This window comes from Scyliorhinus torazame, chromosome 19, assembly GCF_047496885.1.
Source record: "Scyliorhinus torazame isolate Kashiwa2021f chromosome 19, sScyTor2.1, whole genome shotgun sequence".
Lineage (NCBI taxonomy): Eukaryota > Metazoa > Chordata > Chondrichthyes > Carcharhiniformes > Scyliorhinidae > Scyliorhinus > Scyliorhinus torazame.
The window spans coordinates 144,920,164-145,042,059 of record NC_092725.1 but is presented as its reverse complement, the minus strand read 5'-3'; the positions used below and the strand labels follow the sequence as shown (position 1 = coordinate 145,042,059).

The following is a 121,896-nucleotide window of genomic DNA, read 5'->3' as shown; positions in this document are numbered from 1 at the left end:
AAATGAAAATCTGCTGCCTCATGGAGCAGCACGGTGGCACGGTGGTTAGCACTGTGGCTTCACAGCGCCAGGGTCCCAGGTTTGATTCCCGGCTGGGTCACTGTCTTTGCGGAGACTGCACGTTCTCCCCGTGTGCTCCAGTTTCCTCCCGCAAGTCCTGAAAGACGTGCTGATAGATAATTTGGACATTCTAAATTCTCCCTTTGTGTACCCGAACAGACGGCAGAATGTGGCGGCTCGGGGCTTTTCACAGTAACCTCATTGTCAGCCTACTTGTGAAAATGAAGATTATTATCGTTGGCTGCAAAGTGCTTTGGGATGTTCTGAGGTGACGCAACTATATAATTCCAAGTTCTTTCTTTCAATCTCAGTATGTTCCGCTGTGCTGTGAACAACAAGCTTAGCTGAGGAAATATTATACAGCTAAATATCAGGTTTTCAAAAAGCTGAAACAGCAGGAAACCTTCCAGTAGGGGAAATACACGTTTTAGCTTTCTTCTTTCAGTTTATATGTTTCAGATTTTCAGCTGTGAAGCTCTCCCGGTAGGTATGCCAGGTTAAGAATGTGGGGAGGTTACCTGGAGGTTGTATGCAACATTCTTCAACCACAATGCAACATGATTCTTCTTTGTAAAATGAGCATAAACAAATTCCTTCCAAATAATGGAGAGCCTGCTAATCAAGACGCTAACCTGATTTGTGGATTAAAACAAAAGCTTTCCCCCCTGGTAATTTCTTTTTAATACTGATCGTCCAAGGCCTGGGTTTAAACCTCACCTTGGCAGATGGGGTAAAAGTCTCCACTCTACTTGTATTTGGGATCCGATGTGAAATTAATCTGGGCCCATTTCAACACAGTTCGAAGTGGATGTTGATCCTGTCAGACATTACAAAGAATTGGAAGAATTCTAACATTGTCAGTTTTCTTCAGATAGTCGGACTGCTCCGGGGAAAGGTTCAGTGGGAAGAACGCTCACTCAGGTTGAGCCTTGTGTACATTGAAGGAAGTCTGTACCCATATTAGCAAATTGGGATGGACTTTGCTAGGAAGAGTGACATGAGGAATCCTTACCGCTTTTACAATGCTACGTGGATAGGAATTCGGGGCAGCAGTCCACCCCTCGAGCCTGGTCCACCATTCAATAAGACCATGGCTCATCCGATTGTAATTCCACTAATCCCGCCTATCGCAGATAATCTTTCACCTCCTTGCTGTTCAACAATTTATCCAGGTCTGCCTTAAAAATATTCAAAAGGGAGGCACAGTGGTTAGCACTGCTGCCTCATGGAGCAGCACGGTGGCGCAGTGGTTAGCACTGCTGCCTCATGGAGCAGCACGGTGGCACAGGGGTTAGCACTGCTGCCTCACGGGGTGGCACGGTGGCGCAGTGGTTAGCACTGCTGCCTCATGGAGCAGCACGGTGGCGCAGTGGTTAGCACTGAGAGAATTTTGTGAGAAGTCCAATTCGTATTTCACACTAACTTAATTGCCGTCATTAGCTCCCCCCCCCCCCCCCCCCCCCCCCCGCCCCCGAAGGCGACGCAACACATTTCCCTAAGTTCAATGTTGAGAACATTATTTGCATACACTATCATATCATTATCAGGCCTCTATGCCTGAATCCTCGCCCTGGTTAGAAAGTCCATTCACATCGACGTGAATAATAATAATAATCGCTTATTGTCACAAGTAGGCTTCAATTAAGTTACTGTGAAAAGCCCCTAGTCGCCACATTCCGACACCTGTTCAGAGAGGCTGGTACGGGAATTGAGCCCTCGCTGCTGGCATTATTCTGCATTCAAAGCCAGCTGTTCAGCCCACTCTGCTAAACCAGCCCCAGAAGGAGCTCCTCTGGTCTCTCACGGCAGGTACCTGGTGAGCTGATCTCCCAAAACTCAGGTGACTCTCAGGTGAATTAGGGCGGCACTGTAGCACAGTGGCTAGCACTGCTGCCTCACTGTTCCAGGGACACGGGTTCAATTTTGGTCTTGGGTCGCTGTCTGTGCGAAATCTGCACGCTCCCCCCGTGTCTACATGGGTTTCCTCCCACAGTCCAAAGATGTGCAGGTTAGGTGGATTGGCCATGACAAATTGCCCCTTAGTTTCCAAAGGGTTAGGTGGGATCACTGGGTTACAAGAACAGGGTGGAGGTGTGGGCTTAAGTAGAGTGCTCTTTCCAAGGGCTGGTGCAGACTTGATAGGCCGAATGGCCTCCTTTTGCACTGTAAATTCTATGGAAAGTGTCGCTCGGGGGGGTGGGGGGGTGGGGAGAGGACCATGCCTGGGAACCACCCACGCACTGCACCCCCCAGTACCTGGGCTTTATCAGCAGGCAATGCCTGGGGAAAGTGTCTGGTTAGTGCCCAGGGGGCATGGCGAGGGGTGGGGGGGGGCGTTCCTCGTGAACTATTGTGAGGTAATGCATGTTGGGTCCTTGGCAACGTGGATTAAAAGATGGCTAAGAGATAAGAGGCCCCAACCTCTCCCCATAACTCATGCGAGATCAGAAGGGCCTCAAAAATTGCAAACCTGCATTTATCGTTGGATGCTGTCTCGAGGAAACTATAATGAAGGAAGAAGACTGACGAGAAGAGAACACAGAACAGACATCACCGTGAGAGAGCCATATGTGGTTCTTGTAAATAAACAGCCATAAATCTGAAGATATTGATATTAAAATCAATTTATAATCGGCTTATATCCAATTCAAATACTTGATGCAAGTTTATTCAACTTCGGCGTACATTATTCAAAACAAATTAACCAATATTGATGAATGCTGACAACAGTAAAACTGCTGCAAGAAAAAAGGTAGCAAGTTGCACTCCACGTCACACATCATCCTAACAGAGAACTACCGGTATTCCTTCATCGTTGGTAGATTTAATTCCTGGGGAACTCCGTCCCTTCAGCACTTTTTTTTTTGTAAAAAAATTCTCAATGTTCTGCTGATAAGGTGCTGATTGTGTTGTAAATTGGCCGCAGAGCAGGACAGTCAGTGTCCATTCTGAGAGATTCCTGCCAAACGCAAGAGGGTTACGATCCCTAACGAGGGCAGCAGGGAAAACGCACCAGAGAGCGCCTTCTGTTTTCAGTTGGTTTGCCTTTGTGTAAGGCCAAAACCCTACAATAGGCATCGAGGTTCAAGGACAGAGCAGGAAGGGCATTGAGAAAACATATTGGCAGAAGAATTGGATAGAAAATTGAATGGGAAGAAAAATCAGATGTTATGAATTCAAAATGAAATTTAAATTTTTGTAACTTGACAATGTACCTGTAAACAAGCAGAACATTGTAGACAATATACGTTTGAGAGCTACAGTGTCACCTAGTGTTGGATAGCGTGATCGACAATTTTAACAGTAAATGCTGAATCACTTTTACGATAAATGAAAATCGCTTATTGTCACAAGTAGGCTTCAATGAAGTTACTGTGAAAAGCCCCTAGTCGCCACATTCCGGCGCCTGTTCGGGGAGGCTGTTACGGGAATTGAACCGTGCTGCTGGCCTGCTTGCAAAGCCAGCGATTTAGCCCTGTAAGCCCTGCTTTTTAAATGATACAAATGACAAAAGTTGATTTTTAAATTTTCAGTGATAGCCCAGTCACAACAAAACACTCGAGCAGAACCTGCCCAGCTAGGCCTGGATGCAGCTAACGAGCTGAAGCTAAGTGAAAGATGTGAAAATCCTGCTTGCGTGTCTATTCGTTCCTGACAATACTCCAAATGTACAAGGATGCTATAAGCCTTCTTAACAACTGTTTCAACTTGCCTGGCCACCTTCAGAGAATTATGCACTGAACAAGGGCAGTACGATAGCTCAGTGGTTAGCACAGTTGCTTCACAGCTCCAGGGTCCCAGGTTTGATTCCCGGCTAGGGTCACTGTCTGTGCGGAGTCTGCACGTTCTCCCCGTGTCTGTGTGGGTTTCCTCCGGGTGCTCCGGTTTCCTCCCACAGCCCAAAGACGTGCAGGTTAGGTGGATTGGCCATGATAAATTGCCCTTAGTGACCAGGAGGTTAGGAGGGGTTATTGGGTTACGGGAATAGGGTGGAGGTGAGGGCTTAAGTGGGTCGGTGCAGACTCGATGGGCCGAATGAAATGAAAAGCACTTGTCAGAAGTAGGTTTCAAATGAAGTTACTGTGAAAAGCCCCTAGTCGCCACATTCCGACGCCTGCTCGGGGAGGCTGGTACGGGAATTGAACCGTGCTGCTGGCCTGCCTTGGTCTGTTTTAAAAGCCAGTGATTTGGACCAGTGTGCTAAACCAGCCCCTTTGGAATGGCCTACTTCTGCACTGTATGTTCTATGAACCCCGAGGTCCCTCTGCTCCTGTACTCCCCTCAAAGTTGTGTCTGCCCATTTGGCCAACTTGACAGTGTCCCTCTGAAGTCGCTCAGCATCACCCTCACACTTCATTATTCTCCTGCGCTTAGCTTAGCATCAGCTGCAAATGTCAACAGCCACTTCTAAATCATTTATATAGATTTGAAAATGCAAGGGTCCCAACACGGAACCCTGGGGAACACCACTTTCAACTCGTCTCCAGTCTGAGAAATACCCATCTATACCGAATCTCTGTTACTTATCTCTTAGCCAACTTCTAATCCACGCTGCCAAGGACCCACCAATCCCAAACATTTTTTTTAAATTTAGAGTACCCAATTCATTTTTTCCAATTAAGGGGCAATTTAGCGTGGCCAATCCACCTACCCTGCACATCTTTGGGTTGTGGGGGTGAAACCCACGCAGACACGGAGAGAATGTGCAAACCCGTTACGTTAATTGGACATTCTGAATTCCCCCTCCATGTACCCGAACAGGTGCCGGAACGTGGCGACTAGGAGCTTTTCACAGTAACTTCATTGCAGTGTTAATGTAAGCCTACTTGTGACAATAAAAGATTATTATTTCACGAAGGAAATTTCAGGCCAATCAATATCCAGCAACCGGCTCTGAAAACCTCATCTGTAATATTCCAACATTCCTTTCATTCATGTGATGAGATCATTGCTGACAAAACCAGCATTTATTGCTCTTTCGCATTACGGCCTATGCTGCAGAAACAAAAACAATACTTATCCATTTCTGGATTTATAAATTATGTTATTCACCTTATTGCTAAATAAAGTCTAATTTTATTCAGTAATATTCAAACACTCAAAAAAGATAAATGCAATAACATTTGGAAACAATGGACAAATCTACATGACCAAATGCCATGCGATTATATCTCCAGGAACACATCAAAGCAGCGTTCCTCGTCCTGGTCCCTCTTTAGTCTCAACCTAGAAACTAGCTCCTGTTCTGCTTTATTCTTCCACCCTTTGTACTCCAAACATCCATCCCTGGCATTAACCAGCAACTGGCATTCCAAGTGTAGGGACAGGATTCCCTTGACAGCATCCCCCCCCCCCCCTCCCCCTCTTCCCAGCTTGTTTCCAGTTAAGTAAAAGGAGCTACATGGTCTGTTTTTTTCCCTTCCACCAACACCCCCCCACCACACAGGAACATTTCCTGTTAAGGCCAAGAGCAGGCCTTTAAACTGTGAGGCACAATTTGCCTCATAGATGACAGATCTCTTCCAAAGTTGAGAAATCTAAGTGTTTTAAATAATCTTTCCCAAAATGAGGGGTGAGGATTGAATGGTTACAGCTGAAATTCCACCGCCATATTCTATGCTACTTCAGTAACAGTGACCCGTGTACCAGCGGCTCTTCGGATTATAAAGCAGTCCATGGCCAAATGCTTAAGACCTGGACAATATCCAGGCTTGGGTTGACAAGTTACATTCGTGCCACACAAGTGCCAGGTAATGAGCCTCTCCTACAAGAGAGGTTCTAACCATTACCCCTTGACATTCAATGGCATTACCATCGCTGAATTCCCCTCAATCAACATCCTGGGGGTTACCATTGATCAGAAACTGAACTGCACTAACCATATTAATACTGTCGCTACCAGGACAGGTCAGACTAGGAATCCACGGCATGTAACTCACCTCCTGACCCCCCCCCCCCAAGCCTGTCCACCATCTACAAGGCACAAGTCAGGAGGGTAATGGAATACTCTCCACTTGCCTGGATGAGTGAAGCTCCAACAACAGTCAAGAAGTTCAACACCATCCAGGACAAAGCAGCCCCACTCGATTGCCCCTCCTTCCAAACATTCAAACCCTCCAGCACCGACAGTGCGTACTATATACAAGATGCACTGCAGTAACTCACCATTGCTCCTTCCAAACCCACGACCACTACCGTATTGAAGGCGAAGAGCAGCAGATACCTGGGAACCCCACCACCTAAAGGTTCTCCTCCAAGTCACTCATCACCCTGACTTGGAAATATATTGCCGTTCCTTCACTGTCACTGGGCAACATCCTGGAACTCCTTCCCCAACAGCACAGTGATGTGCCAACAACCTCAAGGACTGCAGTGGTTCGAGAAGCCAACTCACCGCTACCTTCTGAAGGACAACTAGGGATGGGCAATAATTGCTGGCCAAACCAGTGACGTCCACATCCTGTAAATGAACAAAACATTAGATGGCTGGGCCATGCTGAATTGCATCGTGTCCAAAGATGTGCAGGTTGGGTGGCGTTATGGGGATAGGGCGGGGGAGTGGCCCTAGATAGGGAGCTCTTTCAGAGGGTCGGTGCAGACTCGATGAGCTGAATGGCCCTTCTGCTCTGGAGGGATTGTATGGATATTGGCCACTGTGCTTAAAACCAAGATTTTGCTTAATTCTAATTCACTTTCAGTTGAATTCCAGTTTTCGTGTTTTTTAAGCATTTTCGGATGTTTAATTCAACAATAATGTTGGTTGATAATTACATGTTATTGTTGAAACATCTGACAGCAGTATCACCTGTCTGGGAAGGTATTAAATAGGGAGGCGCATCAAGTGAAGCTTCACCAACAGTATTTCATGTTGGCTCAAATGGTGAAGTAATTTCCAGAATTAATATGGAGGCCATTATCTTAAACGTTTGCGACATCTCCTTTACTGCTCAAATGAGTCCAGCCTCATAAACGACCCTCTTATGGACTGATTTAACACACCCTGTATGCTTCATCCGATGTCAGTGCTTATGTAGTTACATTGTATATGTTGTGTTGCCCTATTATGTATTTTCTTTTATTCCCTTTTCTTCTCATGTACTTAATGATCTGTTGAGCTGCTCGCAGAAAAATACTTTTCACTGTACCTCGGTACACGTGACAATAAACAAATCCAATCCAATCCATGGCATTGTGTAGGGCATCCACATGAACTCATGGCTTGACTATATTGAATCCAGGAGCAAGATTCCCAATCTCCAACTACCCTCACCACTTGTCTCCAATGAAGATTAGATGCATTTATGTTAAATGGATCAAGCTGCAGCAAATGTAAATGCAATGCTGCAGGTACAACAGTTGTGGCGTTAACAAGCCAATTTCAAACAGATGACTCTGCTTCAGGTGCATAATGTGGCTTAAACATGAAGAGCATGACAGGAATAGATCATGGCTGATGCAAAAACACACGATTTGCTGCAGATAACGTTTAATTAGAAAATATATTAGGCACATCATCTATCCAGATTTACAGAGTACAAAATGATCCACAGCAGACGGTGAGAAATTTACATCTCTTCACATATACTTTTTATTTTAAAAAAATCAAGTCCTTTTAGTAATCTTGACAGCAGTTATTTTTCTAAAAAATCCAAATTTTCAAGTCTATGTTCTCATCACCCCATCAGCAAAATACAGATAAGTTTCACAGCACCTCACAAAACAGGCTCGCTCTGCAACAACAGTATTTCTGAACCTCGGGCATAACAATTAGATAGAACCCTGAATTTACAATCTTAAATTAACAAAGTCCTCCAAAAAGTAGCACAATTTCATAACACAATCAAGTCCAAGGCATTGGTTTCTACCAAGTACCTGAAAAGACGATGGGCAGGGGGCAGTGTAGAGTTCTCCCTGACCGCTCCGTTTTACCTAGTTCCAGTTGTACTTTGATTAAAGTCAACATGAACTAATACTGCTGCACTTTAATGGATAACCAACATTTCAAAAACTAGAAGCAGGTTAGGGCCATTGATATTTTTTGTTGTGAAGCTGTCGAGAGTGTATCAAAACAAGTGAAGGCAGTGAAATAAGATCATTCGGGCTATCTTCCTAATATGTTCAAAAATAAACACAAAATTACCAATATCATCTTCTCCTTTCCCCATTGACTTAGCTAAATGGATCAAATGTCTGCCATTATAAACCTCATCAATATACTAGGACAAAGTCACTTACCCTCCCCTCCGGCGGACAGTGAAGGAGGAAGAACGTTTACAAGGTGCCAGCACAGAACAAAACACATATTCGGAATGTTAGTGGGTTTTATCCAAGCGTATATGTGGTGGACAGAAACACACTTTACAAAAAGTCACAAAACTAATTACTGGACTTCTGCTTTCTGGAGCTTAAGTATTACATATATCAAACCCTTTTTTAAATGTCACATGGTAATAAAGGCAAAAAAAATGAGTGTTAGGAATTAGATATTATGGATGTTGATATCTACATACAGTATAGATAATTAGATTACAGTATCACTTTAGTTGAAATGGTTTTGAAAGCTAATCTTTGTAGTGTTTGAGACTGATTCAGCACTTCTGTGGATTCCCCAGGGCTGAACACATCAATTCAGGCGAAATATATGGTAACAGTACAATTGAGTGAAAAAGCACTTCTAAATGCTGCCAAATTAGATATTTTACATTTACAGACTAACCAAAAGGAAGAGTTTATTTTATAGCCATAAACACACGACCTGTTGTATCAAAAGGCAAAGATATGTTGGTTTAAAATGAAAGAAGAATGAACAGAAATGCTCTGCTCAGATTGTCGGGTCATGTTTTTGCCATTCACCTCATGCCCATGCAACCTTGCTGAATGTCTTTAAATGTACAGGTGAGAGACCAGGAACACGATACAAAACTACATCTGGTTACATATTCCATACTCTGACACACTGTACAACAGCAGCGTTGGTTTGGATCTTATGTACATCATCAGCATTTGTTCCAGTGCAGACGATAAATTCTACGATTAGAATCATTAGAATCACTCTCATGCTTACTTCCTTCCATCAATTACGCCATTCACTGTTCTTTTAAACATAAGTTTGCTATTGCTGCTTAATTGCACGCTTTTAACATTGAGAAATACTAATGTATTGAAAGCAAAGGAATTATAGTAGATGCTTTACTGCCAGAAAATGCTACTGAGTAGCACTGGGTGACAAAGCCACAGACATCTTAAAATAAAACTTAAATGCAGCCAAAACCCAACATGTACATTCTATTGCTCAAAGAAATGACTGACTAGACGATTTGTATCGTGATAGGTGTAGACATCACCAATGGTAACAATAACACAGGTGAGTAGATAGGGCTCTGGTATGTGGAAACCTCAACTATATTTCCCCATTATTAATTTAACGTGGCTCAGGAAAAACCCACTCTACCCTGGCTGGGAGGCATGTGTGTGGAAACTTATCCAGTGCCCATTCTTTAGCACAAAATGTTCCGAGGCCGGCGTGTACACATAGGCATGTACTTCCTGAAAGCTAGCATGACAAGACACACAAACGGACAGGTTGACTGTGAATGTAACTGAACAAAAATGATCACTTTGATTCGCTACACAATGGCTCTTAGGACCCAAACACATGGCAGGCAAAGCACGACACAACTAAATTCAATGTACCACCCACATCAAACCAGCATTGAAAGTACCCCCCCACCACCCATTACTGTTCCCGATAGGAATGTAGTGAGTGCAACATACCATTAGAACAGATCTGTAATGAAATGGACCTTTAACTTATTGGGCATTGATCCTCACAGCTTCAAAAATAATCTTGGTCACACAACACCCAAAGCAAAACTTTGCTTTTTAAACAATTGAAATGATTGGATAATACCATTTCTAGAATCAAAATTTTAAACAAAAAAGTCTTGGCATGTGAGAAATTGCAAGAGACACTCCATACTACAATGCCTGTGGTAAAGTATTAAAAATTCATCATTTCCTATAAAATTCTATATTTAAAATTGAGAACCTCAGTGACATGTGTGGAGATGCAATGTACATTTACGGAAGCTTCAAAAAGTAAAAATGTTCCCCAGCAAGCTAACATAAAGGGTCAACTCCCAAGAAAATTATGTACAGAAACTGACAATGTTTTAGGTGTGACCGTAACAGGTTATACAAATGTCCTTGCGAGTCCCCCTGCACTTAAGAGCTTTAATGACGAGCTTCATATTGATTGGCTAATTGAATCAAAGTCAATAATTACGCAGGAATCTCTCGCAGCCTCTCTGATAGACACTAACTGAGTAGACATTCTCCATGTTCCAGTGCGCAACATTAAAATCAATGACATTCATTCCCCCATTTACTTCATTTGTTTAGATCCTTTTCAATACTTAAATTCTCTTACACTAGTCACCTGAACATATTTGCTTTGTGCCGCTGGGGAGTTTAATTGCGACAGTGCTCTCTTCCATACGTTGCTGATAATGCCAACAGGGCACCATGCTACCCTCTCACAGAACATTGTTCCATTTTTTTTTTTCAAATTTAGAGTACCCAATTAATTTTTTTTCCCAATTAAGGGGCAATTTAGCGTGTTCAATCCACCTAGCTTGCACATCTTTGGGTTGTGGGGGCGAAACCTGCGCAAACACAGGGAGAATGTGCAAACTCCACACGGACAGTGACCCAGGGCCAGGATCGAACCTGGGACCTCGGCGCCGTGAGGCCGCAGTGCTAACTCACTGCGCCACCGTGCTGCCCTAGAACATTGTTAATTAGTCAGTGATTTCTTTTGCTGCCAATTTTCAACAAATCTACCCAATTTGCCATTAATTCCGTGAACCTTAATAGTCCTTAATTTAAAAAAAAAATCAAAATTATATTAACTAGTTCCTGGCCAGTAAATCAATCACTGTCTCAAAGAATCCCAGAAGATTTGCAAGATATAACCTATTGATTATTGTCAAAGTGCACATAGAACAATACCACTAAAAATAAATGATAATCTGGGTTTTAAATATAGCAGCACTGACAATACACACAAGGATGTTTGGAATACAAAAACCATTCATTAGGATAAAACTGGAGTTCTAACACTCTCATTAAATATCAGAGTATGGCAAGATGCAGCAAAGATCCACTTAAATTATATGAGTAAATAAAGTTATATTAAGACATGATTGAAAAATTGGGACTTTTTCAATTGAATGGAGAAGTAAAAATATCCAGTGATGTTTTCAAAATGCCGAAAAAGTTTTGAGAAAGTAAATGGTGAAAGAGTAAGTTGTTCCAACAGGCTGGCATGTTGATATCAAGGGGCCTTAAACTCAAGGTCATCACTAGGGTGACAAAAATAAATCTCTTCCAATAGTCTCATCTCAGTAACCATGTGATATCACACTGCATGTTGTAGATCATACACTATCATTTGGCGAGAACCGAATTTAAGAATTTACAAGTGAATACAAGATAAAGGAGGTAGATAATTAGTTGAAATTGAAGTCTTTTAGCCATAATTTGATTCTAAGTATTTTTAAAGGATGAGGATACTGATGGCATCAGGAAGTATTCAGCCATTCTTCCTTGCTTAATCTCCATATTAAATATAAACATTACAGGACAGAAGGAAACCACTCCATGGGCCCCTGCATTGTCTAGCCACTTCACCCCATTCTCTTGTCTTTTCAAATATTTATCCATTTCCCTGTTTTTGGTTTGGTTTCCAATCAGGATTTCTGTGTATTAAAACTCTGCATTAGAAAGTGTCCCAAAACTTCTTCCATTCTTTTCATAATCTCAATTTGATGCCCCCCAGTTAGATTCACCTTCACCAAGCAGCAGGAAGTGTTTCCCACAACTTACTCTCTCAAAACCCTCAATTTTGAGCAAGTCTAGATAAATAATAATTTCAACTAGTTGTTCTGGTTTTTGAAATTTACCAGCAGTTAACCTGGCTGTTCTATAATAACTTGATTTATTATTGAGTTTCACAAATTTTTCTTAGTACATCCTTATTTACAATTGTCCCCTCCCATTGCTCGATCACTTTCTTCTCTTACTCTTTCGTTCCTATGGAAAGAAAATACTTACTTTGTATCTTCACCATTCCTTCATACCTCACATTTATTTTTACATCTTATCCCTTCTTCAACTATTACAACATACTTTATCATTTTATTTTGTTACCCAACAGTCTTCCTTCAAAACTCTCCTTATCCTTTCTACTTTGTACATTCCTTCCACGTACCATTTAAGATTTCTCGAGTCAGATGCTGCTTTAAGTTTAATCTTAATTTTTCTACTCATCAAATGAGATATTAAAAAGCAGCACAAATACTGCAAGGAAGGGGCAGCTTGAGGCACAGCAGCACCACTTCCCATCTTGAATCATCAGATAAGGTGCTAATGCTTGGTAAAAAGCATGCAACCTATTCCTTCTAACTGCCTTGCAAGTAGCATTAACAGAGCGTTAAGAGGAACATTTTTCTAATTTTTACAGCAAAATACAGTCAAACTTGTAAATCAATTGCTGAATGTGTGTTTAACGGTGAGTTTGCTGAAGTTTCTGTCACATTATTCTAGATTAGCAAATGCTTTTTATTCCTTACATTTGAAATACTGAGGCTCCAATCGGCTTGCACAATGGAATGGGATATAGAGTAGGTGGTGAAACTTTTTCTCAATGTGGAACATCACAAAGGCATCTGCAACAGGCTAAGTAATAAGCATTAGAAGCTGTGCAGGGGCAAATTTTCTGTTTGATGGTGCAGTATAATTTCAATATGGCAGTTCAAGAAAAATGTTCACGGGCAAACTTATCAATAAAATTTGAAAAAGGGATGGGCCATTGCCAACAAAAATTAAGTGGGACTTTAAAGAGAGGGACTCATCAAATCAAACTGAAAAAAAGTAGAATCCAGTCTTTGCTAAAAAATACAGAAGTTTCTCTACAGTTCACAGTGGAGTAGTATGGAGTCTCTGATGTATTAAAATGTGTTCACATTAATGCATACATGTGTATGCACTAATTCACAGCTGCTAGTTACACAACACATTCACAAATGGCAAAAATAATCTGAAGGCAAAAATCAAAACACAAAAATAAATCCTGCAAATTAGTGCTTCTTCCAGTGAAACTGTCCTATTTCTCCCATTGGGTTAATTCCCCAAAATCTTTAAATATACAGATAACTGTTAGGCAGGAAAACAAGTGACCCGTGAACTGACCTCGGCACAACTCAAGAAATTGTGGCATGCCATGGTACAAATGCACTTGGTTTTTACTCATTTATTTTAAACCCAATGCATCCATTCATTCCTCCGCTCTTGGTCCTGCCCAGTTCATATAACAGTTCACTAGACGCAGTCCTTGGATCATGGGCAGCAGGGATTGTCGATAACTAACATTACATCAATCCCATAAACTTCAAGCAAGTCCATCAGGAAGATACGATCCCCCTGGGGGTCCAGACCCATACTCCTGACATGGTCAGCTGTCAGCGTTTTATCTTGGCACGCTGAAACTTCCAACAACATCTGGAAGATACGATTGTTCTGTTCCATGAAAAACCTGCAAGAAAAATAAACCATAAAGGACATGAGGCAATTTACTGGCCAAACGGCTTCAAGACACAAAAGCAGCAGCAAGTTCTTAAGAGGACACATTTTACAGAAATATATGGCTCACAACGGACTTCATTGTGAGAGGGATGCTCTGGTTAGAGTCCTTCCAAAGACTGGACGGAAACCATTAAAGACTCACAGACTAGACAAAGCAAATCTCTCTATATTAGCATTAGAAAAGCAGGTATGAATTACAGACAGGGAATCTTACAAACGACCATCAATTCCTGGAAGGCAACAGACTTTTTCCTCATCCCTCCCAGAATTGTGCATTTTACATTCCAGCCTAATGTTGAAATTGTCAGTGTATCAGCATTTACAGAGACTGGGTGGTTTATTGTCTTCACTTTATTCTGATGTTTTAAGTTTCCTTTGTACCTCTGTTACTTTGATAGAGTTTTCCTTTAAGGGGCTGCCTGCCTTTCAGTTTGTCCCGTGTTTGGTTGATTTTGGTTTATTTGGCTAACCCAAAGGAGTATAAGTGGTCACCGCTGGAACACTGGGGTGTGGGAGGATCTGGGAAAGTCTGTCAATCTGTTGAGCTGTTTTCAGAATAAGTAAAAGACTAGTTTTAGACATTCTGTCACCCGGGTCTCAACCTTCCCTTTTCCCTCTCTTCCCAAGTGTGCATCGTTAGCGACTTACATAATGAACAGGTCCTCTTCGCTGGAGCTGCAATCTCCTCCCACCTCCTGAGAATAAAGTAGTATTTGCCTGTTGGAAGTAATTGCAGGTCATGTAATTGAGAGCAGACTTGAGTACACAATTCAGCCTGTCACATTAGAGCAATAAAAGTATCCATGGGGTAAAGATACGCCATTGCCTGATTGAATTATACAAACACGTGAAGTAACACATTGAGCAATACCTGAGTGCCCATGTTCAATTCCTGGGGTTCCTACGGAAATAGGAGGGGGTGCTACAATTACCCAATGCATTCCTGGAATTGAGGAAAATAGGGAAAAGGGGAGAAAGACTAGGGTTTTGCTTACCTCTGGTCATTCAGCTTGCGATACTTGTCCTTATCTGCACTGTTTATCTTCAGTAGTTGCTGCAGGTGCTCACGGTCTGTTTTTACATTTTGGTTATCAACATAGACATCATACAAATCTTTCTTTTCCTCAAATATCTTTTCTGTTGTGCCTTAAAAAACACAAAATGTAATTTGTTAATCACAGCTCAAAATCAGGCAAAAAACTAACTTGCATACAAATGTAAAACTTATCCATCAACTTGTGCAAAGATCTTACCGACATGTGCTGACATTTTGCAATCGAACAGAATAAGGTGGGTGTTGTAATGTAAATCTGCTAGAATGCTGTCATCTTGTTAGGTCTTCAAAGATGATTACAGATATGTCAGAAGGCAATGTTAGAATGTTTTGTATACTTACAGGCCACATAAGACACCTCGGTCTCCAGGGTTTCTATATCTGCCACGCTGATATAAAAGTAAGGCTTGGATTCAGGGCTTCCTCCGATCCCAGGCAATGAAACATTTGCCAGACAACAACAGCAATAAACTGGAATAGAAGAGGATGAGAACGTTCAATATGATATTTAACTGCATTGTCGGTGGGGGAGGGAGGGGCCCTTTGGGTTAGCCAAATAAACTAAATCTACAAAGGGTTGAAATAAAACCATTCTTGTCTGCGAGTACTCAATTCAAATTTAGCTAGTGCTACCAAGATCAGATATTAGCTATTCATAGAATCCCTACTGTGCAGAAGGAGGCCATTTTGTCCGCAAGAGTCTGCACTGATTCTCTAGAAAGAGCACCCAACCTAGATTCACTCCCCACCCTATCCCCATAACTCCACCTAATCTGCACATCTTTGGACTGTGGGAGGAAACCCACGCAGACACGGGGAGAATGTGCAAATTCTACACAATCACCCAAGGCTAAAATTGAACCTGGGTCCCTGGTGCTGTGAGGCAGCAGTGTCAACCACTGTGCCACCGTGTTTGGTTCCCTGCAATATTGCATACCTTTCATACATTTAAACGTATCAAGCACAGTGATTAGCACTGTTGCTTCACAGTGCCAGGGACCCAGGTTCAATTCCTGGCTTGGGTCACTGTCTGTGCGGAGTCTGCATGTTCTCCCTGTGTCTGCGTGGGTTTCCTCAAGGTGCTCCGGTTTGCTCCCACAAGTCCCGAAAGACATGCTGTTAGGTGAATTGGACATTCTGAATTCTCCCTCTGTGTACCCGAACAGACGCCGGAATTTGGCGAATAGGGGATTTTCACAATAAGGGTGCACAGTGGTCAGCACTGCTGCCTCACAGCTCCAGGGATCCAGGTTCAAATCCAACCTCGGGTGACTGTCTGTGTGGAGTTTGCACTTCCTCCCCACGTCTGCGTGGGTTTCCTCCGGGTGCTCCGGTTTCCTCCCACAGTCCAAAGATGTGCAGGTTAAGTGGATTGGCCATGATAAATTGCCCTTAGTGTCCAAAAGGTTAGGTTGTGTTACTGGGTTATGGGGATAGGGTGGAGGTGTGGACTTATGTAGGGTGCTCTTTCCAAGGGCTGGTGCAGACTCGATGGGCCGAAAGGCCTCCTCCAGCACTGTAAATTCTGATTCTATGAAAATAAAATAAAATTGAATACTCACCTTGGTTGTGGTTATGAACAGTGTCGGCCATCCTTAAACATGTCACTCATATTTTCCAGACTTAATTGTTTTTTTTATTCGTCACTGGCTGAGTAAGCATTTACTGTCCATCCCAAATTGCCCTTGAACTAAGTGGCTTGTTGGGCCAGAGGGCACTTAAGAATCAGCCACATTGCTGTGGATCTGGAGTTACATGTAGGCCAGACAAGGTGAAGGGCATTAGTGAAGCAGATGTTTTTTTTTACAACAATGGTTTCATGGTGATCAGACTTTTAGTTCCAGATTTTATTGAAATTAACTTTCATCATTTGTCATGTCGGGATTTGAAATAGGGTCCTCAAGCGCATTACCCTGGGCCTCCGGGTTACTAGTCCATTGACAATACTACGCCATCACCTCCCCATTCAGCAGAAATCTTGCAGTAAAAAAGTAACTCATGTCAATAACTGGAATTGAGCGAATAATCATTGTAACAAGTGGTAGAATGGCCTGTGCTTCAGTTGCTGCTCTTTTAGAAATACAGGGAATATGAAATGTCAGGCAAGGTAAAAAATGAATTGATGCATGGTACACACCTCTATAGCAGACCACTCCCACTGGAGGGGGTGAGAAAATCAAAATCCGCTTCCTTAAAAGTGCAAACTTCCAAAGAACCATTATCTGTTCCCCGAAAAACTTGATGAACTGTGACATGCATCCTGCAGGATGAGTGATCTGTTTCCAACATAAATATTTCAGCAACAGTTCAATAATATAATTTGCCAGGCAATGCACTGAAAAAGCTTCTAGCAGCAAATTCTGAAACTATGACAATCACTATGTATGTGTTAAATAGGAATCTGTGCTTATACATCAAGGTCTAATTACAGCAAATATCCTCCACTGACAAGAGTTGATCCCGGATGTACAAGATCGTGTCTGGGAAGATAGATCAATTATCCAGAACACAATAGAATATGAAACAAGGAAAGTGAAATTAGCCCAGTGCAGGCAGAACCAATGCTGTCTCCAAAGGTTGAACAATCCTGAAATCTATCATGTAATCAGAACGCAGAGCCATGCTCACTCCCCATTTATATAGGAACTCTGTCCATTCTGAAAAGCAGACACCATGCCACAAAGCAACAGTGCATGCTCGTCATAATTGATGGAATTCAAATACGGAGGGAAGCAAAATGGAAAGCAACATTTGAATATTTTACCTATTTGGGTTTACATCCAGTCTATACTTGTTGACATACCAGTGGAGCATTTATCCAGCATGGGTTATTCCTGACTAGTACTGGATTGTGTTACCAGTCACCCGTGTCAAACCTAGTATTGTAAAAGAGCTCCTTACATTTGTGGTGAATATTTGCAAATATCACCTCCCCTCAATGTAGCTTTCCATGCAGCCACGTCTTCCATTTATATTACCTCGCTTTCAGCTGCCCAGGTTTAACTTCCTACATAAATCCTTTGCTTTCCCACCTTTTTTAAAACAACCTTAAAACCCATCTCTTCCACTAAGCTCCACTTACTAACTTATATTTTGGATATTTCTTGGCACATTCTTATATATTAATAATGGTGCTATGCAAACATAGGTTGTCATTTTTAATTAACATTTTGTTTTCACAATGTGCTCCACATATACTCTATATAGAAATAAACTAAGCTCTTATAGAACTTGAATAGCAAGTTACAATGCGATACATACAAAACATCTTTGGGGATTAAAAAAAAAATGACCGAGACACTTGAAGCTGCAATTTCTGTATTAGTTTTGCCAATCAGTCCAAATGTCCGAGTTATAGTCTACTTTAATTCATTCAATGTTTTCTTCCTTCAAAAATGTCAGTGCAAAATGCAAATTTTCACTTGTACATTATAAATTGAAGTTTTCAAAATGGAAACTTAATACAAAAGGCACTTGGGAATGAAATTGTGCGATGATAAATGCAAGGGAATTAATTTGACAAAGATCTCAAATTTCAAATGATTACAAATTCCATCTTGGGCCAAATTAGTACTGCTCAGAATTTAGCATAGCATAGGACACTTCATACATCAACTTTGACGGTGTTACAGCACTGGCCTTGCACCTGCGGGGAGATGTTCACAGACTCGCTAGCTAGGAGCACACTGCCACCTACGCTAGCACAGTCCTTAATCTCGCTGATACCCAAGATAGAAAAAGACCCAACGGAACGTGGGTCATACAGACCCATCTCACTGCTGAATGCAGATGCCAAAATATTGGCCAAATGGCTAGAAGACTGCGTACCAGAGGACCAGACGGGCTTTTTCAAAGGTAGACAGCTAACCTCGAACATCAGACGCCTGCTGAATGTGATAATGACCCCATCCACGGAAAGAATACCAGATGATCGTCTCCCTGGATGCAGAAAAGGCCGTCGACAGGGTCGAATGGAAATACCTCATATAGAGGTACTGGAGCGGTTCGGGCTTGGAACAGGATTCATGTCCTGGGTAAAGCTCCTATACAGCGCTCCATGGTGAGCATACGGACCAACAACACCAACTCCTGATGCTTCCAGCTGCACAGGGGCACCAGACAAGGATGCCCACTGTCCCCGCTGTTCGCTCGAGCGATCGAGCCATTAGTAATTGCTCTCAGAGCAGCAAAAAGCTGGAGGGGGATCCGAAAGGGCGGCAGAGAGCAGAGTCTCACTTTATGCAGACGACCTGCTCCTCTACATTTTGGACCCACAAAGCAGCATGGACGGAATCATCGTGCTCCTGAAAAAGTTTGACGGCTTCTCGGGCTACAAACTCAACATGAGCAAAAGCAAGATCTTCCCGGTACATCCACTAGGAGAGTGGGCAGCACTAACAGGACTGCCGTTTAAACAAGCCCGATACAAATTCCGCTACCTGGGGATCCAAATAGCCCATGATTGGAAAGGGATCCACAAATGGAACCTCACCAGTCTGACAGAGGAAGTAAAAAAGGACCTGTAAAGATGGAACACACTCCCACTCTCCCTCGCGGGGAGAGTCCAGACGATCAAAATGAATGTACTGCCCAGGTACCTCTTCCTACTTAGATCTATTCCGATCAACATCCCCAAGACCTTTTTCAAACCACTGGACAAACTAATCATGGCGTTCGTATGGGGGGGGGGGTGGGGGGAAACGAATGCTAGGATCCTAAAGAAGGTCCTACAAAAATCAAAATCCAGGGGGGGGGGGGCGAAAGAGGGGATGGATCCAGGAGCCAGAAGCAGAGTGGGCGCACGCGGAGGAGGCCTCCTGCAAGGGGACCTCCCTCAGGGCTCTCGCCACGGTGGCGCTCCCATCCCCACCCAAAAAACACTCCAGCAGCCCAGTGGTAATAGCCACCCTCCAGTCCTGGAACAACTACGGCAGCAATTTGGCCTGACCAGAATGTTGGACAAAGCTCCCATCTGCAACAACCATAGGTTCACGCCAGTGCTGACTGACGCCACCTTTAAAAAGTGGGGACAGGACGGAGGGACACTGACAGTTAGGGACCTATATACGGACGGCAGGATCGCAACACTGGGCGAACTGACAGAGAAATTCCAGCTAGCCAGGGGGAACGAGCTAAGGTACCTGCCATTCAAAAACTTCCTACAAAAGGAGACAAGGTCGTACGTACAACCGCCACGACAGACATTACTGGAAGAGTTACTGGACGCAAGCATCCCAGATAAAAGGAACTGTAGCGACATGTATGAGCGACTGGTAGAAAGGGCAGACATTGTACTGGATGCAGCAAGAAAGAAATGGGAGGAAGACCTGGGGATTGAAATAGGGTGGGGACTCTGGAGCGAAGCACTGCATAGGGTCATCTCCACCTCCATGTGCGCAAGACTCAACCTGACACAACTAAAAGTGGTACATAGAGCCCACTTAACAGAACCTGAATGAGTAGGTTCTTCCCGGAGGTGGAGGACAGATGTGAGCGGTGCCAAGGAGGCCCGGCCAACCATGCCCACATGTTCTGGTCTTGCCCCAGACTTACGGGGTACTGGGCAGCCTTCTTCGAGGCAATGTCCAAGGTGGTGGGGGTGAGGGTGGAGCCATGCTCGAAGGTGGCGGTCTTCGGGGTATCAGACCAGCCAGATCTATTCCTGGGAGGAGGGCGGACGCCCTTGCCTTTGCCCCCCTGATCGCCTGCCGTAGAATCCTGTTCGGCTGGCGGTCAGCAGCACCACCCAAAGCTGCAGACTGGCTGGCGGTCAGCAGCACCGCCCAAAGCTGCAGACTGGCTGTCCGACCTCTCAGAATCTCTCCAAATGGAGAAAATCAAATTTGCCATTCAAGGGTCAGACGACGGCTTCAACAGAACGTGGGAGCCATCCACCCAATTGTTCCGGGACCTGTTTGTGGCCAACGAATAAGCAGAAGAATAGCCAGGTAGCCAAAAATCAGGGGAAAGTAGCCAAGGAGTAAGGGGGAGGGATAGACCGGGGGACACACAGCTAAACCCAAGAGAAAAGCAAGGCGAACCACAGGAGAAGGGGAGGGGGAGGGGGGAAGGGAAGAGGGAGGATACAAGGAACAATAGAGGGGAACCAGAGGAGGGGGGGGGGGGGGAAGAGGCAAGGGAATGATAGCCGGAAGGCGAGCACAAGAAACAACAACAAACTTGGCAAACACAGTAACAGAGAGCAAGGAAAATACGGGCGAAAGAACGGCCGAAGCAGAGGTGAACGGGAGATGACAAAGGCAGCGAATACCGTCCGGGAAAAGCAAGTAACACCAACACCAGACCCATTCCCGTATTGCCCACTCTGTATTGGACATAACCAATGTCATTGTTTCTCCGGCCCCCAAATGGATCTGTTCCTCCCCAGTTCCCCCTCCCCACAAATGCCTACTTATGTGTTGAAAATAATATTGCTAACTGTACAGAGTCGCTGTTGTTGAGCTAGTGCACAATATCCTACCAGTTGTTTTTAGAACATTACAGCGCAGTACAGGCCCTTCAGCCCTCGATGTTGCGCCGATCTGTGAAACCACTCTAAAGCCCATCTACACTATTCCCTTATCGTCCATTTGTCTATCCAATGACCATTTGAATGCCCTGAGTGTTGGCGAGTCCACTACTGTTGCAGGCAGGGCATTCCTCGCCCTTACTACTCTCTGAGTAAAGAACCTACCTCTGACATCTGTCTTATATCTATCTCCTCTCAATTTAAAGCTATGTCTCCTCGTGCTAGACATCACCATCCGAGGAAAATGGCTCTCACTGTCCACCCTATCCAATCCTCTGATCATCTTGTATGCCTCAATTAAGTCACCTCTTAACCTTCTTCTCTCTAACGAAAACAGCCTCAAGTCCCTCAGCCTTTCCTCATAAGATCTTCCCTCCATACCAGGCAACATTCTGGTAAATCTCCTCTGCACCCTTTCCAATGCTTCCACATCCTTCCGATAATGCGACGACCAGAATTGCACGCAATACTCAAAATGCGGCCGCACCAGTCTTGTACAACTGCAACATGACCTCATGGCTCCGAAACCCAATCCCTCTACCAATAAAAGCTAACACACCGTACGCCTTCTTAACAACCCTCTCAACCTGGGTGGCAACTTTCAGGGATCTATGTACATGGACACCGAGATCTCTCTGCTCATCCACACTGCCAAGAATCTTACCATTAGCCCAGTACTCTGCCTTCCTGTTATTCCTTCCAAAATGAATCACCTCACACTTTTTTGCATTAAACTCCATTTGCCACCTCTCAGCCCAGCGCTGCAGCTTATCTATGTCCCTCTGTAACTTGTAACATCCATCCGCACTGTCCACAACTCCACCGACTTTAGTGTCATCTGGAAATTTACTCACCCATCCTTCTACGCCCTCCTCCAGGTCATTTATAAAAATGACAAAGAGCAGTGGCCCCAAAACAGATCCTTGTGGTACCACTAGTAACTGGACTCCAGTCTGAACATTTCCCATCAACCACCACCCTTTGTCTTCTTCCAGCTGGCCAATTTCTGATCGAAACTGCTAAATCACCCTGAATCAAATGCCTCCGTATTTTCTGCAGTAGCCTACCGTGGGGAACCTTATCAAACGCTTTACTGAAATCCATATACACCACATCAACTGCTTTACCCTCATCCACCTATTTGGTCACCTTCTCAAAGAACTCTATAAGGTTTGTGAGGTACAACCTACCCTCCACAAAACCGTGTTGACTATCTCTAATCAAATTATTCCTTTCCAGATGATTATACATCCTAAATCTTACAAACCTTTCCAAGATTTTGCCCACAACAGAAGTAAAGCTCACTGGTCTATAGTTACCGGGGTTGTCTCTATTCCCCTTCTTGAACAAGAGGACAACATTTGCTATCCTCCAGTCTTCTGGCACTATTCCTGTAGACAAAGATGACTTAAAGATCAAAGCCAAAGGCTCAGCAATCTCCTCCCTAGCTTCCCAGAGAATCCTAGGATAAATCCCATCCAGCCCAGGGGACCTATCTATTTTCACACTTTCCAGAATTGCTAACACCTCCTCCTTATGAACCTCAAGCCCTTCTAGACCTTAAAGTCTAGTAGCCTGAATCTCCGTATTCTCCTCAACAACATTGTCTTTTTCCTGTGTGAATACTGACGAAAAATATTCATTTAACACCTCTCCTATCTCCTCGGACTCCAAGCACAACTTCCCACTACTGTCCTTGACTGGCCCTACTCTTACCCTAGTCATTTGTTTATTCCTGACATATCTATAGAAAGCTTTAGGGTTATCCTTGATCCTACCTGCCAAAGCCTTCTCATGTCCCCTGCTGGCTCTTCTTAGCTCTCTCTTTAGGTCCTTCCTAGCTAACTTGTAACTCTCGAGTGCCCTAACTGAACCTTCATTTCTCATATTTACATAAGCCTCCTTCTTCCTCTTGACAAGTGTTTCGACTGCTTTAGTAAACCACGGTTCCCTTGCTCGACCACTTGAAATGAAAAAATGAAAATGAAATGAAAATCGCTTGTCACAAGTAGGCTTCAAATGAAGTTACTGTGAAAAGCCCCTCGTCGCCACATTCCGGCGCCTGTTCGGGAATTGAACTGTGCTGCTGGCCTGCCTTGGTCTGCTTTCAAAGCCAGCGATTTAGCGCAGTGTGTTAAACTTCCTCCCTGCCTGACAGGTACATACTTATCAAGGACAAGCAGTAGCTGTTCCTTGACTAAGCTCCACATTTCCATTGTACCCATCCCCTGCAGTTTTCCTCTCCATCCGATGCATCCTAAGTCTTGCCTCATCGCATCATAATTGCCTTTCCCCCAGATATAACTCTTGCCCTGCGGTATATACCTATCCCTTTCCATCACTAAAGTAATCGTAATCGAATTGTGGTCACTATCACCAAAGTGCTCACCTACCTCCAAATCTAACACCTGTCCTGGTTCATTACCCAGTACCAAATCCAATATTGCCTCGCCTCTTGTTGGCCTATCTACATACTGTGTCAGGAAACCCTCCTGCACACATTGGACAAAAACGGACTCATCTAAAGTACTCGAACTATAGCGTTTCCAGTCAATATTTGGAAAGTTAAAGTCTCGCATAACAACTACCCTGTTGCTTTCGCTCCAATCCAGAATCATCTTTGCAATCCTTTCCTCTACATCTCTGGAACTTTTCGGAGGCCTATAGAAAACCCCAAATAGGGTGACCTCTCCTTTCCTGTTTCTAACCTCAGCCCATACCACCTCAGTAGACGAGTCCTCATCAAACGTCCTTTCTGCCACCGTAATACTGTCCTTGACTAACAATGCCACCCCTTCCCCCCGCTTTTACCACCTTCCCTGCGCTTACTGAAATATCTAAACCCCGGCACCTGCAACGACCATTCCTGTCCCTGCTCTATCCATGTCTCCGAAATGGCCACAACATCGAAGTCCCAGGTACCAACCCGTGCCGCAAGTTCACCCACCTTATTCCGGATGCTCCTGGCATTGAAGAAGTCACACTTTAAACCACCTTCCTGCCTGCACACTCCTGCAACTTTGAAACCTTACTCATGACCTCACTACTCTCAACCTCCTGTATACTGGAGCTACAATTCAGGTTCCCAAGCACCTGCTGAACTAGTTTAAACCCTCCCGAAGAGCATTAGCAAATTTCCCCCCCAGGATATGGGTACCCCTCTGGTCCAGTTGTAGACCATCTCGTTTGTAGAGGTCCCACCGACCCCAGAATGAGCCCCAATTATCCAGAAATCTGAAACCCTCCCTCCTGCACCATCCCTGTAGCCATGTGTTCAACTCCTATCACTCCCTATTCCTCGTCTCGCTATCACGTGGCACGGGTAACAACCCAGAGATAATAACTCTGTTTGTCCTAGATCTAAGTTTCCACCCTAGCGCCCTGAATTCCTGCCTTACATCCCTATCCCTTTTCCTACCTATGTCGTTGGTACCTATGTGGACCACGACTTGGGGTTGCTCCCCCTCCCCCTTAAGGATCCCGAAAACACGATCTGAGACATCACGCACCCTGGCACCTGGGAGGCAACACACCAACCGCGAGTCTCTCTCGTTCCCACAGAATCTCTTATCTATCCCCCTAACTATGGAGTCTCCAATGACTAATGCTCTACTCCTCTCCCCCCTTCCCTTCTGAGCAACAGGGACAGACTCTGTGCCAGAGATCTGTACCCCATGGCTTACCCCTGGTAAGCCCCCCCCCCCCCCCCCCCCCCCCGCAGTACCCAAAGCGGTATACTTGTTACTAAGGGGAACGACCACCGAGGATCCCTGTACTGACTGCCCCTCTCACCGTCACCCATCTATCTTTATTCTTCGGAGTAACTACATCCCTGAAGCTTCTATCTATGACCACCTCTGCCTCCCGAATGATCCAAAGTTCATCCAGCTCCAGTTCCCTAATGTGGTTTCTAAGGAGCTGGAGATGGGTGCACTTCTCACAGATGCAATCAGCAGGGACACTGACGGCGTCCCTCACCTCAAACATTCTGCAGGAGGAACATTTCACTGCCTTCCCTGCCATCCCCTCTAGATAAAAAAAGAGCTTACCTGTTATTCAGTCCCCTTCTCAGCAAGCACTCACTCAGCAACCTCTGCGACCCGCACAATAACACCCGAGGGAAAATAAAAGAAAAACTACTTACCAGTCACCAGCCAATCCCTTACCTGCAGACCGTGACGTCACGGTTCAACTTCTCTTCTACTATATATACTTTGTTCAAAAACCAATAAAAAACATTTATTTTACAAAAACATTGACAGTGCTCACAACCTCTTTAAACAAATATATTTTGCTTTTCTATACCAAACATTTCAAACAACTGTGTTCTCTGTTACCTTCATCTCTGGATACATGTACTTGTTAACAGATGGCAACCAGTGAAGGGATGTAGGAATTCCTTTGTTCATCCCTGACGGTAAAACACCTTTCTTGTCTTCATAAAAGGCTTCCAATTGTGCATAGTGTCCAGGGCTTTCAAGTTGATGTCTGTAAAAATATACAATATATTCTGAGCTATTCAGGGACTTGTTGTTTGGGAACCCTAACTTGCTGGGCGGTGGGGATCTTAAAAACTTGTCTATTTGAACAATGAAAATTGACAGCCAATACACTTCTTTTTTTAAATAAATTTAGAGTACCTCATTCATTTCTTCCAATTAAGGGGCAATTTAGCATGGCCAATCCACCCAGCCTGCACATCTTTGGGTTGTGGGGGTGAAACCCACGCAGACACGGGGAGAATGTGCAAACTCCACACGGAGCCAATACACTTCTAACCTAACCTGGACATCCCATATTTGTTAGAATTTTAACCAGAGTGGATAGAGGGAGGGAGGGAAGGTTTGCAATCCCTTTCTCAGATACAGCTTCTTGTTACTGTCTGCCTGGCAATATCCAAGCAATTCCACCAGAATGGATCACAGCAAAAGGGCTGAATCACTTTGCTTCTTGATCAAATCTGTGGAGATACAATAAAAGTCTCTTCTCTCAGCACAACATATAAAATAGTCACAGTAAGAAGTCTCAGAACACCAGGTTAAAGTCCAACAGGTTTATTTGGAATCATGAGCTTTCGGAGCGTAGCTCCTTCATCAGGTGAGTGATTCCAAACAAAGCTGTTGGAATGTAACCTGGTGTTGCTTTAACCCAAGTTGCAAGGCTTCATACTGTGCCCACCCCAGTCCAATGTTGGCACCTTCACATTATAGAAAGTGGTTCAGTTTTGTTCCATTTCCTAATTGTCCCGAGTCCGAACCACAAACTGTAGCGTTCAGCTAATTTGTTAATAATATCACCAAAGTGCTCACCTACCTCCAAATCTAACACCTGTCATGGTTCATTACCCAGTACCAAATCCAATATGGCCTTGCCTCTCGTTGGCCTATCTACATACTGTGTCAGGAAACCCTCCTGCACACATTGGACAAAAATGGACCTATCTAAAGTACTCAAACTATCGCGTTTCCAGTCAATATTTGGAAAGTTAAAGGGAGAGAGAAAGAGAGGGGGAGAGAGAGAAAGAAAGATAGAAGGAGCGAGCGAGAGAGAGAGACGGAGAGACAGAGAGAGAGAGAGAGAGAGAGAGAGAGAGAGAGAGAGGGAGGGAGGGAGGGAGGGAGGGAGGGAGGGAGGGAGGGAGGAAGGAAGGGAGGGAGGGAGGGAGGGAGGGAGGGAGGGAGGGAGGGAGGGGGGGGGGAGAGACAGAGAGAGAGTGACTAAGGCTCCTGATATTTTTCTCTAAGTACTGCTAGGAAGAGTCCACATGCATCTCAGGCAAGAGTAGGATTAAATATGAAGTCCTCAGAGTGAGCTTCAGCATGCTATTCAATGATGGTTGGATCATACAAGGTATGCCAAGATGTTGGAAGTGTACCTACATCTATAAAATTATACCCAAAGAGTTTGAAATCAAATCAGAAAGTGATGAATCTACGCACCTGGTGTGCCAACATCTAAAAACAAAAGACAAGTTAACATTCTAGGTTGAGGTACTTCATCAGAGTTAAAACTGCTAGAAGTGCAAAAGTGAACAAAACAAAGGGGGAAAAAATAAATCAAGATTGAGAATGAATCCGATTAAATGGTCAACAAATAGATTTCTGTCATTCTTATTGAGAGCTGAAACTAGTGGGTGAGACAATGTATTAAAACAAAAGGGTGTAAAGTATTTAATCATTGGTGAAAAGGTACTGCAAAGATGAAACAAATCTCTCCCAAAACAGACGCGGATGACTCAATACCAAGTCAGTATATTCAGGAGGGATAAAGGGGAAAAGTAAACCTCAAGGGGGAATTGTCACCGAGAGGGTCTATCAAAGCTGCATGTCAGCTGAGAATTGCTGCAAGTTTTCTTTGGCAATGCATCAGTGAAGCCAATCCATTAGTGCCTGTTAGATTTTCCATTATATCAGGAAGCAACAGCACAGTCCCCGAGGATGATTAGAAACAGAATGAGGGATCTTTCTATTATGATGAACGCCTATTTAATAAGACAACTGTTTAAAGTGCAAATGTGTTTTGATGTGTGAATGTTTATACCATAAAATTATTCACCACTATTAAGGGCCACTAACACAAGAGCCCTCACCTGACCTGATTCTCCAGAAAATGCATGTATCTGTACAGAAGTGTATACGATGGTGACAGAATTCCAACAGATTTCATTCGGGCGCCTCGTTCCAGTTCACTCTCCACGGGCATATTGGCAAAGCATGCCATGCCAAAGTAGTTACCTTTCCGAAAGTAGCTGAAAATACAAAGGACAGCTAGCTGATCAGGAATACATATTAAATTAACACCAACAGCTTACCTGGAAAGTCTTCTCAATTAAGTTTTTTGAAATGTATTATAAATTTATACAATGCACATAGTGCTCGGATGAAACCTCCCCAATCTCAGCGCTTACCTGATAGACTATTGGCATCTATATGCCAAAGCCAAAAACAGACAAGGATCCACACACATTTTGAAGCTAAAAGCACAAGACAGAATTGGCAGTAAAGCAAACTTCCTCGGCAAGCTGAAACTCAGAGTACAGGTAGATTTGGTGCCCCTGGGTGACGGGAGTATTAGGCACAAGTTCAATGCTTTCATGAAAATAGATGAATAGTTTCTCTGGCAATCATAGAAGGGTTACAGCACAGAGGCAGGCCATTCAGCCCATCAAGCCTGTGCCATCTCTCTGCAAGAACAATTCAGTTAGTCACATTGACAAACCTTTACCCACAACCCTGAACATTTATTTTATGCTTAGGTGCTTATCCAATTTCCTTTTGAAAGTCATAAACTGAATCTGCCTCCAACATCCTTTCAGGCAGTGCATTCCGGATCGTAACCACTCACTGCGGTAAAAATGTTTTCTCACGTGCCTTTGGATTTTTTTTTGCCAATCATCTTACACCATTGTCCCCAGGTTCTCATGTCTACCATCAATGGGAATTGGATCCTTAACTGCTACCAAGGCCCCTTGTGATTCAAGCTCTATTAAATGTCTTGTTCACTCTCTTCATTAAAGAGAAAACTCCTGGCCTTCTCCAGTCTAATCTTGTAACTGAAGTGCTTAACCTTGGAACCATTCTTTTTTTAAATTATAAATGTACCCAATTATTTTTTTTCCCAATTAAGGGGCAATTTAGCGCAACCAATCCACCTAACCTGCACATCTTTTGGGTAGTGGGGGTGAAACCCATGCAGACACGGGGGAATGTACAAACTCCACATGGACAGTGACCCCGGGCTGGGATTCGAACCCAGGTCCTCAACGTCGCAGTCCCAATGCTAACCACTGCGTCACCGTGCTGCCCTAACCTTGGAACCATTCTGAGAAATCCTGAAGCCCAGTCCATCACACGAACCTGCCTCCCATCCATTGACTCCATCTACACCTCCCGCTGCCTGGGGAAGGCAGGCAGCATAATCTAAGACCCCACCACCCGGCTTACTCACTCTTCCAATTTCTTCCATCGGGCAGGAGATACAAAAGTCTGAGAACACACACGAAGAGACTCAAAAACAGCTTCTTCCCCGCTGTTACCAGACTCTTAAACGACCCTCTTGTGGACTGACCTCGTTAACACCACACGCTTCATCCGATGCCAGTGTTTATTTAGTTACCTTGTGTACCTTGTGTTGCCCTATTATGTATTTTCTTTTCTTTAATTTTCATTCTATGATTCTATTGCGGGCAACTGGGACTAGCTTAATGGTAAAAAACTGGACGGCATGGACTGGTTGGGCCGAAGGGCCTGTTTCCATGCTGTAAACTTCTATGATTCTATGTACTTAATGATCTGTTGAGCTGCTCGCAGAAAAATACTTTTCACTGTACCTCGGTACACATGACAATAAACAAATTCAATCCAATCCCATCCAAAGGGAGCCCCCCCCTCCCTGTATGCCGATTATCCCCTGGGTCATATTCCAAACATGCAAAAAACAAGCTTTAATTCTCCTCCACAGGAAGTGCTGGCTACGTTTTGAGGAGCTGCATGAACATGTATAACTCCCCTCCATACTCAGAGCGTCTGATCCAATTAATTCTGAGAATATGGAAACATTGTCTGTATGAGAGAGCTGTGGAAATTTCCAGCAAGTTGGAAAATGCTCTCATTCTGAATTCACTGCAGTACTGCCTACAGCTATAAATCAGCTCTATAAATCGTGCAGATGGGAATGGAGGTAGAGAAGGTTATGAAATTGAATTGTGGATTACTCCATCTACATCTCCCGCTGCGTGGGGAAAGCGGGCTGCATAATCAAAGACCCCTCCCACCCGGCTCACTCACTCTTCCAACTTCTTCCATCGGGCAGAAGATAAAAAAGTCTCAGAACACGCACTAACAGGTTCAAAAACAGCTTCTTCCCCATTGTTACCAGACTTCTAAACAACTCTCTTATGGACTGACCTGATTAATATAGAACATAGAACATAGAAACATACCGCACAGAACAGGCCCTTCGGCCCACGATGTTGTGCCAAACCTTTGTCCTAGATTAATCATAGATTATCATAGAATTAACAGTGCAGAAGGAGGCCATTCGGCCCATCAAGTCTGCACCGACTCTTGGAAAGAGCACCCTACCCAAGGTCAATACCTCCACCCTATCCCCATAACCCAGTAACCCCACCCAACACTAAGGGCAATTTATCACGGCCAATCCACGTAACCTGCACATCTTTGGACTGTGGGAGGAAACTGGAGCACCTGGAGGAAACCCACGCACACACGGGGAGGACGTGCAGACTCCGCACAGACAGTGACCCAAGCCTGAAGCAAACCTGGGACCCTGGAGCTGTGAAGCAATTGTGCTATCCACAATGCTACCGTGCTGCCCTTAAGAACAAATTAATCTACACTATATCATTCTACCGTAATCCATATACCTATCCAATAGCTCCTTGAAGGTCCCTAATGTTTCCGGCTCAACTACTTCCACAGGCAATGCCCCCACTACTCTCTGGGTAAAGAACCTACCTCTGACATCCCCCCTATATCTTCCACCTTAAATTTATGTCCCCTTGTAATTGTTTGTTCCAACTGGGGAAAACGTCTCTGACTGTCTACTCTATCTATTCCCCTGATCATCTTATAAACCTCTATCAAGTCGCCCCTCATCCTTCTCCGTTCTAATGAGAAAAGGCCTATCACCCTCAACCTTTCCTTGTAAGACCTACTCTCCATTCCAGGCAACATCCTGGTAAATCTCCTTTGCACCTTTTCCAAAGCTTCCACATCCTTCCTAAAATGAGGCGACCAGAACTGAACACAGTACTCCAAATGTGGCCTTACCAAAGTTTTGTACAGCTGCATCATCACCTCACAGCTCTTAAATTCAATCCCTCTGTTAATGAACGCTAGCACACCATAGACCTTCTTCACAGCTCTATCCACTTGAGTGGCAACTTTCAAAGATGTATGAACATAGACCCCAAGATCGCTCTGCTCCTCCACATTGCCAAGAACTCTACCGGTTAACCCTGTATTCCGCATTCATATTTGTCCTTCCAAAATAGACAACCTCACACTTTTCAGGGTTAAACTCCATCTGCCACTTCTCAGCCCAGCTTTGCATCCGATCTATGTCTCTTTGCAGCCGACAACAGCCCTCCTCACTATCCACAACTCCACCAATCTTCGTATTGTCTGCAAATTTACTGACCCACCCTTCAACTCCCACATCCAAGTCATTAATGAAAATCACAAACAGCAGAGGACACAGAACTGATCCCTATGGTACGCCACTGGTAACTGGGCTCCAGGCTGAATATTTGCCATCCACCACCACTCTCTGACTTCTATCGGTTAGCCAGTTTGTTATCCAAAATTCCCACTATCCCATGCCTCCTTACTTTCTGCAGAAGCCAACCATGGGGAACCTTATCAAATGCCTTACTAAAATCCATGTATACTACATCCACTGCTTTACCTTCATCCACATGCTTGGTCACCTCCTCAAAGAATTCAATAAGACTTGTAAGGCAAGACCTACCCAATACAAATCCGTGCTGACTACCCCTAATCAAGCATTGTCTTTCCAGATGCTCAGAAATCCTATCCTTCAGTACCCTTTCCATTACTTTGCCTACCACCGAAGTAAGACCAACTGGCCTGTAATTCCCAGGGTTATCCCTATTCCCTTTTTTGAACAGGGGCACGATATTCGCCACTCTCCAATCCCCTGGTACCACCCCTGTTGACAGTGAGGACGAAAAGATCATTGCCAACTGCTCTGCAATTTCATCTCTTGCTTCCCATAGAAACCTTGGATATATCCCGTCAGGCCCGGGGGACTTGTCTATCCTCACGTTTTTCAAAATGCCCAACAAGTATTTCCTCGAGCTTACCAGTCTGTTTCACACTGTCCTCCCCAACAATATGGCCCCGCTCATTTGTAAATACAGAAGAAAAGTACTCGTTCAAGACCTCTCCTATCTCTTCAGACTCAATACACAATCTCCCGCTACTGTCCTTGATCGGACCTACCCTCGCTCTAGTCATTCTCATATTTCTCACGTGTGTAAAAGGCCTTGGGGTTTTCCTTGATCCTACCCGCCAAAGATTGTTCATGCCCTCTCTTAGCTCTCCTAATCCCTTTCTTCAGTTCCCTCCTGGCTATCTTGTATCCCTCCAGCGCCCTGTCTGAACCTTGTTTCCTCAGCCTTACATAAGTCTCCTTCTTCCTCTTAACAAGACATTCAACCTCTCTTGTCAACCATGGTTCCCTCACTCGACTATCTCTTCCCTGCCTGACAGGGACATACATAATCAAGGACACATAGTACCTGTTCCTTGAACAAGTTCCACATTTCACTTGTTTCCTTCCCTGACAGCCTATGTTCCCAACTTATGCACTTCAATTCTTGTCTGACATCATCATATTTACCCTTCCCCCAATTGTAAACCTTGCCCTGTTGCACGTACCTATCCCTCTCCATTACTAAAGTGAAAGTCACAGAATTGTGGTCACTGTCTCCAAAATGCTCCCCCACTAACAAATCTATCACTTGCCCTGGTTCTTTACCAAGTACCAAATCCAATATTGCCTCCCCTCTGGTCGGACAATCTACATACTGTGTTAGAAAAGCTTCCTGGACACACTGCACAAACACCACCCCATCTTTGATCTAAAGAGTTTCCACTCAATGTTTGGGAAGTTGAAATCACCCATGACTTCAGTACAGTACAGACCTACTACAGCAGTGAACTCGCCAACATTGAGGGCATTTAAAAGTTTATTGGATAAGCATATGGATAATGGCATAGTGTAGGTTAGATGGCTTTTGTTTCTGTGCAACACCGTGGGCCGAAGGGCCTGTACTGCGCTGTATCGTTCTATGACTACTACCCTGTGACTTCTGCACCTTTCCAAAATCTGTTTCCCAATCTGTTCCTCCACATCTCTGCTACTACTGGGGGGCCTATAGAAAATTCCTAACAAGGTGACTGCTCCTTTCCTATTTCTGACTTCAACCCATACTACCTCAGTAGGCAGATACTCCTCGAACTGCCTTTCTGCAGCTGTTATACGATCTCTAATTAAAAATGCCACCCCCCCCCCACCTCTTTTACCACCCTCCCTAATCTTATTGAAACATTTATAACCAGGGTCCTCCAACAACCATTTCTGCCCCTCTTCTATCGAAGTTTCCATGATGGCCACATCATAGTCCCAAGTACCGATCCATGCCTTAAGTTCACCCACCTTATTCCTGATGCTTCTTGCGTTGAAGTATACACACTTCAACCCATCTCCGCGCCTGCAAGTACTCTCCTTTGTCAGTGTTCCCTTCCCCACTGCCTCACTACACGCTTTGGCGTCCTGAATATCGGCTACCTTAGTTGCTGGACTACAAATCTGGTTCCCATTCCCCTGCCAAATTAGTTTAAACCCTCCCGAAGAGTACTAGAAAACCTCCCTCCCAGGATATTGGTGCTCCTCTGGTTCAGATGCAACCCGTCCTGCTTGTACAGGTCCCACCTTCCCCAGAATGCGCTCCAATTATCCAAATACCTGAAGCCCTCCCTCCTGCACCATTCCTGCAGCCACGTGTTCAACTGCACTCTCTCCCTATTCCTAGCCTCGCTATCACGTGGCACCGGCAACAAACCAGAGATGACAACTCTGTCTGTCCTGGCTTTTAACTTCCAGCCTAACTCCCTAAACTCGTTTATTACCTCCACACCCCTTTTCCTACCTACGTCGTTGGTACCAATGTGCACCACGACTTCTGGCTGCTCCCCCTCCCCCTTCAGGATCCTGAAGAAACGATCCGAGACATCCCTGGCCCTGGCACCCAGGAGGCAACATACCTTCCGGGAGTATCGCTCGCGACCACAGAATCTCCTATCTATTCCCCTAACCATTGAATCTCCTACTACTATTGCTTTTCTATTCTCCCCCTTCCCTTCTGAGCCCCAGAGCCAGTGGCAGAGACCTGGCCGCTAGGGCCTTCCCCCGGTAGGTCATTCCCCCCCCCCCCAACAGCATCCAAAACGGTATACTTGTTTTGAAGGGGAATGGCCACGAGGGATCCCTGCACTGTCTGCCTGTTTGTTTTCTTTCCCCTGACTGTAACCCAGCTACTCTTGTCCTGTACCTTGGGTGTGGTTACCTCCCTGTAACTCTTCTCTATCACCCCCTCTGCCTCCCGGATGATCCGAAGTCCATCCAGCTCCAGTTCCCTAACACGGTCTCGGAGGAGCTGGAGTTGGGTGCACTTCCCGCAGGTATAGTCAGCGGGGACACCGGTGGTATCCCTCACCACCCACATCCTACAGGAGGAGCATGCAACTGGCCTAGCCTCCATCCCCTCTTACCTTACAGAATATAACTGCCCTGTGGACCAACTGGACCTCCGCCCTCCGACTCTGCTCCCAGTCAGCCGCACTCTCTGTAAACTCCTGGCTCCCTTCTCGCTCTTTGCGGAAATATAGGAAACGAAATGAAAGGAGAACCTTACTCCCTCCTCATCGAACTCCCTCAGTCACCAAACTCTCACTATAGCACTCAAATGCACCAAATTCAGCACTCCCTCAGTCACCAAACTCTCACTATCGCACTCAAATGCACCAAATTCAGCACTCAGTGCAAACAAAGTCTGCACTGTAGGGGATCACTTTTATACTGTGAACCTCGCCTCTGAAAACTGGCCTAATCCAATTCACTAATTAACAAGCTCCAGCTGCAAGTACCTACAAGTAGAAACATTGTTTAAAGCTGATTGAAAATTCACCTTCTAAACCAAACAGCAACTTTTAAGTTAATTTACTAAATAAAAGACTAGACTTCAGATAAAAATGAACCCTTATACTCCCTCAGTCCCCAAACTCTCACTATAGCACTCAAATGCACCAAATTCAGCACTCAGTGCAAACCTTTTAAACCACTTTCTCAGCCTGCTCTGCCACCTTCAGTGATTCGTGAATCACATACCTCCAGATCTCTGCTTCTGCACCCATCATAATTGTGCCTTTTATTTCATGTTGCCTCTCCTAGGTTTCTTCCCCAAATGTATCACTTCATGTTCCTCTGTCATAAGTGTCTGTCCGTTCTGCCAGCCTCTCAGCCCTCTTGAATGCCATTGAATCACAATGCTCCCAACTTTTGGGTCACCTGCATATTTTGAAATTTTGCCTTTTGGTGATTAATATTCATCAAGCAAAGCAGTGGTCGTGGGAACTCCACTGCATACCTTCCTTAATCTGGAAAACAATCACTGAAAATTACTCCCCGTTTCCCGTCACTATCCCTTTTATTCCAAAACACGCCGGGTGGGAGAATCGCCCGGGCACCGCGCAAGTCCCGCCACACCGCCCCGACGTGATTCTTCCACCCCCCCCCCCACCCCAAACCGGCGCTGCGCGAATCACGGCTGGCCGCTGGGAGAATCGCCGCTTGCCGTTGGTAATAGGCGAGCGGCGATTCTCCGGCCCGGATGGGCCGAGTGGCCTGCCCAACACGACGGGTTCCCACCGGCGCCGTCCACACCTGGTCGCTGCCAGCGGAAACGCTGGGGGGGGGGGGGGGGGGGGGGGCCTGTGGGGAAGATGAGGGGGGTTCCCACCTGGGGGGCTCAAAAGGGGTCTGGCCCGCGATTCGCGGGCTGGCCTCTCTGAAGGAGGACCTCCTATCCTCCGCTGCCCCGCAAGATTGATCCGCCATCTTCTTGCAGGGCGGCCGCGGGGAGGACGGCAACCGCGCATTTGCGCGCCACCGCTTCTACGCGGTGCCAAGGCCTGGCGCGTGTAAATGACGCGGCGCCGTTCCTAGCCCCCCGGGGGCGGGAGAATAGGGGGCTGGGAACGGCCTCCGACGCCGGAGTGAAACACTCCGGTTTTCACTCCGGCGTCGGGACTTAGCCTCCCGATGGGTGAATTGCGCCCCTCATCTTTGCTAACAAACCTATTAGATGGCACCTCATTAAACACCCTTTGGAACTTCATATAACATCAACCACATTGTTTTCTTCAACCTATTGTTACCTTATCAAAACATTTAATCAAGTTAATTGAACACGATTTGCCTTTCAGCAAATCCATGTTGGCTTTGTCAGTGCACCCTTGTCCATGTGAGGGGTAATTTTGTGCCAGATTGTCATTCCTAAATACCTTCCCACCAATGAAGTTAAAATGAATTATTTATAGCTGCCGGGCTTATCCTCAACATTTTTTTTGAACAAGGATGAAATATTTGCAATTCTCCAGCACCACCCGTGTATCCAAGAGGAATTAAAAGTACTTCCACAATATCCACCCTCGTCACCGTCAGGAACCTTAGATGCATCACATCCTGTCCTTGCTTTACCGATGCTTCTTTTAACATTACATTGAAGAAAAACACAATACAATCTACTAAACTGAAGCTACGATCATCATTTTCTTCCATCTTGACAGTATGGATAAATCTTTAATTAGGAATTTTTCTTCAGACTCGGAATCTTGTCCACACTCGTACTGGACTGCCTGGAACAATACTTTTCACTGTACAGCGGTTCACATGACAATAAATCAAAACAAATCCCTTGCTCTCGATAGCCTACTGTGCAGCAGACCTGCCAAATAAAATTTGATGCCAGGTGAGAGATCAATCAGAAAACCCTGGCTGTGGTCTTTCACTTATTGGGCATTTCTTTTGCTCTCATGAACTTTCTCCACTTCCAAAAAGGTAGCATACTAAACATTTATCACTAGAATTATGACTCAGGTTACAAACTGCCAAACAGAATTATTGAAGAGTGAGTGGATAAGTGAACAGAAGAATTGATGCTGCAAATTTTACACAGCCCTCCCTCGAGGATCAAAGCTTACCAGACTGAACCAAACTTGGTGCAGTTCTTAAATATCATTCCAGTTTGCTGCTGACCATCTGTAACGTGTGTGTGGACCTGACTTTTAATCCCTTTTGTATCGGTCTCAAACACAAGACAAAGATCTATTGTAGACACAGATGCTTCATTTTTGTCACACTAATGAGGGTGAATCAGAGGATGATGTAGCACAGATGGAGGCCATTGACCCATCGTGCCAATGCTAACTCTATGGTTGAACTATCCGGTTAGTCCCATTCCCATACTCTTTCCCCATAACCCTGTAATCTTTTACTTTTCAAATATTTATAAAATTCTCTTTTGAACGGGGTGCTAAATGAAATAGATTCCTAGCAGATCTAGCAACTAAACTCTGGGCATCTATGAGGCGCTGTGGGCCATTAGCAGCAGAATGTTAATCATCCACAATACCTCATGGCCCAGCATAATCTTCACTATATCATGACAATCAAGTCGGGGGATCAATGCTGATTCAATTAAGAGTGCAGGAGGGCATGCCAAAAGCAACAGCAGGCATACGTAACATTAGGTGAAGCTACAATACATGCATGCTGCAGCATAAGCAATATGCAATAGAGAGAGCTAAGCAATCCCACACCAATGGTACTGGACAATTATACAACTAACCGGAGGAAGAGAGTCCATAAATAGCTCATCGTAAATGATGGGGGAGCCCAGCACATTAGTGCAAAACACCAAGGCTGAAGCACTTGTAACAAACTTCAGCCAAAGTGCCTTTGAATCTACTGTACAACTCAATTAGATCATGGCTGATCTGTATCTTAACTCCATTAACCCTCGCTGTACTCTTCCCAATCAAAGATTCATCGATCTTAGTTTCGAGATTTTCAACTGACCTAATGTCAACAGCTTTTTAAACTGTGTGCCAGATTTTCATACCCTTTGTTTTAAAAAATACTTCTGACATCAACCCTGATGGTCCAGCTCTAATTTCAAAATTAAAATTTACAATGGCCTCTTGCACAAAGTATTGCAGCAGCCTTAATCACATGCCAACCTCTTGGGGAGAAGCATAAAGAGCAAAGATTAATGACAAATGCAATTATAACACCAAGTCTGTTTATCGTTTAGTGGTACAAAGGTGTTGGAAGAAACACTGTACACCAGATAACAGCTTAATGTTGCACCATCACATTATTTTTGTGTAACACTCGATGTATGGTCTCAAATTGCACCTTCTACCAGTTTCTCTATTCACCTTTATGAACTGGGCCAGTGTAATATTTACCTCCCATCATCAGTTAACTCTTTCTGTTGGGGGGATTTTAACAGTTTAAATTTGGACAATTTATACACTCTTAATTACATTTTATTGAAATTAATTGATGACACCATACATGTTAGAAAAAGCCATTGGGGACGTTACTTACACAAAATCAGAGTTTATTCTGTGAGATCCACTGGCCATGGATTTGAATTCCACCCCCTCTAAATCCACTTCGTGTGGCAGACACCATTCAATAATGTTACCTGTGAAAAAGATGTCAGTTATCATGAGGGCAGGTCATGTTGGCCAATTCACACTGCAGTTTCACAGCACTTCACTGAATACAGGTTGGTGCGAACAGTGGCCACATGTCAATTTCAAACAGATGTTTTTTCACTTAAAAATCCTACAAATGAGTCCGAATAGATTAACGGTTTCTAACTCAGATTCTAGGAGTGCTAATCAAGTTTTCATGTTGGATGAGTATTCTAATTTTTGTGACGAACCGCAGAATTCCACTGTTGGGGCTATATCATACATCACCCATCTCCACCCTTTTGCTCACCTGTAGGCATGTAGCACAGAAGAATTAAAGCCCCTGAAGTGACAATTTGACTTTAATTTCCGAATTCAGCCAGCAGTTCAGTGTAGATTTGGGCCTCTTTTGCACTTTTGCTTTGATGAGCTCAAGTTTAGAGGGTGAAAGATGAGAACACAGCCAGGGCAGCATTAGAATGGTCGAGTCTGGAGGTGACAAAGGGATGGTTGAGGGTTTCAGCAGCAGATGGACTGAGGCAATAGTGGAAACAAGCAATTTTGCAGACGTGGAAATAGGTGACGCTGATGATGGAGAGGAAGCACAGACTGAGATTATGAACTGGATGGTTCAGCGTGAGACAGTGGTCCAGGAGGAGGACTGAATTGATGGCTGGGGAACAAATATGATGTCTGTAGGACTCAAAACGTTAATAGTGTTTCTCTCTCCACAGATGCTGCCAGACCTGCTGAATTTATCGGGCACTTTGTTTTAGTTCAGATTTCCGGCTTTTGCTTTTAATTGAACAAAATTGATGGTTGGGACCAAAGACTGGTCTCCTCCAGGTTTAACTGGAGGAAAATCTGTCTCCTCCAAGATTCAATGCAAGACAGGCAGTGCCACAACACAGAATAAAGGGGCTGAGATAGGTAGAACAATACAAAGTTGGGTTTCAGTGTACACGTGGAACTTGGTATTGTATTTTTGATCATGTTACGAAGAGACCGCATGCAGATGAAAAATAGGAATTGCCCAAACAGCAATCCTGGGCTTCAGAGTTAATGATGAAGAGCTGATGAAGATAATCCATTATAGAAGATTTTACAGCTAGCACTGAATAGCTAAGAACAGAAAATGCTGCAAACAGGTTGAACAGGATGGGAAGAGGTAGTGCATCATGGTCAGAGTCGCAGAGATTGTCATTTGGGATTTTGATTGAAGTCATTTCAGTGATGGGACAGGGTGGAACACAAACTGGATTGATGCAATACTCCCATGGTTATCCCAACTGAAAACAGGTTCACTCATTTAAACAATTTTCTGCATTAAAGGCTCCATTAAAGTGCAAGATTCTGTTAACTAACTTTTGACAAAGATCCTTTTAAAAATCTATTCATGAAGCAGCAACTTTTAAGTGAACACAGACATTTAAATGTAAATAACGTTTATTACAAACAATCTGCCACTTCACAAGCAAGACCATTTCTTTCCAACCCCACAAATCTGTAGGTATGATCACATTTTTCATATTCTCAAAACATTCAAGAATGCTTCACAACTGCTTTCAAAACGGAGTCACTGGTGATTTGTTGGCAAGTGCTGCTGACAATTTACACAGAGCAAGATCCTAACGAGCAGTAAACAAGGAATAATTGTCAAGATCTCATTAAAGCAGTGCCACAAACATCTTATCTGATAGTGTTTCCATCAATGCAGCATTTTCTCATTCTGAACTGTAACATCAAGACAAATTATATGCAGCCGAAGATGGAGACTGAACCCTGACCTACTGAGTCAGAGGCAAAAGTACTGCCAACTGAGCCAAGCTGGCAATTACATTTTTTTCAGAGGTATTGGTATCCGACTAACCCATGGCTGATATCAACTATGAAAATATCAGAACCTGACTCAAAGTGACCGTTCTGTTCAAATCAATGCATCTGTGTAAACTGATTCTTCCTGCCAGGTGTAGCACTTCCATAATCCCATCAGGTCAGAAGCTAATGCATTATAAATAACATTTGGTAATTTCAAACTCAGGTTTGGGTGTGGAAGGAGATGCAAGGGTCTGAAATGTTGTTCTGATAAGGGAGCACGTACACATTATGTGTAAAGCAGTAAACAAAACTGCAGAATATGAGAGTACCTTATATAACCTGATGAAATGAAAACGCTTCCGGGCCACTTCAAATGGGTGGAATTGTAAAAGAGACAAATGCAGTTGGGCTCATCTAACAGCCACCTGATCTGGCCAGGGTGCTGGCTTTCCAGTTCGGTGGGGGGGGGGGGGGGGGGGGGTCAGTCTCAGAATAATGATCAGCCATTGAGGACCAAAATGAGCAGAAGTTTCAGTCAAAGGATTCTGAATCATTGGAATCCTCTTCCTCAGACAGCAGAATTCTATTCAAGACAGGGGCCAGCACATTTTTGGAAACACAGGGAATTATGGAATTGCATGAAAGTGGAGTTGAGGTAGATCAGCCATGAATGGCGGAACAAGCATGAAGCAGCAAATGGTCTGCTCCAGCTCCGATTTGCTCTTCTACAAATTCCAAACCTAAATCAGAAATAAAACCGGGAAGCAGCACTCAGAAGAGGGACTAAACTGAGCCTGCACGCTTAGTAAAAACAGTCTACATCCAAAATATTAATTATTTATTTTCTTTATAGATGGGAGACTAACCTGAATATTTCCAGATACTGAATCCGCAAGCATTATTGTTCAGAATGTGTTAACTGGCACAGCGCTGCCTATAATCATTCCCTATTGTCCAAACATTCACTAAATCTTCTCACCTGACTAGCTTCAGATTTATAATTTTCGCAACAATTATTCATTTCTACAATGCCTTCAAAGTAAAACACCCAAATGTCCCTCAGAGCAGTCACTGAGTCTTTATGCAAGAGCTCCTAGAGAGAACGGAGGTGTGAAAGCTAGAAGTTGGAAACTATGGGAAGGATTTCCAAAAGACAATTTAAATCTTTGCTACTGAAGATGCAGTAGAGAAGTACGGGTGGGGGGGGAGTGACATGCACAGGAGGCTTGAGACAGAGGACCAGTGGTTACACAAAGTGATATACGGTTGTGCAGAGGGGGCATGGAAAGGCTGGAAGGGTTTTAAATCCATCCATTATCCAAGTTAAATAAAGTACCTCCACATTATGCATTCCCTGCACCAGATTTGCAAGCAACACTGGATCTTTTCAGTTCTACATAGACGAAATTCAGTCTGTCCTTGAATATCGGCAAAACAAAACTCACATCAACCCACACCTGGTCAGCCAAACATTCCAACTCCCAAAAACGTTGAAGGAGACACTTTGGAATACATTGAACACTTTGCATATCTTGGCAGCCATCTCTCTCAAAAGTCCACAATTGATGAGGCCATCCAACACTGGATCAACTGCGCTAGCTCGGCCTTTTACAAACCACTGCAAAGTGTTTGACACCAAAGACCTCTGCAGGTCAACAAAAGTCCAAGTGTGCAGAGCAGTTAAGAACAAACAAAGAACAAAGAAAAGTACAGCACAGGAACAGGCCCTTCGGCCCTCCAAGCCTGTGCCGACCATGCTGCCAGCCTAAACTAAAATCTTCTACCTGGGTCCCTATCCCTCTATTCCCATCTTATTCATGTATTTGTCAAGGTTTGTCAAGTTATCACCATGATGCCCATGTACAGCAGTGAGATCTGGACTGTGTATCAGCAACACAAGAGTGCAGAGAAATTCCATCAGCAATGCCTCTGCCACAAACCCTTGGTTCAATGGGAGGACTGTGCTTATGTCTTCCTTGAAGCCAGCTCCACATTCAATCCACTCGATACTGCCCCAATGGCTGAAAATCACCTCATCTGCCAGGTCCTCCTTTCTCAACACTCAAATGGCCAATGTTCGAGGGAGGACAAAGAAAACATCTCTAAGACACCAAAGCTCTGCCTGAAATGCGGCAACATTGACATTAATGAGTGGGCGGGGCTTGCGATGCTGATCATTCAGAATGACGATAACTTGTCCATCAAGCTGCATCCTGTTTTGAGACACATCTTAATCAGGCAGAGCAAATATGCAGAGGGAAAGAAAAGGAAGCAAATACATAGAAGATAGGAGCAGGAGGAGGCCTTTTGGCCCTTCGAGCCTGCTCCGCCATTCATCACCATCATGGCTGATCATCCAACTCAATAGCCTAATCCTGCTTTCTCCCCATAGCCTTTGACCCCATTCTCCCCAAGTGCTCTATCCAGCCGCCTCTTAAATATATTCAATGTTTTAGCATCAACTACTTCCTGTGGTAATGAATTCTGAACTCCAGATCCCACTATTTTGTGGGACATCCTGCTTGAGAATCAGCCTGTTCAGTCACATGAAGGCCACTGAGAAGATATCACTCTTGAGTTGAGGGACAGATGACTATGACTAAGGCTGGATTTCAAATCGTCCAAAATTCCTTTTCTCCAGTAACGCATCAAAACTTTGGATTTTCAATTCCAAAATTTATCCTCGGCATGGCCACCTCCAGTTTACTACGCAAAACATATGGATGATTGGAGTGAGCTCAGGGAAGAAAGTAGTATGCCGATAGAATTGCAGAACAGATTACCAGTTTGTCAACAGCAAAACAAAGCAAGGCTTAAAAAGACTGGGTGAATTCCTATAAGGAAAACTGACACAGTACATGATCACTGTCCTAGTCACAGTAAGGAAACCATTCACAGATTTGGAACAGGCTAAGATGGAGCATTGGTTTTCCTCTGCCCAATCCACTACTGTAATACAACCTCTAGTTGTACATTCTTAACTGAATGTCAAAATGTGATAATGTTTTCCTTTTGCTCCAATATCATCTTCACTCTGGCACACAGTGCAATCTTTGACACAGTTCTTGGCGAATTCAAAACCAAGGCAGAATTTGCAGGATGGCAGCATTACCCCTTCCCAACTCGCCCACCATGAACTCCAGGCTAATTCATTCACCCTAACAGGTCGTACATGGCAGATGCCACTGGCCAATCTAAGTGTATCTAAACAAAATCCAAATGGCTCTCAATCCCAATAATCTGAGAAAACCTATTTGGGTTGAATCAGAATGAAAGAAACGATGATCTCTCATTGTACAGTTCAAAGATGTGCGGGTTAGGTGGGGTTATGGGGATAGGGTGGAGGTGTGGGCGTAGATAGGGTGCTCTCTCAGGGGGTCGGAACAGACTTGATGGGCCAACTGGCCTCCTTACAGTGTAGGAATTCTATGGTTCGAGGAGTAAGATGCACGCGAGCAACTGGGCCGGCAGTGAACATTTTACACCTCAATCCCATGGAAGGGCACAGACATCAACTCGACATCCTTCTGTTTCAAAGTAAATCACTCCTCCTCTACCCTATAACCCCACTCCCTTCCCCTCCTATTACCTCCACTCCCTCATCCCCCTCTGTTACCCGGCCAGCTCCACCTCTCGCTATTACCCCACAACATCCTCCCTATTACCCCACTCCCCTCACTATTACCCTCCGCTTCCTCACTATTACCCCCTCCTCCTGCTCACTATTACTCCGCCCCACTCACTATCACCCCACACCCGCACTATTACCCCACACCCATCACTATTACCCCACTCTTCTCACTATTTCCCCCCTCCCACTCACCATTACCCCCTCCCTGCTCACTATTACCCACTCCCCTCACTATTACCCCACACTATTACCCCCTCCTCCCACTCACTATTACCCCTTCTCCCGCTCAGTCCCCCCTCCTCCCACTCACTATTGCCCCTTCCACCCACTATTACCCCCTCCTACCGCTCACTATTAACCCCTCCTCCCGCTCACTATTACCCCCTCCTTCTATTACCCCACACACCTCACTATTACCCGCCTCCTGCTCACTATTACCCCACTCCCCTATTACCCCACACCCCTTACTATTACCCCCTCCTCCTGCTCACTATTACCCCCTTCTCCCGCTCACTATTCCCCTCCTCCCACTCACTATTACCCCCTCACTATTAACCCCTCCCCTCAAAATCACCCCCTCCTGCTCACTATTGCCCCACACACCTCACTATTACCCTCCTCCTGTCACTATTATGTCATCCTCCCGCTCACTTTTGCCCCCTCACTATTACCCTACAACACATTACCCCACCCCGTTCACTATAACCCCCTCCTCTCGCTCACTATTACCCCACACTATGAACTCCTCCTCATGCTCACTATGACCCAATTCCCCTCACTATTACCGCCTCCTGCTCACTATTACCGCTTCCTCTCACTCACTATTACCCCACCCCACCCACTATTACCCCGCACCCGCACTATTACACAACTCCCGTCACAATTACACTCCTCACTATTACCCCACTCCTCTCGCCATTACCCCACCTCCTCACTCACTATTACCCCACTTCCTCACTCACTATTGCCCCCTTCTCCCACTCACTATTACCCCACTCCCCCCACTATTTCCAACACTCTCTCACTTTTACCTCATTCTCCCACTCACTATTGCCCCCTCGCAATTAACCCACACCTATTACCCCCACTCCGCTCACTATTATCCTCTTCCCGCTCACTATTACCACCCTCCCACTATTACCGCCTCCGGCTCACTATTACCCCTCCTCCTGCTCACTATTACCCCACTTTCCTCTCTATTACCACACTCCCACTCACCAATACCCCCCTTGCTCACTATTCCCCCACCCGCTCACTATTACCCCATTCCCCTCATTACCCCCCGCTCCCCTCACTATTACCCCCTCAGTATTACCTCACTATACCCCCTCCCATTCCTCTCTCCTCCCGCACACTATTACTCCTCACTATTACCCCACTCCCCTCACTATTACCCCACTCCCCTCACTATTACCCCCTGCTCCCGCTCGCTATTACCCCCTCCTTCTGCTCACTATTACCCCATTCCCCTCACTATTACCCCCTCACCCTGCTCACTATTGCCCCACTCCCCTCACTATTACCCCCTCCTCCTGCTCACTATTACCTCCCCCCCGGCCCCACGCCATTTTAATTGCACTCAGTGTGGCGGGAAGCGGCTGCCGGGCCGGCCTCACCCGCTCTGGTGTCGAAAGTCACCACGAAGACGGCCACCACCTGCTCCTCCTCCTCGTCGCGGCGGGACGGAGGTTGGGGGCCGGCGGCCGCCTCCTGCTGCAAGCCGGGGCTCCAGGCCTCTGCCCCGGCGGGCAGGCCGCGCGGGCCGGCTCCCTCCCCGGCGGCGGGCGGCAGTGTGAGAGCGGGGCCGTGCTGGAAGCGGAGCAGCGGGGCTCGGTCCGCCATCCCGGTCCCGGCTCCGCACCGGAAACACGGCGGCGGCCGACCGGACATGGCGTCAGCGCCGCGGCACCGGCACCCCGCCATCTTGGGGAGGTCACCGCCCGCGGCCTCTTCCCGGTCTGGAGAGTCAGTGACCCGCGTCCCAAAGCCACTCACAGACTGCCTGCTGCTCCGCGCGGCCGGGCCGGGGGGCGGGGCGGCCGGGGGGGGGGGCGGGGCGGGGGCGGCCGGGGGGGGGCGGGGCGGCCGGGGGGGGGCGGGGCGGCCGGGGGGGGCGGGGCGGCCGGGGGGGGGGCGGGGCAGGGGGGGCGGCCGGGGGGCGGCCGGGGGGGCGGCCGGGGGCCGGGGGCGGGGGGGCGGGGCAGCGACGGGGGGGCGCGGGGGGCGGGGGCGCGGGGGAGGGGCGGGGCCGGGGGGAGGGCCGCGACCTTCCCAAGGTGGCGGTGAGGGCGCGCCTGCGCACTGGAGCGGGAGCTCGGAGCCCAGCGGACAGCCCAGCGCCATGTTCCAGTTCCTGGTCAGTGAGGGAGCGGGGCCGTGGGCCCGGGAGGGGATCCGGCTGCCAGGGTGTGTGAGCTGCTGCAGGAGACTCAGCCCAGCGGCGGGGAGGGCGCGCCGGGGCCTCGGAGCCGGGCCTCCCGGGGCCTCGGAGCCGGGCCTCCCGGGGCCTCAGTGCCGGGGCCTCGGAGCCGGGCCTCCCGGGGCCTCGGAGCCGGGCCTCCCGGGGCCTCAGTGCCGGGGCCTCGGAGCCGGGCCTCCCGGGGCCTCAGTGCCGGGGCCTCAGTACCGGGGCCTCAGTACCGGGCCTCGGAGCCGGGGCCTCAGTGCCGGGCCTCCCGGGGCCGCGGGCAGCCTGTCTCACTGCCAGCTCTGTAACAGGCAGAGAAAGAGGCCCTTCGGCCCAGCTTGTCCATGCCGCCCACTTTCTACCCCGGAGATAATCCCACTTGCCTGCATTTGGCCCACGCACCTCAATACCCACCCTGGCAGCACATTCCCGATGCTCACCACCCTCTGCCTGAAAAACATTCCCCTCTGGTCTCTTGTATCTCTCACCTTAAACCTAAGCCCTCTAGTTCTAGACTCCTCTACCTTTGGGAAAAGACATTTCACACGGACCAGGAGGTTCTCACTCAACTGACAGTCCCCAAGCGGGTAACATCTGCCTCTAACTCCCCGGGAGCGGCAGACCCAGCGGAGTGACCCCTGCTTCCTAAACCGCTTCATCATTGTCGGCAGTAGGACATTCAGTCCCTCAGACCCCCTCTGCCATTCAGTCAGAACTTGAGTGATTTGTACATCAACTGCATTGCGGGCAGCACGGTGGCACAGTGGTTAGCACGGTTGCTTCACAGCTCCAGGGTCCCAGGTTCGATTCCCGGCTTGGGTCACTGTCTGTGCGGAGTCTGCACGTTCTCCCCGTGTGTGCGTGGGTTTCCTCCGGGTGCACCGGTTTCCTCCCACAGTCCAAAGATGTGCAGGTTGGGTGAATTGCCATGCTAGATTGTCCCTTAGTCTACAAAGATTGGGCGGGGGGGAGGTTACAGGGATAGGGTACAGGCGTGGTCTTAAGTAGGCTGCTCTTTCCAAGGGCCGGTGCAGACTCAGTGGGCCAAAAAGCCTGTACTGTAGATTCTACGATTTACTTGGAATAACTCCATATTGCTTGATCTCATCGACAACAATGACAACTTGTGTTTATGAAGCACTTTTAATTTCGTAAAATGTCCCAAGGAACTTCACAGGGACAATGTTGAACCGAATTTTACACTAACCATTGATGCAGATAAGGGTCCATACAACATTTTGCTTTCTGAAGTTGATGACCCGCTCCTTAGTTTTGTTGACCTTGAGGGAGAGATTGTTGTTGTTGCACCATGCCATTAGTTTCTCTATCTCCCTCCTGTAATCTGACTCGTTTGAGATCAGATCCACTACAGTCGTTTCATAAGCAAACATGTTGACGTCTATCAGGTCGCGCCTCAACCTCCGTTGTTGATTGAGAACAAATCGAGTTTCTCCAACCTCTCATAGCTAATACCCTCCATACCAGGCAACATCCTGGTAAACCTCTTCTGGACCCTCTCCAAAGCATCCACGTCCTGGTAGGGTGGTGACCAGAATTTCCAAATGAGGTCTAGCTGCGGCATGACTTGCCAATTTTTATATTCAATGCCTTGACGATGAAGGCAAGCAAGCTGTATATCTTCTTATCCAGGCACTGTCAAACTCGGGCACAACCCGCAGGTGGGTCGCGGGCGGGTGTCGATAGGGTCGCGGCGTTCCCGATCTCGCAAATCCGTGCGCAGCAGCCGGCTTTTAATAATGCCGGCTGCGAGCGGCCTTCAAAATGGTCAGGAACAGATAGAAAAATATCGGGCGCACTGCGCATGCGTGCCCGATCATGCGCAAAACTGTGCGCCTGCGCACCGATGATCGGGTACGCATGTGAAGTGCGGCTGCATTTTTTTCTATTTGGCCGCAGCCTTTTTTTTTCAAGTTCTGAGGACCAAAGGGACCCAAAACCATTTCCTCCATTTTTATCAGCAACAAACAAGGTAAGAAAATGGTGGGTCGCGCAGGTCTGCTGGCGTGGGCGGTCGGCTGGCGTGGGTCGCGAAGGTTGGCCGGTTGGTAAAAATGGGTCCCCAGAAAAAAAGTTTGAAAAATACTTCTTATCCACCTGCATTGCCACTTTCAGTGATCTGTGGACCTGTAAACCCAGATCTCTGCCTGTCAATACTCCTAAGTGTTCAGCTATTTCACCTTAATGCTTTTTAAGACATCGAACACCACCTCTTTTTTTGATATCTACAGGACCCAGAATATCTACACACCCTTCCCCAGACTCATCATCCAGCAAGTCCATCTCTTTGGTGAATACTGATGCAAAGTACTCATTCAGTACCTCGCCCATTTCCTTTGGCTCCATGCATTGATTCCCTCCTTTTGTCCTTTGGGGGGCCAACCCTTCCCCTGACTACCTTCTTGCTCTTTAAATATGCCTTGAGATTCTCCTTAATCCTGTTTACCATGGACTTTTCATGACCCCTTTTAGCCCTCCTAACCCCTTGCTTAAGTTCCTTCCCACTTTCTTTACATCAAGGGCTTTTTCTGTTTATCCCAGGGTTTAGAAGGAATTAGATTAGAACATTACAGATACTCGAACTATAAAGAACAAAGAAATGTACAGCACAGGAACAGGCCCTTCGGCCCTCCAAGCCCGTGCCGACCATACTGCCCGACTAAACTACAATCTTCTACACTTCCTGGGTCCGTATCCTTCTATTCCCATCCTATTCATGTATTTGTCAAGATGCCCCTTGAATGTCCCTATCGTCCCTGCTTCCACCACCTCCTCCGGTAGCGAGTTCCAGGCACCCACTACCCTCTGCGTAAAAAACTTGCCTCGTACATCTACTCTAAACCTTGCCCCTCTCACCTTAAACCTATGCCCCCTAGTAATTGACCCCTCTACCCTGGGGAAAAGCCTCTGACTATCCACTCTGTCTATGCCCCTCATAATTTTGTATACCTCTATCAGGTCGCCCCTCAACCTCCTTCGTTCCAGTGAGAACAAACCGAGTTTATTCAATCGCTCCTCATAGCTTATGCCCTCCATACCAGGCAACATTCTGGTAAATCTCTTCTGCACCCTCTCTAAAGCCTCCACATCCTTCTGGTAGTGTGGCGACCAGAATTGAACACTATACTCCAAGTGTGGCCTAACTAAGGTTCTATACAGCTGCAACATGACTTGCCAATTCTTATACTCAATGCCCCGGCCAATGAAGGCAAGCATGCCGTATGCCTTCTTGACTACCTTCTCCACCTGTGTTGCCCCTTTCAATGACCTGTGGACCTGTACTCCTAGATCTCTTTGACTTTCAATACTCTTGAGGGTTCTACCATTCACTGTATATTCCCTACCTGCATTAGCCCTTCCAAAATGCATTACCTCACATTTGTCCGGATTAAACTCCATCTGCCATCTCTCCGCCCAAGTCTCCAGACAATCTAAATCCTGCTGTATCCTCCGACAGTCCTCATCGCTATCCGCAATTCCACCAACCTTTGTGTCGTCTGCAAACTTACTAATCAGACCAGTTACATTTTCCTCCAAATCATTTATATATACTACAAAGAGCAAAGGTCCCAGCACTGATCCCTGTGGAACACCACTGGTCACAGCCCTCCAATGAGAAAAGCATCCCTCCATTGCTACCCTCTGCCTTCTATGGCCTAGCCAGTTCTGTATCCACCTTACCAGTTCACCCCTGATCCCGTGTGACTTCACCTTTTGTACTAGTCTACCATGAGGGACCTTGTCAAAGGCCTTACTGAAGTCCATATAGACAACATCTACTGCCCTACCTGCATCAATCATCTTAGTGACCTCCTCGAAAAACTCTATCAAGTTAGTGAGACACGACCTTCCCTTCACAAAACCGTGCTGCCTCTCACTAATACGTCCATTTGCTTCCAAATGGGAGTAGATCCTGTCTCGAAGAATTCTCTCCAGTAATTTCCCTACCACTGAAGTAAGGCTCACCGGCCTGTAGTTCCCGGGATTATCCTTGCTACCCTTCTTAAACAGAGGAACCACATTGGCTATTCTCCAGTCCTCCGGGACATCCCCTGAAGACAGCGAGGATCCAAAGATTTCTGTCAAGGCCTCAGCAATTTCCTCTCCAGCCTCCTTCAGTATTCTGGGGTAGATCCCATCCGGCCCTGGGGACTTATCTACCTTAATATTTTTTAAGACACCCAACACCTCGTCTTTTTGGATCACAATGTGACCCAGGCAATCTACACCCCCTTCTCCAGACATAACATTCCAAAGTTCTCTCGATTCGTTCCTTGAGGTTGGGAAAATTGAGCATGTCGTTCTTCTATTTAGAAAGTTGACAGGGGGAATTCAGGGAATTATAGATCAGTTAGTCTAACATCTATTGTCTGGAAATGACTAGAGCCCATAGTTAAGGACAGAGTGACTGAACACCTTGCTCAGGGAGGAAGCATTGATTCCTAAAGCCTCGGTCTTACCTGATTGTTTTTTAAACTTATTACTAAAGTAATAGGCAGGGGAACGTCTATGGATTTATAGAAGGCATTTAATAAGGCCTCGCAAAAGAGATGTTAGCTAAAGTTGAAGCTCATGGAATTGAAGGGAAATTATTTGCCTGGTTAGGAAAGTGGCTGGACAACATGAGACCGAGAATGGCGATAATAAGCAGATACCCTAAATCGCAGCAATGTCCTGCCATGATCTACATTGAGATCTCACATATTCTGTATTTATTAATGATTTGATGGGATAGATAGCCACATATCCAAACTTACCAATGACACAAAAATAACCAGTATTGTAAACAGCATGGATGGACATTAAGCGAATGGGGAAAACTGGCAAATGGATTTCAGTGTAGGCAAGTGTGAAGTTACCACTTTGTCTTAAGTTTTAAGTTATTCACTTTGTCTTAAAAAGTTTCAAAAAGGGACAGGGGGCGAGAGTCGTTAAATCTGGAGTTAAACACAATGTGCATAAATGGACAAATGGTAGGGGTGAAGTCAGGCACGGTTAGACATGCAAGGGGCACTGTTAGATGTGCAAGTGGACAACCTTTGACAGGATTTTAGTACATTAAAATAAGTTGCTGTGGATTTCCTGGCCTGCCTTACCTGGTGAACCTAAGACTTTGGAGGGGGATCAGGAGGTGAAATGACTAATTAAATTTGCCCTTCAGATGTTCACTTTCTGCTATAACATGTCCATGCATAAACAATAAATGCAGATTCTCCTGCATCTGTTCACTATTTCCATAAGAACAAGTTGGCCTCTGTCATCTAAGTTGACTTGGAAATTTAAGAAATATTTTCCAGAACTTGTGACCCACCCAATGTAGCTGTGACTCCACATATGGCTCTGAGTCTCAGCCAGGCTGTGTTTATCATGGGCGTGCTCCATGAACTCACAAATTGAAAGCTGCAGTTGTATTGGGAGAAGAAAGTTTGTTTTTTCTAAATAGTTCTCTTTGTGCTTTTAATTTGACAAAAGTTTGCCTTCATTCAGCATATTCCAAATTGTAAAACATCCCCAGTAGATTTGACACCGAACCATATGAGATATTAGAACAATGGAAAAAGAGCTTGATTAAAGAAGTAGGTTTTAAGGTGTATCTGAAATTAGGGAGGATAGGCAGATATAGGTTTATAATAATAATAATCGCTTATTGACACAAGTTGGCTTCAATGAAGTTACTGTGAAATGGCCCTAGTCGCCACACTACCGGCGCCTGTTCGGGGAGGCTGGTGCGAGAATTGAACCCGTGGTACTGGCCTTGATCTGCAATACAAGCCAGCTGTTTGGCCCACTGTGCTAAACCAGCTTTAGGGAGGGAATTCCAGAACTCGGGACATGCAGAGCTGAAGCACGACTGTCAATGGTGGACGGAAAGAAATGGAGGAACACAGGGATCACAGAGGATTGCGGGACTGGAGAGGGCTGCAGTGAGTTGGAAGGGCCCCACATTTAACTGTTGTTACGAATTCTCATGGCTAATACGTTTTCAAAGTTTCAGCTCACGTATGATGATTATTGCAATGAAGCTATCAAAACATTATGATCGGCTTTGTTCCAGTGAAGCTAGAGATATGCCACAGATCAGCTAGCGTCCATAAAGGGAAAAGGCAAGTGAGCATTTTCAATGTATGCTATTGAGATAGACACCTGAAGTAGCAACCTTATTTTCTCTTTATTGATTCATCAATTGCTATGATATAGAACCTAAAATAGTCAGAGAGGCCTACAGCGCAGAGAGTGCCCTTCGGCCCATCATGTCTGCCCCAGTCAAAAACAACCAGCTAACTGTTCTAATCCATTTCCCAGCACTTGGCCCAGAGCCGTGTCTGCCCTGGCATCGCAGGGGCACATCTAAATACTTCTTAAATGTTCTGAGGGTCTCTGCCTCCACCCCCCTTTCAGGCAGCGAGTTCCAGACTCCCACCACCCTCTGGGTGAAAAGGTTTTCCTCACATCCCCTCGAAACCTCCTGCCCCTTTACATTAAATTCTGCCCCCTGGTCACTGATCCTCCACCAAAGAGAAAGGTCTTTTCCTGATTATCTTATCCATCTCAGTCCTGTCCCCCCTCAGTCTCCTCTGCTCCAAGGAAAACAATCCCAGTCTATCCAATCTCTCTTCATAGCTAAAACTCTCCAGCCCAGGCAATATCCTGGTAAATCTCCTCTGAACCCTTTCCAGTGCTATCCCATCCCTCCTATAATGTGGATTCTAGAACTGCACACAATGCTCTCGCTGTGGCCTAACCAACGTTTTATAGAATACCAGCATCACCTCCCTGCTCTTAAACTCTATGCCTCAGCTAATAAACGCAAGTATACCATATGCCTCTTAACCACTGTATCCACCTGCGCTCCTATCTTAAGGGACGGGTGTACATGCACACCAAGGACCTTCTGATCCTCGGTGCTTCCCAGGGTTCTGCCGTTTATCATGTATTCCCTCGCCTTGTTTGTCCTGCCCAAGTGCATCACTTCACACTTATCCTGATTGAATTCCATTTGCCATTGATCAGCCCATCTGACCAGCCCGTCTATATCCCCCTGTACTTGAAGGCTATCCTCCTCACTGTTTACTACCCCACCAATTTTTGTATCATCCGCGAACTTGCTGATCAACTCTCCAACATTCATGTCTAAATCATTTATATAAACCACAAACAGCAAGGGCCCCAACACCGATCCCTGTGTGATCCCACTGGACACAGGCTTCCAGTCAGAAAAACACCCCTCCACCATCCTCCACTCAGCCAATTCTGGATCCAATTTGCCAAATTTCCTTGGATCCCATGGGCTCTTACCGTTGTTATCAGTCTCCCATATGGGACCTTATCTAAAGCCTTGCTGATGTCCAAGTAGACTACGTTAGGGGAGGCATGATGGTGCAGTGGTTAGCACTGCTGCCTCACAGCACCAAGGACCCGGGTTTGATCTGGCAGGCTTAAAAGCATACAAATCTCCAAGACTAGATGAAATGTATCCCAGGCTGTTGAGTGCGGTAGAGAGGCCCCTTTGTGTGGAGTTTGCACGTTCTCTCCGTGTCTGCGTGGGTCTCACCCCCACAACCCAAACTTGTGCAGGGTTGGTGGAATCGTCCCGCTAAATTGCCCCTTAATTGGAATTTTAAAAAAAAAAAGTATTGTGCGCAGTTCCCTCATCTACACTACTTCATCACCTCTTCGAAAAAGTTGGTCAGACATGACCTGCCCTTTACAAAACCATGCTGACTGTTCTTGATTAATCCCTGCCTCTCCAAATTCTGTCTCTCAAGTTGCTTCCAATAGTTTCCCCACCACTGAGGTTAGACTGACTGGCCTGTAGTTTCCTAGTTTATCTCTTCCTCCCTTCTTGAATAATGGAACCACATTGACTATCCTCCAGTCCGCCAGCGTCTCTCTCCTGTGGCCAGAGAGGAATTGAAAATTATTACCACCGGCCCTGCAACTTCCTCCCTACCTCACTCAATAGCCTGGGATACATTTCATCTGGTTCTGGATGTTTGTCTGCTTTTAACCCTGCCAGACCCCTCAGAACCTCTCCACTGTCTATGTTAATCTCTTTAATTTTATTACAGTCCTTCTCCCTGATTTCTATACCCACACTGTCCCTCTCGAGTAACACAAAGCATTCATTTAGAACCCTACCTACATCCTCCGGCTCCACACATAAATTACCCCTGTGATCCTTAATGGGCCCTACTCTTTCCCTAGTTATCCTTTTACCCTTGACGTACTTGTAAAACAATTTAGGATTTTCCTTTATTTTTCCTGCCAGTATCCTTTTATGTCCCCTTTTTGCTCTCTAAATTTCCTTCTTAAGTTCCCTCTTGCACATCTAAATGCCTCTAGGGCTTCTGTTTTGAGCCCTCGATATCTGCCATAAGCCTCGCTTTTTCTCCTTATCCAATGCTGTATATCCCTCGATATCCAGGCTTCACTGGATTTGTTGGTCACACCCTTTTTCTTGATTGGAGCATGTTGGCCCTGCACTCTCCCTATTTCCTTCTTTAATGCGTCCCACTGTTCTGTTACAGATTTACCTCAAAGTGTCTGCTCCCCGTCCACTCTGCCCAAATTATATCTGATCTTATTAAAATTGGCCTTCCCCCAGTTTAGGATTTTAATCTCAGGCCCATCCTTGTCCTTTTTCATAACAATCTAGAATCTAACGAGTTATGATCACTGTCTGCAAAATGCTCCCCCACTGATACTTCAACCACTTGCCAGCTTTGTTTCTTAAAATTAAGTCCAGGACCGCCCCCTCTCTTGTAGGAGCTTATAAGCACTGGCTTAAAATGTTTTCCTGGACGTATTTTAAGGATTCCGCTGCCTCTAAACCTTTCACACTATAGCTATCACAGTTAATATTGGGGATGTTGAAATTTCCCACTAGCACTACCCAATTACTTTTAGAACATAGAACAGTACAGCACAGTACAGGCCCTTCAGCCCACAACGTTGTGCCGACCATTTATCCTCATCTAAGATCAATCTCACTTACACCCCTTCAATTTACTGCTGTCCATATGTCTGTCTAAGAGTCGCTTAAATGTCCCTAATGACTCTGACTCCACCACCTCTGCTGACAGTGCATTCCACGCACCCATCACTCTGTGTAAAGAACCTACCTCTGACATCTCCCCTATACCTTCCTCCAATCACCTTAAAATTACGTCCCCTCGTGACAGCCATTTCCACCCTGGGGAAAAGTCTCTGGCTATCCACTCTATCCATGCCTCTCATCACCTTGTACACCTCTATAAAGTCACCTCTCTGCCTTCTTCACTCCAGTGAGAAAAGCCCTAGCTCCCTCAACCTTTCTTCATAAGACATGCCCTCCAGTCCAGGCAACATCCTGGTAAATCTCCTCTGCACCCTGTCCAAAGCATCCACATCCTTCCTATAATGAGGCGACCAGAACTGGACACAATATTCCAAGTGTGGTCTAACCAGGGTTTTATAAAGCTGCAGCAAAACCTCGCGGCTCTTAAACTCAATCCCCCTGTTAATGAAAGCCAACACACCATACGCCTTCTTAACAACCCTATCAACCTGGGTGGCAACTTTGAGGGATCTATGTACGTGGACCCCAAGATCCCTCTGTTCCCCCACACTTCCAAGAATCCTGCCTTTAACCCTGTATTCAGCATTCAAATTCGACCTTCCAAAATGAATCACTTCACATTTATCAAGATTGAACTCCATCTGCCACTTCTCAGCCCAGCTCTGCATCCTGTCAATGTCCTGTTGTAACCCGCAACAACCCTCAACACTATCTACAACTCCCCCAATCTTTGTGTCATCGGCAAACTTACTAACCCACCCTTCCACTTCCTCATCCAAGTCATTTATAAAACCACAAAGAGCAGAGGTCCCAGAACAGATCCTTGCAGGACAACAACCTGGTCACCGACCTCCAGGCGGAAGAGTGATAGATAAAGAAACGGTGCTAAAAAGGCTGGCAGCACTACAGGTAGAGAAGGCGCCAGGCCCGGATGTGATGCAGCCTAGATTGTTGAGAGGGGTAAGGGAGCATATTGTGGAGCCATTAACAGAAATTTTCCAGGCCTCTCTGAACGCAGGATTAGTCCCGGGGGACTGGAGGATTGTAAATGTGACGCCGTAGTCGTAAGAAAGGAGCAACGGTTAACCCAGGAAACTACAGAACTGTCAGCTTGACATCAATAGTGGGAAAACTGATGGGGCCGTAATACGGGATGAGATAAATATACACTTTGAGATTAATAAATTAATACTAGCCAGTCAACATGGCTTTGTCAAGGACAGTCATGTCTGACAAATTTAATTGAGGTCTTTGATGAGGTGACATAGGCAGTGGATGAGGGTAGTGCTGTGTATGTTGCATATTTGGATTTTCAGAAAGCGTTTGATACAGTGCCACATGGCAGTTTGGTTAGCAAATAGGTTCTTTGGGTTTATATAAAGAGGCATAGAGTATAAAAGTAAGGAAGTGATGCCGCACCTCTACAAATCATTGATCAGACCACGTTTGGAGTATTGTGTTCAATTCTGGGCACCTTATTTAAGTACGGATATTAAAGCCCTGGAGAGAGTGCAGAGGAGATTTACTAGAACGATACCAGGAATGAGGAATTTTAGATACAAGTAACGATTGGAGAAATTGGGCTTGTTCTCCTTGGAGCAGAGAAGATTAAGAGGTGACTTTATTGAGGTGTTCAAAATTCTGGACAATTTTGACAGGATATCCTTTCCAAGGATATTCTGTTTCCACTAGTTGGTAAGTTAGTGACTAGGGGTCATAATTTCAAGATGGTCAGCACGAGAGCGTGGAGTGAGATGGGGAGAAACTTTACTCAGAGAGTTGTTGGAGTTTGGAATGCGCTGCCTGGGAGAGTGGTGGAGGTGGATTCTACAGGAGGTTTCAAAAGAGCTGGATATATATTTGAAAGTGATGAATTGAGAGGGCTACGGAGATAGGGCTGGAGAATGGGACTAGTTAGGTTGCACCGGCACGATGGGCCGAATGGCCTCCTGTGCTGTAAATAACAATGACCAAAAGCTGAGTCAGAGATAATGGTTTTAAAGAGTTTTAAACGCGGAACATGAGGCGGATGATAATGTATAAAACGTTGGGCGAGAATTCCAGACCTTGGGGCCGAGATAACTGAAGCATTTCCAGTTATCTTCAGCTGCAAGTGCCGAATAAATGATCCATCTCGCCCTCCTCCTGAGTTCCTGAGCAGCACAACGGCCAGTCTGTAGCCAATTTGATTCACTCCACGTGATCTCAAGAAACTGCTGAAGGCACTGGATACTGTAAAGGCTATGGCCCTAATAACATTCCAACGATAGAACTGAAGGCTTGTGCTCCAAAACTAGATGCTCCCCCAGCCAAGCTGTCCCAATACAGCTACAACACTCTTATCTACCCTGCAATGTTGAAAATTGCCCAGATATGTCCCAGCCACAAAAAAGCAGGACAAATCCAATCCAGCCAATTATCATCTCATCAGTCTACTCAGTCATCAGTAAAGTAATCGCACATGCCGTCGACACTGCTATCACTTAGCAATAACTGCTTATTGCTGCTCAGGCTTGGTTTACCAGGGTTCTCAGCTCCTGACCTCGTTACAGCCTTGGAAACATGGATAAAAGAGCTGAACTGGAGAGGTGAGATGAGAGTGATTGCCCTTGGCATCAAGACAGAGTGTGGCATTAAGGAGCCCTAGCAATACTGGGGTCAATAGGAATCAGGGAAAGCTCTCCACTGGTTGGAGTCATACCTAGCCCGAAGGAAGGTGGTTGTGGTTGTTGGAGATCAATGATCTCAGTTCCAGGACATCACTGCAGGAGTACCTCTGGGTAGTGTGTCCCAGGCCCAACCATCTTCAGCTATTTTCTCAATCTCATTCTCTCCATCACTTTACTTCATTGTAAGGTCAGAAGTGGGGATGTTCACCATTCGTGACTGCTCAGATACTGAAGCAGTCCATGTCCAAATGCAGCAAGACCTGGGCAATATCCAGGCATAGGCTTATAAGTGGCAAGTAATATTTGTGCCACACAACTACCCGGCAATGACCATTTTCAACAAGAGAGAGTCCACCCGTCATTGTCATTCCTTCATTGTTGCTGGGTCAAAATCCTGGTGCCTCCTTCCGAACAGCACTGTTCCTACACCACATGGACTGCAACGGTTAAAGAAGGCAGCTCACCACCGCCTCCTCAAGGGCAATTAGGGGTGGACATTAAAAGCTGGCCTAGTCCATGATGCTCACATACCATGAATGAATGAAAGAAAAAACAGAAAGCACAGTCACCAGTGATGGAACAACTAAAATCAGGTGTACAGAAGAGGCTTATGTGTCAGGTATACCCTTGGACTTGAGAGAATGAAGATGGGGACTATGGTCATGGGATTGATCAGGCTGGGCAGGAATAAAGGCTTTACTGAGCATACAGGCATCACAATGACGGTGAGGGGAATGAGCTTACTTTGTAATTCCACTATTTTCTGTTTTTTGTTCTGATGTCCAACTTTTAATATTTGTAGTGCTTTGTTTCTGTGCTAGCTAGCGATGCTGCAAAGTTTTGCCACCCCAGGAAAATATGTTAAGAGTAGGTTGCCTGCAAATGTAAGTGGAGCAACTCTGTCACTGATGCCTGTGAGCAGTAAAATCTGACATAGTGTTGTCTGCGCTGTGGCAACAATGAACACCGTGTGGGGCAGCTATAAGACCATAAGCCATAGGAGCAGAATTAGGCCACTTGGCCCATCGAGTCTGCTCCGTCATTCAATCGTGGCTGATAATTTCTAATCCCCATTCTCCTGTCGTCTTCCCACAACCCCTGATCCCCTTATTAATCAAGAACCTATCTATTTCTGTCTCAAAGACACTCCGTGAATTAGCCTCCACAGCCTTCTGCGGCAAAGAGTTCCACAGATTCACCACCCTCTGGCTGAAGAAATTCTTCATGTCTATTTTAAAGTATCCGGTAGGGCAGCAAGGTTGCATTGTGGATAGCACAATTGCTTCACAGCTCCAGGGTCCCAGGTTTGATTCCGGCTTGGGTCACTGTCTTTGTGGAGTCTGTACATCCTCCCCGTGTGTGCGTGGGTTTCCTCCGGGTGCTCCGGTTTCCTCCCACAGTCCAAAGATGTGCAGGTTAGATGGATTGACCATGATAAATTGCCCGTCCAAAATTGCCCTTAGTGTTGGGTAGGGTTACTGGGTTATGGGGATAGGGTGGAGGTGTTGACCTTGGGTCGGGTGCTCTTTCCAAGAGCCGGTGCAGACTCGATGGGCTGAATGGCCTCCTTCTGCACTGTAAATTCTATGAAATCTAGTCCCTTTAATCTGAGATGGTGTCCTCTGGTTCTAGTTTCTCCTACAAATGGAAACATCCTTTCCCCGTCCACTATCCAGGCCTCGCAGTATCTTGTACGTTTCAATAAGATCCCCACCCATCCTTCTAAACTCCCAACGAGTACAGACCCAGAGTCAATCAACGTTCCTCATACGACAAGTTCTTCATTCCGGGGATCATTCTTGTGAACCTCCTCTGGACCCTTTCCAAGGCCAGCACATCCTTCCTTAGATACGGGGCCCAAAACTGCTCACAATACTCCAAATGGGATCTGACCAGAGCCTTATACAGCCTCAGAAGTACATCCCTGGTCTTGTATTCTAGCTCTCTTGACATGAATGCTAACTTTGCATTTGCCTTCCGAACTGCCCACTGAACCTGTACATTAACCTTAAGAGAATCGTGAACAAGGACTCCAAGTCCCTTTGTGCTTCTGCTTTCTGAAGCATTTCCCCATTTAGAAAATAGTCTATGCCTAGATTCCTCCTTCCAAAGTGCATAACCTCACACTTTTCCACATTGTATTTAATTTGCCACTTCATTGCCCACTCTCCTAGCTTGTCCAAGTCCTTCTGCAGCCCCCTTGCTTCCTCAATACTACCTGTCCCTCCACAGATCTTTGTATCATCTGCAAACTTAGCAACAGTGCCTTCAGTACCTTCTTCCAGATCATTAATGTGTATTGTAAAAAGGTGTGGTCCCAGAACAGACCCCTGACGCACACCACTAGTCACCGGCTGCCATCCTGAAAAAGACCCCTTTATCCCACTCTCTGCCTTCTGCCAGTCAGCCAATCCTCTCTCCATGCCAGGATCTTACCCTGAACACCATGAGCTCTTAACTTATTTAACAGTCTCCGATGCGGCACCTTGTCAAAGGTCTTCTGGAAATCTAAATAAATCACGTCCACTGGTTCTCCTTTGTCTAACTTCCTTGTTACCTCCTCAAAGAACTCCAACAGATTTGTCAGACATGACCTGCCTTTGACAAAGCCATGCTGACTCAGTCCTATTTTACCATGCACTACCAAGTGCTTCACGATCTCATCTTTAATAACAGACTCTAAAATCTTACCAATGACAGAAGTGAGGCTAACCTGCCTATAATTTCCCGTCTTCTGCCTCCCTCCCTTCTTAAACAGTGGTGTTACATTCGCCACTTTCCAGTCCTCTGGGACCCTTCCTGCCTCCAGTGATACCTGAAAGGTCATCACTAATGCCTCCACAATTTCCTCAGCTATCTCTTTTAGGACCCTGGGGTGTAGTCCATCCGGTCCAGGTGACTTATCCACCTTCAGATCTTTCAGTTTCCCCAGATCCTTCTCCTTAGTAATGGTCACTGCACTCACCTCTGCCCCCTGGTTCTCCTGGAGCTCTGGCATCCCACTGGTGTCTTCCACCGTGAAGACTGATGCAAAGTAACTATTCAGTTCGTCTGCCATTTTTTTTTCCTATTATTACTTCTCCAGCCACACTTTCTAGTGGTCCAATGTCTATTTTTGACTCTCATACCTTTTATATATTGAAAAAAATCTCTTCCTATCTTCCTTTATATTACTAGCTAGCTTGCACTCATACTTCATCTTCTCCTCCCTTATTGCTTTTTTAGTTGTCCTCTGCTCGCTTTTAAAGGCTTCCCAATCCTCTGGTTTCCCACTAGTCCTTGCCACTTTGTATGCTTTTTCTTGAGCTTTTATGCTGTCCTTGACATCCCTCGTCGTCCATGGATGCCTTGTCCTCCCCTTAGCATCTTTCCTCCTCCTTGGGATGAATTTCTGTTGTGCCTCCCTAATAACCCCCAAAAACTCCTGCCATTGCTGTTCCACTCTCTTCCCTGCTAGGCTCCTTTTCCAATCAACTCTGGCCAGCTCCTCCCTCATGTCTTTGTAGTTACCCTTATTTAATTGTAATACCGTTACATCTGATTGCAGCTTCTCCCTCAAACTGCAGGGTAAATTCTATCACATTGTGGTCACTGCTCCCTAAGGGTTCCTTAACCTTAAGTTCCCTAATCAAGTCTGCCTCATTACACATTACCAAATCCAGAATTGCCTGTTCCTCAGTCGGCTCAGTCACAAGCTGCTCCAAAAAAACCATCTCTTAGGCATTACACAAATTCCATTTTTTGGGATCCACTACCAACCTGATTTTCCCAGTCCACCTGCATATTGAAGTCCCCCATGATTATTGTAATATTGCCTTTTTTACATGCCTTTTCTATCTCCAGATTTATTTTCTGCTCCACATCCTGACTACTGCCAGGGGGCCCGTACATAACTCCCATCAGGTCTTTTTACCTTTTACCCACAGAGATTCTATGCATTCCGATCCTATATCGCTCCTTGCTATCGATTTAACTTCATTCCTTATTAACAATGCAACCCCGCCCCCTTTGCCCATCTGCCTGTCCTTTCGATAGGACATATACCCTTGGATATTTAGATCCCAGCCCTGATCCCCTTGCAGTCACGTCTCTGTTATGCCCACAACATCGTACCGGCCAATTTCAATGTGCGCAACAATATCATTTACCTTGTTCCGTATACTTAGTGCATTTATGTACAACACCCTTAATCCTGCATTGGCCACCTCCCTTTTCACACTCTCCTCAGTCACTGTACCCTGTACTGTGGCCCTTTTTGATTTTTGACTCTGGCTTTTCTGCCTTATACTTTCCTCCTTACTGCTTTTTGTTTCTGGCCCCGATTTCCCCCCCCCCCCCCCCGACTTCCTACATTGGATCCCGTCCCCCCTGCCACATTAGTTTAAACCCTCCCCAGCAGCACTAGCAAACCCCCCCCCCCCAACCGTAGGACATCGGTTCCTGTCCTGCCCAGGTGCAGACCGTCCGGTTTGCACTGGTCCCACCTCCCCCAGAACCGGTTCCAATGCCCCAGGAATTTGAATCCCTCCCTCTTGCACCATCTCTCGAGGCACGCATTCATCCTATCTATCCTGACATTCCTACTCTGACTAGCTCGTGGCACTGGTAGCAATCCTGAGATGACTACCTTTGAGGTCCTACTTTTTAGTTTAACTCCTAACTCCCTGAATTCAGCTTGTAGGACCCATCCCGTTATTCACCTACATTGTTGGTGCCTATGTGCACCACGACAGCTGGCAGTTCACCCCCCCCCCCCCTCAGAATGTCCTGCAGCCGCTCCGAGCCATCCTTGAACTTGCGCCAGGGAGGCAACATACCATCCTGGAGTCTCGATTGCATCCGCAGAACATCCTGTCTATTCCCCTTACGATTGAGTCCCCGATCACTATAGCCCTGCCATTCTTCTTCCTGCGCAGCAGAGCCAGCCACGGCGCCATGAACCTGGCTGCTGCTGCCTTCCCCTGATGAGCCATCTCCCTCAACAGTGTCCAAAGCGGTATATCTGTTTTGCAGGGAGATGACCGCAGGGGACACCTGCACTGCCTTCCTACTCTTGCTCTGTCTTTTGGTCACCCATTTTCTATCTCCCTCAGTACCTTTCACCTGCGGTGTGACCAACCCGCTAAACGTGCTAACCACGACGTCCTCAGCATCGCAGATGCTCCAAAGCGAGTCCATGTGCAGCTCCAGAGCCGTCAAGCGGTTAACAGGAGCTGCAACTGGACACACTTCAGCCAGGGACAGTGGACGTGTCTCTGAGCTCCCACATCGCGCACGAGGAGCATGACACGGGTCTGGGATTTCCTGCCATGTCTTAAATCTTAGGTTAACTTATACAACTACAATTCCAAAAAACAAAAGAATAAATAGACAAATGAAAAGAAAAACTACTTACCAGTCACTTACCATGGATAAAAAGCACCTGCTCCCCACCCAGCTTCGAATTCCCACCTAGCTTCAAATTCCCAAACTCACTCTTCTCTGTGTCTCACTCTTGCGGTGTCTTCTCTGGCTCACTGGGAGAACTCACTGGTATTGAGTTAAAGTTGCTCTTTTTAACTTGGCTTGAGTTGACACCCCCCCCCCCCACCTGCTTTTAGATCATAGTCGCTTTAGGTGACTGACACTTAACTGCCAGCCAGTTATGTGAGTGGGTGGGGCAGCTGCTGTACACTGAAGTACAACGACTGTCTCAGCTGCTTTAACGCCATTAGCTACTGTGGCAAGGACCGCGTCAACTAAACCTTCAGTACTGGTCATGACAGAACAAACAGTGGAAGTCAAATTTTATAACTCCACACGTCTTTTTAGAGAAAGAACCATCAAAAGGTAACCATAGCCAACTGCACTTCCTATTTATTTCAACCCTTAGGCTCCTTATTTGACAGATTTGAGTATATATTTAGTTGTATGTACGTACACATGCTCAAAGACGTTTCTAATGTTGTATCCTACAGGCATGTGGCTTAATAACTTTGTGTGTGTTCTGTTTCAGGTAGGATTTACTTTTGGAAACATAGTGGGAATTTATCTGGCCCAAAATTATGAGGTATGTTTATGAAAATTAATTCCTGCATGTCAGGGATAATTTTGTTTAAGTCAAGACATTTAAGAGCAGAAAGCTCATGTGTTATTTTAGCATTTCTATAATCTCTCAATCCAACATTGTTAGAAATTTATGAAACCACTTGTGCAGATGTTATCAAACTGGTTTGTTTCATTTGCTTTTCCCTCCTTTGCACCACAATCTGTTCCCTGGCCTGGAAGGTAATCTGTGACATACTCTTGACTATCTTTGAATAATGTGCCGTCTGGTGGAAAGCTTTCCTGTTCTTATTTTTGTTGTTGCTTTAAACACAGACATTAGTTGTAACAACTGCACAACCTAACTTTTGTTTTCAATGAGCTCATGTTACACAATCCAACAAGAGTATGATTCTTTATTGAGTTCTCAATTAGGTATAACAACTTGGCACTGAGCTTTGCCATTCCAGCCTGATTACAGCGAACACTGGTTTGTTTTAGACACTGACACCAATTCTACCGTTGATCTGTACAGTTCATGCAGTCTAACACTAAATTACAAAACATTAAAAGGCATATAATGCAGGCTTCAGATAATATGGAGCCAAGAGGAACTCATGTTTAACAATCTTCCCTGATGATTCCACTACCATGGTTATATGGTCCATCCAAACATTTTAATTACTTTATCAATATAAACAGTGATCAAACCACAGGGCAGAGTAGGACATTCAGCCCATCTGAGCCTGCACAGACCCTCCGAAAGAACACTAGGCCCACTCCCTCGCCCTATCCCTGTAATCCTGCGCATTGATTATGGCCAGTCCATCTAATCTGCACATCTTTGGACTGTGGGAGGAAACCGATGCAGACACTGGGTGAACGTGTAGACTTCACACAGACAGTCACCCAAGGCCAGAATCGATCCTGGGTCCCTGCCGCTGTAAGGCAGCAGTGCTAACCACTGTCACCGTGCTGCCGTGCCACAAGGCTTTAACACACGGACATGGATCAGATCCTTGCCCATTATTCTTTTTCAGTTTAACATCCTTTACAAAGTGTCCCTATTCAGCAGAACTGAAAGCTGTTTTAACCCACCGTGTGCTGACTCCACAGTGAGATACCTGGGTAGTGTGAACCCACATTCCCACACTGAAGTGTACAAGAGTGGATTTGGTAGTTTGTAACTCCAATGGTAAGTCAAATGTGGCTCAGTTTTAATCCCCTTTAACCAGAATGATTAGCTACATATAATCTCAGGAGGCTTTTTTTAACCTCGTTGTTGTGATGAATACAATAGTTACAGTGGTTTTGGCAGTGGACTAGCAATTGCAATGGTCATGAGTTCAAACCAAATCCCTCTCCCCAGCAGATTGCGAATGACCCAGGGTTATGTTTGTCCACAAGTGGCTCCAAACCTGTGAAGCAATGGCAAAAGTACCAATCCCTTCAGGGCAATTATTTTGTTTATGGATAATCTATGTGTGCTGCACAATTTACAAAGGTCTATGGCTTTGATGTAGGTGGATAGCTTGTAACTCATGTTTCTTGGTCCACATGCGTGCCAGGCTAGCACTGGGGACTCGGGTTCAATTCCGGCCTGTGACTGTGCGGAGTCTGCACGTTCTCCCCGTGTGTGCGTGGGCTTCCTCGGGGTGCTCCGGTTTCCACCCACAGTCCAAAGATGTGCAGGTTAGCTGGATTGGCCATGCTAAATTGCCCCTTAGTGTCCAGGTTAGGATACGGGGATAGGGCGGGGTGGATGGGGGAGTGGACATGGGTAGGGTGCTCTTTCAGAGGGTCTGTGCAGACTCGATGGGCTGAATGGCCTCCTCCTGCACTGGAGGGATTCTATGAAATGCGTTTGATTGCTTAAAGCTGAGAGACTGTCAGAAACGTGCTTCCTAAATTCACTGAAAACTTAAATTTGGTGGTGTGCTGGGATTCAACCGTATGTATTTATTATTACTTCAATGAAGAAAATAACGACCCACAGGGCACATAAGTTTTCAATTAGTCCAAAGAGAAGGATGAAAATTGTGGTTTAACTCCCACCAACCAAACCAAAGATGTACCTTTAAGTGTAGAGACTGGGGAAGAGCTTGAGACAAAGACCAATATAGCTAAGAGGGAGAGCAGGCAGAGAGCAATTTGTTGGGTGTATCCAAGAGGGTTTTTTGAAACAGTACGTTGATAGTCCAACCAAGGAGGGGACTAGTCAAAAAGAAAAAAGAATACATAAGATCTAGGCAACTAAAAACAGACAAAGCTTAAGAATACAGAGAAAGTAGGATCACACTCAAGACAGGGTGTTAGGATGGCTAAAAGAGGCCATGAAATGTCATTGACAAACAGGGTCAAGGAAATTCCCAAGCCCTTTTATACACATATAAGGAACAAGGTACCTAGGGAAAGAGCAGTCCACTCAAAGACAAAGGAGGGAAGGTATGTGTGGAGTCAGAGGAAGTGGGTGAGATCCTTAATGAGTATTTTGTATCGTTATTCACCAAGGAGAGGGACATGACAGATGTTGAGGTTAGGGATGGGTGTGTGAATACTCTAGGACATGTCAGCATAATGAAGGAGGAAGTGTTGGCTTTCTTAAAATGCATTAAGGTAGACAAGTCCCCTGAGCCGGATGGGATATATCCCAGGTTACCGTCGGAGGCAAGAGAGGAAATAGTTGGGGCCTGAACAGATATCTTTGCATCATCTTTGACCACAGGCGAGGTTCCAGAGGACTGGAGAATAGCCAATGTTGTCCCTTTGTATTTAAAAAAATATTTATATCAAGATATATATATACACACATGAAACACAACCAAAACCCCAAAAAAGAGAACAAACAGGAAGTTTCACAATAAACAACACCCCACCGCCCCACCTTCCCTGCCATTCCCTCTACCCACCCTGCTGCCCCCATTTTACCCCCTATACCCTGCCCCACCCTCTTAAGGCGAACTTGATTTTTTTTTTCCAACCAAAGGAATCCCGCGAGGTCGTTCACCCACACCTCCGGCTTCGACGCCCCGAGTCCCTCCACTCCAGCAAAATCCGTCTCCGGGCTTCCAGGGAGGCAAAGGCCAAGACATTGGCCTCTCTCGCACTCCGGACTCCCGGGTCTTCCAACACTTGAAAATTGCCACTTCTGGACACTTCACCTTCAGCACCTCAGACGTAAAGTCAGCGAACCCACGCCAGAATCCCTTCAATTCTGTGCACATGGTTTGTGGGTCCACACATGTCCTCTACCCCCTCAAAGAACCTAATCATTCTGGCCATCGTCCTATGTGCCCTTTAAAACCACTTTGAATTGAATAAGGCTAAGCCTAGCACACAAAGAGGATGCGTTCACTCTCCTCAGAACCTCCTTCCATAACCCAGCCTCCATCTCCCTCCACAGCTCTTCCTCCTACTTCCATTTAAATTCTCCTATAAGGGCTCCCTCCCAATCCATTACTTCCTTATAAATCTCCGTCAATCCCTGTTTTCGACACCACCTTGTCCTGCAGGCCTGGAGACATCAGGTCGGGAAAGGACGACGCCTGCTTCCTAATCCCGTACCTGTAAGTACCAAAACCCATTCCCACTGGGCCGCTCATACTCCTCTTCCAATTCTTCTAGGCTCGAGAAGCTGCCGCCGCAAATAAACCACCCGATTCTCACCTGCCGCCATCTTCGAAACTCCGTGTCTAAAACCCCCTCCCGTGCAAATCTATGATTCCCACAAATCAGTGGGAATACTTGAAAAAACAGACAGTTACATGGACAGGGTGGGTATAGAGGGATATGGGCCAAATGCAGGCGAGTGGGACTAGTTTAGTGATAGAAACTGGGCAGCATGGACAAACTGGGCTGAAGGGCCTGTTTCCATGCTGTAAACATCTATGACTCTATGAGTGCCGAGACTGAGGCACCTTCCAACTTCAGGTGCTGCCGCCACTGTCCCCACCCCTCAAGGCTGCCACCACTACCGGGCTTGTGGAATAACTGGACGGCGAGAACGGCAGACGTACCATCAACAGTGCCCCTAAACTAGTGTCCTTACAAGAGGCTGCCTCCATCCGCACCCACACCCACCATTCCCCCACGACCCACTTCCTCACCATGGCTATGGTGCCCAGTAATAGTTCATTAAATTTGACAAGGCCCCGACCCCATCCCTGTCTCCTTCCCTGTTCCAGCAGCACCTTCTTTACCCGTGGGGATTTCCCCACCCACACAAACTCCAAAATCGGGGCATTCATTTTCCTAAAAAAGGCCTTTGGGATAAAAATCGGAAGGTTTTGAAAAACTAACAAAAACCTTGGAAGCAGCGTCATTTTCATGGTTTGCACCTGCCCGTCAGCGATAGTGAGGACAAGTCCCATCTCTTCAAATCCCCCTTCATCTGCTCTACCAACCGCACCAGATTCAATTTGTGCAATTGTTCCATCCTCGTGCCACCTGAATGCCCAAGTATCTAAATTTCATCCCCACCACCTCCTCCACCTTCTGGATCACCTGGCTCTGGGTCTCCAGCCTCAGCTCCACGTGGTCGATCTCCGCTGTCAGTGGGTCTACCACCTTCTCCAGGTCCTCCTGAGCCTCCCTCCCTGTTGGCTGAGCTTTTTGTTCAGAAAGCCAACCAGCTGCTCCGTTGACCATTGGGTTGGTCGGGCTGACCCCTTGCTGTCCGCCATCTCCCCTGTGTCGCGCACAGAGTTTCTTGTTCTTGTAGCTCTTTCCTTCTAGACCCACTCCTGGTCCACAGATCCATTCACCGACCTCACCAGTGGAGAATAACTTCCATCCACCACCTCTGCACCACCACCTTCCAAAACATCCACCCGGCATCCAGGGAACAGGACTGAGAAACCACCCCGAGCAGGAGCTGCCAAATGTGCGACCACTCACACCATGGCCACCACTGGAAGTCCTTGTCCCTTTGTTTAAGAAGGGGAGCAAGGATAATCCAGGTAATTATAGGCCGGTGAGCCTGAAGCCAGTGCTGGGGAAGCTGTTGGAGAAGATACTGAGAGACAGGATTTATTCACATTTGGAAGCGAATGGACTTGTTCATGACGGGTAGCATGGCTTTTTGCGGGAAGGTCATGTCTTACCAACTTGATAGAGTTTTTTGAGAAGGTGACAAAATTAATTGATGAGGGAAAGACTGCGGATGCCGCCTACATGGACTTCAGAAAGGCGTTTGACAAGGTCCCTCATGGCAGACTGGTACAAAAGGTAAAGTCGCATGGGATTCAGGGTGTGCTAACTAGATGGATAAAGAACTGGCTTGGCAACCGGAGACAGTAACAGTGGAAGGGAGTTTTTCAGAATGGAGATCTGTAACTAGTGGTGTTCCACAGGGATCAGTGCTGGGACCACTGTTGTTTGTAATATCGAAAAATGATCTGGAGGAAAATGTAGATGGTCTGATTAGCGAGTTTGCAGATGAAACTCAGATAGGTGGATTGCAGGTAGTGAAGGGGACTGTCAGAATACAGCAAAATATAGATAGATTGGAGAGTTGGGCAGGGAAATGGCTGATGGAGTTCAATCCGAACAAATGAGAGGTGATGCATTTTGGAAGATCAAATTCAGGTGTGAATTATACAGTAAATGGCAGAACCCTTAGGAGCATTGACATACAGAGGGATCTGGGCGTTCATGAATATGGCAATGCAGGCGGATAAGGTGATCAAGAGGGCATACAGCATGCTTGTCTTCATCGCCAGGACATTGAGTACAAGAGTTGGCGGGTCATGTTACAGTTGTATAAAACTTTCGTTAGACCGCATTTGGAATATTGTGTGCAGTTCTGGTCACCACACTACCAGAAAGGCATGGATGCTTTGGGGAGAGCGCAAAGAAGGTTTACCAGGATGTTGCCTGTTCTGGTGGGTGTTGGCTATGAGGAGAGGTTGAATAAACTTGGAGTGTTTTCGTTGGAAAGACAGAGGCTGAGGGGGCCTGATTGACGTTTACAAAATTCCGAGAGGTATAGACGGGTTGGTGGAAGTTTTTTCCCAGGATGGAAGACTCAAATTACAAGGGGGCACAGGTTCAAGGTGAGAGGGGGAAACGGTGATATGCGGGAAAAGTTATTCACGCAGAGGGTGGTGGGTGCCTGGTACGCGTTGCCAGTGGAGGGGGTGGAGGCAGGCACAATAGAGTTTAAGATGTGTCTTGATAGACACATGAAAGGGCAGGGAATGGAGGATACAGATCATTTGGGCAATAAGTAGTAGGTCTAAATAAGGAATCTGGATTTGCGCTTGCTTGGTGGGCCGAAGGGCCTGTTCCTGTTCTTTGTTCCTTGAAGTAGGGAGGTTGCAGAAGGACCTGGACAAGCTAGAAAAGTGGGCAAAGAAGTGGCAGATGGAATAGAATGTAAAAAGTGTGAGGTTATGCACTTTTTGTAGAAAGAATAGAGGCATAGACTATTTTCTAAATGGGAAAGGGCTTTGGAAATCAGAAACACAAAGGGACTTGGCAGTCCTAGTTCAGGATTCTCTTAAGTTTAACGTGAAGGTTCCGTCGGCAAATGCAATGTTAACATTTATGTCGAGAGGGCTAGAATACAAGAGCAGGGATGTACTTCTGAGGCTGTATAAGGCTCTGATCAGACCCCTTTTGGAGTATTGTGAACAATGTTGGGCCCCGTATCTGTGGAAGGATGTGCTGGCCTTGGAAAGGGTCCAGAGGAGGTTCACACGAATGATCCCTGGAATGAAGAACTTATCGTATGAGGAGAGGTTGAGGACTCTGGGTCTGTATTTGATGGAGTTCAGAAGGATGAGGGGGGGGATCTTCTAGAAACTTACAGGATACTGCGAGGCCTGGATAGAGTGGATGTGGAGAGGATGTTTCCACTTGTAGGAAAAACTAGAACCAGAGGGCACAATCTCAGACTAAAGGGATGATCCTTTAAAACAGAGATGAGAAGGAATTTCTTCAGCCAGAGGGTGGTGAATCTTTGGAACTCTTTGCCGCAGAAGGCTATGGAGGCCAAATCACTGAGTGGCTTTAAGACAGAGATAGATAGGTTCTTGATCAATAAGGGGATCGGGGGTTATGAGGCGAAGGCAGGAGAATGGGAATGAGAAAAATATCAGCCATGATTGAATGACGGAGAAGGCTCGATGGGCCGAGTGGCCTAATTCTGCTCCTATATCCATGGTCTTATTTCATGGTAGAAACACGCAAATGTGGTTAGCAAGTCTGCTTTACTGCAGTAAGATGGTTTTGCATAATTGTCATTAGTAGTGACTCAGTAAAACGGGAATTTGCCATCCAACCTGTTAGAGGGAATCTCTCTGCACCAAACCAGTGAAGTTTATTTGTCAAGTTTCATTGTCCAGTTTTGATGTGTACATTCACTTCAAACAGCAGAAAGTTTATACTCCAGTTTTGTTCCCTTTTCAGGTTCCAAATATCTATAAGAAGTTGGAAGAATTTAAGAAGGATGCAGAAGACCGCAAAAAACCACCGAGTAATTGATCCTACGGAGTAAAGCCCATGGATGAGATTGGGATGTTCGCATTCAGTTGCAAGCATAAATTGACTGGATGCATTCAATACTAAATTGTATGAGTCCCATTTCAGTTCTATTTATTTAGCACCTATTAAGCAGTCAGCTTCACTTCTGAACTATCACCTGTGATGTACTGTTTTACCATGTTTGCTGCAGTTGGGATTTGATTCTGCTTGCATTAATGTGACTGATTGACAATTTTATTTAGTTTTTGTAGACGAGGTAGTGACGACAACATGAAATCTATATTGACTGATGTGCTGTTCTTTGTATTATGAGAACAGTGCATTAGAATTAAAACCTTTCTGTTGTCAAATATAGAGTCACTGGCATTGTAACAAAATGTATCTCAGTATTGGTCTTTTTATATTTTCCCCAACATGAAAGATAATGTGTGGCACGAGATGAATGGAAAATTCCATCAGTAGTTCGGGAAACGCAATATTCAAATTAGCCAAGTGCTATACTGAAATGCAAAAGATAATCCAGTGTTTTGTAAGGTACCCCAGAAACACTTAACGTTACAGCACCAAATGATGTATCATTCGTCAGTTTCTAAGTCTGTTTTGGAGAACCACGAAAGAAATTGGGGCTCAAACTGCATCAGGGACTAATTAACAGTGGTGAGCTATATGGGTAATGGGTTGGGTTACACTGCCACACAGATTGGCTAGTCCATTAAAGCCTTGAGCTAGTTTTTCAAATCAATATACCTCTTCCCTTTTTCCTGATATACATAAATGGGTACAATCTCAAGGGATTGTACAACAGTATTCACCCTAATTCAGTTATTCTATGTAAGAAGTCTTACACCCACCAGGTTAAAGTCCAACAGGTTTGTTTCAAATCGCTAGCTTTCGGGGCACCGCTCCAAACCTGTTGGACTCTAACCTGGTGTTGTAAGACCTCCTCCTGTGCTCACCCCAGTCCAACGCCGGCATCTCCACATCACAGTTATTATATGAACTTGTATATGTGTGAACTGATCTAGCTCAGGACCAACTCGTACCTAGTTGTCTGGATTTTCTTGGAAAATTTCACCAAAGCAGTAAGCTGGGCTTTGATTTTTTTTAAATGTATTTGTGTGTTAGATAAACAATTCTCCCATCTACAATCCCGCTGCCTCGAGAAAGCGGGCAGCATAATCAAAGACCCTCCCACCCGGCTTACTCACTCTTCCAACTTCTTCTATCGGGCAGGAGATACAAAAGTCTGAGAACACAGACAAACAGATTCAAAAACAACTTCTTCTCCACTGTTACCAGACTCATAAATGACCCTCTTGGGGACTGACCTCATTAACACTGTATGCTTCACCCGATGCCGGTGTTATGTAGTTACATTGTGTACCTTGTGTTGCCCTATTATGTATTTTCTTTTACTTTATTTTATTTTAATGTGCTTAATGAGCTGTTGAGCTGCTTACAGAAAAATACTTTTCACTGTACCTCGGTACACGTGACAGTAAACAAATCCAATCCAATTATAATATCTATCTCAAAGGGGTATAAAACATAGATAGAACATAGCACAGTCCAGGCCCTTCAGCCCACGATGTTATGCCGACCATTTATCCTAATCTAAGATCAACCTAACCTACACCCCTTCAATTTACTGCTGTCCATGTGCCTGTCTCAGAGTCTCTGCAATCTGTTGTGTTGATGAGCACGTGGTCCTCGTGGCTATCTCTATAGTGGGTATGGAATTGTGCTGAGTTTCGGGGATGTATTATTCCAAGATGGTATTAAATTCTTTCTCTCACTTTTCATAATGAGACAATGCCCCTTCTTCATAATCATCTGACTGTTTCAATAGCTTTATTCGGAAGTGCCTATAGTCTGTACTTTTTAAACCATAATCTTATTAAAACTTTGCAAATCCATTTTAAAGTAGAATATTTAACATCAGCTGTATGATGGCCTCATGGCGGACCCCTGTACAGTGATGACTGTGATTATGCAACTGTTTGAAGAGTAAGTGTGTACTTGCGCCATGCCACATCGGAACATTGTAAATATACTTACCTCCGTAAACTTCCTTAAGGTATTTCACTTTTTCATTATCTGAGAGGATGACCCTCTGCCAGCTCTCCCTGTTCAGCCTTGTCAGAGACTTTAGAGAAGGGTCCCCTTGTAGCCATCAAAAGACAACCCTCATATGTACAATCTCTTCCAATGTTTTTAATACTGTCACAAAAGTGAGACTGGATTCTCGACCTTCTGATCCACAATCAGTAAGAATAAACAACACCTCCTCCACAATAGTCCTCCATACCGGGGCCCCGCAAGGCTGCGTACTTAGCCCCCTACTATACTCCCTATATACTCACGACTGTGTGGCAAAATTTGGTTCCAACTACAACTTTGCTGACGACACGACCGTAGTGGGCCGGATCTCGAATAATGACGAGTCAGAATACAGGAGGGAGATAGAGAACCTAGTGGAGTGGTGTAGCGACACCAATCTATCCCTCAATGCTAGCAAAACTAAAGAGCTGGTCATTGACTTCAGGAAGCAAATTACTGTACACACCCCTGTCAGCATCAATGGGGCCGAGGTGGAGATGGTTAGCAGTTTCAAATTCCTAGGGGTACACATCTCCAAAAATCTGTCCTGGTCCATCCACGTGGACGCTACCACCAAGAAAGCACAACAGCGCCTATACTTCCTCAGGAAACTAAGGAAATTCCTTAGTCCACATTAACCCTTACCAACTTTTACAGATGCACCATAGAAAGCACCCTAACTGATGCATCACAGCCTGGTATGGCAACTGCTCGGCCCAAGACTGCAAGAAACTTTAGAGAGTTGTAAACACAGCCCAGTCCATCAAATGAACCTGCCTCCCATCCATTAACCATCTACACCTCCCACTGCCTGGTGAATGCAGTCAGCATAATCAAAAACCCTCCCACCCAGCTTACGCACTCTTCCAACTTCTCCCATCGGGCAAGAGATACAAAAGTCTGAGAACACGCACAAACAGATTCAAAACAGCTTGTTCCCCGCTGTTACCAGACTCCTAAACAACCCTCTTATGGACTGACCTCATTAACGCTACACCCCTGTATGCTTCACCCGATGCCGGTGTTATGTATTTACATTGTGTACCTTGTGTTGCCCTATTATTTTCTTTTATTCTCATGCACTAAATGATCTGTTTGAGCTGCTCGCAGAATAAATACTTTTCACTGTACTTGTTTTGTTATGTTTCCTTTGTAACATAAGCGGCTTCCTTGTGTTGCATTTGTCAAGGAAGGTCGAGACGTGTAAATAACTTCAATTCATTTATTTATGCTATGTACACTTTTATAACTTGAGTTCGACACTACTGCTAATCCTATTACAGCTACCTAACTGACTAACCATCTGCTGTCTTCCACGTGGTGGGTGTGATAATGAATCAACCCTGTGCCTCTCCTCACTGACTGTCTCCACTGGCCAAAAGGGCTGATCATGTGTGTGGTGTCCTTTATGTATGGGTTGGTGTAATGCCCCCCTGTGGTCGTGTCACCTCCTTGTGTATCGTGAATGTCCATTGGTCGCCTCCTATCTAACCTATCTATTGGTTGTGTGTGTGATGGTTCTGGTGCTCCCTCTAGTGTCTGTCTAGCTTACGTGTATTTACAGTGATGCACATCACCACATCCTCCCTTTTTTATATGTTCATATTTTCTGTACATTTTAAGAAAAACTGAACAAAGAACAGGTAGAGAAGGTAAGATATACAAGGCATGGGAACGGTGATTAAACAATAAGTCCAAATCATTCATGTGAGTCCATAAACCATCAAACATCATGGTCAAATGTCTCTCTTGGTTATGAACGCCATCAACAGGAACCAAGAAGTGGTCGAATCACTGCGCTGTCCAATTTGGAGTCTTTTTTCTTTTTGTGTTTGTGGTGGTGCTGTCGGATGGCATCTTGTAGCTGAAGGTCATTGACATTGAAGAGGTACCATCAACAGTATCATTCGAGGTCATGGATGTGCCAGATGTTGAAGTCGGATGAGACTGCATACTGGTTCTGGCCACATGCTGTGCTGGCTGAGAAGCGTTGAAGCATGTCGATTTGGAGAGAGAATTGCTGCTCGCATCAATATCTGGTGATGGTGTGAAACTAGAACCTTGCATCTGATAGGAATATGCTGTCTGGCCAGGCTGTGGTGCAGCAAATCCTGGGCAGTGACTAAGGCATCCAGTCTGTAGTGCAGATTGCGCTGGCGGTAGTCCTCCCTCTGTCTTGATTCCATTAGTGGGCAATCCGTAGTGCTGGCCTGTTTAAGAATATGCTGCATAGACTGCTGGCTGCTGCAGGCTTGAATACTGGGTTTGTCCAGCATGAGCTGTCATTGGCCGCACTGTTGGTGTGGAACAAATGTGTGGACATAGCTGTGGTGAAATTTGGTGTATTCCTCTTGGACTGTAGCTGCTGCTTGTTATTGCTGACCCAGTGTGATTGTCACGTGATCCATCTCCTGTCGTGGCATCTGCTGTCACCCTGAGCGTGCCATCACTGAGGTTGCGACACTGCCTGTCTGGAGTAAAGTCTGGCTTACGTGAATCAGAGTTGGCGTTTGGTTGCTCCCCATCTGGAGTCTGGTCTGTTTTTTGTTGATGCTCCCCGTCTGGAGTCTTAGCAGGTTCACTGGAGTCAGCTGAGATTTCTTGAAGCTGCACGTCTGGAGTCGGAACATGCAGGAATGCATTGACTAGTGGAGAAGTTCGAGCAATTGAGGGTGGAGGTAGTGTGGTGTCACCGGAGTCACCAGTGGTCTCACCGTGATCGTCGAGTGTCTCTGTACACACTAGGTGAGGTCTGTCACTTTGCACCTTTTGCAAGGGAAGTGGGATGCTGTCGTCACTCGTTTCACATACCGTGGGTAGATCCTCAGTAGCTGCTTGCTGTTCACTAGGGTTGGGTAAATTGTCAGAGTTTTCATCTGGTGGTGCAAACAATGTGGGTGGACTGTCATTGTCTTGCCGTTGTCCTTCATTTGGGCTTTTCTTCTTTGGAATTTTAAATCTTCCCTCAGACATTACAGAACCTTGTTCATTTCCCTCAATTTCTCCCATATGTAGGGCAGCAAATGTTAGATCCAATGTTTCTTTCGTCATTGTACCAGTTTCCAAAGAACAGTCCGTTTCAATTTTCTTCTCAGTTACTTCATATGCATCCTTTGCTAATGCACATGCCTTCATAGTCTCTGGCTCTGATTTTGCTGGGACTGGCACAGTCACAGTCTCTCTTTTACTGTTCTCAATTGCCCACATTCTACTCCCCAGACATAAATGCTTAATCTCTGGAGTTAATGTGGTACAATGGATAATCGGGTCGACCTTATCTGCATCTTCATCATCACTGGAAGGCACAATTGGTTCACTTGAAACTGCTGGGGGTTTTAAGTGCTTTATCTGGCTACTCGATGTCGGAGTCCTCAGGATTCTTGCTCCAATGTTCTGCTCATTTATCAGTGGAGTGTGCAGAGGTTCAATGCGATTAATATTCCCATCGGGGGTTGAAGAGTCATTACTGACTAACTGCTGGTCTCTGTAGTTGGGACTTGGCGGTTTTGTGTTGAAGAGAGACAGTTGTCCCTGCTGTAGATATGATTCAGGTTGTGTTGTTTCCATTAAATGAGGATCAATGCCTTGTCCATTTTTTCGATCCGACTAAAGCAATGGCAACTTTCAGTCTGCTCCTTGCAAGTTAGACATACAAGCAATTTCTTTAGCAAATCCTCAGCATCCTTCTGTGACTGTGCAGCATTATTAATATCTCTTCGGCTAGAATGATCCTGAAGATCAGCGCATAATCTTTTTTTCTTCGAGCTTGGAAGAGGCGATTCCTTTGGCTTGTCTTCATTTGGGCTTGAACAGTCATCAGCGCTGTGCCCTTCATTGTAGCATGATAGACCGTCATGGTCGTCCTGCTGTGCAGTGGAGCGTGGTAGACTGTTATAGCCTTCTTGCTGTTTACGTGAGCATGGCAGACTTGCATCGTCCGCCGCAAGTTGGTCAGAGGAGGTTGCGAGACCCTCATGGTCTTGTTCCTGCAAGGACTGCGCATCGGAGTCATGCGTTTCTGCAATTGTGGAGTCTGTCCACGAACTTGCTGTGGAGTCTTGTGACACTGGAGTCATGTATAGTTCATGCAAGGACTGCGGTGTGGAGTCTTGCATGTCTTCTTTCGTAGAGTCGGGAACCCTGAGCGGGACGTGGACCACGCTCTGTGTGGCAGCAGGCCGCTCTCTGTGGGTTGGACCGCTTTCTGTCTCTTAATTTCAGGCTGCAGCATCATCCGGCACTGATGAGTTGGGACGTCATATCTGCTGGGTTGAAGATCCTCAAATCCGAAAAATGAATCCGCATCTGCGTTGGATTCAATACGGGGGTCGCCAATGTGTAACAGGAAAGGTTCGTCTGAGTCATAGTCGTCTAGGACCATGGAGCTGTCATTGGGCCCGCGACGTCCCGAGAAAATGTAACGGTCGGTATCGAAGTATTCGAGGTCGGAATCATCGGTTTGTGCGTAGGTAACTGCTTGTTGCAGGGTTCCTCGGAGGTTAAATTCATTTCCTGGTTCAATTTGCGGCATTGTGCTGTCATCCCGGGTGAAGGAAGGTTGTTTTACAGCTTTAAAAGATTTTTTCTTTGATTTGGGACGTTTCCCCTTTAAATTGGATTTGGGACGTTTCCCCTTTAAATTGGTGCGGTCTGGGGCCTCTGACGTCATGATGCGCGTGACATAGCACGTAGGAAGCGATTGCGCATGCGCAGATCGCTGTTCCTTTACCGATGGCCGTTTTCTTGATTGCGCATGCATGGCGCAAATGAACCTTCCAGTTCTGCGCACTTCTCGCGCAACTGCACTAGTGTAGTCCCTTTAGCAAGATGGCCGCCGACCTCGACCCAAATCGCTCTCTGGTCTGGGATTTCGGCCTCGAGGTGAGTACCGGCGCTTCTCTTACCTTTCCTTGCCGATTGGAGCGTGTTTTCCTCACAGTATTTGACAAATTTGTCCAGGACTGCCTGGAAGTCGTACCTGTTTTGCCCCTTGGAGAACTTGAATTTTTAAAAGATTTCTTCTGCTCTGGCACCGGCGAGGGTGAGGAGAAACTCTATTTTTTCATCATCGGCCAGGTCTTTAAGTTCGGCTGCCACCAGGAAGAGTTCAAATGTTTGCCGGAATCGCTGCCAGTTTTCGCGGAGATCGCCGTGGCACTGGAGCGGCTGCGGAATCGGGAGCCCTTACATCTTGCCTGGGTATTGCTGGTTGTCACTGTACGCTGAGGCATGGCTATCTGGATTTAAGCAGTTCACTACTGGTACCATGTTTTGTTATTTTTCCTTTGTAACATAAGCGGCTTCCTTGTGTTGTATTTGTCAAGGAAGGTCGAGACATGTAAATAACTTCAACTCATTTGTTTACACTATGTACACTTTTATAACTTGAGTTCGACACTACTGCTAATCCTATTATAGCTACCTAACTGACTAACCATCTGCTGTCTTCCACGTGGTGGGTGTGATAATGAATCAACCCTGTGTCTCTCCTCACTGACTGTCTCCACTGGCCGAAAGGGCTGATCATGTGTGTGGTGTCCTTTATGTATGGGTTGGTGTAATGCCCCCCTGTGGTCGTGTCACCTCCTTGTGTATCGTGAATGTCCATTGGTCGCCTCCTATCTAACTTATCTATTGGTTGTGTGTGATGTTTCTGGTGCTCCCTCTAGTGTCTGTCTAGCTTACATGTATTTACAGTGATGCACATCACCACATGTACCTCGGTACATTTGACAATAAACAAATCCAATCCACTCCAAAGTGTGTTCACCCCCTCCCTGTATGCCGCTAATCCCTTATGTCATATTCCAAACATGCAAAAACAAGTTTTAAATCTCAGGAAGTGCTGGCTACTCTTTGAGGAGCTGCATGAACATGTACAACTCCCCTCCATACTCGGAGCATCTGATCTAATCAATTCTGAGAATATGCAAACATTGTATGAGGGCTGTGGTAATTTCCAGCAAGTTGGAAAATGCTGTCATTTTGAATTCACTGAAGTACTGCCTACAGCTATAAATCAGCTCTATAAATCTTACAGATTTCGGCGGCAGCGGGCGCAGGGGCCTTCTGGGAGGTGAGTACTTACTTTAAAAAGCCTTACCTTTACAGGAGCAGCCCTTCGGATTTCGGCGGCAGCGGTGCGCAGGGGCCTTCTGGGAGGTGAGTAGTGTATTTAAAAGCCTTGCCTGGTCCCGTGTCTGTTCTTCTTTTCAGTTTTATTTGTTTTTATATAAGGCGGGAACCGGAAGTTCGACCCGCGGACCTCTGGGAAGTCCCCCCCCCCCCCCCAACTAATAAATTCTGGTGGAGAGGAAACCCGAGACACTACACGTGTAGTGTCTCCCACCCGCCCTCCTCCTCTAACCTAATAATAAGACCCATTGGTGTAAGGTAAGTGCCATATTATATTATTAGCATTGTGCAGGTCAAGGATCGGAGGTGGAGGAGCAGTCTCTGTCAGCGAGAGAACCTGAGAACATCTCAGACACTAAGAAGGTAAGTAAGTGATTTTTACTTTTATACCTTTTTTCAAATTGTGTGTGTCGGGGGGGAAACTAAAGTGACATCACAGAAAAGCTGTGGCCAGAGTGGCTGGTTGGGATTCTAACCTAAATTTAAAAAAAATTTGAGTATTTGGGAACTAATTAAACATAATAACTTAATTATAATTTAGAGGATATCTAAGCCAGAGATCGGAGAGTATTATAGTTAGCTATCGCATTTCTATTAGAAATCTAGTGCTAGGAAACAGATAGTTGACAGTAACTTTGAAATTAAAAAAAAAAAGTATTTAAAAAAAAAAAGACAAATTTTAATTAATTGACGCAATGTCAGTTAGAGGGGTGCTGTGCTCTGACTGTGAGATGTGGCAGGTCCGGGAGGCTTCCAGCGTCCCGGATGGCTTCATCTGCAAAAAGTGCACCCAACTGGAGCTCCTCACAGACCGCATGGTTCGGTTGGAGCAGCAATTGGATGCACTTAGGAGCATGCAGGTGGCGGAAAGCGTCATAGATCGCAGTTATGTAAATGTGGTCACACCCAAGGTGCAGGCAGAGAAATGGGTGACCACCAGAAAGGGCAGGCAGTCAGTGCAGGAATCCCCTGTGGTTGTCCCCCTCTCGAACAGATATACCCCTTTGGATACTGTCGGGGGGGATAGCCTATCAGGGGAAAACAGCAGCAGCCAGAGCAGTGACACCACGGCTGGCTCTGATGTTCAGAAGGGAGGGTCAAAGCGCAGAAGAGTAATAGCAATAGGGGACTCTATAGTCAGGGGCACAGATAGGCGCTTCTGTGGACGTGAAAGAGACTCCAGGATGGTATGTTGCCTCCCTGGTGCCAGGGTCCAGGATGTCTCCGAACGGGTAGAGGGAATCCTCAAGGGGGAGGGCAAACAGGCAGAGGTCGTTGTACATATTGGTACTAACGACATAGGCAGGAAGGGGCATGAGGTCCTGCAGCAGGAGTTCAGGGAGCTAGGCAGAAAGTTAAAAGACAGGACCTCGAGGGTTGTAATCTCGGGATTACTCCCTGTGCCACGTGCCAGTGAGGCTAGAAATAGGAAGATAGAGCAGATAAACACGTGGCTAAACAGCTGGTGTAGGAGGGAGGGTTTCCATTATCTGGACCACTGGGAGCTCTTCTGGGGCAGGTGTGACCTGTATAAGAAGGACGGGTTGCATCTAAACCGGAGAGGCATAAATATCCTGGCCGCGAGGTTTGCTAGTGTCACACGGGAGGGTTTAAACTAGTATGGCAGGGGGGTGGGCACGGGAGCAATAGGTCAGAAGGTGAGAGCATTGAGGGAGAACTAGGGAATAGGGACAGTGTGGCTCTGAGGCAGAGCAGACGGGGAGAAGTTGCTGAACACAGCGGGTCTGGTGGCCTGAAGTGCATATGTTTTAATGCAAGGAGCATTACGGGTAAGGCAGATGAACTTAGAGCTTGGATTACTACTTGGAACTATGATGTTGTTGCCATTACAGAGACCTGGTTGAGGGAAGGGCAGGATTGGCAGCTAAACGTTCCAGGATTTAGATGTTTCAGGCGGGATAGAGGGGGATGTAAAAGGGGAGGTAGAGTTGCGCTACTTGTTCGGGAGAATATCACAGCTATACTGCGAGAGGACACCTCAGAGGGCAGTGAGGCTGTATGGGTAGAGATCAGGAATAAGAAGGGTGCAGTCACAATGTTGGGGGTATACTACAGGCATCCCAACAGCCAGCGGGAGATCGAGGAGCAGATAGGTAGACAGATTTTGGAAAAGAGTAAAAACAACAGGGTTGTGGTGATGGGAGACTTCAACTTCCCCAATATTGACTGGGACTCACTTAGTGCCAGGGGCTTAGACGGGGCGGAGTTTGTAAGGAGCATCCAGGAGGGCTTCTTAAAACAATATGTAAACAGTCCAACTAGGGAAGGGGCGGTACTGGACCTGGTATTGGGGAATGAGCCCGGCCAGGTGGTAGATGTTTCAGTAGGGGAGCATTTCGGTAACAGTGACCACAATTCAGTAAGTTTTAAAGTACTGGTGGACAAGGATAAGAGTGGTCCGAGGATGAATGTGCTAAATTGGGGGAAGGCTAATTATAACAATGTTAGGCGGGAACTGAAGAACATAGATTGGGGGCGGATGTTTGAGGGCAAATCAACATCTGACATGTGGGAGGCTTTCAAGTGTCAGTTGAAAGGAATACAGGACCGGCATGTTCCTGTGAGGAAGAAAGATAAATACGGCAATTTTCGGGAACCTTGGATGACGAGTGATATTGTAGGCCTCGTCAAAAAGAAAAAGGAGGCATTTGTCAGGGCTAAAAGGCTGGGAACAGATGAAGCCTGTGTGGCATATAAGGAAAGTAGGAAGGAACTTAAGCAAGGAGTCAGGAGGGCTAGAAGGGGTCACGAAAAGTCATTGGCAAATAGGGTTAAGGAAAATCCCAAGGCTTTTTACACGTACATAAAAAGCAAGAGGGTAGCCAGGGAAAGGGTTGGCCCACTGAAGGATAGGCAAGGGAATCTGTGTGTGGAGCCAGAGGAAATGGGCGAGGTACTAAATGAATACTTTGCATCAGTATTCACCAAAGAGAAGGAATTGGTAGATGTTGAGTCTGGAGAAGGGGGTGTAGATAGCCTGGGTCACATTGTGATCCAAAAAGACGAGGTGTTGGGTGTCTTAAAAAATATTAAGGTAGATAAGTCCCCAGGGCCTGATGGGATCTACCCCAGAATACTGAAGGAGGCTGGAGAGGAAATTGCTGAGGCCTTGACAGAAATCTTTGGATCCTCGCTGTCTTCAGGGGATGTCCCGGAGGACTGGAGAATAGCCAATGTTGTTCCTCTGTTTAAGAAGGGTAGCAAGGATAATCCCGGGAACTACAGGCCGGTGAGCCTTACGTCAGTGGTAGGGAAATTACTGGAGAGAATTCTTAGAGACAGGATCTACTCCCATTTGGAAGCAAATGGACGTATTAGTGAGAGGCAGCACGGTTTTGTGAAGGGGAGGTCGTGTCTCACTAACTTGATAGAGTTTTTCGAGGAGGTCACTAAGATGATTGATGCAGGTAGGGCAGTAGATGTTGTCTATACGGACTTCAGTAAGGCCTTTGACAAGGTCCCTCATGGTAGACTAGTACAAAAGGTGAAGTCACACGGGATCAGGGGTGAACTGGCAAGGTGGATACAGAACTGGCTAGGCCATAGAAGGCAGAGGGTAGCAATGGAGGGATGCTTTTCTAATTGGAGGGCTGTGACCAGTGGTGTTCCACAGGGATCAGTGCTGGGACCTTTGCTCTTTGTGGTATATATAAATGATTTGGAGGAAAATGTAACTGGTCTGATTAGTAAGTTTGCAGACGACACAAAGGTTGGTGGAATTGCGGATAGCGATGAGGACTGTCTGAGGATACAGCAGGATTTAGATTGTTTGGAGACTTGGGCGGAGAGATGGCAGATGGAGTTTAATCCGGACAAATGTGAGGTAATGCATTTTGGAAGGTCTAATGCAGGTAGGGAATATACAGTGAATGGTAGAACCCTCAAGAGTATTGAAAGTCAAAGAGATCTAGGAGTACAGGTCCACAGGTCATTGAAAGGGGCAACACAGGTGGAGAAGGTAGTCAAGAAGCCATACGGCATGCTGGCCTTCATTGGCCGGGGCATTGAGTATAAGAATTGGCAAGTCATGTTGCAGCTGTATAGAACCTTAGTTAGGCCACACTTGGAGTATAGTGTTCAATTCTGGTCGCCACACTACCAGAAGGATGTGGAGGCTTTAGAGAGGGTGCAGAAGAGATTTACCAGAATGTTGCCTGGTATGGAGGGCATAAGCTATGAGGAGCGGTTGAATAAACTCGGTTTGTTCTCACTGGAACGAAGGAGGTTGAGGGGCGACCTGATAGAGGTATACAAAATTATGAGGGGCATAGACAGAGTGGATAGTCAGAGGCTTTTCCCCAGGGTAGAGGGGTCAATTACTAGGGGCCATAGGTTTAAGGTGAGAGGGGCAAGGTTTAGAGTAGATGTACGAGGCAAGTTTTTTACGCAGAGGGTAGTGGGTACCTGGAACTCGCTACCGGAGGAGGTAGTGGAAGCAGGGACGATAGGGACATTTAAGGGGCATCTTGACAAATATATGAATAGGATGGGAATAGAAGGATACGGACCCAGGAAGGGTAGAAGATTGTAGTTTAGTCGGGCAGTATGGTCGGCACGGGCTTGGAGGGCCGAAGGGCCTGTTCCTGTGCTGTACATTTCTTTGTCTTTGTCTTTGTATGTAAGTGGAGATAGAGAAGGGTATGTAATTGAATTGTGGGTTTCTCCATAGGCCATTGTTTCTAAAAGCCAGGAAGTGTTGTTGAATTATCATAGAATTTACAGTGCAGAAGGAGGCCATTTGGCCCATCGAGTCTGCACCGGCTCTTGGAAAGAGCACCCTACCCAAGGTCAACACCTCCACCCTATCCCCATAACCCAATAAACCCACCCAACACTAAGGGCAATTTTGGACACTAAGGGCAATTTATCATGGCCAATCCACCTAACCTGCACATCTTTGGACTGTGGGAGGAAACCGGAGCACCCGGAGGAAATCCACGCACACGCGGGGAGGATGTGCAGACTCCGCACAGACAGTGACCCAAGCCGGAATCGAACCTGGGACCCTGGAGCTGTGAAGCAATTGTGCTATCCACAATGCTACCGTGCTGCCCCTTTGTACCACTTAATTGATTATGCTACAATGACATTACATTCACTATTTATTATAGAATTTACAGTGCGGAAGGGAGCCATACGGCCCATCGAGTCTACACCGGCCCCTGAAAGAGCACCTTACCTAAGCCCACACCTCCACCCCGTAACCCAGCAACCCCACCTAACTTTTGAACACTATGGGGCAATTTAGCGTGGCCAATCCACCTAACCTGCACATCTTTGGATGATGGGAGGAAACCCACCAGACACGGGGAGAACGTGCAGACTCCGCACAGACACTGACCCAAGCCATGAACCGAACCCGGGTCCCTGGCGCGGTGAAGCAACAGTGCTAACCACTGCTACCAGACACGCCCCATTATTATAGAAAGCACCTTGGAACCATGGAAAGAATACAGTAAAATTAAATAAAATGTGAGGTTAGTGTTAAAGGTGTGGAAATGGTGTGGGTGGCCCCACTGAAAATCAAGAGGGCAATTGGGAAATATAAGAGGTTTATGAACATTGAAAAATTTGCAGTATGTAAAGAATGTGCCATGAGTTTGCAAATTAGGTCATAGATTCAAGATTATCATGAGAAGATGGAGGAAGTTAAAAATACATTTTCCAACAGTGGCCTATAAGAACATACAGTAGAATACTAACCACAAGGAACTATTTAGCAAAGACTAAAAATGTAAAAAGCATATTGGATAACTATTTGGGATGCAATAGGATAAATGGAAAAGGCAGTGAATTTCTATAGTCAAATCCACATAAAGGACCAGCACTAACATGATGGGCTCCATGGTGAACAGCACGGTAGCATTGTGGATAGCACAATTGCTTCACAGCTCCAAGGTCCCAGGTTCGATATCCGGCTTGGGTCACTGTCTGTGCGGAGTCTGCACGTTCTCCCCGTGTGTGCGTGGGTTTCCTCCGGGTGTTCCGGTTTCCTCCCACAGTCCAAAGATGTGCAGGTTAGGTGGATTGGCCATGCTAAGTTGTCCTTAGTGTCCAAAATTGCCCTTAGTGTTGGGTGGGGTAACTGGGTTATGGGGATAGGGTGGAGGTGTGGGCTTGGGTAGGGTGCTCTTTCCAAGAGCTGGTGCAGACTCGATGGGCCGAATGGCCTCCTTCTGCACTGTAAATTCTATGATAATTCTATCACCCCTTTTTATGCTGTAAATTCTATCATTCGGTCCTCTCCATCTGAAGATCTTCAAACTTGCAGGGGTAGGATTCCAAATTGGAGGTGAGGGTCATGACTCTATATTACTGAATTTAACAACTAAATGTCAGCAGCCTGTTCTACCTGAAGACTGATCACAGCTAAACATAATCCTCTCCTCAGGATGTCAATCACCAATGGAAATACCATCCAATTTTTCCTCCATAATCAAGGGCACTAAGGCTAATTGTGGAGTCCAATGAGTGGCAAAACATTTGAAAGCCATACCATACAATTCCTACACTGCAGAAGGAGGCCATTCGGTCATTAGGACTGTACTGGCCCTCTGAAAGAGCACTGTCCCTTGAACCACTCCCCCCCCCCCCCCCCCCCAAAACCTTATCCCCGCAACCCTACCTAACCTGCGCATCCCTGGACACTAAGGCAATTTGAACTGTGTGAGGGAACCGGAGCACCAGGAGGAAACCCACGCAGACACGGGGAGAAGGGGCAAACTCCACATAGTCACCCGAGGCCGGAAACAAATCTGGGTTTCTGGAGCTGTGAAGCAGCAGTGCTAACCATTCGTAATTTAAAACATATTGCCTACTTAAATGAGTAAGAAGTTGCCACAGCGCATACCAGACTGGCTGTGAAATGCTGCAGTTGCCAAGTTGACCAAGAAGCACAAATTCAAGATCATGACATTAGGAGTGATTAGCGATGTCATTAATTGACTTTTGTCAACAAAAAGTGAATTGCTTTCGCACGTGAGAGATGAATGCAAAATATGACTGACGATTTCCATAGTTTTCTGGAAAAGAGTTTATAAATCAGTAAGAGCAGTGTGAGAGACGATTACCCAGCAGAGGGCAGCAGCTCCTGCAATTACGCGGCATGTTGTTTAACAGCAGGCATTTAGCGCACCAGTATATTCTCTGTTCATTTCAACAAACACACAACGTTTATCTAATTGAGCTCAGAACCATTCTCCTTTCTTATAGGTTCCATTGCAAGGAACTTTCTTCATAGGGTTTGATTTACTTTCATGACCTTTACAGGGATGAATTGGAGATGCTAATTTTACAATTATGGGTGAGCCTGTCGATCTTTGTCTGCCCTGTTTGAAGCTATTATAGCTTTGGATTACCACCATTGCTGGCCTGTTCTCCACAGTCCCTAATTCCAAAGTAAACATCTACAGTCATCCCTGACAATCCAGTTGGTTCGTGAATCAAAAAATGATTTGTCTAATTATTTTTCTTAAACATAGGTCAACAGAAATTTAGGGCTAACAAAATCACTGATCGGAACGACTGAATAAGAGGGAGATTATCATAGAATTTACAGTGCAGAAGGAGTCCATTCGGCCCATCGAGTCTGCACCGGCTCTTGGAAAGAGCACCCTACCCAAGGTCAGGGTTCAACTTGGCAACTGCAGCACCCACTACCCTATCCCCATCACCCAGTAACCCCACCCAACACTAAGGGCAATTTTGGACACTAAGGGCAATTTATCATGGCCAATCCACCTAACCTGCACATCTTTGGACTGTGGGAGGAAACCGGAGCACCCGGAGGAAACCCACACACACACGGGGAGGATGTGCAGACTCCGCACAGACAGTGACCCAAGCCAGAATCGAACCTGGGACCCTGGAGCTGTGAAGTAATTGTGCTATCCACAATGCTACCGTGCTGCCTCACTTCCACACATTTCAATTTGAATCCATGGCTGTCAGGCACATTGGGGTAAATTTCTGTCTTCACTGCATGGATAGTTCTCTGCTAGAGTAAATCGCTTAATTGGCTGAGCCAACATTTATTGCCCATCCCTAATTACTCTTGAGAAGGCAGTGGTGAGCTGCCTGCCTGGACTGTTGCAGTCCATGTGGTGTAGGTGCACCCACAGTGCTGACCCAGCGACAGTGGAGGAATGGCAAACTTGCAGGTGGTGGGGTTCCTAAACATCTGCTGTCAGTGTCCCTCCAGACACTCAAGGGTACATTGTTGGAAGGTACCTCACAGGGTAGCGTAAGTCGCTTTGAATAAAAGTGATGTTAAATGTGTAAATAATAAGCGTTAGACGTACTGGGAATATCTTATTATTACTTTTAGCTATAACATAGAAAACATTACTGCAGTTGCTATCGTCATGCTGACTGACTGATGTAGAATATACAAGATTCAAGACTTGGTGTATTGTGAAAATGACATTTTCAGAAAAGTGTAATTGTTGCTTTAATGAACAGTTACAAAAGGCTTTTGCATATTTTTCATTGACTGGAAAGGAAATACCTGTATTATTTTCAATTTGCCAATCTGTATTTTACATACCAAGAAATCACTGAAAGCAGACAAGTGTCCATTGGCCCATATTCTCAAAAGCTTCGATGTGAAGAAGCATTTTCTGGATTTGATTTTAACTGGCTTTGCTTGAATTCTTGGTTCTGGGTTCCTCGAAAGCAGTGTACTCCCTACTCACCCTATCAATTCCTTTCATTATTTTCAATCTTTCAAGTTGTTTTTTTCCTTTAATTTCTGAGGAATATAGCTCCAGTTTTTCCAATCTTTCAGCAAGATTCAATTCCCTCACTCCAGGTAAGATCCAGAAGAATCTTCTCTGGATTCTCTCCAATGTGGGGTTCCCACAAGAGCATCAGATATTTCAAATGAAGTAAAATCGAAATACAATTTTGTATAATCGCAATACCTCGTCCTTGCTTTTCTATTCTAAAATTCATAAGAATGCGCAATATCCCATTAGATCTTTTAAAAAAATATTTTTATTCTCCCCTTTCACATTTTCTCCCAAATTTACGCCCACCAACAATAAGCAGTAACGAATATAATGTCAATCCCCATATCAACAAAAACAATCCCATTCTCCCACCAAACCCCAAACAACTGCCCACATGTTCACACAAACAAATAACAAAAAGGAATCAGGAATCACCATAGTCACCATTAACACACACAGCCCCCCTCCCCCCAACCCTCCTTACCCCTTCCCCACCAAGAAGAACATAAGGACTAGGAGCAGGAGTAGGCCATCTGGCCCCTCGAGCCTGCTCCGCCATTCAATGAGATCATGGCTGATCTTTTGTGGACTCAGCTCCACTTTCCGGCCCAAACACCATAACCCTTAATCCCTTTATTCTTCAAAAACTATCTATCTTTATCTTAAAAACATTTAATGAAGGAGCCTCTACTGCTTCACTGGGTGAGGAATTCCATAGATTCACAACCCTTTGGGTGAAGAAGTTCCTTCTAAACTCAGTCCTAAATCTACTTCCCCTTATTTTGAGGCTATGCCCCCTAGTTCTGCTTTCACCCGCCAGTGGAAACAACCTGCCCGCATCTATCCTATCTATTCCCTTCATAATTTTATATGTTTCTATAAGATCCCCCCTCATCCTTCTAAATTCCAACAAGTACAGTCCCAGTCTACTCGACCTCTCCTCGTAATCCAACCCCTTCAGCTCTGGGATTAACCTAGTGAATCCCCTCTGCACACCCTCCAGTGCCAGTACGTCCTTTCTCAAGTAAGGAGACCAAAACTGAACACAATACTCCAGGTGTGGCCTCACTAACACCTTATACAATTGCAGCATAACCTCCCTAGTCTTAAACTCCATCCCTCTAGCAATGAAGGACAAAATTCCATTCGACGACTTAATCACCTGTTGCACCTGTAAACCAACTTTTTGCGACTCATGCACTAGCACACCCAGGTCTCTCTGCACAGCAGCATGTTTTAATATTTTATCATTTGAATAATAATCCCTTTTGCTGTTATTCCTACCAAAATGGATAACCTCACATTTGTCAACATTGTATTCCATCTGCCAGACCCTAGCCTATTCACTTAACCAATCCAAATCCCTCTGCAGACTTCCGGTATCCTCTGCACTTTTTGCTTTACCATTCATCTTAGTGTCATCTGCAAACTTGGACACATTGCCCTTGGTCCTCAACTCCAAATCATCTATGTAAATTGTGAACAATTGTGGGCCCAACACTGATCCCTGAGGGACACCACTAGCTACTGATTGCCAACCAGAGAAACACCCATTAATCCCCATTCTTTGCTTTCTATTAATTAACCAATCCTCTATCCATGCTACTACTTTACCCTTAATGCCATGCATCTTTATCTTATGCAGCAACCTTTTGTGTAGCACGTTGTCAAAGGCTTTCTGGAAATCCAGATATACCACATCCATTGGCTCCCCGTTATCTACTGCACTGGTAATGTCCTCAAAAAATTCCGCTAAATTAGTTAGGCACGACCTGCCCTTTATGAACCCATGCTGCATCTGCCCAATGGGACAATTTCCATCCAGGTGCCTCGCTATTTCTTCCTTGATGATAGATTCCAGCATCTTCCCTACTACCGAAGTTAAGCTCACTGGCCTAAGGTGGTAAAGAAAGCATCTCCTTTATTAGGCGAGGTGATGCTGGATGAATAACTATATAAAATGCTGGTTTGGCCACAGCTGGTGTTTTGTGTCCAGTTCTGATCACCACATTGTAGGAAGGACATAAACCTTATGATATAATGATTGCTATTTCCTATAGGTTTTCCTGCAACAGGAGGGACATGTTGATGAAAATGTGCTGGGTTGGACCACATCTGGAGCACCTTGTGTAGTTTTGGTATCCTTACTTAAGAATGGATATAACCGGGCGGCACGGTGGCGCAGTGGTTAGCACTGCTGCCTCACGCCGCCAAGGTCCCAGGTTCGATCCCAGCTGTGGGTCACTGTCCATGTGGAGTTTGCACGTTCTCCCTATGTTTGTGTGGGATTCACCCCCACAACTCAAAAGATGTGCAGGGTAGGTGGACTGGCCACGCTAAATTGCCCCTTAATTGGAAAAATGAATTGATTACTCTAAATTTAAAAAAAAAAGAATGGATATAATTGCTGTTCAGAGAAGATTCACTGGATTGAGTCTTGGGATGAAGGAGTTTCCTCTTGGGGGAAGATTGAGAAGTTTGGGCTCTAACCCATTGAAATTTAGAAGAATAAGAAGTGATCTGATTGAAAAATGTAAGTTCATGAGGGGACTTGGCAGGGTGGATCCTCAGTGAATGTTTCTCCTTGAGGGGGAATCGAGAACCAGAGGACACAGTTTAAAATAAAAGCAAATTACTGCGGATGCTGGAATCTGAAAGAAATACAGAAAATGCTGGAATTTCTCAGCAGGTCCGACAGCCTCTGTGGAGAGAGAAGGGAGCTAATGGGGAAGAGTCACCCAGACTCAAAAACTGTTTAAAACCTTGGTGCCTTTCAAGACTGAGAGAACGAGAACCTTTCTCTCAGAGTTGTTAATCTGTGGAACTCTCCCCAGACAGCAGGGGATCTGTGGAACTCTCCCCCAGAGAGCAGGGGATCTGTGGAACTCTCACTCCCTGAGAGCAGGGAATCTGTGGAACTCTCCCCGAGAGAGCAGGGGAATCTGTGGAACTCTCACTCCCTGAGAGCAGGGGATCTGTGGAACTCTCCCTCAGAGAGCAGGGAATCTATGTGAATTCACTCCCTCAGGGAGCAGGGGATCTGTGGAACTCTCCCTCAGAGAGCAGGGAATCTATGTGAATTCACTCCCTCAGGGAGCAGGGGATCGGTGGAACTCTCCCCCAGAGAGCAGGGGATCTGTGGAACTCTTCCCCTGAGAGCAGGGGATCTGTGGAACTCTCCCCCTGAGAGCATGGGATCTGTGGAACTCTCCCCCAGAGAGCAGGGGATCTGTGTGAATTCACTCCATCGGAGAGCAGGGGATCTGTGGAACTCTCCCCCAGAGAGCAGGGGATCTGTGGAACTCTCCCCCAGAGAGCAGGGGATCTGTGTGAATTCACTCCATCGGAGAGCAGGGGATCTGTGGAACTCTCCCCCAGAGAGCAGGGGATCTGTGGAACTCTCCCCCAGAGAGCAGGGGATCTGTGGAACTCTCCCCCTGAGAGCAGGGGTCCTGTGGAACTCTTCCCCCAGAGAGTAGGGAATCTGTGGGTCACTTAACATATACAAGGTGGAGTTGCAGAATTTTTGATCATCCTAAGATTCCAGAGTTCTGGGGACAGGCCGAAAAGTGGAGTTAAAGCCACAATCAGACCAATCACCATCTTATCAGGCTCGAGGGGCCGAATGGCCTATTCCTTCTCCTAATTCTTTTGATCTTGTGTGTTTGTAATCACTGAATATTAAATAATGCACAGAATCGTAAAGATACATCCAGAGAGACACCAAGAGAAACACCCAGAGAGACACCCAGAGAAAAACCCAGAGAGACACCCAGAGAAACACCCAGAGAAACACCCATAGAGACACCCAGAGATAAAATCCCAGAGAAACACCCAGAGAAACACCCAGAGAAACACCCAGAGAAACACCCAGAGAGACACCCAGAGAGACACCCAGAGAGCCACCAAGAGAGACACCCAGTGAAACACCCAGAGAAACACCAAGAGAAACACTCAGAGAAGCACCCAGAGAGACACCCAGAGAGACACCCAGAGAGACATACAGAGAAACACCCAGAGAGAGACACCCAGAGAGAGACACCCAGAGAGAGACACCCAGAGAGAGACACCCAGAGAGACACCCAGAGAAACATCCAGAGAAACAACCAGAAAAAACCCCAGAGAAACACCCAGAGAGACTCCCAGAGAAACACGCAGAGAAACACCCAGAGAGACACCCAGAGAGACACACAGAGAAACACCCAGAGAGACACCCAGAGAGACACCCAGAGAGACATACAGAGAAACACCCAGAGTGACATCCAGAGAGACACCCAGAGAGACACCCAGAGAGACACCCAGAGAGACAACCAGAGAAACATCCAGAGAGACACCCAGAGATACACCCAGAGAAACACACAGAGAGACACCCAGAGAAACACCCAGAGAAACACCCAGCGCGACACCCAGAGAAACACCCAGCGAAACACACAGAGAGACACCCAGAGAGTCACCCAGAAAAACACCCAGAGAGACACCCAGAGAGACACCCAGAGAGACACCCAGAGAAACACCCGGAGAAACATCCAGTGAAACACCCAGAGAAACACTCAGAAAGACACCCAGAGAGACACCCAGAGAAACACCCAGAGAAACACCCAGAGAGACACCCAGAGTGACACCCAGAGAGACACCCAGAGAGACACCCAGACAGTCACCCAGAAAAACACCCAGAGAAACACCCATAGAGACACCCATAGAGACACCCATAGAGACACCCAGAGAGACAACCAGAGTGACACCCAGAGAAACACACAGAGACACACCCAGAGAAACACCGAGAGAGACACCAAGAGAAACACTCAGAGAAACACCCAGAGAGAAACACCCAGAGAGAAACACCCAGAGAGAAACACCCAGAGAGAAACACCCAGAGAGAAACACCCAGAGAGAAACACCCAGAGAGAAACACCCAGAGAGAGACACCCAGAGAGAGACACCCAGAGAGACACCCAGAGAGACACCCAGAGAGACACCCAGAGAGACACCCAGAGAAACACCCAGAGAAACACCCAGAGAACCACCCAGAGAAACACCCAGCGAGACACCCAGGGACAAACCCAGAGAGACACCCAGAGAGACACCCAGAGAGACACCCAGAGAAACACACAAAGAGACACCCAGAGAAACACCCAGACAAACACCCAGCGAGACACCCAGAGAGACACCCAGAGAAACACCCAGAGAAACACACAGAGAGACACCCAGAGACACACCCAGAGAGACACCCAGAGAAACACCCATAGAGACACCCAGAGAAACACCCGGAGAAACATCCAGTGAAACACCCAGAGAAACACCCAGAGAAACACCCAGAGAGACACCCAGAGTGACACCCAGAGAGACACCCAGAGAGACACCCAGACAGTCACCCAGAAAAACACCCAGAGAAACACCCATAGAGACACCCATAGAGACACCCATAGAGACACCCAGAGAGACACCCAGAGAAACACACAGAGACACACCCAGAGAAACACCCAGAGAAACACCCAGCGAGACACCCAGAGAGACACCCAGAGAGACACCCAGAGAGACACCCAGAGAAACACACAAAGAGACACCCAGAGAAACACCCAGACAAACACCCAGCGAGACACCCAGAGAGACACCCAGAGAAACACCCAGAGAAACACACAGAGAGACACCCAGAGACACACCCAGAGAGACACCCAGAGAAACACCCATAGAGACACCCAGAGAAACACCCGGAGAAACATCCAGTGAAACACCCAGAGAAACACCCAGAGAAACACCCAGAGAGACACCCAGAGTGACACCCAGAGAGACACCCAGAGAGACACCCAGACAGTCACCCAGAAAAACACCCAGAGAAGCACCCATCGAGACACCCATAGAGACACCCATAGAGACACCCATAGAGACACCCAGAGAGACACCCAGAGAAACACACAGAGACACACCCAGAGAAACACCCAGAGAAACACCCAGAGAGACACCCAGAGAGACACTCAGAGAGACACCCAGAGAGACAACCAGAGAAACATCCAGAGAGACACCCAGAGATACACCCAGAGAAACACACAGAGAGACACCCAGAGAAACACCCAGAGAAACACCCAGCGCGACACCCAGAGAAACACCCAGCGAAACACACAGAGAGACACCCAGAGAGACACCCAGAGAGTCACCCAGAAAAACACCCAGAGAGACACCCAGAGAGACACCCAGAGAAACACCCGGAGAAACATCCAGTGAAACACCCAGAGAAACACTCAGAAAGACACCCAGAGAGACACCCAGAGAAACACCCAGAGAAACACCCAGAGAAACACCCAGAGAGACACCCAGAGTGACACCCAGAGAGACACCCAGAGAGACACCCAGACAGTCACCCAGAAAAACACCCAGAGAAACACCCAAAGAGACACCCATAGAGACACCCATAGAGACACCCAGAGAGACAACCAGAGTGACACCCAGAGAAACACACAGAGACACACACAGAGACACACCCAGAGAAACACCCAGAGAGACACCAAGAGAAACACTCAGAGAAACACCCAGAGAGAAACACCCAGAGAGAAACACCCAGAGAGAAACACCCAGAGAGAAACACCCAGAGAGAAACATCCAGAGAGAAACACCCAGAGAGAGACACCCAGAGAGACACCCAGAGAAACACCCAGAGAAACAACCAGAAAAACACCCAGAGTGACACCCAGAGAAACACCCAGAGAAACACCCAGAGAGACACCCAGAGAGACACCCAGAGAGACACCCAGAGAGACATCCAGAGAGACATCCAGAGAGACACCCAGAGAGTCACCCAGAGAGACACCCAGAGAGACAACCAGAGAAACATCCAGAGAGACACCCAGAGAGACACCCAGAGAGACACCCAGAGAGACACCCAGAGAGACACCCAGAGAAACACCCAGAGAACCACCCAGAGAAACACCCAGCGAGACACCCAGGGACAAACCCAGAGAGACACCCAGAGAGACACCCAGAGAAATACACAAAGAGACACCCAGAGAAACACCCAGACAAACACCCAGCGAGACACCCAGAGAGACACCCAGAGAAACACCCAGAGAAACACACAGAGAGACACCCAGAGACACACCCAGAGAGACACCCAGAGAAACACCCATAGAGACACCCAGAGAAACACCCGGAGAAACATCCAGTGAAACACCCAGAGAAACACCCAGAGAAACACCAAGAGAAACACCCAGAGAGACACCCAGAGTGACACCCAGAGTGACACCCAGAGAGACACCCAGAGAGACACCCAGAGAGACACCCAGACAGTCACCCAGAAAAACACCCAGAGAAACACCCATAGAGACACCCATAGAGACACCCATAGAGACACCCAGAGAGACACCCAGAGAAACACACAGAGACACACCCAGAGACACACCCAGAGAAACACCCAGAGAAAAACCCAGCGAGACACCCAGGGACAAACCCAGAGAGACACCCAGAGAGACACCCAGAGAAACACACAAAGAGACACCCAGAGAAACACCCAGACAAACACCCAGCGAGACACCCAGAGAGACACCCAGAGAAACACCCAGAGAAACACCCAGAGAGACACCCAGAGACACACCCAGAGAGACACCCAGAGAAAAACCCATAGAGACACCCAGAGAAACACCCGGAGAAATATCCAGTGAAACACCCAGAGAAACACCCAGAGAAACACCCAGAGAGACACCCAGAGTGACACCCAGAGTGACACCCAGAGTGACACCCAGAGAGACACCCAGAGAGACACCCAGACAGTCACCCAGAAAAACACCCAGAGAAACACCCATAGAGACACCCATAGAGACACCCATAGAGACACCCAGAGAGACACCCAGAGAAACACACAGAGACACACCCAGAGAAACACCCAGAGAAACACCCAGAGAGACACTCAGAGAAACACCCAGAGAGAAACACCCAGAGAGAAACACCCAGAGAGAAACACCCAGAGAGAGACACCCAGAGAGACACCCAGAGAAACACCCAGAGAAACAACCAGAAAAACACCCAGAGAAACACCCAGAGAAACACCCAGAGAAACACCCAGAGAGACACCCAGAGAGACACCCAGAGAGACACCCAGAGAGACATCCAGAGAGATACCCAGAGAGTCACCCAGAGAGACACCCAGAGAGACAACCAGAGAAACATCCAGAGAGACACCCAGAGAGACACCCAGAGAGACACCCAGAGAAACACCCAGAGAAACACCCAGCGAGACACCCAGAGAGACACCCAGAGAAACACCCAGAGAAACACACAGAGAGACACCCAGAGACACACCCAGAGAGACACCCAGAGAAACACCCAGAGAAACACCCAGAGAAACACCCAGAGAGACACCCAGGGAAACACCCAGAGAAACACCCAGCGAGACACCCAGGGAAACACCCAGAGAAACATCCAGCGAAACACCCAGAGAAACACCCAGAGAAACACACAGAGAGACACCCAGAGAAGCACCCAGAGAGACACCCAGAGAGACACCCAGGGAAACACCCAGAGAGACACCCAGAGAGACACCCAGAGAGACACCCAGAGAGACACCCAGAGAGACACCCAGAGAGACACCCAGAGAAACACCCAGAGAGACACCCAGACAGTCACCCAGAAAAACACCCAGAGAGACACCCAGAGAAACACACAGAGACACACCCAGAGAAACACCCAGAGAAACACCCAGAGAAACACCCAGAGAAACACCCAGAGAGACACCCAGAGAGACACCCAGAGATACACCCATAGAAACACCCAGAGAGACACCCAGAGAAACACCCAGAGAGACACCCAGTGAAACACCCAGAGAGTCACCCAGAGAAACATCCAGAGAAACACCCAGAGAGACACCCAGAGTGACACCCAAAGAAACACCCAGAGAAACACCCAGAGAAACACCCAGAGAGACACCCAGAGAGACACACAGAGAGACACCCAGAGAAACACCAAGAGAAACACCCAGAGAGACACCCAGAGAGACACCCAGAGAGACACCCAGTGAAACACCCAGAGAGACATCCAGAGAGACACCCAGAGAGACACCCAGAGAAACACACAGAGAAACACACAGAGAAACACCCAGAGAAACACCCAGAGGGACAGCCAGAGAGACACTCAGAGTAACACCCGGAGAAACATCCAGTGAAACACCCAGAGAAACACCCAGAGAGACACCCAGAGAGACACCCAGAGAGACACCCAGAGAGACACCCAGAGAAACACCCAGAGAGACACCCAGAGTGACACCCAGAGAGATACCCAGAGAAACACCCAGAGAAACACCCAGAGAGACACCCAGACAGTCACCCAGAGAAACACCCAGAGAGACACCCAGAGAGACACCCAGAAAAACACCCAGAGAAACACCCGGAGAAACACCCAGAGAGACACCCAGAGAGACACCCAGAGAGACACCCAGAGAAACACCCATAGAAACACCCAGAGAGACACCCAGACAGTCACCCAGAAAAACACCCAGAAAAACACCCAGAGAAACACTCAGAGAAACACCCAGAGAAACACACAGAGACACCCCCAGAGAAACACCCAGAGAAACACCCGGAGAAACACCCAGAGAGACACCCAGAGAGACACCCAGAGAGACACCCAGAGAGACACCCAGAGAAACACCCATAGAAACACCCAGAGAGACACCCAGAGAAACACCCAGAGAGTCGCCCAGAGAAACACCCATAGAAACACCCAGAGAGATACCCAGAGAGACACCCAGAGAAACACCCAGAGAAAAACCCAGAGAGACACCCAGAGAGACACCCAGTGAAACACCCAGGGAACCACCCAGAGAAACACCCAGAGAGACACCCAGAGAAACACCCAGAGAGACACCCAGAGAGACACCCAGAGAGACACCCAGAGAGAGACCCAGAGAGACACCCAGAGAGACAGACAGAGAGACACACAGAGAGACACCCAGAGAGACATCCAGAGAGACACCCAGAGAAACACCCAGAGAACCACCCAGAGAACCACCCAGAGAAACACCCAGAGAGACACCCAGAGACACACCCAGAGAGACACCCAGAGAAACAGCCAGAGAAACACCCAGAGAACCACCGAGAGAGACACCCAGTGAACCACCCAGAGAGACACCCAGAGAAGCACCCGTAGAAACATCCAGTGGAACACCCAGAGAAACACCCAGAGAGACACCCAGAGAAACACCCAGAGGGACACCCAGAGTGACATACAGAGAAACACCCAGAGCAACACCCAGAGAAACACCCAGAGAGACACCAAGACAGTCACCCAGAAAAACACCCAGAGAAACACCCATAGAGACACCCAGAGAGTCACCCAGAGAAACACACATAGAAACACCCAGAGAGACACCCAGAGAAACATCCAGAGAGACACCCAGAGAGACACCCAGAGAAACACCCAGAGAACCACCCAGAGAAACACCCAGCGAGACACCCAGGGACACACGCAGCGAGACACCCAGAGAGACACCCAGAGAGACACCCAGAGAGACACCCAGAGAGACACCAAGAGAGACACCCAGAGAGACACCCAGAGAGACACCCAGACAAACACCCAGCGAGACACCCAGGGAAACACCCAGAGAGACACCCAGAGAAACACCCAGAGGAACACACAGAGAAACACCCAGAGAGACACCCAGAGAAACACCCAGAGAAACACCCAGCGAGACACCCAGGGAAACACCCAGAGAAACATCCAGCGAGACACCCAGGGAAACACCCAAAGAGACACCCAGAGAAGCACCCAGAGAGACACCCAGAGAAGCACCCAGAGAGACACCCAGAGAGACACCCAGGGAAACACCCAGAGAGACACCCAGAGAAACACCCAGAGAGACACCCAGAGAGACACCCAGAGAGACACCCAGAGAGACACCCAGAGAAACACCCAGAGAGACACCCAGAGAAACACCCAGAGAAACACCCAGCGAGACACCCAGAGTGACACCCAGAGAAACACCCAGAGAGACACCCAGACAGTCACCCAGAAAAACACCCAGAGAAACAGGCATAGAGACACCCAGAGAGACATCCAGAGAAACACCCAGAGAGACACCCGGAGAAACACCCAGAGAGACACCCAGAGAAACACCCAGAGAGACACCCAGTGAAACACCCATAGAAACACCAAGAGAGACACCCAGAGAGACACCCAGAGAAACACCCAGAGAGTCGCCCAGAGAAACACCCATAGAAACACCCAGAGAGACACCCAGAGAAACACCCAGAGAAACATCCAGAGAGACACCCAGAGAGACACCCAGAGAGACACCCAGAGAGACACCCAGAGAAACACCCAGAGAAGCACCCAGAGAGACACCCAGAGAAGCACCCAGAGAGACACCCAGAGAGACACCCAGGGAAACACCCAGAGAGACACCCAGAGAAACACCCAGAGAGACACCCAGAGAGACACCCAGAGAAACACCCAGAGAGACACCCAGAGAAACACCCAGAGAAACACCCAGCGAGACACCCAGAGAGACACACAGAGAAACACCCAGAGAGACACCCAGAGAGACATCCAGAGAAACACCCAGAGAGTCACCCAGAGAGAGACCCAGAGAGACACCCAGAGAGACACCCAGAGAGACAACCAGAGAAACATCCAGAGAGACACCCAGAGAGACACCCAGAGAGACACCCAGAGAAACACCCAGAGAGACACCCAGAGAAAACCCCAGAGAAACACACAGAGAAACACCCAGAGAAACACCCAGAGGGACACCCAGAGAGACACCCAGAGAAGCACCCGTAGAAACATCCAGTGGACCACCCAGAGAAACACCCAGACAGACATCCAGAGAGACACCCAGAGAAACACCCAGAGGGACACACAGAGTGACATCCAGAGAGACACCCAGAGAAACACCAGAGAAACACCCAGAGAGACACCAAGACAGTCACCCAGAAAAACACCCAGAGAAACACCCAGAGAGACACCCAGAGAGTCACCCAGAGAAACACCCATAGAAACACCCAGAGAGACACCCAGAGAAACACCCAGAGAAACACCCAGAGAGACACCCAGAGTGACACCCAGAGAGACACGCAGAGAAACACCCAGAGAAACACCCAGAGAAACACACAGAGACACACCCAGAGAAACACCCAGAGAAACACCCGGAGAGACACCCAGAGAGACACCCAGAGAGACACCCAGAGAAACACCAAGAGAGACACCCAGAGAGACACCCAGAGAAACACCCAGAGAGACACCCAGAGAAACACCCAGAGAATCACCCAGAGAAACACCCAGAGAGACACAGAGAGAGACACCCAGTGAACCAGCCAGAGAGACACCCAGGGAAAACCCCAGAGAAACACACAGAGAAACACCCAGAGAAACACCCAGAGGGACACCCAGAGAGACACCCAGAGAAGCACCCGTAGAAACATCCAGTGGAACACCCAGAGAAACACCCAGAGAGACACCCAGAGAGACACCCAGAGAGACACCTAGAGAGACACCCAGAGGGACACCCAGAGTGACATCCAGAGAGACACCCAGAGAAAAACCCAGAGAATCACCCAGAGAGACACCAAGACAGTCACCCAGAAAAACACCCAGAGAAACACCCATAGAGACACCCAGAGAGTCACCCAGAGAAACACCCAGAGAAACACCCAGAGAGACACCCAGAGAAACACCCAGAGAGACACCCAGAGTGACACCCAGAGTGATACCCAGAGAGACACCCAGAGAGACAACCAGAGAAACATCCAGAGAGACACCCAGAGAGACACCCAGAGAGACAACCAGAGAAACATCCAGAGAGACACCCAGGGAAACACCCAGAGAGACACCCAGAGAGACACCCAGAGAAACACACAAAGAGACACCCAGAGAAACACCCAGACAAACACCCAGCGAGACACCCAGAGAGACACCCAGAGAAACACCCAGAGAAACACCCATAGAGACACCCACAGAAACACCCGGAGAAACATCCAGTGAAACACCCAGAGAAACACCCAGAGAAACACCCAGAGAAACACCCAGAGAGACACCCAGAGTGACACCCAGAGAGACACCCAGAGAGACACCCAGAGAGACACCCAGAGAAACACCCATAGAGACACCCAGAGAAACACCCGGAGAAACACCCAGAGAAACACCCAGAGAAACACCCAGAGAGACACCCAGAGTGACTCCCAGAGAGACACCCAGAGAGACACCCAGAGACACACCCAGAGAGACACCCAGAGAAACACCCATAGAGACACCCAGAGAAACACCCGGAGAAACATCCAGTGAAACACCCAGAGAAACACCCAGAGAAACACCCAGAGAAACACCCAGAGAGACACCAAGAGTGACACCCAGAGAGACACCCAGAGAGACACCCAGACAGTCACCCAGAAAAACACCCAGAGAAACACCCATAGAGACACCCATAGAGACACCCATAGAGACACCCATAGAGACACCCAGAGAGACACCCAGAGAAACACACAGAGACACACCCAGAGAAACACCCAGAGAAACACCCAGAGAGACACCAAGAGAAACACTCAGAGAAACACCCAGAGAGAAACACCCAGAGAGAAACACCCAGAGAGAGACACCCAGAGAGAGACACCCAGAGAAACACCCAGAGAAACAACCAGAAAAACACCCAGAGAAACACCCAGAGAAACACCCAGAGAAACACCCAGAGAGACACCCAGAGAGACACCCAGAGAGACATCCAGAGAGATACCCAGAGAGTCACCCAGAGAGACACCCAGAGAGACAACCAGAGAAACATCCAGAGAGACACCCAGAGAGACACCCAGAGAGACACCCAGAGAGACACCCAGAGAAACACCCAGCGAGACACCCAGAGAGACACCCAGAGAAACACCCAGAGAAACACACAGAGAGACACCCAGAGACACACCCAGAGAGACACCCAGAGAAACACCCAGAGAAACACCCAGAGAAACACCCAGAGAGACACCCAGGGAAACACCCAGAGAAACACCCAGCGAGACACCCAGGGAAACACCCAGAGAAACATCCAGCGAAATACCCAGAGAGACACCCAGAGAAACACCCAGAGAAACACACAGAGAGACACCCAGAGAAGCACCCAGAGAGACACCCAGAGAGACACCCAGGGAAACACCCAGAGAGACACCCAGAGAGACACCCAGAGAGACATACAGAGAAACACCCAGAGAGACACCCAGAGAAACACCCAGAGAGACACCCAGAGAGACACCCAGAGAGACACCCAGAGAAACACCCAGAGAGACACCCAGACAGTCACCCAGAGAGATACCCAGAGAAACACCCAGAGAAACACCCAGAGAGACACCCAGACAGTCACCCAGAGAAACACCCAGAGAGACACCCAGAGAGACACCCAGAAAAACACCCAGAGAAACACCCGGAGAAACACCCAGAGAGACACCCAGAGAGACACCCAGAGAGACACCCAGAGAAACACCCATAGAAACACCCAGAGAGACACCCAGACAGTCACCCAGAAAAACACCCAGAAAAACACCCAGAGAAACACTCAGAGAAACACCCAGAGAAACACACAGAGACACCCCCAGAGAAACACCCAGAGAAACACCCGGAGAAACACCCAGAGAGACACCCAGAGAGACACCCAGAGAGACACCCAGAGAGACACCCAGAGAAACACCCATAGAAACACCCAGAGAGACACCCAGAGAAACACCCAGAGAGTCGCCCAGAGAAACACCCATAGAAACACCCAGAGAGATACCCAGAGAGATACCCAGAGAGACACCCAGAGAAACACCCAGAGAAAAACCCAGAGAGACACCCAGAGAGACACCCAGTGAAACACCCAGGGAACCACCCAGAGAAACACCCAGAGAGACACCCAGAGAAACACCCAGAGAGACACCCAGAGAGACACCCAGAGAGAGACCCAGAGAGACACCCAGAGAGACAGACAGAGAGACACACAGAGAGACACCCAGAGAGACATCCAGAGAGACACCCAGAGAAACACCCAGAGAACCACCCAGAGAACCACCCAGAGAAACACCCAGAGAGACACCCAGAGACACACCCAGAGAGACACCCAGAGAAACAGCCAGAGAAACACCCAGAGAACCACCGAGAGAGACACCCAGTGAACCACCCAGAGAGACACCCAGAGAAGCACCCGTAGAAACATCCAGTGGAACACCCAGAGAAACACCCAGAGAGACACCCAGAGAAACACCCAGAGGGACACCCAGAGTGACATACAGAGAAACACCCAGAGCAACACCCAGAGAAACACCCAGAGAGACACCAAGACAGTCACCCAGAAAAACACCCAGAGAAACACCCATAGAGACACCCAGAGAGTCACCCAGAGAAACACACATAGAAACACCCAGAGAGACACCCAGATAAACATCCAGAGAGACACCCAGAGAGACACCCAGAGAAACACCCAGAGAACCACCCAGAGAAACACCCAGCGAGACACCCAGGGACACACGCAGCGAGACACCCAGAGAGACACCCAGAGAGACACCCAGAGAGACACCCAGAGAGACACCAAGAGAGACACCCAGAGAGACACCCAGAGAGACACCCAGACAAACACCCAGCGAGACACCCAGGGAAACACCCAGAGAGACACCCAGAGAAACACCCAGAGAAACACACAGAGAAACACCCAGAGAGACACCCAGAGAAACACCCAGAGAAACACCCAGCGAGACACCCAGGGAAACACCCAGAGAAACATCCAGCGAGACACCCAGGGAAACACCCAGAGAGACACCCAGAGAAGCACCCAGAGAGACACCCAGAGAAGCACCCAGGGAAACACCCAGAGAGACACCCAGAGAAACACCCAGAGAGACACCCAGAGAGACACCCAGAGAGACACCCAGAGAGACACCCAGAGAAACACCCAGAGAGACACCCAGAGAAACACCCAGAGAAACACCCAGCGAGACACCCAGAGTGACACCCAGAGAAACACCCAGAGAGACACCCAGACAGTCACCCAGAAAAACACCCAGAGAAACAGGCATAGAGACACCCAGAGAGACATCCAGAGAAACACCCAGAGAGACACCCGGAGAAACACCCAGAGAGACACCCAGAGAAACACCCAGAGAGACACCCAGTGAAACACCCATAGAAACACCAAGAGAGACACCCAGAGAGACACCCAGAGAAACACCCAGAGAGTCGCCCAGAGAAACACCCATAGAAACACCCAGAGAGACACCCAGAGAAACACCCAGAGAAACATCCAGAGAGACACCCAGAGAGACACCCAGAGAGACACCCAGAGAGACACCCAGAGAGACACCCAGAGAAACACACAGAGAAGCACCCAGAGAGACACCCAGAGAAGCACCCAGAGAGACACCCAGAGAGACACCCAGGGAAACACCCAGAGAGACACCCAGAGAAACACCCAGAGGGACACCCAGAGAGACACCCAGAGAAACACCCAGAGAGACACCCAGAGAAACACCCAGAGAAACACCCAGCGAGACACCCAGAGAGACACACAGAGAAACACCCAGAGAGACACCCAGAGAGACATCCAGAGTAACACCCAGAGAGTCACCCAGAGAGAGACCCAGAGAGACACCCAGAGAGACACCCAGAGAGACAACCAGAGAAACATCCAGAGAGACACCCAGAGAGACACCCAGAGAGACACCCAGAGAAACACCCAGAGAGACACCCAGAGAAAACCCCAGAGAAACACACAGAGAAACACCCAGAGAAACACCCAGAGGGACACCCAGAGAGACACCCAGAGAAGCACCCGTAGAAACATCCAGTGGACCACCCAGAGAAACACCCAGACAGACATCCAGAGAGACACCCAGAGAAACACCCAGAGGGACACACAGAGTGACATCCAGAGAGACACCCAGAGAAACACCAGAGAAACACCCAGAGAGACACCAAGACAGTCACCCAGAAAAACACCCAGAGAAACACCCAGAGAGACACCCAGAGAGTCACCCAGAGAAACACCCATAGAAACACCCAGAGAGACACCCAGAGAAACACCCAGAAAAACACCCAGAGAGACACCCAGAGTGACACCCAGAGAGACACGCAGAGAAACACCCAGAGAAACACCCAGAGAAACACACAGAGACACACCCAGAGAAACACCCAGAGAAACACCCGGAGAGACACCCAGAGAGACACCCAGAGAGACACCCAGAGAAACACCAAGAGAGACACCCAGAGAGACACCCAGAGAAACACCCAGAGAGACACCCAGAGAAACACCCAGAGAATCACCCAGAGAAACACCCAGAGAGACACAGAGAGAGACACCCAGTGAACCAGCCAGAGAGACACCCAGAGAAAACCCCAGAGAAACACACAGAGAAACACCCAGAGAAACACCCAGAGGGACACCCAGAGAGACACCCAGAGAAGCACCCGTAGAAACATCCAGTGGAACACCCAGAGAAACACCCAGAGAGACACCCAGAGAGACACCCAGAGAGACACCTAGAGAGACACCCAGAGGGACACCCAGAGTGACATCCAGAGAGACACCCAGAGAAAAACCCAGAGAAACACCCAGAGAGACACCAAGACAGTCACCCAGAAAAACACCCAGAGAAACACCCATAGAGACACCCAGAGAGTCACCCAGAGTAACACCCAGAGAAACACCCAGAGAGACACCCAGAGAAACACCCAGAGAGACACCCAGAGTGACACCCAGAGTGACACCCAGAGAGACACCCAGAGAGACAACCAGAGAAACATCCAGAGAGACACCCAGAGAGACACCCAGAGAGACACCCAGAGAAACACCCAGAGAAACACCCAGAGAACCACCCAGAGAAACACCCAGCGAGACACCCAGGGACAAACCCAGAGAGACACCCAGAGAGACACCCAGAGAAACACACAAAGAGACACCCAGAGAAACACCCAGACAAACACCCAGCGAGACACCCAGAGAGACACCCAGAGAAACACCCAGAGAAACACCCATAGAGACACCCACAGAAACACCCGGAGAAACATCCAGTGAAACACCCAGAGAAACACCCAGAGAAACACCCAGAGAAACACCCAGAGAGACACCCAGAGTGACACCCAGAGAGACACCCAGAGAGACACCCAGAGAGACACCCAGAGAAACACCCATAGAGACACCCAGAGAAACACCCGGAGAAACACCCAGAGAAACACCCAGAGAAACACCCAGAGAAACACCCAGAGAGACACCCAGAGTGACTCCCAGAGAGACACCCAGAGAGACACCCAGAGACACACCCAGAGAGACACCCAGAGAAACACCCATAGAGACACCCAGAGAAACACCCGGAGAAACATCCAGTGAAACACCCAGAGAAACACCCAGAGAAACACCCAGAGAAACACCCAGAGTGACACCCAGAGAGACACCCAGAGAGACACCCAGACAGTCACCCAGAAAAACACCCAGAGAAACACCCATAGAGACACCCATAGAGACACCCATAGAGACACCCATAGAGACACCCAGAGAGACACCCAGAGAAACACACAGAGACACACCCAGAGAAACACCCAGAGAAACACCCAGAGAGACACCAAGAGAAACACTCAGAGAAACACCCAGAGAGAAACACCCAGAGAGAAACACCCAGAGAGAGACACCCAGAGAGAGACACCCAGAGAAACACCCAGAGAAACAACCAGAAAAACACCCAGAGAAACACCCAGAGAAACACCCAGAGAAACACCCAGAGAGACACCCAGAGAGACACCCAGAGAGACATCCAGAGAGATACCCAGAGAGTCACCCAGAGAGACACCCATAGAGACAACCAGAGAAACATCCAGAGAGACACCCAGAGAGACACCCAGAGAGACACCCAGAGAGACACCCAGAGAAACACCCAGCGAGACACCCAGAGAGACACCCAGAGAAACACCCAGAGAAACACACAGAGAGACACCCAGAGACACACCCAGAGAGACACCCAGAGAAACACCCAGAGAAACACCCAGAGAAACACCCAGAGAGACACCCAGGGAAACACCCAGAGAAACACCCAGCGAGACACCCAGGGAAACACCCAGAGAAACATCCAGCGAAATACCCAGAGAGACACCCAGAGAAACACCCAGAGAAACACACAGAGAGACACCCAGAGAAGCACCCAGAGAGACACCCAGAGAGACACCCAGGGAAACACCCAGAGAGACACCCAGAGAGACACCCAGAGAGACATACAGAGAAACACCCAGAGAGACACCCAGAGAAACACCCAGAGAGACACCCAGAGAGACACCCAGAGAGACACCCAGAGAAACACCCAGAGAGACACCCAGACAGTCACCCAGAAAAACACCCAGAGAGACACCCAGAGAAACACACAGAGACACACCCAGAGAAACACCCAGAGAAACACCCAGAGAGACACCCAGAGAGACACCCAGAGAGACACCCATAGAAACACCCAGAAAGACACCCAGAGAAACACCCAGAGAGACACCCAGTGAAACACCCAGAGAGTCACCCAGAGAAACATCCAGAGAAACACCCAGAGAGACACCCAGAGTGACACCCAAAGAAACACCCAGAGAAACACCCAGAGAAACACCCAGAGAGACACCCAGAGAGACAGACAGAGAGACACCCAGAGAAACACCAAGAGAAACACCCAGAGAGACACCCAGAGAGACACCCAGAGAGACACCCAGTGAAACACCCAGAGAGACACCCAGAGAGACACCCAGAGAGACACCCAGAGAAACACACAGAGAAACACACAGAGAAACACCCAGAGAAACACCCAGAGGGACAGCCAGAGAGACACTCAGAGAAACACCCGGAGAAACATCCAGTGAAACACCCAGAGAGACACCCAGAGAGACACCCAGAGAGACACCCAGAGAGACACCCAGAGAAACACCCAGAGAGACACCCAGAGTGACACCCAGAGAGATACCCAGAGAAACACCCAGAGAAACACCCAGAGAGACACCCAGACAGTCACCCAGAGAAACACCCAGAGAGACACCCAGAGAGACACCCAGAAAAACACCCAGAGAAACACCCGGAGAAACACCCAGAGAGACACCCAGAGAGACACCCAGAGAAACACCCATAGAAACACCCAGAGAGATACCCAGACAGTCACCCAGACAGTCACCCAGAAAAACACCCAGAAAAACACCCAGAGAAACACTCAGAGAAACACCCAGAGAAACACACAGAGACACCCCCAGAGAAACACCCAGAGAAACACCCGGAGAAACACCCGGAGAGACACCCAGAGAAACACCCAGAGAGACACCCAGAGAGACACCCAGAGAGACACCCAGAGAGACACCCAGAGAAACACCCATAGAAACACCCAGAGAGACACCCAGAGAAACACCCAGAGAGTCGCCCAGAGAAACACCCATAGAAACACCCAGAGAGATACCCAGAGAGACACCCAGAGAAACACCCAGAGAAACACCCAGAGAGACACCCAGAGAGACACCCAGAGAAACACCCAGGGAACCACCCAGGGAACCACCCAGAGAAACACCCAGAGAGACACCCAGAGAAACACCCAGAGAGACACCCACAGAGACACCCAGAGAGACACCCAGAGAGAGACCCAGAGAGACACCCAGAGAGACAGACAGAGAGACACACAGAGAGACACCCAGAGAGACATCCAGAGAGACACCCAGAGAAACACCCAGAGAACCACCCAGAGAACCACCCAGAGAACCACCCAGAGAAACAACCAGAGAGACACCCAGAGACACACCCAGAGAGACACGCAGAGAAACATCCAGAGAAACACCCAGAGAACCACCGAGAGAGACACCCAGTGAACCACCCAGAGAGACACCCAGAGAAGCACCCGTAGAAACATCCAGTGGAACACCCAGAGAAACACCCAGAGAGACAGCCAGAGAAACACCCAGAGGGACACCCAGAGTGACATACAGAGAAACACCCAGAGCAACACCCAGAGAAACACCCAGAGAGACACCAAGACAGTCACCCAGAAAAACACCCAGAGAAACACCCATAGAGACACCCAGAGAGTCACCCAGAGAAACACACATAGAAACACCCAGAGAGACACCCAGAGAAACATCCAAAGAGACACCCAGAGAGAAACCCAGAGAAACACCCAGAGAACCACCCAGAGAAACACCCAGCGAGACACTCAGGGACACACGCAGCGAGACACCCAGAGAGACACCCAGAGAGACACTCAGAGAGACTACAAGAGAGACACCCAGAGAGACACCCAGAGAGACACCCAGACAAACACCCAGCGAGACACCCAGGGAAACACCCAGAGAGACACCCAGAGAAACACCCAGAGAAACACACAGAGAAACACCCAGAGAGACACCCAGAGAAACACCCAGAGAAACACCCAGCGAGACACCTAGGGAAACACCCAGAGAAACATCCAGCGAGACACCCAGGGAAACACCCAGAGAGACACCCAGAGAAGCACCCAGAGAGACACCCAGAGAAGCACCCAGAGAGACACCCAGAGAGACACCCAGGGAAACACCCAGAGAGACACCCAGAGAAACACCCAGAGAGACACCCAGAGAGACACCCAGAGAGACACCCAGAGAAACACCCAGAGAGACACCCAGAGAAACACCCAGAGAAACACCCAGCGAGACACCCAGAGTGACACCCAGAGAAACACCCAGAGAGACACCCAGACAGGCACCCAGAAAAACACCCAGAGAAACAGGCATAGAGACACCCAGAGAGACATCCAGAGAAACACCCAGAGAGACACCCGGAGAAACACCCAGAGAGACACCCAGAGAAACACCCAGAGAGACACCCAGTGAAACACCCATAGAAACACCAAGAGAGACACCCAGAGAGACACCCAGAGAAACACCCAGAGAGTCGCCCAGAGAAACACCCATAGAAACACCCAGAGAGACACCCAGAGAAACACCCAGAGAAACATCCAGAGAGACACCCAGAGAGACACCCAGAGAGACACCCAGAGAAACACCCAGAGAGACACCCAGAGAAGCACACAGAGAGACACCCAGAGAAGCACCCAGAGAGACACCCAGAGAGACACCCAGGGAAATACCCAGAGAGACACCCAGAGAAACACCCAGAGAGACACCCAGAGAGACACCCAGAGAAACACCCAGAGAGACACCCAGAGAAACACCCAGAGAAACACCCAGCGAGACACCCAGAGAGACACACAGAGAAACACCCAGAGAGACACCCAGAGAGACATCCAGAGAAACACCCAGAGAGTCACCCAGAGAGAGACCCAGAGAGACACCCAGAGAGACACCCAGAGAGACAACCAGAGAAACACCCAGAGAGACACCCAGAGAGACACCCAGAGAGACACCCAGAGAAACACCCAGAGAGACATTCAGAGAAAACCCCAGAGAAACACACAGAGAAACACCCAGAGAAACACCCAGAGGGACACCCAGAGAGACACCCAGAGAAGCACCCGTAGAAACATCCAGTGGACCACCCAGAGAAACACCCAGACAGACATCCAGAGAGACACCCAGAGAAACACCCAGAGGGACACACAGAGTGACATCCAGAGAGACACCCAGAGAAACACCAGAGAAACACCCAGAGAGACACCAAGACAGTCACCCAGAAAAACACCCAGAGAAACACCCAGAGAGACACCCAGAGAGTCACCCAGAGAAACACCCATAGAAACACCCAGAGAGACACCCAGAGAAACACCCAGAGAAACACCCAGAGAGACACCCAGAGTGACACCCAGAGAGACACGCAGAGAAACACCCAGAGAAACACCCAGAGAAACACACAGAGACACACCCAGAGAAACACCCAGAGAAACACCCGGAGAGACATCAGAGAGACACCCAGAGAAACACCCAGAGAGACACCCAGAGAGACACCCAGAGAAACACCCAGAGAGACACCCAGAGAAACACCCAGAGAACCACCCAGAGAAACACCCAGAGAGACACAGAGAGAGACACCCAGTGAACCAGCCAGAGAGACACCCAGAGAAAACCCCAGAGAAACACACAGAGAAACACCCAGAGAAACACCCAGAGGGACACCCAGAGAGACACCCAGAGAAGCACCCGTAGAAACATCCAGTGGAACACCCAGAGAAACACCCAGAGAGACACCCAGAGAGACACCCAGAGAGAAACCCAGAGAGACACCCAGAGGGACACCCAGAGTGACATCCAGAGAGACACCCAGAGAAAAACCCAGAGAAACACCCAGAGAGACACCAAGACAGTCACCCAGAAAAACACCCAGAGAAACACCCATAGAGACACCCAGAGAGTCACCCAGAGAAACACCCAGAGAAACACCCAGAGAGACACCCAGAGAAACACCCAGAGAGACACCCAGAGTGACACCCAGAGTGACACCCAGAGAGACACCCAGAGAAACACCCAGAGAAAACACAGAGACACACCCAGAGAAACACCAGAGAAACACCCAGAGAAACACCCGGAGAGACACCCAGAGAGACACCCAGACAGTCACCCAGAAAAACACCCATAGAAGCACACAGAGAGACACCCAGAGAGACACCCAGAGAGACACCCAGAGAAACACCCAGAGACACACCCAGAGAGACACCCAGAGAGACACCCAGAGAGACACCCAGAGAGACACCCAGAGAAACGCCCAGAGAACCACCCATAGAAACACCCAGAGAGACACCCAGAGAGACACCCAGAGAGACACCCAGAGAAACACCCAGAGAACCACCCGTAGAACAACCCAGAGAGACACCCAGAGAGACACCCAGAGAGACACCCAGAGAGACACCCAGAGAGACACCCAGAGAAACACCCAGACAGTCACCCAGAAAAACACCCAGAGAAACACCCAGAGAAACACCCAGAGAGACACCCAGAGAAACACCCATAGAAACACCCAGAGAGACACCCAGAGAAACACCCAGAGAAACACCCAGAGAAACACACAAAGAGACACCCAGAAAAACACCCAGAGAGACACCCAGAGAGACACCCAGGGAAACACCCAGAGGGACACCCAGATAGACACCAGGGAAACACCCAGAGAGACACCCAGAGAGACACCCAGAGAGGCACCCAGAGATACACCCAGAGAGACACCCAGAGAAACACCCAGAGAGACACCCAGAGAAACACCCAGAGAACCACCCAGAGTAACACCCAGAGAGACACCCAGAGAGACACCCAGTGAAACATCCAGTGAAACACCCAGAGAGACACCCAGAGAAACACCCAGATAGACACCCAGAGAAACACCCAGAGAAACACCCAGAGAGACACCCAGAGAGACACCCAGAGAGACACCCAGTGAAACACCCAGAGGGACACCCAGAGAAACACCCAGAAAAAACCCAGAGAAACACTCAGTGAGACACCGAGAGAGACACCCAGAGAGACACCCAGAGACACACCCAGAGAGACACCCAGAGAGACAACCAGAGAAACACACAGAGAAACACCCAGAGAGACACCCAGAGAAACACCCAGAGAAACACCCAGAGAAACACCCGGAGAAACACCCAGAGAGACACCCAGAGAAACACCCAGAGAGACACCCAGAGAGACACCCAGAGAAACACCCATAGAAACACCCAGACAGTCACCCAGAAAAACACCCAGAGAAACACTCAGAGAGACACCCAGAGAAACACCCAGAGAAACACACAGAGACACACCCAGAGAAACACCCAGAGAAACACCCAGAGAGACACCCAGAGAAACACCCAGAGAGACACCCAGAGAAACACCCATAGAAACACCCAGAGAGACACCCAGAGAGACACCCAGAGAAACACCCAGAGAGTCGCCCAGAAAAACACCCATAGAAACACCCAGAGAGACACCCAGAGAGACACCCAGAGAGACACCCAGAGAACCACCCATAGAAACACCCAGAGAGACACCCAGAGAGACACCCAGAGAGACACCCAGAGAACCACCCAGAGAAACACCCAGAGAGACACCGAGAGAGACACCCAGAGTACCAGCCAGAGAGACACCCAGAGAAAACCCCTGAGAAACACACAGAGAAACACCCAGATAAACACCCAGAGGGACACCCAGAGAAGCACCCGTAGAAACATCCAGTGGAACACCCAGAGAAACACCCAGAGAAACACCCAGAGAGGCACCCAGAGAGACACCCAGAGAAATACCCAGAGGGACAGCCAGAGTGACATCCAGAGAGACACCAAGAGACACACCCAGAGAAACACCAAGACAGTCACCCAGAAAAACACCCAGAGAAACACCCATAGAAACACCCAGAGAGACACCCATAGAGACACCCAGAGAGTCACCCAGAGAAACACCCAGAGAAACACCCAGAGAGACACCCAGAGAAACACCCAGAGAGACACCCAGAGAGTCACCCAGAGAAACACCCATAGAAACACCCAGAGAGACACCCAGAGAAACACCCAGAGAAACACCCAGAGAGACACCCAGAGTGACACCCAGAGAGACACGCAGAGAAACACCCAGAGAAACACCCAGAGAAACACACAGAGACACACCCAGAGAAACACCCAGAGAAACACCCGGAGAGACATCAGAGAGACACCCAGAGAAACACCCAGAGAGACACCCAGAGAGACACCCAGAGAAACACCCAGAGAGACACCCAGAGAAACACCCAGAGAACCACCCAGAGAAACACCCAGAGAGACACAGAGAGAGACACCCAGTGAACCAGCCAGAGAGACACCCAGAGAAAACCCCAGAGAAACACACAGAGAAACACCCAGAGAAACACCCAGAGGGACACCCAGAGAGACACCCAGAGAAGCACCCGTAGAAACATCCAGTGGAACACCCAGAGAAACACCCAGAGAGACACCCAGAGAGACACCCAGAGAGAAACCCAGAGAGACACCCAGAGGGACACCCAGAGTGACATCCAGAGAGACACCCAGAGAAAAACCCAGAGAAACACCCAGAGAGACACCAAGACAGTCACCCAGAAAAACACCCAGAGAAACACCCATAGAGACACCCAGAGAGTCACCCAGAGAAACACCCAGAGAAACACCCAGAGAGACACCCAGAGAAACACCCAGAGAGACACCCAGAGTGACACCCAGAGTGACACCCAGAGAGACACCCAGAGAAACACCCAGAGAAAACACAGAGACACACCCAGAGAAACACCAGAGAAACACCCAGAGAAACACCCGGAGAGACACCCAGAGAGACACCCAGACAGTCACCCAGAAAAACACCCATAGAAGCACACAGAGAGACACCCAGAGAGACACCCAGAGAGACACCCAGAGAAACACCCAGAGACACACCCAGAGAGACACCCAGAGAGACACCCAGAGAGACACCCAGAGAGACACCCAGAGAAACGCCCAGAGAACCACCCATAGAAACACCCAGAGAGACACCCAGAGAGACACCCAGAGAGACACCCAGAGAAACACCCAGAGAACCACCCGTAGAACAACCCAGAGAGACACCCAGAGAGACACCCAGAGAGACACCCAGAGAGACACCCAGAGAAACACCCAGACAGTCACCCAGAAAAACACCCAGAGAAACACCCAGAGAAACACCCAGAGAGACACCCAGAGAAACACCCATAGAAACACCCAGAGAGACACCCAGAGAAACACCCAGAGAAACACCCAGAGAAACACACAAAGAGACACCCAGAAAAACACCCAGAGAGACACCCAGAGAGACACCCAGGGAAACACCCAGAGGGACACCCAGATAGACACCAGGGAAACACCCAGAGAGACACCCAGAGAGACACCCAGAGAGGCACCCAGAGATACACCCAGAGAGACACCCAGAGAAACACCCAGAGAGACACCCAGAGAAACACCCAGAGAACCACCCAGAGTAACACCCAGAGAGACACCCAGAGAGACACCCAGTGAAACATCCAGTGAAACACCCAGAGAGACACCCAGAGAAACACCCAGATAGACACCCAGAGAAACACCCAGAGAAACACCCAGAGAGACACCCAGAGAGACACCCAGAGAGACACCCAGTGAAACACCCAGAGGGACACCCAGAGAAACACCCAGAAAAAACCCAGAGAAACACTCAGTGAGACACCGAGAGAGACACCCAGAGAGACACCCAGAGACACACCCAGAGAGACACCCAGAGAGACAACCAGAGAAACACACAGAGAAACACCCAGAGAGACACCCAGAGAAACACCCAGAGAAACACCCAGAGAAACACCCGGAGAAACACCCAGAGAGACACCCAGAGAAACACCCAGAGAGACACCCAGAGAGACACCCAGAGAAACACCCATAGAAACACCCAGACAGTCACCCAGAAAAACACCCAGAGAAACACTCAGAGAGACACCCAGAGAAACACCCAGAGAAACACACAGAGACACACCCAGAGAAACACCCAGAGAAACACCCAGAGAGACACCCAGAGAAACACCCAGAGAGACACCCAGAGAAACACCCATAGAAACACCCAGAGAGACACCCAGAGAGACACCCAGAGAAACACCCAGAGAGTCGCCCAGAAAAACACCCATAGAAACACCCAGAGAGACACCCAGAGAGACACCCAGAGAGACACCCAGAGAACCACCCATAGAAACACCCAGAGAGACACCCAGAGAGACACCCAGAGAGACACCCAGAGAACCACCCAGAGAAACACCCAGAGAGACACCGAGAGAGACACCCAGAGTACCAGCCAGAGAGACACCCAGAGAAAACCCCTGAGAAACACACAGAGAAACACCCAGATAAACACCCAGAGGGACACCCAGAGAAGCACCCGTAGAAACATCCAGTGGAACACCCAGAGAAACACCCAGAGAAACACCCAGAGAGGCACCCAGAGAGACACCCAGAGAAATACCCAGAGGGACAGCCAGAGTGACATCCAGAGAGACACCAAGAGACACACCCAGAGAAACACCAAGACAGTCACCCAGAAAAACACCCAGAGAAACACCCATAGAAACACCCAGAGAGACACCCAGAGAGACACCCAGAGAAACACCCAGAGAGTCGCCCAGAAAAACACCCATAGAAACACCCAGAGAGACACCCAGAGAGACACCCAGAGAAACACCCAGAGAACCACCCAGAGAAACACCCAGAGAGACACCCAGAGACACACCCAGAGACACACCCAGAGAGACACCCAGAGAGACACCCAGAGAGACACCCAGAGAAACACCCAGAGAACCACCCAGAGAAACACCCAGAGAGACACCGAGAGAGACACCCAGAGTACCAGCCAGAGAGACACCCAGAGAAAACCCCAGAGAAACACACAGAGAAACACCCAGATAAACACCCACAGGGACACCCAGAGAGACACCCAGAGAAGCACCCGTAGAAACATCCAGTGGAACACCCAGAGAAACACCCAGAGAAACACCCAGAGAGACACCCAGAGAGAGACCCAGAGAAACACCCAGAGGGACACCCAGAGTGACATCCAGAGAGACACCCAGAGAAACACCCAGAGAAACACCAAGACAGTCACCCAGAAAAACACCCAGAGAAACACCCATGGAGACACCCAGAGAGTCACCCAGAGAAACACCCATAGAAACACCCAGAGAGACACCCAGAGAAACACCCAGAGAAACACCCAGAGAGACACCCAGAGTGACACCCAGAGAGACACCCAGAGAAACACCCAGAGAAACACACAGAGACACACCCAGAGAAACACCCAGAGAAACACCCGGAGAGACACCCAGAGAAACACCCAGAGAAACACCCAGAGACACACCCAGAGAGACACCCAGAGAAACACCCAGAGAGACACCCAGAGAAACGCCCAGAGAACCACCCATAGAAACACCCAGAGAGACACCCAGAGAAACACCCAGAGAAACACCCAGAGAGCCACCCAGAGAAACACACAGAGAGACACACAGAGACACACCCAGAGAAACACCCAGAGAAACACACAAAGAGACACCCAGAGAGACACCCAGAGAGACACCCAGGGAAACACCCAGAGGGACACCCAGAGAGACACCCAGGGAAACACCCAGAGGGACACCCAGAGAGACACCCAGGGAAACACCCAGAGAGACACCCAGAGAAACACCCAGAGAAACACACAAAGAGACACCCAGAGAAACACCCAGAGAGACACCCAGAGAAACACACAGAGAGACACCCAGATAGACACCCAGAGAAACACCCAGAGAGACACCCAGAGAAACACCCGGAGAAACATCCAGAGAAACACCCAGAGAGACACCCAGAGAGACACCCAGAGAAACTCCCTGAGGGTCACCCAGAGGGACACCCAGAGTGACATCCAGAGAGACACCCAGAGAAACAACCAGAGGAACACCCAGAGAGACACCCAGACAGTCACCCAGAAAAGCACCCAGAGAAACACCCAGAGTGACACCCGGAGAGACACCCAGAGGGACACCCAGAGAAAGACCCATAGAAACTCCCAGAGAGACACCGAGAGAGACACCCAGAGAGACACACAGGGAAACACCCAGAGAGACACCCAGAGAGACACCAAGGGAAACACCCAGAGGGACACCCAGAGAGACACCCAGGGAAACACCCAGAGAGACACCCAGCGAAACACGCAGAGAAACACACAAAGAGACACCCAGAGAAACACCCAGAGAGACACCCAGAGAAACACCCAGAGAGACACCCAGAGAAACACACAAAGAGACACCCAGAGAAACACCCAGAGAGACACCCAGGGAAACACCCAGAGGGACACCCAGAGAGACACCCAGGTAAACACCCAGAGAGACACCCAGAGAAACACACAAAGAGACACCCAGAGAAACACCCAGAGAAACACCCAGAGAAACACCCAGAGAGACACCAAGAGAGACACCCAAAGAAACACCCGGAGAAACATCCAGTGAAACACCCAGAGAGACACCCAGAGAGACACCCAGAGAGACACCCAGAGAAACACCCAGAGGGACACCCAGAGTGACATCCAGAGAGACACCCAGAGAAACACCCAGAGAAACACCCAGAGAGACACCCAGACAGTCACCCAGAAAAACACCCAGAGAAACACCCAGAGAGACTCCCAGAGAAACACCCAGAGAAACACCCGGAGAAACACCCAGAGAGACACCCAGAGAGACAACCAGAGAGACACCCAGACAGTCACCCAGAAAAACGCCCAGAGAAACACCCAGAGAGACACCCAGAGAAACACCCAGAGGGACACCCATAGAGACACCCAGAGAAACACCCAGAGAAACATCCAGTGAAACACCCAGAGAGACACCCAGAGAAACACCAAGAGAGACACCCAGAGAGACACCCAGAGAAACACCCAGAGAGTCGCCCAGAAAAACACCCATAGAAACACCCAGAGAGACACCCAGAGAGACACCCAGAGAAACACCCAGAGAACCACCCAGAAAAACACCCAGAGAGACACCCAGAGACACACCCAGAGACACACCCAGAGAGACACCCAGAGAGACACCCAGAGAGACACCCAGAGAAACACCCAGAGAACCACCCAGAGAAACACCCAGAGAGACACCGAGAGAGACACCCAGAGTATCAGCCAGAGAGACACCCAGAGAAAACCCCAGAGAAACACACAGAGAAACACCCAGATAAACACCCAGAGGGACACCCAGAGAGACACCCAGAGAAGCTCCCGTAGAAACATCCAGTGGAACACCCAGAGAAACACCCAGAGAAACACCCAGAGAAACACCCAGAGAAACACCAAGACAATCACCCAGAAAAATACCAAGAGAAACACCCATGGAGACACCCAGAGAGTCACCCAGAGAAACACCCATAGAAACACCCAGAGAGACACCCAGAGAAACACCCAGAGAAACACCCAGAGAGACACCCAGAGTGACACCCAGAGAGACACCCAGAGAAACACCCAGAGAAACACACAGAGACACACCCAGAGAAACACCCAGAGAAACACCCGGAGAGACACCCAGAGAGACACCCAGACAGTCACCCAGAAAAACACCCATAGAAGCACACAGAGAGACACCCAGAGAAACACCCAGAGACACACCCAGAGAGACACCCAGAGAAACACCCAGAGAGACACCCAGAGAAACGCCCAGAGAACCACCCATAGAAACACCCAGAGAGACACCCAGAGAAACACCCAGAGAAACACCCAGACAGTCACCCAGAAAAACACCCAGAGGAACACCCAGAGAAAAACCCAGAGAGACACCCAGAGAAACACCCATAGAAACACCCAGAGAGCCACCCAGAGAAACACACAGAGAGACACACAGAGACACACCCAGAGAAACACCCAGAGAAACACACAAAGAGACACCCAGTGAAACACCCAGAGAGACACCCAGAGAGACACCCAGGGAAACACCCAGAGGGACACCCAGAGAGACACCCAGGGAAACACCCAGAGAGACACCCAGAGAAACACCCAGAGAAACACACAAAGAGACACCCAGAGAAACACCCAGAGAGACACCCAGAGAAACACCCAGAGAGACACCCAGATAGACACCCAGAGAAACACCCAGAGAGACACCCAGAGAAACACCCGGAGAAACATCCAGAGAAACACCCAGAGAGACACCCAGAGAGACACCCAGAGAAACTCCCTGAGGGTCACCCAGAGGGACACCCAGAGTGACATCCAGAGAGACACCCAGAGAAACAACCAGAGAAACACCCAGAGAGACACCCAGACAGTCACCCAGAAAAGCACCCAGAGAAACACCCAGAGTGACACCCGGAGAGACACCCAGAGGGAGACCCAGAGAAACACCCATAGAAACTCCCAGAGAGACACCGAGAGAGACACCCAGAGAGACACTCAGGGAAACACCCAGAGAGACACCCAGAGAGACACCCAGGGAAACACCCAGAGGGACACCCAGAGAGACACCCAGGGAAACACCCAGAGAGACACCCAGCGAAACACCCAGAGAAACACACAAAGAGACACCCAGAGAGACACCCAGAGAAACACCCAGAGAGACACCCAGAGAAACACACAAAGAGACACCCAGAGAAACACACAGAGAGACACCCAGGGAAACACCCAGAGGGACACCCAGAGAGACACCCAGGTAAACACCCAGAGAGACACCCAGAGAAACACACAAAGAGACACCCAGAGAAACACCCAGAGAAACACCCAGAGAAACACCCAGAGAGACACCAAGAGAGACACCCAGAGAAACACCCGGAGAAACATCCAGTGAAACACCCAGAGAAACACCCAGAGAGACACCAAGAGAGACACCCAGAGAAACACCCAGAGGGACACCCAGAGTGACATCCAGAGAGACACCCAGAGAAACACCCAGAGAAACACCCAGAGAGACACCCAGACAGTCACCCAGAATAACACCCAGAGAAACACCCAGAGAGACACCCAGAGAGACTCCCAGAGAAACACCCAGAGAAACACCCGGAGAAACACCCAGAGAGACACCCAGAGAGACAACCAGAGAGACACCCAGACAGTCACCCAGAAAAACGCCCAGAGAAACACCCAGAGAGACACCCAGAGAAACACCCAGAGGGACACCCATAGAGACACCCAGAGAAACACCCAGAGAAACATCCAGTGAAACACCCAGAGAGACACCCAGAGAAACACCAAGAGAGACACCCAGAGAGACACCCAGTGAAACACCCAGAGAAACACCCAGAGGGACATCCAGAGAAACACCCGGAGAAACACCCAGAGGTCACCCAGAGAGACACCCAGAGAGACTCCCAGAGACACACCCAGAGAAACACCCAGAGAGACACCCAGAGAGACACCCAGAGAGAAACCCAGAGAGACACCCAGAGAGACACCCAGATAAACACCCAGAGAAACATCCAGATAGACACCCAGAGAGACACCCAGAGAAACACGCAGAGAAATACCAAGAGAAACACCCAGAGAGACACCCAGAGAGACACCCAGAGAGAAACCCAGAGAGACACCCAGAGAAACACCCAGAGAGACACCCAGAGAGACACCCAGAGAAATGCCCAGATAAACACCCAGAGAAACACCCAGAAGGAGACCCAGAGAGATACCCAGAGAAACACCCAGAGAGACACCAAGACAGTCACCCAGAAAAACACCCAGAGAAACACCCATAGAGACACCCAGAGAGTCACCCAGAGAAACACCCAGAGAAACACCCAGAGAGACACCCAGAGAAACACCCAGAGAGACACCCAGAGTGACACCCAGAGTGACACCCAGAGAGACACCCAGAGAAACACCCAGAGAAACACCCAGAGAAAACACAGAGACACACCCA

The 121,896-nt window shown here is 47.7% G+C and overlaps 2 protein-coding genes across 3 annotated transcripts; one reads left to right on the top strand and one right to left on the bottom strand.

Annotated features, from left to right (window-relative positions):
* Nucleotides 1–7,529: 7,529 nt before the first annotated feature.
* Nucleotides 7,530–45,983, bottom strand: dennd11 (DENN domain containing 11). The gene is made up of 9 exons (XM_072485372.1): nt 45,665–45,983; nt 38,508–38,607; nt 27,877–28,035; nt 25,625–25,775; nt 16,896–17,034; nt 15,101–15,229; nt 14,700–14,850; nt 14,353–14,421; nt 7,530–13,654 (listed from the first exon to the last, which is right to left on the bottom strand). The coding sequence occupies exons 1-9, from the start codon at nt 45,969–45,971 to the stop codon at nt 13,459–13,461; spliced, it is 1,401 nt and encodes a 466-aa protein (XP_072341473.1). The 5' UTR covers nt 45,972–45,983; the 3' UTR covers nt 7,530–13,458.
* A 324-nt stretch (nt 45,984–46,307) lies between these two features.
* stmp1 (short transmembrane mitochondrial protein 1) lies at nt 46,308–74,939 on the top strand. 2 transcript variants are annotated; one of them, XM_072485379.1, is made up of 3 exons: nt 46,308–46,404; nt 64,196–64,249; nt 71,635–74,939. In XM_072485379.1, the coding sequence occupies exons 1-3, from the start codon at nt 46,390–46,392 to the stop codon at nt 71,707–71,709; spliced, it is 144 nt and encodes a 47-aa protein (XP_072341480.1). In that variant the 5' UTR covers nt 46,308–46,389; the 3' UTR covers nt 71,710–74,939. The 2 variants fall into 2 exon arrangements, with proteins under 2 accessions (XP_072341480.1, XP_072341479.1); XM_072485378.1 differs by lacking the exon at nt 46,308–46,404 and adding an exon at nt 46,693–48,445.
* Nucleotides 74,940–121,896: the final 46,957 nt, after the last annotated feature.

Coding starts and splice junctions, on each gene's coding strand:
- dennd11 (XM_072485372.1), bottom strand. CDS start 45,971: ATGGCGGGGTGCCGGTGCCGCGGCGCTGACGCCATGTCCGGTCGGCCG. Junction 38,608..45,664: donor GACTTTCGACACCAGAGCGG/GTGAGGCCGGCC, acceptor TCTTTTTCACAG/GTAACATTATTGAATGGTGT. Junction 15,230..16,895: donor GGGAGTGGTCTGCTATAGAG/GTGTGTACCATG, acceptor CTTCTATTCCAG/TTTATTGCTGTTGTTGTCTG.
- stmp1 (XM_072485378.1), top strand. CDS start 48,071: ATGAAGGCAAGCAAGCTGTATATCTTCTTATCCAGGCACTGTCAAACT. Junction 48,446..64,195: donor TTTTATCAGCAACAAACAAG/GTAAGAAAATGG, acceptor GTTCTGTTTCAG/GTAGGATTTACTTTTGGAAA. Junction 64,250..71,634: donor ATCTGGCCCAAAATTATGAG/GTATGTTTATGA, acceptor TTCCCTTTTCAG/GTTCCAAATATCTATAAGAA.